This window comes from Mustela erminea, chromosome 19 (genome assembly GCF_009829155.1).
Source record: "Mustela erminea isolate mMusErm1 chromosome 19, mMusErm1.Pri, whole genome shotgun sequence".
Lineage (NCBI taxonomy): Eukaryota > Metazoa > Chordata > Mammalia > Carnivora > Mustelidae > Mustela > Mustela erminea.
The window spans coordinates 19,375,438-19,519,616 of record NC_045632.1 but is presented as its reverse complement, the minus strand read 5'-3'; the positions used below and the strand labels follow the sequence as shown (position 1 = coordinate 19,519,616).

General features: G+C 40.9%; 1 protein-coding gene, 1 long non-coding RNA gene, 1 other non-coding gene and 1 pseudogene across 6 annotated transcripts; 2 read left to right on the top strand and 2 right to left on the bottom strand.

Moving 5' to 3' along the window:
* Positions 1 to 23,653: 23,653 nt before the first annotated feature.
* On the bottom strand, positions 23,654 to 25,635 carry LOC116579572 (annotated as a pseudogene).
* A 19,602-nt stretch (positions 25,636 to 45,237) lies between these two features.
* LOC116580362 lies at positions 45,238 to 45,339 on the top strand. The gene has a single exon (XR_004281616.1). It is a non-coding gene; the product is annotated as a U6 spliceosomal RNA (small nuclear RNA).
* A 26,885-nt stretch (positions 45,340 to 72,224) lies between these two features.
* On the top strand, positions 72,225 to 128,291 carry LSM14A (LSM14A mRNA processing body assembly factor). 4 transcript variants are annotated; one of them, XM_032323473.1, is made up of 11 exons: positions 72,226 to 72,510; positions 98,036 to 98,199; positions 101,951 to 102,080; positions 110,178 to 110,300; positions 115,578 to 115,754; positions 116,034 to 116,099; positions 119,672 to 119,854; positions 119,957 to 120,128; positions 121,157 to 121,388; positions 126,189 to 126,247; positions 127,192 to 128,291. In XM_032323473.1, the coding sequence occupies exons 1-10, from the start codon at positions 72,390 to 72,392 to the stop codon at positions 126,210 to 126,212; spliced, it is 1,392 nt and encodes a 463-aa protein (XP_032179364.1). In that variant the 5' UTR covers positions 72,226 to 72,389; the 3' UTR covers positions 126,213 to 126,247; positions 127,192 to 128,291. The 4 variants fall into 4 exon arrangements, with proteins under 4 accessions (XP_032179366.1, XP_032179364.1, XP_032179363.1 ...); XM_032323472.1 differs by lacking the exons at positions 126,189 to 126,247; positions 127,192 to 128,291 and adding an exon at positions 123,788 to 124,006; XM_032323474.1 differs by lacking the exon at positions 126,189 to 126,247 and having other exon boundaries at positions 72,227 to 72,510.
* On the bottom strand, positions 105,906 to 110,961 carry LOC116578887. The gene is made up of 3 exons (XR_004281077.1): positions 110,949 to 110,961; positions 108,601 to 108,603; positions 105,906 to 105,982 (listed from the first exon to the last, which is right to left on the bottom strand). It is a non-coding gene; the product is annotated as an uncharacterized LOC116578887 (long non-coding RNA).
* Positions 128,292 to 144,179: the final 15,888 nt, after the last annotated feature.

Below are 144,179 nucleotides of genomic sequence, written 5' to 3'. Positions count from 1 at the left end.
AATTGTTCAATAAATTTGTGTAAGTAAATGAACAAAATAATGAATGAAATATAATTTAAATTTTTAACACAAAATGAAACTCAAAACAAAGATGGAAATCTCCAGGTGCCAAAAATAGAGGAATCTCAAAGCTAGGTTTGGAAGAAGGAACTGAATAGACAGTAACTTTCAGATACAAGGATAGGCTTGATGGGCACATGGGGATAGAAGATACAGCCTTAGGATCACTTGGAGCAGGAAGCTGGAATTTGCTCCTTTGCCTGAAACCTAAGGCTACCGAGAGCTCCCTATTCCATGATAAGTAGACTACAATGAGACCCTACCCCATTCTCAGTGAAGAGAATTATGGTGGAAGCATGCCATTCACCCTGAACTAAGAGTGACAAAAAGAAAAAATAATTTCCAAGAAACAAAATTCCTATGTCTATGACATAAATAGATGTAGGGTCCAAATTTACACTTCCAGGGTTGTGTGGGGAAATCCAAAATGATTAATTAACATACAAACCGCTCTAAGATTACTGAAACTCCAAAGGTCTGTCAAAGAAAACATGATCTCACTATCTTTCAAATCCCAAAGCATGTAAAATAACTTGTTTTTAAAAAACAATTCCAAGGGAAGATAAATTCGCAGTTAAAAATTACATGGTATTCAAGAAAACAAGTCACCACAAGAGAGAATAGATAAACCCTGTAAAATACATTTTAAAATTCCTAAGGAGTTAAAAAAAAAACTTCTTTCTTCTTTTCAAAGAGGTAGACTTTTAAAGAATGTGACTTCTAGAAACAACAAATGTAGTCATTAAATTTCCAAAGTTGATGAGTGGATTAAATAGATTGACAAAGCTGAAGAAAGAATTTAAAAACTGGAAAATATACCAAAAATAACAATGAGATTGTGGGAAAGTAATTAGAATACACAAAAAACAAAAATGATAAGATGCAGTATCTATATAATAGGAAGGTCATATAAACAACCAATAAATCAAAGAAATCAAAAGAGAAATTAAAAAATACCTTGAGACAAATGAAAATGGAAATACAACATTCCAAAACTTATGGGATGAAGCAAAAGTAGTTTCAAGAAGGAAGTTCATAGCAATAAATGCCTACAGCAATAAATAAGAAAATTCTCAAATGAACCTAACTTTACCCCCCAAAGAACTAGAAGAAAAAAAAAAAAAGCCTAGAGTTTATAAAGAAGAAAAGGTAACTAACAAAGATTAGAGGAGAAATAATTAAGAGACTAAAAAGATAATAGAAAATATCAATGAAAATAAGATCTGGTCCTTTGAAAAAATAACCACAATAGACAAATCTTTAGGGAGATTCATGAAGAAAAAAAGAAAGGGGACAAAAATACATAAAATCAGAAAAAGAAAGAGGAGATATATAACAACTGATAACCAGATTAATACAAAGAATCACAAGAGACTACTATGAACAATTGTACACCAACAAATTTGACAACCTAAAAGAAATAGATACATTCCTAGAACCATACAACCTACTGAGATTGAATCACAAAGAAACAGAAACTCTAAACAGATCAGTTGCTAGTAAGGAGATTGAACCAGTAATCAAAAACCTCCCAACAAAAAAAAAAGCCCAGGACCAGGGGCTTCACTGGTGATTAAGCCCAAAAGTCAACAAATAAAATACCAATCTTCTCAAACTCTTCCAAAAAATAGAAGATGGGACACTTCTAAACTGATTTTACAAAGCCAGAATTACACTGATACCAAAACCAGACAAGGAGGCCATAAGAAAATTACAGACCAATATCCTTGATGAATACAGATGTAAAAATTCTCAACAAAATACTAGCAAACCAAATTCGACAGTACTTTAAAAGGATCATACACCACAATAAGTGGGATTTATTTCAGGGATGCAAAGATCAGCAAATCAATCAGTACACCATATTAACAAAACTAAGGATAAAAATCACATGATCATCTCAATAGTTGCAGAAAAAAGCATTTGGCAAAATTTAACATCCATTTATGATAAACATTCCAAAAAATGGGTACAGGGGCACGTGGGTGGCTCAGTGGGTTGGGCCTCTGCCTTTGGCTCAGGTTATGATCCCAGGGTCCTGGGATTGAGCCCTGCATCGGGCTCTCTGCTCAGCGGGAAGCCTGCTTTCTCCTCTCTCTCTGCCTGCCTCTCTGTCTACTTGTGATCTCTCTCTCTCTGTCAACTGAATAAATAAAATCTTAAAAAAAAAAAAAGTGGGTACAGATAAGCCCAGAGCTAACATCATAGTGGTAAAAAGCTAAAAGCTTTTCTTCTAGGATCAGGAAAAATGAAGATACCCACTTTCATCACTTCCATTCAACATAGTATTAAATGTCCTAGCCAGAGCAATAAGGCAAGAAAAAGAATAAAGGGCATCTAATTGGAAAGGAAGAAGTAAACTGTCACTATTTGTGGATAACATATTACATATAATAGGAAAGACACAAATTCAAAATTCAGAGATGGGAGAAGGAAGTATTTCAAGATATAATGGTTGCAATTACGAAGTTACAAGTCCTTACTTCTGAGTAGAATAAGTAAAAACAAATTCACAGTGGGATGCCAGGGTAACTCAGTGAGTTAAGCATCCAACTCTTGATTTTGGCTTGGGTCAGGATCTCAGGGCCATGAGATCGAGCCCTGTATGGAACTCTGTACTCAGCAGGGAGTCCCTCCCTCTGGCCCCCCCCCCAAATAAATAAATAAATCTTTTTTAAAAATCCTACTAAAACTGGAGAACATATCAAACATAAGAATATAATCTTAGAAAGTCATTGTAATTTCATTGCCTACAAAGAAATTGTAATCTGATTGGCAGCACATTTCTCATCAAAACCTATAGTTTTGGATGGTAGTATAAAAGTATTCAGGGACAAAAATTATCTAGAATTCTATGTAATTGTCTATAATTCTATACTCTGCTAAATTATCAGGCAAGAGTAAGAATGAGGGGTGCCTGGGTGGCTCAGTCAGTTAAGCAACCAACCTTTGATTTCGGCTCAGGTCATGATCTCAGGGTCGTGGGATCAAGTCCCACATCATCAGGCTCTATACAGTGGGGAGTCTGCTTGGGGATTCTCTCTCCCCCTCTCCCTCTGCCCCTTATCTCTCACTCTTTCTCATTCTGTGATGAATAAATAAATCTTTTATTTTACTTTATTTTTTTAAAGATTTTATTTGGCACAGAGAGAGATCAGAAGTAGGCAGAGAGGCAGGCGGGGCGGGGTGGGGGAGTTGGTGGGAAGCAGGCTCCCCGTGGAGCAGAGAGCCCAATGCGGGACTCGATCCCAGGACCCCGGGATCATGACCTGAGCCAAAGGCAGAGGCTTAACCAACTGAGCCACCCAGGCACCCCTAAATCTTTTATTTGAAAGAATAAGGGTGAAATAAAGACATTTTCAAATAAATATTGAGAGTGTTTCACTCACAGGCCTCTGCTGGAAGAATTACTAATGGGTGTATTTTAGGAAGAAAGACACTCCAAAAGCAAATGCAAGAAGAATAATTAGCAAAGAAACTCATAAACATATCTAAATAAGTATCGACTATAAAAACATATTTTTTAAAAGTAGTGCCCAATTTGGGGCAAGAAGAAGTAACTAAAAGAAGGTAGAATTTAAAATTACTCAATGACAGTATGAATGATGGGAAAGGAACAGCTGAAAAGTTTCTGAAAGTCCTTATGTTATCCTGTAGGAAAGTAGAGATATGCTTACTAAGCATGTTAAAAAAGGATAAAGGTAACCTCAAAAAGAAGAGAAGTAAAATGTAGAAGTGCTAAACTATTGGCAGGATAGGGAGAAAAAAAACTAGATGAAGAAAGGAAGGGAATAGAAGAGGGAGAAACATGATTACATAAAGTGTGACATGATAGAAATATATCTAAATGTATCAGTGAATTAGTTTGGGTTCCTCCAGGAGCATAACCTGAAATGAAGATTTAAATGCAGGTAGTTTATCTGAGAAGTGATTCCAGGAACCCTCTCAGTCTGGGAAACAGGATACAGAGAAACAGGAAACAGAGAAGGGAACAGGAAACAGGAAACAGAGAAGGGAAGGCAGTCACAAAAGGGTATGTTGTGCAGCACATTCCCTTTGTGGACACCTGTAGCTTAGTCCTGTTGGAGAGATCTCAGAGTTGCCAGGTATTAATTCTCAGAGGCTTTCCCCCTAGACTGCTAGTGGCTGAAAAGTCTCCAGCACTTAGAGAAAACTTCAGGCAGGGAGACAAATGTTGCCATGGAAAACCACAATGAGGTTGGGCATCCCAAAACTTCTGTTACAATCAGCATTCACAATAAATGTAAACCAACCAAAACTGCCTATAAAAGACAGTCTTCAGGTCAGATTTTTTTCAAGGATTTGTATGCTGTTTAAAAAGATGCATGCCTATAAATACATATATTTCCTTGCTCTTACAGCTGAGAGGGCCCAGAAGCAATGGCATCCCAGTAGTAATGAGCACACCTGGTCCCCAGATCTTGGTTTCTAACCATTCTCCAACAAAAGGAACCAGGATTACTTGGGGGAAATGACAGATTCTGGGGCTAGGGCAGAAAAAAAGGTTGCATCCCTGGGAGTCTTTGAAAGCCTCCAAATGGCTAAAGTTGGGACAAGAAAATAAAGTAGACTGGATCATAAGCCATAATATGAAATAGATAAATAGGAATCCATACTGACATAAATAAGTGATAAAATAAATAAATGGGCAGAAGAGACAAATCTCCCATGCAGAAGAAACTTAAGTAATGTACGTAGGTACTCCACCTTCAAAGAAATCGAGCAGTAAGTCTCCACTCCTTAGCTCTGGGCTGCACATAGTGACTTCCTTCCAAAGAGGACAGCATGGAAAGGATGGGGTGGGAGTAATTTTACAGTGGAGAATCCTGACAAACACTACTTCAGTCAGATGACCAAGGTCAACATCATCAATAATAAATCATATTGGGGCACCTGGGTGGCTCAGTGGGTTAAAGCCTCTGCCTTCAGCTCAGGTCATGATCTCGGGGTCCTGGGATTGAGCCCCGCATCATGCTCCCTGTTTGGCAGGGAGCCTGCTTTCTCCTCTCTCTCTGCCTGCCTCTCTGCCTACTTGTGATCTCTGACTGTCAAATAAATAAATAAAATCTTTACAAAAAAATAAAAAATAAAAATAAATAAATCATATTGATCTCTATGTTCCTGATAGGATGTAATGAAAATGGCACTTTACCTCTGTGATCCCCTCTTAAGCCCACAATTCCAGTCTAATCATGAAAAAATAAAATAAAATCAGAAAAACCCCAGTTGAGGGATCGTCTGCAAAATCCCCCACCAGATCAGGCTCTCTGCTCAGCAGGGAACCTGCTTCCCCACCTCTCTCTCTCTGCCTGCCTCTCTGCCTACTTGTGATCTCTGTCTGTCAAATAAATAAATAAAATCTTTTTAAAAAAATCCCCAACCAGGACCTCCTCTAAATGGTCTATGTCATCAGAAACAAGGAAAGTCTCAGAAACCATGACAACCAAAAGTAGTCTAAGAAGACATGAAACCCGAGTATAATATATAGTCTCCTGAAGAGAATTCTGGGACAGAAAAAGAACATTAGGTAGAAACTAAGGATGGGTGAATCAAGTATGTACTTTAGTTAATAATAATGTATCAATATCAGTTTATTAATTATAACAAATATACTACACTAATATAATGTTAATAATAGGGGAAACATGGCAAAGTATATGGGAATTCTGTACTATCTTTGTAATTCTTCTGTAAAATATAAAGCTGTCCTTAAAAAAAAAAAAGCTTTTTTAAAAGGAGTGAAGGGGATGTCTGGGGTGGCGCAGTTAGTTAAGCATCCGACTCTTAGTTTCAGCTCAGGTTGTGATCTCAGGGTTGTGGGATCGAGCCCCACACCAGGCTCCTTGCTCAGTACAAAATCTACTTGAGATTTTTGTCTCCTTCTCCCCCTCAGGCTCATGTTCTCTCTCTCTCTCTAAAATAAGTAAATCTTTTTTTTAAAAGAGAGAGATCTAAGAATATAAAGAGAGAATGGAAATAAAAGGGACAAGATGCGTTAACCAAACATTCACCCACGCAGAGCTAGTATAACAGAAATGGAACTGCAGGCAAAAAGCAATTTTTTTTTAAGATTTTATTTATTTGACAGCAAGAGAGGGAACACAAGCAGAGGGGAGGGGCAGAGGGAGAAGCAGATTCCCAATGAGCGGGGAGTCCAATGTGGGACTTGATCCCAGGATGCTGGGATCATGACCTGAGCCAAAGGCAGACCCTTAATACCTGAACCACCGAGGTGCCCCCAAAAGGCATTATTAAAGTTAAATATAGTCATTATTTAACAAAAATTCAGAAAAATATCATGATCTCATAAACATCTATTAACATAGCTTCATAATATACTCTCTATACTGTTTTCCCCAAAAGCTTTAATTCTGAAGTAGTCTCCCAAAATAGAGCCCACCGTGTGCTCATTTTTCCATTATTTCCCTACTTCCCATCTTAAAGTCTACTCTGACATTCTGAAAAATAGTCCAAGTTTCACCATACGTAACTTTAAGTAAGATTATGAAATCATAATCATTCCTCCGGGCAAAAGAAAAATGTCTTTAAGGCAACTCTCATCGAGAATGATCAGGGATATTCCACGTTTAGATCCAAAGTTTTGAGTTTATAATTTAACATCAGCCTGAAGTAGAAACTCCCAGCTCGGTGGTTCACTTGCTTGCCATCTCCTCCCTCTCCAGACTCAAAGACACCGCCGGAATTAGACTTCCATTTTTATCAAGAGGTGCATAGGATACAATGCTCGGGGCTCTCACAAGCCTCCTGGTGACTTCAAGACCAGCAGGAGTCAACCCCCAGAGAGCGTCCTGACTTCTGCATCTGGAGAGGTCACCTACAGAAAGAAGGTCAGACATAAAGAAACAAAACAGAAGAGGATTTTTTAAAAGGCTACAGAAAGAAAAGAGGGACCCGGGTGGGTCAGTTAACAAGGAAGCAAATGTATTTACAGAGTTTATCAGGAATGTGTGACATAACAGTTACACGGATTTATAAAGAGAACAACTTTGGTAAATTACAAAGTATGAAATGGTGCCAAAAATAGGGAAAATTGCTAAATACTCCTGGTTCCCCAGGCAGCAAACAAATGCAAAAAAAACCTGAAGCCCGCCAATGTCAGCATTTTAAGATTTCCCCTGCATGGCCAATTGCAAATGACAGCGAGCTTCCTAGTTAGGTCTGCAAAAGTTTGCTAGAATGGTAAAGCCCGCAGGTGGTCTTTTTTTGTTCATTCTAAAGTCAAAAGAACACAGTTCTTTCTTTCACGTGCTAAGCGAATATTAATCTGGCTGGATTCATCTGCATTCTACAGTATACCCATATAATAATCACAAACAACATATGTTTGGAAAAATGGGCATTTGCAACCATGCTTTTTCATATCAAAGGGGTTTTCTAGCTCAGAATCAATTAGAAGAACTCAGCTGTTTAGGGCATGCACAGGTATGTTTCTAAAATTAAATTATTGAGCACAAAATTCATTTTCTGTAATTAATTTCTAAAATACTAGTAAATTGTCTCATTTTTAAATTTGTAAAAAAAATAAGGGGGGGATAATTTTTAAAGTTTGCATCCTTCAGGAGAAGGCAAAATTAACCTTTACTAAGTGTTAGTTAAAAATCAAGCACTATTTTATACATAGTGTCTTATTTAACCCTTACGATGCCACATAAGCTACCCTTTTGGAAGCCTATTTTACATACCACAACTCAGAATGGTTAAGTGATTTGCCCAAAGGCACAGCAGCTGGGAAATGAAGAATCAGGACTTGAATTCGCATCTCCCTGACTCCAAAGCCTGTATATACTGCCCAGCATATAACACACAGCCAGCAAAGATCTGAAGAACTAACGTCTAAAAATCTTCATTTTTAAAATTTTGTAAGCCACGGGGCACCTGGCTGGCTCAGCAGGTGGAGTATACGACCCTTGATCTCAGGGCTGTAAATTCAAGCACCACACTGGGTGTACAGATTGTTTAAAAATAAAATCTTTAAATAAAATAAAATTCTGTGAGCCATGTCTACCAAATAACTCCTAACAATCAAATTTGTTTCAGGTAAAGAGAAAAATATTTACTGATACTCTACCCATACACACATTTCATCTTTGGATATTTTCCGAACATATTCAGATTCCGTTCTTCTAGCATGGAATCCTGATTTATACTTCTAGGATAAACTTGAAAATTGTGTATCAGTGACTGAGAGACAATGCCTATGAAACTCTGAGAAAGGGAAAATGGCCACTGAAGGAACCAAGGAGGGCTTTGAAACAAAGAGTGCTCCTAAATCCGGCTCATCTTTTGTTGGGTCCCCCCAATAATGGGTCTGTGATTAAAGGAGCGAGACTGATACAAAGTGAAGGTCAAGCAAAGCTTTATTTCGCGCGAAGCATCGAGAATCAAACTGACCGGCCAGGGCCGTCCCTTACAAAGAGGCGACCTCTCTCTGCCTTACAGACTAGCTTTTAAGGGCAAAGGCCATGTGGTTGGGCCTAGCCACACACAGGCGGCCAATGAGATTGTAACACACAGAGAAAGCTGCACAGTCATACTAGGTCACACATAAGTGACCAATTGAATCAACTGAATTACAATTTACCCTATAGTAGATATTTGAACCAGCCTATCACCTTGGTCAGAATTGGCGCCCAAAAGGCGCCCAAAGGGCGGGGCCCATACTCCTTGTAGCTTGGAGTTCCCAACTGATTGGATACCTCCACCTGGCCTGACCCACCCTTGTATTTGGGCTTTCCAAGACTTCTTTTTGAGTAAATTCCCTGAGGTGGGCTGGGCAGGGTCAGTTTAAGTTTTACTGCATAAACAACAAAATCACTGTTTAACTGGATGGAGCTGCTCTGACTAAATAGGCCCTTACACTTTGTTCCCTGAGAATATGAAAGGAACAACCTAATTTGTTTGTTTGTTTTTTTAAGATTTTATTTATTTATTTATTTGACAGACAGATTTTATTTATTTATTTGACATAATTTTATTTATTTATTTATTTATTTCACAAGTAGGCAGAGAGGCAGGGGCAGGTGGGGGGTGGGGGGAGCATGCTCCCCGCCGAGCAGAGAGCCCGATGTGGAGCCCGATGTGGAGCCCGATGTGGAGCCCGATATGGGGCTCGATCCCAGGAACCTGGGACCATGACCTGAGCCAAAGGCAGAGGCTTAACCCACTGAGCCACCCAGGAGCCCCAAGGAACAACCTTGTTTAAAAAGAGGAAATCGTGCAGCGCCTGGGTGGCTCAGTGGATTAAAGCCTAGGCCTTCTGCTCAGGTAATGATCTCAGGGTCCTGGGATTGAGCCCTACATAGGGCTCTCTGCTCAGTACAGTGCCTGCTTCTTCCTCTCTCTCTGCCTGCCTCTCAGGCTACTTGTGATATCTCTCTCTCTGCCAAATAAATAAATAAAATCTTTAGAAAAAGGAAATCGCACAAAAGCCAAAACTGATCTGCTAAATGATAAAGGCCCCTTCCAGAAGATTCAAACTTGGAACACCAGAAGGGCTGCACAAAGGCCATTTTCCATACTCCAGGTGTGTAGAGGTGGGGTCACACCCACACATGCCTCAGAGGGTCACCCATTTCAGTCACAGCATACACTCCTATCCCACCCTCATCTGTGTCAACAGATTCTACAGACAAAATTTCTTTCCCATTGAACAAAATGGAGAGCTAGAATGTTCTGATACTTATCTTTACTTAATACTACAAACCACTGTATATTTTTAGAAGACTACAAAAAATCAACATACCACCAAATGATGCTTTTGAACATGTCCCTGTTGAATGGTCACCCTGGTATAGCAAAGCCTCAGAGCCGCTGTTTGTTAGCCCTCCCCTTTCCAAATTGCTTAAGTGTGTCCATCCAAATTGGTGTGGTGGGTGACTAAGAATTTTGGGTACTCAGATTACAAATAATGTAAGAGAAAGTATAACTCCTCTAAATAAGGAAAGTGGTCTTTTTAGGAACTCCAGATTATTCGAAGGACAGAACTAGCTGCTGTCACAAAGCTTCCAGAAACCATCCCTGGGGCCATAAAACGGGTGACATCAAAAATAGTGAATAAAAAAACGAAGCATAAAGCAAATGTTAATGTAATAATATCCGAAGATGCTGACATAACTAGAGGCAACTCTCACACTTCATCAAAATCAAAGGCAGAGAAATTCCTGCAACCTGTAAACTCAAGGCTAGGTCCAAACTCATCACCCTGTAACTAGAAACCTCTACGTGGCCATATTCTCCAGTCCCAGTGAACTGGTGGACATAGACACAGTCTCCTCTGTCAACGTTCACCCACCAAAAGAAGGCACAGAAGACTGCTGCTACTTCAACTAGATGAGTCGAGTGAGCTAATATTTTTTAATAGAATTTTTTTTCCTACTTGAATCACCAATTAAGAAAAAATGGAATTCTATTTATTTATTTATTTATTCATTCATTCATTCATTCATTTATTTATTTTAGAGACAGAGCGCAAGTTGCCGGAAGGGGGGGGGGCGCAGGGAGGCATGCAGAGGGTGAGGAAAAGAGAGAATCTCAAGCAGGCTCCCCGCCAAGCACAGAGCCTAACACGGGGCTTGATCCCACAACCCTGAGATCATGACCTGACCCAAAATCAAGAGTCAGACGCTTAACCGACTGAACCACTCCCTGGCACCTGCCCAAAATCAGAATTTTTTAAAATGTTGTTAAAACGTCGGGGTGCCTGGGTGGCTCAGTGGGTTAAAGCCTCTGCCTTCAGCTCAGGTCATGATCTCAGGGTCCTGGGATCGAGCCCCGCATCTGGCTCTCTGCTCAGCAGGGAGCTTGCTTCCCCTCCCCTCCCTCTGTCTGCCTACTGGTGATCTCTGTCTGTCAAATAAATAAATAAAATATATTTTTTTTAAATGTTAAAACGTCGATTTTAAAATAAGGTAGGTTTTCTTGAAATACATTTTAGAGCACAAAAGACAACTTCTAAGGGCAGATCATTAGAGCCAATAACAAGCTGAACACTCCTACAGGCGTGTTGTTTTCAAGCCTTCTACGTGCTGCCGGCTTCCCCACACATGGTCCTTTTGCTCATATTAGGGTCAAACTTCAATCAGAGAAGAGTCCCAAAGAGGAACTTACCTAAGGGCCCATTCATCACCAAATGCTGGGGAGCACCTACCATGCACAGGGTGCTGGGCTGGGCCCTCATGGTTCTACCCCCTTTGCAGGAGCTGCTCTTCAACTTGACACACCAGGCTCTCCTCCTGGCCTTTGTATACCTTTCCATGTCATCCACCCTGGCCCCTGGCTCCAGCTCCGTCGGATCTTGCCCCCTGGCATCACTGTCTTGCCAAGATAAAGGAGTGGGCAAGCATATTCCAGGCAAACGGAAACCATAAGAAAAGAGAACAGTAACAAGTCCTAATCTGCATTTTTAAAACCTGCTCAGGTTTCTGCGTGGAGACTGGATTGAGGGGCTGTTGTATGAATGAGCCAAAGACGGCCTTTGTGGAAGGCCCCTATGTTTTTGCCCCCTGCCAGCTGAGGCCTGGGAGCTCAGGAACCCACTGGCACCAAACTCAAACTTTTACACGTTCAGTCATTTACAAACCGTCCAAACAAACAGATTTTTAGGCATTCAGGGCCTCCCTGCCTTGCACAGTACACAAAACTCACCCAGCATCTGAAGGCCCTTGATAAAACAGCATCATGGTTACAAGACTTCAAGGGCTACTGACTTTCAGAGCACTCTCACACGGGGGGAGACTTCCCACTGCGCTGCTGACGGCCACCCCCCCTAGACACATAAATCTCCCTCCCCAGCAAGTCCCCTGCCCCCTCCTCTCCTGAGTAGCAATTCCCCCCATACGCCCCACACTCACGTACCTACTAGAGGGACTTCATAGCAGGGAAATAGGAAAGCACCACCCCATCAAGCTGGTGTGTGCTACTGCCACCTTGTGGTGATATCATTTCCCTTGCTCGGTCCCCCAAAGCCCCCCACACCCTTGCAAGTCAGATGAGGGATATGGGCAGATGTGGGCTTAGAGCTCCAGAGGCAGATCTCTTTAAAAAATGGTAATAGTAGCACACAGATCAAGAAATTAGGAAAAGAGGATCATGTCCCTCAAAAAGTGTAAGGTCAGTCAGGCCTGCAGAGCACAAGTGAAGAGTGGGGCTTTCGTGGGAAATATGGACACCCTAGCCAGATGGGAGGGCTTGGCACAGGGGAGAAGCTCCGCACCCTTTAACCCAACTTTCTCAGACTCCTTTCAAGGAGTCGGGCTCTGTGCTGGGCGTGGAGCCTGCTTGAGATTCTCTCTCTCCCCCTGCTCATTCCCCACCCCTCAAAATGAAAATAGATAAAAATAAAATATTTTTTTTAAAAAATAGAAATAAGGGAAATTGCTTTTAGAAAAAAAAAAGTTTGAGATGAATTCAATACTCTTTTGTATGTATCACTAGTACCCGAAAGGATACATAAGAACTTCGTCAAAGTTCTTTAGTTAGCAAAGATGAGAATCTCAATATTAACTTAATTAACATTCCTGAGACTGGAACGCTTCAGATGCCCCAAAATTTCTCTTTACTTTTGTTTAGAATGAAAACATTACACAGAAACAGAATATTCTGTAAATAAATACAACAGAACCACTGACCTACAGCTTGACTCTTCTGCAGCCCAGAGAATCCATTTTTTGAGCACAATGTATTTTATGAATAAACTTCTACACTTTTAAAATTGAGTTTTCTCTTTTTGAAGTACAGCTTCAAGCAACTACAAGTTTCCATCCTGCTAACCCGAGGCAGCCGTTGCTTTTAACTTCTATCTTTTATTTAAAAAACTTAATTGGAAGTTTTTGTAGCCAGAAGGAGTACTTCAAAGAAAAAGGAAAAAATGCCAAAAATTAATACTTTATGTCATAGGTTAGGAGGGAAAAAAACAAAGATTACAGGAACCAGGGGTTAATGGTTTATATATAGGAAAGCAGTGAAAGAAGGAAAGGCAGGAAACACATGACATTGGAAACAAGACATGGAGGGAGACTGTCCTTCCCCTGTGCAGACAACAAGAGGCTTAGAGCAGCTTTCACAATCCCCCCACCCCTCCCCCACTCCCTCCATCCTGCCCAAAGGCCCTATGAGTAAATCCCCCACCCCCACTCAAACCATTTACCACACATACCCCCATTACACATCAAGGGACCACAGCCCTTCCTAGTCTTTAATTTCTAGACATTCCTGTTGCTGCAGATTCGAAATCCACTCTGATGAAACAATGTGAGAAGGTGGGAAGAGATTCCTAAGATTCCTTCCAGCTCTGATAAGCTATCGCTCTGGGATTTACAGAGAGTGCAACTCCCGGACCACTCACCCAGGATAACTGATCAACAGGCCAAGGAGATGAGTTATCTGAGACTTGATCCCGGAGCTTCCTAGAGTGGAAATAAATAACAGACCCTCCTATTTCAAATGGGGACACTTTCCCATACTCGGACGGGTCCTGAAGATCAGAATAGCTATAAAATCGGACCCCTCTGCTCTCAGACAGGCAAGACCTCCCTTACATAAAAAGTCCTAAGAGGGGCACCTGGGTGGCTCAGTCAGTTAAGCATCTGACTCTTGATTTCCGCTCAGGTCAGGATCTCAGGGTCATGAGATGGAGCCCCACGTCTGACTCCACACTGGGCGTGGAGCCTGCCTAAGATTCTCCTTTCCCTCTCCCACTGCCCCTTCTTCCCCACCCCGTCATCCTCTCTAATTTAAAAAAAAAAAAAAAAAAAAAAAAAAGTCCTAAGAGCCTGTTTGCCATGCTCTGCTTTCTAAGACTTTGCTCAGCAGCCCATTTCAGAAGCATTTCCCAACATTTCCCAACAGTCTCCATCTGTGATGAAGGGCCAGGTGACTGGAGAGATGGAGAAGAAGGTCTGACAATGAACACCAAACAAGGACAAGTTCACTAACAGCCCACACACAGAAGGAGCAAGTTGGCCAGTTGGCCTTTCTGCAGCACCCTGTACATGAAACCAAACCCAGCTGCTGTAGGGATGAGCCTGTGTCCCAAGGGCAGCTAACTCATACTCAGGCTAGGTCCCCCAGGATGGCATCAGAGCAAAATGACAAGCAAGGCCAATCCGTGTCCCTTGCTGGGGAATGTGGATGAGGACATGAAAACACAGCATTTAGTGATGGGAAAGAGTTAAAGGTCATGGTCAGAGAGGCCCTGATGGACAATATGGGCCAGAGATGGAGCAGACTTCATGCTGCAAGCCTCAGCAGCACGCGCGCGCGCGCACACACACACACACACACCTGCATACACAGTCACCCACATGCACACACTGACATGCTAGACAAAACGGAAAGGGGGAGTTTCATCTACAGTGGGAAAAATAGAAAAAAATGGGAAATTCCTACATCCCAACAGAAATACAGCGGAAACAAGAGCGGGGAACATAAACTAAAGTTACATAGCCTTGAAGGCGAATGACACCTACTCGAGAATAGTGGGTCATCACACCGTAAGGAAAGAGGCAATCTTACACCTGTACTTGCATAATCCCATGACTTGCGCTATATAAAGCAAAAATTAAAGAATTACAAGGAACTGGCAAATCCATAATCATGGTAGGAGATTTTTAATATGCCTCTTCCAGCAAGTTGCAAACCAAGGGACAAAAATTAATAAAGACTTAGAACCATTTGATCAACCATTTTCCCTAATGAACCAATAACTAAGGAGTATGTGTTGTTTTATTCACATGCAGCATTCATAAAACCTGAATTCAGGGGCACCTAGCTGGCTAGCTCAGTCAGCAGAGCATGTAACTCTTGATCTCGGGGTCATGAGTTCAAGACCCGCGCAGGGTATAGAGATTACTTAAATAAGGCTTTAAAAAAAAAAAAAAAAAAAAAGCGACCATTCAAAGATATAAGACACATCATAGCGAATATTAAACACTCCAAACACCCCTGCCTCAATCTCATTGAAATGTAATTCGATGTTGGGAATCAATAGTAAAAATAATAACTATTAAAGATGCCTGGGTGGCTCAGTTGTTAAGCATCTGACTTCAGCTAGGGTCATGATCCCATGGTCCTCAGATGGAGTCCCACATCAGGCTCTCTGCTCAGTGGGGAGTCTGCTTCTACCTCTCCCACTTCCCCTGCTTGTGTTCCTTGGCTGGCTGTGTTGCCTCTGTCTGTCAAATAAATAAATAAAATCTCTTAAAAATAATAATAATAATCTTCTAAAAATATGTATATTTGGATACTTTAAAATACCAGAAATATACAGAGGTCGGCGGGGGGGGGGCATTGTTATGGAAATTAGAAAGTTTGTAGAATGGAAAAAAAATGTTCAACTAGAGCATGTCAAAACCAATAGGGCTATAGAAAGTTGTGAGAGAATGTTGTTCCCACCCTAATGAGATGAAGGTGAAGGTGAAAACCACAAAATCACTGCTTTCTCAAGTATATCACAGAACCAAGGATGTGATTAAACCTAATGAAACAAAATCCAAAAACAGACAAGCATGACTGCCTTCATCCTTGGCATAGCAGAGGGAAGCAGAAGAGGCCGCCACAGAGGGATTTTAGAAAAGCATGGAACTTGGGACACCTGGGTGGCTCAGTTGTTAAGGTCTGCCTTTGGCTCAGGTCATGATCCCAGTGTCCTGGGATCGAGCTCTCTGTCCGCCTCCAGCTCCCTGTCAGGCTCCCTGCTTCTGGAGCCTGCTTCAAGGAGCCTGCTTCTCTCTCTTCCATTCCCTCTGCTTGTGCTCCCTCTTTCTCCGTCAAATAAATAAATAATATCTTTAAAAAAGAGAGACAGAAGAGGAAAAGCATGGAACTTTCAATGAATTTCTAGAGAGGAAACAAAGGTTAGTATGATAGGTGAGAACCCCTAACGGTGCCGGTACACAGAATCTATACCCATGACCAACCCTACTCCATAGACCTTTATGAAATAGGCGTGAGAAAAGTTGGACACAGGATGGGAACACCACCAGACACTTATTCTGAAGCAAATATGTGGGGCCTTGGGGCTTGTGGAACAATTAGAGTTCCAGAGGCAAGGAAAGAGAAAAAGCCAAAATAAATCTTTGAAGAAATAATGGCTGGAACTTTCCCAAATTTGGTTTAAAAAAAAAAAAGATAAATTCACCTATTCAAGAAGTTCTGCAAAACACTAGTAGAGTAAGGACAAAAATCAAAACAAACAAAATCCCTGCACATACCATAGTCAAACTGGTTAAACCAATACTAAAAGGAAAAATCTTAAAAGCAGCTGGAGAAAACATAGATCAATATTTTGAATTACTCCTCCTTTCTCATCAGAAACTATAGAGTCAAAAGACAGGAAGACAACCTCTTTAAAGGGCTAAAAGAAGAAAAAAGGCTGCTACCCCAGAATTCAATATCCAGAATGTCCCAACAGAATGAAGTTCAAATAAAGACATTTTCAGATAAAATGGGCTGATTAGAGAACAAAATGAAAAAGTTCTAACCATAAAGCTTGGAGGAGTAGTAGGAGACTATCCTGGCTAATCTGGGGTATGCAAAGATGTCTTAAAAGGACACTGAAGACACTACACATAAAATAAAATTCTTGAGAAACTAGATATCATCAAAAGGAATAACTTCTGCTCTCCAAAAGTTTCATTAAAAGAAAGAAAAAGCAAGCCACAGACTAGAAGAAAAATTCTTAACACATGTAGCTGACAAAGGACTTGTATCCAGAAGATATATGAATGAACTCCAACATATTGATAATAAAAAGACAACCCAAGTGAAAAAAATAGACAGCGTTGCAGGGGCGTGTGTGGCTTGGTCGGTTAAGCGCCTGCCTTTGTCTCAGGTCACGATCAGGTCATGATCCCCAGTCCTGGGATGGAGCCCTGCCCCTGGCTCCCTGCTCAGTGGGAAGTCGGCTTCTCCCTCTCCCCCTGCCTCTCCTTTCCCTTCCCCTCCACTGGTTCTCTGCTCCTGCACTCTTTCTCTCTGTCTAATAAATAAAATCTTTTGAAAAATAAATAAATAAATAGCATTCGTTTGCAAACTAGACTCCATACATAGAGGGCAGGGAGAGATGGAGAGATGGAAGGGAGAGGAAGCCTCCCAGATGGGGAAGGTGGCGGGTTTAATAAGCGAGGGGATTCACTTACAAGGTTTGTGCTGAGCAGCTGCCAGATGAGTAGATCCCACGCCCCGCAGAATCTTAAAGGCAGAAACAAACTGCCCAGCTGATCTCAACACTGTATCCTCTCAAGGTCACGCCCTTGAAAAGGCTCTGGCTGTGGAACAGTGGGCAGTGGATGTTGCAGGGACAGAGGAGGGGCTGAGGTGCCCACGGGTCGACTGGAGGTCATGTCCCCTCCATAACCAACTCCAAAACAGAGACATTTTATAAAAGAAGATACACAAAGAGCAGGTGAGCCGGTAAGAAAGTCTTACCGGTATTACCATGCAATGCCATTCAAAACCACCGTGAGATCCCACCCCTCTTCCACTAGGATGGATTAAAAAAAAATTTTTTTTTTAAGATTTTATTTATTCATTTGACAGAGATCACAAGTAGGCAGAGAGGCAGGCAGAGAGAGGAGGAAGCAGATTCCCAGCCAAGCAGAGAACCAGATGCGGGGCTCGATCCCAGGACCCTGAGATCATGACCTGAGCCGAAGGCAGAGGCTTTAACCCACAGAGCCACCCAGGCACCCCGGGAATGGATAAAATTTTTAAAAGTCAGAGAGGATAATGGGACAACCAGAACTCTGATAGATTTCTAAAAAGAGTATAAAATGCAAACATCACTTTGGAAAACCGTTTAGCGGTCTCTTAGAAAGTTTAACATGCACTACTCAATTGACCCAATAATTCTCCTCCCAGGTATTTACCCCAGAGTAATGAGAAATAGAACCATGTCCACGTGAAAACTAACATGAGACTGTTAATAACAGCACGTTCATAATGGCCAAAACGTGGAAACAACCCAGGCATTCCTCAATAGAAGAATGATTGAATAAATTGTAATTTATTCACCCAAAGGAATACTATTATCAAATAGAAAGGAGTGAACTACTGATACACATTATGTGGATGAATTTCAAAAGTCTTATGCTGAATGAGAAGAAGCCAGAGATAACAGAGGACAGGCTCTTAGGAACTTCAAAAGCAGGTTGAAGTTACCAATGGTGACAAAATCCAGGAGAGTAGCTGGTTCTGGGGAGGGAGGCTTGACCAAGAAGAAACATGAAATAACTTTCTGGGTTGATTGAAACTTGATAAGTGTGCAGGTTACAAGAATATATGAATTTATTAGAACTGACCAAACTATACATTTGGGATCTGTGCATTTCATTGTATGTAAAAGATACCTTGCTTTAAAAACTTGCAAGATGCAGATAACTTATATTTAAAGAAAACGTGTCACCTTAAAACCTTGAAGTAGGAAAGGGAAAAAAAAAAGTAAAAATTCATAAACTAAGTTTCTCACTTAAATTAGAAAAAGAATATCAGACTACATTTATAAAGGAAGAAATAACTGTGGTATATTTTAATTTTTTATTATGGAAATTTTCAAACACACAGGAAAATAGAACTGTATTGTGAGTTTTTATTATCTGACACTCAGGTTCAGTAATAATCAACAAATGGCCAATCTTGCTTCATCTAAATCCTCCTAGCCTAAAGCAATTCCATAATTTCTATCTTTTCATTCAAAAACACTCTCTGTGGAATCTTTTTAAAATATAAAACTTTAATGCCATTACCACACCTAAAAATGACAACAACAGTATAATAATACAATAGAAAAAAACTACAATAAAGATAAACAAAACCAAAAGCTGATATAATGGATAAAACTCTGAAAACCAACCCAAAAAGCAAATAGGCACAAATAATATCAGGAAAAAAGTAGAGATTCAAAAAAGTTGAAGAGGGTACTATCTACAATTTAACGCAATATAGCTGGGCATTACATGAAATAGATAATTTCACAAGGAAATATAACTTATCCAGAAAGAAAAGGAAAACTTATATAATCCTAAAACTATATAGGAAATATAATCAGTCATTAAAACTAAACCCACAAAGGAAAAAGAAAAAAAAAATGTCAAAACCAATTTCAAAGGTAAATTCATCCAATCAAGTAATTGATTATTCTAACTTCATAAACCATGTTTTTCATTAAAAATTAAAAGAATTTAAAAACAGGGGCTCGTGGGTGTGGCTCAGTTGGTTAAGCATCTGTCTTTGGCTCAGGTCCTGTTCCTGGGATCCTGAGAATGAGTCCTGCCTTGGGCTCCCTGCTCAGTGGGGAGCTTGCTTCTCCCTCTCCCTCTGCCTGCTGCTCCCCATCCTTGTGTGCTCTCTGTCAAATAAATCTTTTTTAAAAATAAAAATAAAAAAAACAAACAACAACAAAAAGAATAAGAATGCCACTTAGCCCATTTTATGAAACTAACATAAATTTGACACCAACCCATGAGAAAGCAATAAGAAAAACTATGGGCCAAATTCAAAAAATACTAGCAAACCACATCTAGGAATATATATATATATATTTTTTTTTTAAAGATTTATTTATTTGACAGAGAGAGACACAATGAGAGAGGGAGCACAAGCAGGGGGAGTGGGAGAGGAAGAAGCAGGCTTTCCGCTGAGCAGGGAGCCTGATGCAGGGCTCGATCCCAGAGACCTTGGGATCATGACCCGAGCCAAAGGCAGATGCTTAATAGCTGAGCCACCCGTGCGCCCCGAATATATATTTTTTAAAATAAAAACTAGGGGTGCCTGGGAAGCGCAGTCATTTATGCCTCCAAACCCTGGTGTTGGCTAGGGTCATGATCTCAGGGTTGTGGGATCCAGGCCCACATCCTATTCTGCACTCAAACTGGAGTCTTCCTGAGTTTCTCTTTCCCTCTCTCTCTGCCCATCCCATGCCCCCCACCGTCACTCTCTTCCTGTCTCTCTCAAATAAATAAATAAATAAATACATCTTTAAAAAATAAATAAATAAATAAGGGACGCCTGGGTGGCTCAGTGGGTTAAAGCCTCTGCCTTCGGCTCAGGTCATGATCCCGGGGTCCTGGGATCGAGCCCTGCATCGGGCTCGCTGCTCAGCAGGGAGCCTGCTTCCTCCTCTCTCTCTGCCTGCTTCTCTGCCTACTTGTGATCTCCGTCTGTCAAATAAATAAATAAAATTTTTTAAAAATAATAAAATTTAATTTAATTTTAAAATCAAATAAATAAAATAAAAGCTAACCAGAGTCATGTAATTCACCACATAACAAGCTGAAGGATAAAAAACACAATTCTTTGAAAGATTCTGCAGGTACATGCAGGCATATACACACATACACAAGCATTTGGTAAAATTCAAGATCCTTTTACAACAAAAACTTTTTTTTTTTTAAGATTTTATTTATTTATTTGACAGAGAGAGATCACAAGTAGGCAGAGAGGCAGGCAGAGAGAGAGAGAGGAAGAAGCAGGCTCCCTGCTGAGCAGAGAGCCCGACGCGGGACTCGATCCCAGGACCCTGAGATCATGACCTGAGCCGAAGGCAGCGGCTTAACCCACTGAGCCACCCAGGCGCCCCAAAAACTTTTTTTTTTAAGATTTTATTTTAATGGAGACACAGAGAAAGAGAGAGAGAGAGAGAGAGAGAACACAATCAGGGAGGAGGGGCAGAGGGAGAGGGAGAAGCAAACTCCCTGCTGAGCAGGGAGTCCAACATGGGACTCCGTCCCAGGACCCCAGGATTATGACCTCAGCCGAAGGCAGACGCTTAATTGATTGAGCCACCCAGGAGACCCTACAACAAAAAACTCTTCAGGAAGCTGGGAATAGAAAATAAATACCAGAATCCTACTGCAAAAGTAATATTAGAATTGAGACAGAATATCCCTTAATCATCAGCAACAAAGATAAATGCATCTTTATTTCTGTTCAGTGATGTACTAGAGATATTAGCAGAGTAAAACATGTAAGATAAATAAGAGGACTAAAGGATGAAAGAGAAGGATCAAATTATTATTAATCATGTGATAAAATTATGTAGATAGAAAACCCAAAATATTATATTAAGAATTCAGCAAAGCTGTGCTTTATATAAAATAAATACACAAAAAGCAATTTCATCCCTATATGCCTATGACAGACATTTTCTCTGAAAAATATCACTTTATAATAACTGTAAAAACATAAATAAATGCATCTAACAAAATACATGCCAGGGTTCCACGGAGAAAAGTATAAAATGTCGCTGAGAGACATTAAAGAAAACTGGAAAATGTATGCCACATTCATGAAAGGGAATACCTAATACCATAACCAAAATCAGGCTAATTCTCCGATCTAATATATAAATGCAATGCAACTGTAAATCAAAATCCCAAAAGGGATTTTCATGGAACTTGATAAGATGATCTTAAAATTTATACAGAACAACAAAGGCTAGGAATAGCCAAGAAATTATTGAAGAACAAAAACATCCTAGATATCAAAGACATATAGTCAAACTATAATAATGAAGACATTGTAATTGAAGCAGTAGACCAATGGAATACACAAAAAAGAATATACATAGAGGCATAAAAAGAACACAAGACTTAGGAGCACTTGGTGGCTCAATTGTTTAAGCCTCTGCCTTTGTCCCGGGTCCTGATCTCAGGCTCCTGGGATCCAGTCCAGCCATCAGCCTCCCTGCTCAGTGGGAAGTGAGCTTCTCCCTCTCCCTCAGTACCTCCCCCACTTGTGCGCTCTCTCAATCGCTCTCTCGCTCTCAAATAAGTAAATAATTTTTATTTTTTTTTTTTAAAGAACACAAGGGGCGTCTGGGTGGCTCAGTGGGTTAAGCCTCTGCCTTCAGCTCGGGTCATGGTCTCCGGTCCTGGGATCGAGCCCCACATCCCGCTCTCTGTTCTGCAGGGAGCTAGCTTCACCCCTCCTCTATGTGCCTGCCTCTCTGCCTACTTGTGATCTGTCAAATAAATAAATAAAATTTTTAAAAAAAAATTTAAAAGAACACAAGACTTAAACATATGTGTGAATTTGACAAATGATAGGAAAGGCACTAAAAATACCAGTGAAGAACAGAAGCTTTTTTTTTTTTTCTAAACTTCAAATCACATTTCATTATTAGAAAAGTCATTTGCATTTTTTGGATTGCTGTCAGATAATTTATTTTTTCTTAAATCTCCAAATATATTCTAGTATTAGTAGCAAAGATCTATCAGGGTTAAACACATTAAGAAAATCATCAGTCATTATCAGGGAAATGCAAACCAAAACCATGATGAGCTACCACTTCACACCTGTCAGAATGGCTAAAATTAACAACACAGGAAACTACAGATGCTGGCAAGGATGCAGAGAAAGGGGAACCGGCTTATACTGCCATTGTGAATGCAAACTGGTACAGCCACTCTGGAAAACAGTATGAAGATTCTTCAAAAAGTTAAAAAGGATACAAAAACACTGATTTGAAAGTGCACATGCACCTCAATGCTTATAGCTACATTATCAACAATAGGCAGATTATGGAAAGAGATCAAATGTCCATCAGTTAATGAATGGATAAAGAAGACATGGTGTGTATATATACACACAATGGAATATTACACAGCCATCAAAAAGAACATCCTGGGGGCGCCTGGGTGGCTCAGTGGGTTAAAGCCTCTGCCTTCAGCTCAGGTCATGGTCCTGGGGTCCTGGGATCGAGCCCCGTGTCGGGCTCTCTGCTCTGCAGGGAGCCTGCTTCCTCCTCTCTCTCTGCCTGCCTCTCTGCCTGCTTGTGCTCTCTGTCTGTCAAATAAATAAATAAAATCTTTAAAAAAAAAAAAAAAAAGAACATCCTGCCATTTGCAACAATGTGGATGGAGCCAGAGAGTATAATGTTAAGCAAAATAAAGTCAGCCAAAGACAAATACCATATGATTCCACTTGTGTGTGGAATTTAAGAAGTAAAACAGACGATCATGGGGGAAGGCAGACAAAAAAAGAGAGAGGGACTCAAATCATAAAAGACTCCCAACTATAGACAACAAACAAGGTTTCTGGAGGGGACGTGGGTAGAGGGTGGGCTAGATGGGTGTGGGTATTAAGAAGGACTCTTGTGATGAGCACTGGGTTAAATGTAAGTTAGGAATTACTAACTTCTACACTTGAAACCAACATTACACTGTATGTTAGCTAACTAGAATTTAAATAAAAATTTGAGGGGCACCTGGGTGGCTCAGGCATTAAGCATCTGCCTTCAGCTCAGGTCGTGATCCCAGAATCCTGAGATCAAGCCCCGGATCGAGCTCCCTGCTCGGCGGGAAGCCTGCGTCTCCCTCTCCCACCCCCGTTTGTGTTCCCTCTCTCCCGTATGGTCTCTTTCTCTGTCAAGTAAATAAAATATTTAAATATATATATAGGGGTGTGTGTGTGTGTGTGTGTGTGTGTGTGTATTTGAAACAACAACAACAAAAAAACCTACATTATGTTTCCAACTGGACTGATTAAAATCTACATGCCTATGAAGCAGGGTTGCACTTAATGGGGCTCTTATGAATCAAGTACAAAGTCATGTATAAAAAAGGAGTTTGAAAACTTCAAAGACTTTTAAGACAGAATTAATTTTTCACAAGTTTCCCAAAGCCATTCATGATGTTTATTTAGCTTATGGTCTTCAGGATGCACCTGTTTCCACTCACTAATGCAAAAAAAATTCAGTAAGAGTCATTGCCATAGTTGCCAGTCCCAGGAGGCTCAATCGGATGCCTCCACTGCTTGGTCAGATGTTCAGCTGAGAACTTGACAGTGCTCAAAGATCAAAGAGCAGGGCACCTGGGTGGCTCAGTCGTTAAGCGTCTGCCTTCCGCCCAGGTCATGATCCCAGGGTCCTGGGATCAAGCCCCGCTATCTGGCTCCCTGCTCAGTGGGAAGCCTGCTTCTTGCCCTCCCACTCCCCCTGCTTGTGTTCCCTCTCTTGCTGTGTCTCTGTCACATAAATAAATACAATCTTTAAAAAGAAGAAGAAGAAGATCATAGAGACCAAGAGGTTTAAGAGGTTCTGACCCATCTCTCTAATCTGGGGCTCCTGCTACCTCAGCCAAAGGACACTTCTCCAGAAAAACTCAAAACAAAGGCATTGTCCTTTTGCCTGACTGAGAATTACAGTAGCAATGAAGAACTTCCATGGCTCATGGAAAATCGTCTCTTGGACAAAATTAAAAGGTGACCAAGGGGGTGTCCATTTCTTAAAGACTTTGCATTGTGGTGGGTGGGGAGGGGCGGGGAATGGCTGAAGAGCTTTTCTGTTCTATTCGCTGGGAAAACATAGGCTTGTTTTCCTTTTATCTATTTGTGTCTGTGGAACGGTATCTTCTTGACATATTTTCAGAGAAATAGTCTTTCTCAGTTTATGAGTTGTCCATTTCAGAGCCACATTTTCAACTGTCAGGATGCAAATGTTCCTTCCTTCCCCCAGTTTCTACTTTTGTTTATAGTTCCCCGGCTTCCGAAAAGGTTTCCTCACACTTCTCCTTGTGCTTCTTCGCTTGAACAGAATTTGTTTACGCTGCCAGAAGTTATTTGTTCAAAACAAAAATTTGATCCTGAACTCAATGAGTTTTTTGGGGCTTTTGGGTTTTCTTGGGGGTTTTTTGCTTTTTTTTTTTTTTAACAGTCACTTTTCTCCATTGGTTACTCCAGGGGCTTGTTATTTGCTCCAGTGTCAGAAATGGAGCTAAAACTTTTTTTTTTTTTAATCAAGCTGACTTTCTGTACAAGGTTCACTTTCAGCATCTGCCTTATTAAACTCAGATTCTCTTTTCCTATTGCTTTGAGCAGAATCTGGGAGACCCTTCCAGCAGGCTGTTTTTTAGTTTTCTTCTTTGAATTCCTTTCAGAATGTCTCCCCTTTCCTTTGGACTTTCCAACTTTTCCTGAGTCAACATCATTAACACCCCTCATCTTCTTTAAAGTTAGCTAATCCCCTGCCAATTTGCCATTCCAAACTACCACTTTCAAGGGGAGAGGCATCTTTTTTCCACCAGCTTCGTGCCCCAAGGTTCCAGTCTGAATTGTTACTTTAATTTCGCATTTGGGATGTCAGAGGTGCACCACTGAAGTCTTTGTATCTGAACCTGACGCCCCTTTTAGAAGGGACAGTAAAATCAAATCTTCCAGCGTAAAACAAGTCTCTCCATTTTTGTGGGGATAATTAGCAAGGGCGCTTTGAGATCCGAACTTCAGTCCTTGTGGGCTGATCAAATACTCATCCTATCTTCTTGCTGTCTTCCCCAATCACCTTTGCTTCACAACGCATGGGACAAACTCGTGGCTTTCTGTCACGGTACCACCACCAACCAGAGCAGAAGCAATGGATTCTTGCCGCTCGGGATTCCAATCACTGCTGCTTTTTGTCCCCATTTGTTTCTTGTCTCCTCCCACTCTTTCCAATCCCAGAGCAACACCTTCCTCACAGAGGTCACAGGGCTGGTCTGGGGCAAAGCACCCACTGGAGGTGACCAAGGGGGCAGCTCCACCATCCCCCAGGCTCAGACACTCCATCCAACCATGCCCTTCAAATGGACTCCGGGGGCAGCAATGGGGCCAAGAAGGTGCAATGTCTTAGGAGCAGAGCAGAACAAGATGCAAAAATCTCAAGTTTTCAACTTGCAAGTCTGTTGGACTCCACAGCTGCTTTCTGGCCACCCTCTTGGCCACAGCTGCCATCAGCATGACCCAGCCAATCAGATCCCACAGTAGCTTTTCAATAAATGGCGTTGGGATTGCTGATAACCTACATGGAAAATCATGTAAAGTTTATCCTTACCTCAGATCATACAGAAAAATTTATTTTGCAGGTGAATTGAAGTTCTGAATGTGAAAAGCAAGATTTTACATTTTTAGAAGGAAATACAGGAAAATAGTTTCATGACCTCTCGGTAATTTCCTTTAACAAGAGAGGGAAAACCACAAACCATCAAGAAAAGACTGCTATGTGTGATTACATTAGGATTTAAAGTTCTATATAACAATAGCACTATAAAGTTCTATATAAAGAAGTGAAAAGACAGACTCAGAATGAGGACTTTTTGCAACACATACAATTAACAGAGGAATAATAGCCTAGCTATATAAAGAACTCCTACAAATCAGTAAGAAAAGGGGGAGGAGCACCTGGCTGGCTCAGTCAGGAGTCCTGCAACTCCTGGTCTCAGGGTTGTGAGTTCGAACACCACAGTGGGTGTAGAGATGAGTTAAGAATAACATCTTTAAGGGGCACCTGGGTGGCTCAGTGGGTTAAGCCGCTGCCTTCGGCTCAGGTCATGATCTCAGGGTCCTGGGATCGAGTCCCGCATCGGGCTCTCTGCTCAGCAGGAAGCCTGCTTCCTCCTCTCTCTCTCTGCCTACTTGTGATCTCTCTCTGTCAAATAAATAAATAAATCTTTAAAAAAAAAAAGAATAACATCTTTAAAAAAAGAGAAAAGAAAAGAAAAATAATTGCAACAGGCAGAGAATAATAGTGTTCCCACGCAGTAACTACCTAATAACATCAGAAGCATGGAGGGATGACAACAGAGCAGGCTTATGGCAGCACAGAGAGGAAGGAGGGATAAATTCTCATTTACCAATGAAAAGGATGGGGCCTGAAACTGAAAAGTCAAGAGGTAGCAATGCAAGCATGGTATTTAGAAATATCAGCTAAAAGAACAGAGAGTGTTTGACTGGGGGAAGGGAAGTAGCAAAATGAGATAAAGGAATAGGAGCAGATAATGCTGTTTTCTACAATGAACCTTGCAGAATTACTAGCTTTGAATAAAAATTGTAAAAAAATGAAACCCTGGAAAGAAAGGAACCTGGGGTGTGGGGGAGAGGGGAATACCTCATGGGGCAGGAAAAAAAAACTTTTATATTATAACTAATGTTTTCAGAGAGAAAAAAATATTTCATCCATGAAACAAGAGTAGGAATTCTAGAAAAAGGACACTCAAAAAATATATTAGAGGGGCACCTGGGTAGTGCAGTCAGTTAAGCATCTGACTCTTCGTTTCAGCTCAGGTCATGCTCTCAGGGTCATGAGATAGAGCACCACACTCAGCAGCAAGTTTTTTTTTTTGTTTGTTTTGTTTTTTTTTTTTTTTAAAGATTTTATTTATTTATTTGACAGAGAGAGATCACAAGTAGACAGAGAGGCAGGCAGAGAGAGAGAGGAGGAAGCAGGCTCCCTGCTGAGCAAAGAGCCCGACGTGGGGCTCGATCCCAGGACCCTGAGATCATGACCTGAGCCAAAGGCAGCAGCTTAACCCACTGAGCCACCCAGGCGCCCTATCAGCAGCAAGTTTGCTAGAGATTCTCTCTCTCTCTCTCTCTCTCTACCTCCCCGCCCCCGCCTCCTTCTCTCCCTCCCCCCACACACTTGCATGCTCTCTCTCTCTAATAAATAAATTTTTAAAAAATGGGAAAATCTCCTGGCAATCAACAATTTAAAGACTTCATAAAATAGACTTTAAAAAGGTAAGTCAAGAAAACTTTCCAGAAGGGAAGAGAATGAGAGAGAAATAACATCTCTCAAACCGATCTCTTGATCTTAGTCTCAGAAATGCTTATCCCATCATCTTCCCCATATCTGTACATGGCGGGTTCATTCTTCCAGTGGCTCAGGTCAGACTTCTTGTAGTCAGACTTTTTTATTTCTCCAACACCCTCCCTCTGATCCATCAGGAAAAAAAATCTGTTGGTGTCACCCCAAAATGTACCAAGATTCTGTCTCCACTGTCCATCCTGGTTATAAAGATTCATCATCTTCTCAGTTTAGTACAACTGTGTCCAGACCAACCTCTTTGCTTTAGCCTGTGCACTCCCACTACCTGTTTTCAATAAAGCATTCAGAATTATTATTTTAAAACAGAAGTCAGGGCACCTGGCTGGCTAAGTCAGTTACAGATCTGACTCTTGATCTCAGCTCAGGTCTCAGTCTCAAGGTGGTAAGTTCAAGCCCTACCTTGGGCTCCACACTGGGCATGGAGCCTACTTTTTTAAAAAATGGTTTTAAATTTAAAAATAAAATAAAATAAAGCCAAATCAGGATACTCCTGTGTTCAAAACCTACTGGTGATTTCCTATCTTAGAGTCAAAGTCTTTATAGTGGTCTACAAGACCCTACAGAATCCGGCTCCCTCCTATCTTTCTGACTTATCTGTTACTCCTTTTCTTACTTCAGAACAGAGTCTGGGCTTAACAAATAAAAGAGGTTGTACTGTGCACCGCCAAATCGGCTAAAAGATCACTAACCAAGTTGCTAAAGAGCTTCCTTCATCCCTATGAGCACTGGCATTGCATGGTATGCAGAGTTTTAAAAAAAAAAAAAAAAAAACACAATGATTTTTTTTTCTGCCTCGAGCATAATTTCTAGGCAATATCTTTTTGGCAGTCTAGGGTCCCACAAACCCTCAGTCAAGAAACTGGATTTAGTCTTCCTGTTTAGCCTTCTTTGGATTCATCAATGTCTTAACTATTCTTCTCCTATATTATCTTTAAAAACATTCTTAGAGTAATCATTCCATTAGTAATCTTTTCATGGACATTAGTATACGCATGCTTACTTAAAAACAGTTGCTGCAGGAGCGCCTGGGTGGCTCAGTGGGTTAAGCTTCTGCCTTCACCTCACATTATGATCCCGGGGTCCTGTGATCCAGCCCTGCATCCGGCTCGCTGCTCAGCAGGGAGCCTGCTTCTGCCTCTCTGCCTACTTGAGATCTCTCCATCTTTCAAATAAATTTAAAAAATGTTTAAAAAAAATTTTTTTTTAAATTGTTGCTGCAGATTCTTTAAATTAGTGCTTTTACTACTTTCTAAACAATACAGGAAACTTATCTCCATTTTTAATACCCTCTTGCTTCTTCTTTCCATTTTTAAAAAATTTTTTTATTTATTGTTTGGGAGAGAAAGCACAAGCAGGGGGGAGGGGCAGAGGGAAAAGCAGACTCCCCGCTGAGCAGGGAGCCCCATGGAGGACTGGATCCCAGGACCCTGGGATCATGACCTGAGTGGAAGGCAGAAGCTTAACCATCTGAGGCACCCAGTTGCCCCCACTCTTGCCTTTTTTTTCCCTATACATTGTCATATTTCTCCTTCTGCATATATTACGAATTTTATAAAACACTATCATTATTTGTTTTCTAAGTAAGGAACGTTCCTTTATATTTCTCGCATATTCTTTCTTTCTGACACTCTTCATTCCTTCCTACAGTGTGTGTTTCTATCTGAGGCTGTTTTCCTTTAGCCTGAGGAAATCCCCTTTATTTCACTTCTTTGAAGGATATTTTTACTGGATACATAATTATAGGTTGGTTTTTTCCAGCACTTTAAAGATGTTATCCATTCTGTTGGTCTTCCTTAGTTTTTGTTGAAAACCCTGCAGTCTTTCCAGGGATGTCTGACTAATGGCTCACTGGCCTGACCCATGTGAAATGGTCACCCCTGGCTTCAAGGCTGAGATTTCGAGTATTTCCATATTTCCAGCCTCTACTGTAGAGCAAAGTCAGGGGGGAAGGGAGTTGGACTTGTGTTGAATGAAGTAAATGAAAATATATGGATGTTGTAGTGGTGCTATCAGAGGGGACATCCTCAAAAGACATCGTGTGGGATTGATCTGTAATATAAGGTTGCTGTTTGAATGTGGAGGAAAAATTAAAGGATAACCCTAAGGTGTGTAGACCGAGTAACTGAAAGTGTAATGATAAAATTCACAGAAATGTGAATATCCAAAATACCCTGTTGTGGGGAAAAAAGGAGTTTGGTTAAAACCTGAGGAGTTTGAGAGACTGATAGGTGTAGAACTGCTACTGATTTTTCATGTATTATATCCAGCCATCTTACTAGTTCTGATGGTTGGATTTTTCAGTTAACTGTCATGGATTTTTTAGGTCAAACAATCATAGGATCTGCAAATGATGACAGTTTCTTTTAATATCAATATTTTTATACTAAAAAAAATTTTCAGGCACGGCCTCTTCAGAAAATTGTGGTAAGAAGTCATTCTGTTGCTTAATCTTTTTTAATGTTATTTTTTTCCTCTCTATAACCTGTTAACAATTTTCTCTTTATCCCTGGAAGTCTAAAATTTCGTGATTTCATATCTTTTTTTTTTCTTTTTTTAATTATCCATTGAGAGGAGTACTGAGATGGGTCATTTTAACTTAGAAATTTTGGTGCCCTGAATTAGCCAATTATATCCTTCCTCAGCTTTTTCTGATTTCACTTTCTAGAACTCTCTTATTTGAGTGTTAAGCCTCAGGAACTGATTTTCACACTGATTCTCTGTGTTCCCTTCTCTCTCTCTCTCTCTCTCTCTCTCTATCAGCCCTCCCCTCACCCTTAAGGGCTGCCTTGTTAATGGCAATGTAGGAAGACCTTGAACTCACCTCCTCCATGGATGCACGAAATCTATACCTATTTCTAGAGTAATTCCTCCTGAAAAAGAACCAAGGTCTGGCTGAAAGTGACATCCAAATGGAGACTTCCAGGAGGCAGGATACATTTAGGGGAAGGATCTGGGCTAAAGATACATATTTAGAGATCAAAGTGCAGATGCTATTGAAAGTCTGGAACAGAGAACAGATCATCTAGTAAAGATTTGTACCTGGCATTTCTCTGCCATAAAAGCATTACGGAGAGTATCTAGGTGGCTCAGTTGGTTAAGTTCCTGACTCCTGATTTCAGCTCAAGCCATGATCTCAGGGTCATGGGATGGAGCCCCATATCGGGCACCATGTTCAGCATGGAGTCCGCTTGACAGTCTCTCTCTCTCCGTCTCCCTCTGCCCCTCCCCCTGCTCACGTGCTCTAAATAAATAAAATAAATAAATAAAATCTTAAAGAAAAAAAAGGTTACAGTGAGCCAAGATGTGGCAGCCCAGGGCAACCTTGATGATCCCAGGGTGACAAAACAAGGCGTTTTGTCCCGTGTAGGCCCTGCTGTGAGAAAGTTTCAGAAGTGGAAATATAAGGAATGGGAATACAGAGAAGAGACCCAAAGACTGAGTCCCGGCGTACCCAAAATTTAAAGGTGGGGGCAATTAGGAAAAGCCAGCAAAGGAAAATGCAGAAGAGTTAACAGTGATAAAGGCAGTGAGCCAAGACAGCGAGTTCTCTGAAGCCAAGGGTTTATAAAGAGTTGGAGAAAGAAGGAGCATCAGATGCTGTGGGCAGGCTGGTCAAGCAAGATGAGGTCTGAGAAACGACCACCAGAGTTAAAGACACAGGGTCATTGGTGACCTTGGCAAGAGCCCCTTCAGCAGAGGGGAGTGAGGGGCTGAAAGCTTGTGCGCATTCAAGAAAGAATATAACAGCTCCTTCAAGGAGATTTGCTCTAAATGGAGGAGAGAAGTAAGTCATCACTAGGAAGGATACAGGGTAAAGAAGGTTTGTTTGTTTGTTTGTTTTTTCATCTTACAATGGGTGATACTATAGCAAATACATATGCTGCTGGGAATGATCCAGTGGAGAGGGAAAACTGGAAGATGCAGAACAGGGAAAAACTGCTGGAGCCAGATGCTTGAGAAGGCAAAGGAAGGTGGCAGCCCAAGTCACAGGAGGGAAGGCAAAGTACACAGAGAGGGACGCAGTCCCTGTGTAGACGAGGTAATGGGAAGTCTGCAAGTTCTCTTCCACTGTTGGAGGTGGAATGAGAGAGAAGGGGTGTAAGGTTTCAGGAAGAGAAGTTGTTAGATCATCATGGAGGTAAAATCCCCTGCCTTCTTCCCTCCGTTTTGAATCTAGAGAAACTGAGCTATGTTAAGGACCTGCGGCTCTCAGTAAACTGTCTGATGAAAAGCGTTCTCATGTGTTTATATTTCGTACCTGATCTTTACCACGAGATAACAGAAGTGATGAACATTCCCTATGTCTCTGTTCTCAACTGCAGAGTTGAGAGCTACTTAGTTTAAGTATAGTTTAAGAGCTACTTACACTGAAATAAATCCTATACACATCAATCCCATTACTTCAAGAAGCTAGACTCTTCTAAGGAGATGAGCCTAATAATCTGTATGAATGAAACCACACCCTACTTTCTCTATAAAGTATGTAAAGAGCAGAACTATGATTTAATGCCAAGTCTGTTTTCAATACCATAACTTAAAATGCCTCGTGTTTGCATAAACGACTAGATAACATCCTAGAAATTCAGGGGCAGATGATATGGCGTTCAGCACCAATGGTAAATGTTCATTTCCTCCATGCCAGCCCTGTTTCTACAGCCCATTCATATAGAATGTATGAACAGCTTCCATAAATATGCTGCCTCTGAGTGCATTTTCTCCACCCTGGTTGGTGTTGGGGTTAGGGGACCGAGACAGTCTAAGAGCCAAGGAAAGGTAGGTGACCTGCTCCCCCTCCCCCACCATGGACACCACTAAGATTGTAAGTAAATATACTGCAGACAGAAACTCTAGACTAAGAAGCAAGATCCCAGAACTTGGATCCCATCCCTCACTACACACACACACCGGAGAACAAGGGCTTGATCAGCTCCAGTGAAGATCTGGTCTGGACCAGACTGTGATGTGACCTTCAGTTCTGTCTTTAAACAGCTCACATGGGTCAGTCTGATGACCACTTTGGGCCTAACAATATTAATCTCTACTCCTCAGGGGTGCTGAGACACAACAGACTCGATGAATAATAATAATAATAATTATTATTATTATTATTTAACTTCTCTAAGCCTGTTTCTTAATCTTTACAAATGCAATAGCTCCTAACACCAGCATGCCTTTCCCTGAAGGGCTGCAGTAAGGATCCTGTGACGTCACATACACGGAGTCTAGGCAAATTACAAGATGTTCATCAGAGCAAAATAGGCTGCAGGAGACAGGAAAGGATGGGAGTGATAGAATCACTTATTGAGGGCACCTGGGTGGCTCAGTCGGTTAAGCGTCTGCCTTCAGCTCAGATCATGATCTCAGGGTCCCAGGATCAAGTCCCACATCAGGCCCCCTGCTCCGCAGGGAGTTTGTTTCTCCCTCTGCACCTCCTCCCATTCATTCTCTCAATCTCTCTCTCTTTCATAAATAAATTAGATCTTAAAAAAAAAAAAAAGATCATTTATTGGGGCACCTGGGTGGCTCAGGCATTAAGCATCTGCCTTGGGTTCAGGTCACGATCCCAGGGTCCTGGGATCTAGCCCCACAGCAGGCTTTCTGCTCAGCGGGGAGCCTGATTTCTCCCTCTCCTGCTTCCCCTGCTTATGTTCCCTCTCTCACTGTGTCTCTCTCTGTCGAATAAATAAACAAAAATCTTTTTTAAAAAATGCATTGATACAAAGAAGATGTTTCTAATTTGGAAAAGTATGCTTTCTCCAAAAAAGAGCCGGGGGGACTAAAAAGTAAAAAATTGAGAGAAGAAAAGTTGGAGAAAGCCCACCTTTGCACTTGGTGACAAGGCATAAATACCCTGTCCAGTTTATTTCTCATAGATTATTCCAAAGAATAATCTCTTAAGATGGCTCAAAACCAAAACTTTGCTCAAAGTATGGACCCAAGAACCACCTCCTTTTTGTACCCTTGACGAGATTGTTTAAAATACAAATGCCTGGGACAGTCCATCAAGGATTCTGATGTTTAGGTCTGGATCTGAATCCAGAAATTTACATTTTAATACGCTTCCCAGGTGATTCTGATACCACCAAGTACTAAGGACCACCACAGAAGCCTGTTCCATGGGGCAGCCCACTGATAGAGCCCACTGGTAGAGCTCATGCCTACCTACAGAGAAGACTCCTTGTACCAGCTTCATGCTGAGCTGGGCCTCCTGCTGGCCCCCAGCATGCCACAGGCTGGTATCTGCAGTGGTCTGTCTCTCCCCTCGTAGCCATTGGTTGTAAAAACAGAAAGCTGACTTTGCAGGAATATAATTCTTACTAAATGATTATACCACCAGCAAGAATGCTGAAAATCCTGATATAAAATGCTATTAGGCATAAGATGAATGGGAGAATCTGCCACACATTTGCATTTTTGGTCAGAGAGAGGGAAGTTTACAAGGTGTATCAAATGTTTTAAAAGTGTACAAATCTTCTGAGCCAGCAATTCAACTTCCAAGAAAACCATGCTTAGGAAATACAGAGATGTGTGCAAAGCTATATGTAAAAAGATATTCACTGTGCCCTATACATAATAAAAAATCATTTCAACAACTCATCTGAAAATTGTAAACTGGCTAGAAAAACAGAGTGCCTGGGTGGCTCAGTTGGTTAAGCAACTGCCTTCAGCTCAGGTCATGATCCTGGAGTCCCGGGATCGAGTTCCCATCAGGCACCAGCTCCATGGGAAGTCTGCTTCTCCCTCTGACCTTATCCCCTCTCCTCATGCTTGCTCTCACTGTCTCCCTCTCAAATAAATAAATACAATCTTTAAAAAAAAATACAGAACAATAACATAAAATGCTCTCTAACTACCCTTATAACCCATGTTCTAAAAAATTTTTATTGACAAGGAAAAGTGTTCACGATACATTGTTAAGTAGATACCTGGTTACAAAATAACATTAGTATTATATGTAACAAATATACCCTATTTGCTTTAGGTATTCACATATTTTTATATTTATTACACAAACACTTATTTACCATATACAGGAGGGAGTTGGAAGGATATTGGTCAAACTACTAAGAGTCCTTCGACCCACCCCAGGTTACAGATGACCAAATCTACTAATGGATGCTAAAACTAGTGGACAAAGGTTTAAAGACAAATAAGATTGGCATAGTCTTAGAGATATTGATTAATACAAAGAGAAAATATAGCTTTATGGCAGAGAAACCCAGCAGACACCATGATAATGAGAGTTCACGGTTAACAAAGCCAGTAGAAAGCTATCTCAAGATCACAAACCCTTGGCTGTGACATGCTAAGAAAAGCACATTTCTCTGGTATTCTTGCCAACAGTACATAATATGATTGCAATCATGTAGGAACACCTAACAAACTCAAATCAAGTTATATTCCACAAAATACCTAGACAGTACTCTTCAAAAGCATCCGAGGTCAAGAAAGACTAGGGAAACGTCATCACAGACTGAATGAGATTAAGGAGACACCATGATTAAAATAAGTCAATCAGAGAAAGACAATTATCATATGATCTTTCTGATATGAGGAATTTGAGAGGCAGAGTGGGGGGATTAATGGGGGGGAAGGGAGGGGAAAAAAATGAAATAAGATGGGGCCAGGGAGGGAGACAAACCATAAGAGACTCTTAATCTCAGGAAACAAACTGAGGGTTGCTGCAGGGGATGGGGAGAGGAGGGATAGAGTGGCTGGTGATGGACATTGGGGAGGGTATGTGCTATGGTGAGTGCTGTGAATTGTGTAAGCCTGATGATCCACAGACCTATACCCCTGGGGCAAATAATACATTATACGTTAATAAAATTTTTTTTTAAAAAGCACTATTTCATTCTAAATGGGATCCTGGAACAGAAAAAGGACATTAGTGGAAACATGGGTGAAATTCAGGTAAAGTCTGTAGTTCAGCTAGTAGTGCTGTGTCAGTTTCAATGCCCTGGTTTTACTCATTATCCTAAAGTATGTAAAATGTTAATACTAAGGGAAACTGGTGAAGGATAGAGGGGGAAATCTTTTACTCTTGAATTCGTTTTCTATTGCTGCATAACAAATTGCCACAAAATTAGCAGCTTAAAACACCACCCATCTGTTATCTCACGGTTCCGCAGGTCAGAAGTCGGGAGTGGCACGGCTCAATTCTCTGCTCAGGGTCTTATCAAGCTAAAGTTCAGGTGTCCATGAAGGTCATGTTTCTCACCTGGGTCTCTGCGTCCACTCCCAAGCTCACTCAGGCTGTTGGCAGGATTCAATTCTTTGCAGTTACAGAAGGATGTTTCATTTCCTTGCTGCCTTATCTCCCAGAGGCCTCCCTCTGGTCCTTGCAGGAGCCCCCCCACCCCCCCTCCAGCCTCCATCTTACAGCTAGCCAAAGTGAGTTGAGTCCCCCTGCTTTGAGTCTGACTTCCTCCCAAGAAAGTTCTCTGCTTTTAAAGGCTCTGATTACATTGGACCCACCTGGATAAACAGGGCTAATCTCTGCTTACCTCCATCTGCAAAGCTTCCAGGGCCAACACCGTAACTCCTTTAGAGGATTCCCAGAGCAGGGCATGGATATTTTGGGAGGGACCGTCCTCCTACAACTATATTTGCAACCTATCTCCAAGGCGAAAAGTAGCTCAAAATTAAAAATTAAAAAGAATGATAATCTTTTGATGCTGATACTTGGGGAAATTTGTTTTTCCCTTTTTCTAAGTCTTCTGTGTGGAGTTTATATTTCTGTAGTCGTAAAGGGGGATTTCTCTGTTGTCTTGAGAATATGTATCTCTATATGCTTCAAAAATGCTGTGACAAGTGAGATTGCATAAGAAGATCCTGCAACTTGTTGGGACTTCTGGGTGGCTCAGTTGGTGAAGTCTCTGCCTTCAGCTCAGGTTGTTACCCCAGGGTACTAGGATTGAATCCTACATCTGGTTCCCTGCTTGGTGGGAAGCCTGCTTCTCTCTCCCCCTTTCTCCCTGCTTGTGTTCCCTCTCTTGCTGTCTCTCTCTCTCTCTCTGTTAAATAAATTTTTAAAAAGGGGGGGGGGGCGCCTGGGTGGTTCTGTGGGTTAAGCCTCTGCCTTCAGCTCAGGTCATGATCTCAGGGTACTAGGATCGAACCCCACATCAGACTCTCTGCTCAGCAGGGAGCCTGCTTCCTCCTCTCTCTGTGCCTGTCTCTCTGCCTACTTGTGATCTCTGCCTGTCAAATAAGTAAACAAAAATCTTAAAAAAAAAAAAAAAAAAAAGAAGAAGAAGAAGGAGAAAATCTTGTGGACTTCACAACCGGACTGGCCCAAGAACAGCAAACAAGTATGCCACCTGCCAACAACCTCCCTCCCTCTCAGGCAAACACTGCTTGGAATTCAAAGAGAATTCTCAAACTAGCTTTTCCTGTCAAGTCAGTCACTTGGTGACAACGTCTTACCTCTCACAGAGATTCCCCTCCGTATATTTTCTCAAGATACCTTGTCACTGGAGAAGTCGAAGGCGCTTATATTGTGTTCATAATAAGTCAAAATGTTTGAATAGCTTGTTATAAGGAAGCCTAGAAATGTCATCTGCGGGGAGCTTCGTATCAGTCTGGATGTAGTCATTCATTGAATAATGACAGCATCATGCTGTCTTCCTAAAATTCCAACACAGAGCAATGAGACCAATTACTAGGTAAACTCAGCCCTGAGGAGGCCAAGAGGGTGTTGGGTAAGGACTGCTGATGACGCCGGGCTCAGTCAGGAGCCTCGAAGTGGGGGGTGGGGGGGTCCTTAGAAAATGACAGGTGTTCATTTCCCCTCCCAAAAAGTGGGGGGAGGTGTGCATTTAAAGTATTTTCCAGGGATGCCTGGGTGGCTCAGTGGGTTGAGCCTCTGCCTTCGGCTCAGGTCATGATCTCAGCGTCCTGGGATCAAGCCCCGCATCAGGCTCTCTGCTCAGCAGGGGAGCCTGCCTCCCCCTCTCTCTCTGCCTGCCTCTCTGCCTGCTTGTGATCTCTGTCTGTCAAATAAATAAATAAAATGTTAAAAAAAATAAAATAGAGTATTTTCCAGGGATGCCTGACTGGCTCAGATGGTAGGGCATGCAATTCTCAATCTCAGGGTCACAGGTTCGAGCCCATTAGGTACAGAGATCGCCTAAAGAAAAAGAATAAAATAGAAAGTATTCTCCAAATACAAGGCAATGGCCAACACTTTGATAATTCGGCAAGGCATTAATTACGATTCATTTAATAAATATTTATTGGTCATTGTTTCAGCATTGGAGTTACAGGGGGCATAGAGCTTACAGCCTAGTGGGAAAGAAAGACATTAAACTAATAACCACTCAAATAATTACAAAACCATGACAAATGCTCCAAAGGAGAAGTTCAGGGTTCAACAAGAATGTTAGTCTGAAGAATCAGAAAAAGAGGATGCTCTGAAGATGTGAAGTTTGTTTTGTTTTGTTTTGTTTCTTTTTTAAAGATTTTTATTTACTTATTTGACAGAGAAAGATCACAAGTAGGCAGAGAGGCAGGCAGAGAGAGAGAGAGGAAGGAAGCAGGCTCCCTGCTGAGCAGAGAGTTGTCTGTTGCGGAACTCGATCCCAGGATCCTGAGATCATGACCTGAGCCTAAGGCAGAGGGCTTTAACCCACTGAGCCACTCAGGCACCCCAATTTTTTTGTAATCAAGCTTATTATGTTAAGAGAATTATAGATTTACCTGCAGTTGTAAGAAATAATAGAGATTTTTTAAAACAGTTATAAGTATTCTTTATATATTATAAATACCAGTGCTATATTAGATGTGTGGGTTGCAGAGATTTTTCCCCCCCAGTCTGTAGCTTGTCTTGTCATCCTCTTCACATGGGCTTTAGCAGAGCAAATGTTTTTAACTTTGTGAAGTCCAATTTAGCAATTTTTCCTTCTATGGATCGTGCTTATGGTATCAAGTCTAAGAACTTTCTGCCTAGCTCTAGACACTGAAGATTGTCTCCCATGGCTTTTTCCTGAAAGCCATATAATTTTGCATTTCCCATTTTGGGTTATGGGTCAAGATTCATTTTTTGACAATGGATGTCCAATTGCTCCAGGACTCTTTCTCGAAAAGCTCTGTTTCCTCTATTGAATTGCCTTTGTGCTTTTGTCAAAAATAAGTTGAGTATATTTGTTTGGATCTGCTTCCCAGTTGTCCATTCTGACCTATTGTCAGGAAGGAGAGATGGAAGGAAGGAAAGGAGGAAGAAAAGGAGGGAGGAAGGGAGGAAGAAAGGGAAAAAGAAAGAGTGTTAAAACATTACAGAAGAGGGGCGCCTGGGTGGCTCAGTAGGTTAAAGCCTCTGCCTTCGGCTCAGGTCATGATCTCGGAGTCCTGGGATCGAGCCCCGCATCGGGCTCTCTGCTCAGCAGGGAGCCTGCTTCCTCCTCTCTCTCTGCCTGCCTCTTTGCCTCCTTGTGATTTCTGTCTGTCAAATAAATAAATAAATCTTTAAAAAAAAAATTACAGAAGAGTTGATACAATAGAAATGGCAACAAACCAGACCACAGCCAATGATCAAATTTATGACAGACAGGGGGGAAAAAGTTTACAGGAAAGGCAGTGAACAAAGACTCAACAGTAAAAAAAATTAAAGCAATTAGAGTGAAATTTATGGCTATGGAGGTCAGGGGATAGGATGTTTGGTGTCCCCGCTGTGAGAACCCAGCAAATGGAAAAGCAGTTTTCAAGGAAAACACACAAGACAATTTCCCTGAATTTGGGAAGAAATGTCTGCATATTGAAAGGGCATACCACATAACAAGAAATTCGACACAAGAAGCTTAATATCCAAAAAAAAAGAAGAAGAAGAAGAAGCTTAATATCCTACTACAGCCATTGAACTTTAATCCTAAAGACTTCTTTGGGTACCAGGAAGAAGATTCAGGATGGTTTCAGCCTTTCCCACAACAGCACACAAAGCCAGAAGACAATACAGAAATGTCCTCCAAGCGCTGAAGGAAAGAGTGTGTGCACATACATGTATGTCTGATCTGATGTTTCTGTAACATTAACGGTGGTTATTTCTGGACAACAGGATTTGGAAAGAGTTGTGTGTTTTTAAAATTTTATCATTGCAGTTCTCTGCACTATTCGAACTCTTTAGAATGAAAAAATATTGTTATCAAACTAAAAAGATTCTAGGGCACCTGGGTGGCTCAGTCAGTTAAGAAACTAACTCTTGGGGCGCCTGGGTGGCTCAGTGGGTTAAGCCGCTGCCTTCGGCTCAGGTCATGATCTCGGGGTCCTGGGATTGAGTCCCGCATCGGGCTCTCTGCTCAGCAGGGAGCCTGCTTCCTCCCTCTCTCTCTGCCTGCCTCTCTGCCTGCTTGTGATCTCTGTCTGTCAAATAAACAAATAAAATCTTTAAAAAAAAAAAAAAAAAGAAAGAAACTAACTCTTGGTTTCCACTCAGGTCATGATCTCAGCCCCCTCGTCGGACTCCATGCTATGCGTGGAACCTGCTTAAGATCCTCTCTCTCTCTCCTTCTCTCCCTCCCCCCCACCACACACCTGCATATGCTCGAGGGCTCTCTCTCTTCCCCCCACCCTAAAAAAAAAAAAAAAAAAAAAAACAGAAACATGGGCTCCCTGCTGAGTGTAGAGCCTGTTTCTCCCTCTCCCTCTGCTGCTCTCCTGACTTGCGCTCACTTGCTCTCTCCCTCTCTCTGTCAAATAAATAAATAAAAATCTTAAAAACAATAATAAAAACAACATCAAAAACCCACCACCCTCCCACCCTAAAAAGGGTCTGGGGCCCAATTTCCGTGTAGTGGGAATGGGGTTCCTTCACAGCACCAATCTTCAGAACCTGAGCAGGGTGTCCCATGGTTCAACTCAATTCTGACACTCTCTACCTGGAGTCGACACCATATTCCATAGCCTAAGGGCTCAGTCCTACAAGACTGCCCCATGCACCCCACCCCCAATTTCAGACACCAGGTGTAAGCCCAGTTTGTCTCCTGGGCTTCTGACCAAGAGGCTATAATTTAGAGGCTCCAGTGACCCCTGTCTTGGGTGGATTAGTATGTTAGGGCAGCTCAACCAACTGAGCCACCCAGGCATACTTGCTGTGCATTTTCAGTTTCCAAAAATTCACAAGTAAATACATAAGAGAAGAGGAAAGAATGTTCCTAGCCAAGGAAATGGCAGGAACGCAGAACCTAGGAGCAGAAGGACAGGCATCCCTCCGGAACTACAAGTGGACCATGTGGAAGAGGAAGTCTGACATGAGGCACAGGGGTAGAGAAGGACAATCAGAGCTTGCTGGCCACTCTGGAAGCCTGCAATGTCATGTATGAGCTTCCCCCGGATCAAAATTTAATCCACTCCAACCACTTCACTTTCCATTCCCATCCACATCTAAAAACATTTTTTTGAATACCTAAAAATGGACAGTGTTCAGAGTCGTCGGCAGGCCAGCACGACCAAAGCCGTGCACCTTGCAGGCAGCTCTACACTCAGTCTCCTACAGGACCTTCTGTCCTAAAAGAGACTTGCCCGTGTTTTAGGATAATTGAGTGAAAGGGTTAAAACCAAAGATATTAAATAGGCCACATAGTTAAAATAATGATCTGTCAACTCCAACAAGCTACAGATGAAAACTTAGCCGTGCCCTGGATGTTAACCCCTGTTGCGCGTTTCAGAAAATTTCTCCAGAAACGTCATTCCCAATGCCAGCAAAGGCAGGAGTCAAACATATAAAACCAGGGGGCAGCACTTAGCTGCAGCAAGGGGAAGACATGCTGCTGTCATCTTTCAATCATCGAACCTAATCAGGTCTCAAAAGTGAAAATTCTATGAGTTCATACAATTCTGCTTATAAATCTCAGCTTTCATATTAGTTCATCCTTTCATTTTTACTATTCAGGGTGCATAAACTAAGTGCAAGTTCGTGAGCTTTTCATAGTAACACTTGTTTAGGGACACCTGGGTGGTTCAGTCTGTTAAGCGTCTGCCTTCGGCTCAGGTCATAATCCCAGGGTACTGGGTCCCTAATCCCTGGTCCTGGAACATAATCCCACATCCGGCTCCCTGCTCAGTGGGGAGCCTCCTTCTCCCTCTCCTTCTACTCTTCTCCCAGCTGTGCTCTCTCACTCTTTCTGTCAAATAAATAAAATCTTTAAAAAAAAAAAGTTGGAAGAGATCACAGATAACCAGGTAGCAGGCCGACCTATTCAAGCTCTGCGTCTCAATGATCTTAAAGAAGACAAATCGTTACTCAGCCCACAGCCCCTGCGAAAGCTCCCCCACTCTGGTCACTCCTCCCTTACCTCCAGACAAAACACCCGCATCACCAGCTCACCTCATTTTGTTCCCGTCAAGTCCATTTATTAATATTCTTATGGGATCTGTGAGTACAATGCAAAGATTTGAAGCTGTTCCTTACCCTCTCTAGTACCTGACATCAGTGCGCATGCTGTTAGGTCCTAAGAATTTGAGGTTCCACATCCTTTTGTTTTGTCTTTCTTTGGCTGTGATGGCGATGGTCACACCTTTACCACTGAGACAAAGACCAATTTTTTGCATCTCGGGTCTCTACTTTTTCCTGTAGAGGGCTTTGTCCTCTGTGACAGATGCTGTTGTCATGGGAGGGCAGGGGGTTGTCTCTACTCTTCAAAGAACTGCAAATATAGGGGAAAGTCTGTGTGTTCTGCAAAATGGCGTCTTAAGGAAGAACCCTAAAATGCACACGCTCCCTTTCCAGCTCGGCATAAAACATACCCACCAATGTAAAACTAGGAGATTGAGTCTCTAATGGTTCCGTCTCAGTCTTACGTTTATTTTATTAAACACTTTAAAGGATATATAGTTAATTATATAGGTTCCCACTCAAATAATATCCATCTACTAATACCTCCAAATAAAATCCTTTGAAAGGAGGGGCGCCTGGGTGGCTCAGTGGGTTAAGCCTCTGCCTTTGGCTCAGGTCATGATCTCAGGGTCCTGGGATCAAGCCCCGCATCGGGCTCTCTGCTCGGCGGGGAGCCTGCTTCCCCTCTCTGTCTCAGCCTGCCTCTCTGCCTACTTGTGATCTCTGTCTGTCAAATAAATAAATAAAAATTTTTAAAAATCCTTTGAAAGGAAAGAAATGAGTATTTTGGGGGTGATTTGGGTACCAGGCCCTCCTCTAATGAGTTTCCCTAATGACTCATTTCATCTTCAAAACGACTCTTTTAGGTAAGTACTACCCCCATTTTACAGATGAAGAAACTAAAGTTGAAGAAGGTTCAGTCACTCGGCCAAGGTAACAGAAAATGTAAGCAGTGGACCCAGGATTCAACCTTGTCCATCTTCGTTGTACTAGCCGGCCCACCTTCCCTTCTCATGCCTTTCAGGCTCCGAACACAGCCCCTATAGCCCCAAGAAGCTAGCATGTGCCAGCAAAAGCCAGAAAAGCACTGGTGGGACTGGGTTCTAGAGTGTTTGATCAAGAGGACTGGAATGTAAGTTGAAGGAGGGAGAGTTTAATCCACTTTAATCCACAGCCCCACGTGGCCTCCCGAGCCTAGGACACATTTTCACAGCTCTTATTTTGTTACATAAACATCAAAGTTGTTTCTCTGGTCTAATTTAATTATTTCAAAAAAATAACATCCTAGAAAACCAACAGGCAATAGTTGTTAACGTTGAATAGACACATTTTTTACAACCTAGCCATGCTACTCCTGGGTGAATACTAACAGAAACATGCAGGTATCTTTAAATTTTATTTGAGTATAGTTAACACCTGATGTTGCATTTAGTTTCAGGGGTACAACGGAGTTAGTCACCTTCTCTACACATGACAGTTGTACTCCCCACAAATATAACTACCATCTGTCACAGAAGCAATAAATATTTACACAAGGAAAATATAAATAGCAATAAGAACGGGCGAGTTGCAATAACACACTCATAGGAATCTCACCAACATAACGTTGAGTGGGGGAAGCCAGGCCCAAAAAGCACATACTCTGTGGTTTCGTTTCTATGAAGTTCAAAAGCAGCAAAACTTTATCTAGCCTAGGAGGAGTCAGGAGAGCAGTTATTTGTTCCCCAGGTGCAGGGGAACAGATGCGACAGAGGGCAGCCAATGCTTTAGCACAAATCAAGGCCCTGGCCCCAAACTGTCCGAGTCACTGTGTTCTTCAGAGCCTCGCCATGGAGGGTGGGGAAAGACAGTTTAACTCTTCAAGAATGTTCTCGATGGGAAAAAAAAAAAAAAGATAAAGAAAAAAATAATGTTGTTTGGTTTGTTTTATGTTTTTTGTTTTTTTGAGAGAGAGAAAGAGAACAAGTAGGGGGAAGGGTAGATAGAGAGGGGAAAGCAGACTCCCCATTGAGCAGGGACCAGGCCTAAGACTGAATGGTCACAACAGCCAAATTCCACAGAAGGATAAATTCCCAGTGAGAGCAGGCCTGCTGCAGCAAGGTCAGGGCCCAGTGGGAAAAAAATGAAATGAGTTATCTGGATTGATACCCCTGAAAATCTTGAATATCCAGATTCCCCTGTGCCCTCTGAGCCTATGGAAATAGCCCACTCCTTCCCATTAAGAGCTAACGTCTCATTCCCTCTTGCTTGGAGATGATGCAGAGGCTGCCCCCTGATAAGACGGTGTTCACCCACCCACCCCCCATCTCTGTAGTGGGGAGGGGTTGTGCCTTCTCAGGACCTGCCCTTCCCGGCCACCAGGATTTTAATCTCCAAATGGTGATTTAATCTTAAAATTGGGATTGAGTCACAAGATAACCCATTGGGCCTGATAAGGAAGGAAGGGGACTATAGTCCCAAGAAGCTAGCATGCGCCAGCAAAAGCCAGGAAAGCACTGGTGGGACTGGGTTCTAGAGTGTTTGATCAAGAGGACTGGAACGTAAGTTGAAGGAGGGAGAGTTTAATCCACTTGCCAGCACCTTCGCAAGATACAGGATTTAATACTCCATTAAGAAAATTAATTGGTGGGGTGCCTGGATGGCTCAGTCGGTTAAGTATCTGACCCTTGATTTTGGTTCAGGTCATGATCTCAGGGTCATGAGCTAGAGCTCAGCAGGGAATTTGCTTAAGATTCTCTTTCCCTCTCTCCCTGCCCCTTTCCCACCCATGCTCTGTCTAAAAAAGTTAGTAAAATCTTTTAAAAAAAAGAGGTGGGGGAAGGGATAATTGGATGATGCACCTTAAGAAGGACACTTGTTGTAAGGAGCCCTGGGTGTTACAAGCAACTGATGAATGACTAAATTCTATCTCTGAGACTAATAAAAAAAAGGAAAATAGTCATCCTTAAAAAAAGAATATTAATGGGCAAACTATAGTTTGGGGTTAATACTCTTAGTACATACATGATCCAACAGAGTTATATCTCGAATACATAAAGAGCTTCTACAACTTAATAATAAGCACTACAACCTATTTTTTTTAAAGGGCTTGAGTAGACAATCAACAAAAGACATCCGAATGGCCAGTGAGCACATAAAATGGTCTCAGCATCACAAATCATCAGCAGAATGCAAATTAACCACCAGGAGATACTCCTACACACCCATTAGGATAGTTCATATGAAAAAGACTGACGTGCTCCCTTCAGCAGTGCATATACTAAAACTGGAACAATACAGAGATTAGCCTGGCCTTGTGTGAGGATGACACACAAAAAGACTGACATTACCAAGTGTTGGTGAAGATGAGAAGCAACTGGAACTCTGATATTTTGCTGGTAGAGAGTACAAAGGCACAAACACTTGGAAGAACTCTTCTCAGCAATCCTACTCCTAGGTATTTATCCAAGGGAAATAAAAATGTACATCCCCAAAAAGTCTTGTACAAGAATGTTCATAGAAGGGATGCCCAGGTGGCTCCATTGTTGGGCATCTGCACTGGGCTTGGGTCATGATCCCGGGGTCCTGGGATTGAGTCCTGCGTGAGGCTCCTTGCTCAGTGGGGAGCCTGCTTCTCCTTCTCCCACTCCCCCTGCTTATGTTCCCTCTCTCGCTGGGTCTCCTCTCTCTGTCAAATAAATATATTAAATTAAATTAAATAATGTTCATTGGAGTTTTATTTATATTAGTGGCAACACTGAAAACAGCCCAGGTGTCCAAAACAGCACAGAGATCAACTGTTGCAGAGTCCGATAAAAGAAATGTACACTTGAGATCTATGCATTTCACTGTATATAAAGTATTCCCTCATTAGCATAATCAAACCCCATTCTTCTTTGCAAACCTTTTCCTACTTTTTATTTTAGTTAGCACATCACCATTTATTTCAGTCTTCAAGCTCAACTCATTCATTCCAGACTTCTCTATTCCTCTTCCTGCTACCTTCATCTAGTCTATTATGAAACCCTTTAGAGTTTAACTCCAACTCTCAGATCTGTCTCATTTCATTACTAATGACCCAGGCTTAGTTTATGCCCCTATTAATGAAACAGACTAATAACTGGACTTAGCCTTACCTAATTAATTCTCTACAATGCAAGGGTACCCGGGTGGCTCAGTCGGTTAAGCAGCTGCCTTCAGCTCAGGCCATGATCCCAGGGTCCTAGAATCAAGTCCCGTGTCGGGCTCCCTGCTCAGCCAGGACTCTGCTTCTCCCTCTCCCTCTGACCCTCCCACCACTCATACTCTCTCTCTCAAATAAATAAATAAAATCTTTAAAAACTTTTTCCCTATGATGCCAACAGAATGATCTTTCTAAAATTCAGAATTTATCATGTCACTCCCTCCTTAAACACTCTTCAGTAGACTTAATGCTACCTATAAAAGGCTATCCAAACTCCTAGCAGAGTAACAAACCAAGTGCTACCTGGTCTCTAGTCTATGAACACACCCAAAGAATGTAGTGTCCCGATTCAGCTCGCCCCCAAGTAGAGGCCTGACAATTCTCGGTTTTTATCTGGTGAACAATGCATTCATGTTTCCAGTCCAGGTGGGATATCTTGGATTTCATAATCATCTCCAACCCATAGCAAAAGCTCATCCTCCCTGCTCCGTGCCTCAGGGAGAGGAGTCTCCATCTCCAACCACCAAGACTCAAAGTGTGGAGGGACCAGCTGGTCCCTTCCCTATTTTTCCACATACAAAAGTCCTGCTGGCTCAGCCTCAACAGCACCCATTGCTGATAGCGAGCTGCTGGGTTTTGTTTGTTTGTTTTTGTGCTTTTTTTTCTTTTTTCTTTTCTAGTTGTTTTTGTTGTTGTTGTTGTTGTTGTTTTGTTTGTTTTGTTTTGTTTGCGAAAGAGAGAGAGAGAAAATGAGAGCATGGAAAGGAGGGAACAGACCAAATCAAGAGTCAGACGCTCATTCAACTGAGCCATCCAGGTACCCTATAGCTGTCTTCTTCTTTTTATCTACCTATCTATCTGACAGAGAGAGAGAGAGAAGAGCATAAGCAGTGGGAGCAGCAGAAGGAAAGGAAGAAGCAGGCTCCCCACCAAGCAGGAATCCCAACATGGGGCTCAATCCCTGGACCCTGGGATCATGACCTGAGCTGAAGGCAGTCACTTAACCAACTGAGCCACCCAGGCACCCCTACCTGCCTTTTTCTAATGTCAGGGCCATCTCTCCTCTCCCCTCCTTAAGATCACAGCTGTTCTCTCTCTCTCTCTCTCTCCAGCTGTTGTCTCTTACTTAACCAGTTTACTCTACTTCAAATGCAACTTGGAGGATTTATATCCAATGCATTGACATCACACATGGCTCAGATTTTCAATATCCCAGAACTTTCCACTTTCCCTGGGGAATCACCATAACTATGGCTCTAACTGGAGTTTTGTATCATAAACTTCAAAAAGATCAGCTATAAAATGAGGATCTTACTAATCCAATCAACCTTCCATTTTTATGATTCACTTGATCTCAAAGTTAAGATTAGAGGCCAGCCTAACATCAAAACAAAGGCTTTCTTTCACCTCATTGAGTATGTATGAGCAAAAATGGAACTGCTGGGGCGCCTGGGTGGCTCAGTGGGTTAAAGCCTCTGCCTTCAGCTCAGGTCATGATCCCAGGGTACTGGGATCGAGCCCCACATCGGGCTCTCTGCTCGGCCGGGAGCCTGCTTCCTCCTCTCTCTCTGCCTGCCTCTCTGCCAACTTATGATCTCTGTCTGTCAAATAAATAAATAAAATCTTAAAAAAAAAATGGAACTGCTTTTGTTGGGGATGCTATCTTAAAAGAAATGTCTGGAGTGGGGCAGGTTATGAGATGCCTTATAACAAAGAGATTTTTCTAATAGCCAATGTGCTGGATTAAAGGTGGACATAAATTAACACTGCTCCCATTAGCGGTTTCACTGCCTCTCAAATTGGGCATGTTCTACAACTGTGTTCACCAGCAGAATACTGCAAGAGTGACGCCATCCCAGGGTCCTAAGAAACAAGGGCCTTCCACTTCTTGTGCCTTGAAAGAGGCTGTCTCGAAGCCCTCAGCCACCATGTGGGAATTCCAACTACCCTAAGGCCACCATACTAAAGACACATGTAGGGACATCCAGAGGCTGCATGAATAGACATGTCCAGCCAGGCCCCAGCTGAGGTCCCAGGCATCGTGGAGCATAAGCGATTCCTCTTCATTGTGTTCTGTCGGAACTCCTATCCCACAAAACTACGAGGAGATCGTTGTGGGGTATTGTTACCCAGAAATCGATAACTAGTGCGATACAACCCTGATAAAACGAGAAGCTTTAAACAGAATTCTCCATTCTACAGAAATAGATTGCTAACGAAAATGATCTGATTGTTCTTTTCAGATAGCTTCATTAAATTATAAAGCAAATCTATTAGATATGAAACAAAGATAAGAGTGGAAAGTTTGTATGTGGTCTTAAAAAAAGAGACAATTAGGGGCACCTGGGTGGCTCAGTGGATTAAAGCCTCTGCCTTCAGCTCAGGTCATGATCTCGTGGTCCTGGGATCAAGCCCCCAGTCGGGCTCTCTGCTCAGCAGGGAACCTGCTTCCCCCTTTCTCTGCCTGCCTCTCTGCCTACTTGTGATCTCTGTCCGTCAAATAAATAAATAAAATCTTTTTTAAAATAAAGATAATTAGAGGTGAATATTGGAATACTGATTTATTTCGCTCTTCAGAATGCATATCCAGAAGAACACGTCAAATTCCACTCCTAGATGATTCCAAAGTTCACACTTGGACAGACTCTTTTCAAAACAAAGCATTCTGTTCATCTATTTATCCAATGAATATTTATTGGATACTTACCATGTGTCAGGTTCTACTCTGAATGCTAAAGATAGTGATGCACAAAACTGACAGTTTCTGTCTTCTGAGAGCTTACATCGAGTGGTAAAATATAAAACGAGAAAACCAGTAAGCCACAGTTAGGCTCAAGAGTAGGAAAATCATCTCTGAACAAGGTACAGAGATAAACACAGTGGTGGCAAGAGGGCCAGCTCAGGCTTACTGGGGCCTAGGGTCAGACCCCAGACCTGGCAACCAGGAATTCAATTCCTTATGGGATAAAGGACTCTTGCTTTCTGCAAGACTAATGTCCCAAGCCAAACTCAAGTCTTTCCTTGAAGCTGGAAAACCCCTAAAACTAGATAGATAGGTAGATAGATAGATAGATAATACACTGCATGTTAACTGACTTGAATTTAAATATAATTAATTAATTAGTTAATTAATTAAAATAAAAGAAGCTGAAAAAGATAGCAGCCAAGTGAGACTAGGTGCCCTGACTTCACAGAAGGCTATGGGTCTGGAGAGGTAAAGAACAGAGGATGTGAGCCAAGTTGGATCCAAGACTCCCAAAGGTGATCACAGAACAAGGGCTGCCAAGTATCACAAGAAGATCTTGTTCTGAGCTGGGGGCAGACGGAGAACATGTGATGGCAACTATTAAAACCATAAAATGGGGTGCCTGGGTGGCTCAGTGGCTTAAAGCCTTTGCCTTCGGCTCAGGTCATGATCCTGGGGTCCTGGGATCGAGCCCCGCATTGAGCCCCGCATTGAGCCCCGCATCGAGCCCCGCATCGAGCCCCGCATCCAGCCCCGCATTGAGCCCTGCATCGGGCTCTCTGCTCTGCAGGGAGCCTGCTTCCTCCTTTCTCTCTCTGCCTGCCTCTCTGCCTACTTGTGATCTCTGTCTGTAAAATAAATAAATAAAATCTAAAAAAAAAAAAGTTTTAAAACCATAAAATGGGGGCGCCTGGGTGGCTCAGTGGATTAAAGCCCCTGTCTTTGGCTGGGGTCATGATCTCAGGGTCCTGGGATTGAGCCCTGCATAGGGCTCTCTGCTCAGCAGGGAGCCTGCCTCCCCCTCTCTCTCTGCCTGCCTCTCTGCCTACTTGTGATCTCTGTCTGTCAAATAAATACATAAAATCTTTAAAAATAAAAAATAAATAAAATGACCAGACAGGAAGGAAAGAGTAAATTCATCCACAAAACTGTGTGTCTATTTATGAGAAACAGATACACTGAAATTAAACATAACTAAAACCTCTAAAATCTATTTAACATATTTTGTCTACATGGAAGAAAGCTGTACTACTATTCTGTAAGGGAAATCTGTGCTCTTGCTTGTCATCTATTGAGAGTTTTTATTATTGTTCCTAAGTGTTTAACAATTGCTATAGTGGGAAAACAAAAATTAGCAGCCTGCCAAGCTCTTATGAGTCATGGCTGCTTATGAGTCCATTCTGCTAACTAGCAGCTGCTGTGCAGCCCAGGAAAGGACTGTGGGGCCGGCCCCAAGCAAGGATGGCTCTCTTCTCTAAGGGGAGCCCCTGTAACTCTCAAGAATGGACCAAAATTACCATAAAACAGCAGGTATTCTCAAACATAGATTCAACTACTTTAAGACAAAAATGAAACGAGTGTTTCTCATGAGTCATAAATAAGTTTTTCATAACTTGACTGTGAGTAAAACAACAATTTCCTAACTGATGTCTTTTATTAGTGAGGCAGATTAGTATCCAGAATCCAACCATGTTACTGTTTAAAGGGAAAAAAGAAAAGCAAATGAAATAAATATCTACCCACAATTTGACAAGAAAGTGACAGGGAGGCAATATCAAACAGTCAAGAAGAGCCCAGTGAGATTCCCATCTTCTTGACTCTCCCAGGTAATAGGTGTGAAATCTTTGGGAGGCAGCTTTGCTTCTCTGTGTCTCGCTTTCTTCAAGCACTCACATACTGTATTGGCACGCACATCGTACATTTTAAGGGGGTCTTCCCAAATGAAACTGAGTAGCAGAATAATATTTTGATAAGAATATACTGTATTTTGTTTTGCATCACAAAAAACTACAAACACGTACGTTTCTGGTGGCTTCTAGTGGAGCTGCCCCTAAGAACCCTTTCGTTTCTAGATGGGGCTGGGGACTTTGTTTTTATTTTTTTAAATAGGTTATCTTTCATACACTCGGGAAGGAAGAACTGTATTTAAACCGAAAACTCTCCCCACCCAGGGAGAAGCAAACCACTCAGGTGCAGCATCTGTTTTGCAGTATTGCCCCCTGAAGACCACGCGAGGATGCAGGGAGCGTCTCCTGGATAGTTGTCCCACTCCCAAGAGGACTCGGGGACTCTGTTCTAAGTGAGCAGAAGAAACGGGGTTAGATCATCCCACTGGGAACCCGCAACTTCCCGCCTTCCCTTCCGGCGGACCAGCGGGCGCACAACGGTAGCACCTCACTCACCTGCCGGCGGGAAGCAGCTCGGAGATGGGCAGCAGCACCACCCCAAGGTGTCTTGAGCCAGAAGGCGGGGCGAGGGGTGTGGCCGCGGCCGGGGCGGGGCTGGGGGGGCCGAGTCACACCCACCGAACCCGGGGGCCGGGCCCCCTCCCCCGCCCACCTCACTGCGCCTGCGCCCGAGAACGCGGGGCAGCCTGGGAGGTAGTGGTGGCCTGAGGGTTGGTGCACTGGCGAGCCACCTGTTGCAATGCGTTAGCCCCGCCTCCGCTCCTGCGCCCGCGTTCTGAGCCTCCTGGCCTTCCCAGTGCCCAACCCCCAATCGACAGAGTGAACATAACCCTAACCCCCAAAAGTTTCCTTCTGCCCATTTTAAGCCCTCCTCCCAGGCTCAGTCCACCATAACCACTCCTTACATAACCATAAATCTGCATTCAGTCACCATAAATTAGTTTGCATTTTATGGAATTATATATAAGTGGAGTCATAGACTATGGGCTTTGGAGGGGCTTAGAAGTCAGGCTTCATTATATAGAGATTCACCCATGTTGCTAAGTGTTATCTCTAGTCCATTCCTTTATATGGAGATAGCGCCATTTGTTTATCTAGTCACAAGTTGTTGGACTTTTGGGTTGTTTCCAGTTTCTGGCTATCACAAACAAAACTATCAACAGTGATGTGCACATCTTTGTATGGACCTAAACTTTTATTTGGATTAATACCTACTAGTGAAATTGCTGTCATTATGACGGGTATATGTTTAACTTTTTAAGAAACTGCCAAATTGTTTTTCAAAGTGGTGCTTCCATTTTACATTCCCACCAACAGTAAGTGAGAGTTCCAGATTCTCCATATTCTCACCAAAACTGTTAGACATTCTAAAAGATGTGTATGTAGGTTTAATTCGCATTTATCTAAGAGACTAATGAAATTGAACGTTCTTTCATAAGCTTGCTTTCCATCCAAGTGGCAATTCAAATCTTTTGCCCATTTTTAAAAATTGGATTCTTCATTCTCTTACTAATCAGGGTTGCAAGTTCTTTACATAATTTGGGTATGCCTTTTCAGATATGGGATTGTGAATATTTTCTTCCAGTCAGTGGTTGGTATTTTCATTCTTCTGGAAACATGTATCAAAGCAGACATTCTTAATTTTGATAAAGTTTAACACATTTTTTAAGTATTTTATTTATTTATTTATTACAGACAGAGATCACAAGTAGACAGAGCAGCAGCCAGGGGCTGTGGGGGTGGGGTGGGAAGCAGGCTCCCCACTGAGCAGAGAGGATCTGGGGCTCCATCCCAGGACTCTGAGATCATGACTTGATGGGAAGGCAGAGGCTTAACCCTCTGAGCCACCCAGGCACCCCAGTTTAACACATTTTTACTTGTGTTTTGGTGTCATATCTAAAAAATCTTTGCCAGCCCAAGGTCCCAAAGATTTTGTCTATTTTTTCTCTACAAGTTTCATAGTTCTAAATTTTAAACTTATGATCATGATCTATGCTACATTAATTTTTTCATATAGGGCAAGAGATGGGTTGAAGTTAATTTTTTGCCTATAGATTACCCAATTTTTTCAACCACTTGTTGAAAATTATCCTTTCTACACAGAATTGCCTTTGCTAATTAGTTAAAAATCAATTGCTCATATAAACGTGGTTTTATTTATGGAATCTAGTCTGTTTATTGATTTATCTATCATGACATTGATACCACATGGTCTTAATTACCATAGCTCTATAATAAGTCTTGAGATCAGATCATTTAAATCTTCCCATTTTGTTCTTTTTTTCTCAAATTGGTCTTGGCTATATCCTTTGCATTTCTTTTATTTTATTTATTTATTTATTTATTTTTATCCTTTGCATTTCTAAATGAATTTTAGAATCAGTTTGTAAATTTCAACAACAACAACAACAAAAAGCCTGCTGGGATTTTGATTGGAATTGCAAAATATCTATAGATCAATCTATACGAGACCTTAAAAATAGTGAGTCTTCCAATCTATGAATATGTTATCTCTATTTACACAAATATTCTGTAACTTCTCTCAGAAATGTTTGTAGTTTGGGGCGCCTGGGTGGCTCAGTGGGTTAAGCCGCTGCCTTCGGCTCAGGTCATGATCTCAGGGTCGGGGGATCCAGTCCCGCATCGGGCTCTCTGCTCGGCAGGGAGCCTGCTTCCCTCTCTCTCTCTCTCTCTGCCTGCCTCTCCATCTACTTGTGATTTCTCTCTGTCAAATAAATAAATAAAATCTTTAAAAAAAAAAAGAAAAGAAAAAGAAATGTTTGTAGTTTTCAGTGTACAGGTCTTGCACATCTTTTGTCAGATTTATCTCTAAGTTTTCATACTTCTAAAGGAATTATAAATGTTATTATTTTATATTTTAATAATTTACTGGTAATATGTAGAAATATAAATGATTTTTGTATGCTAATCTTGTATCCTGAAAACTTATGAAAACACACTTGCTTATTAGTTTGAGTAGCTTTTTATAAATGCCAGAAAATTTTCTATACAATCATACCATCAATGTAAAGACCATTTTCTTTTCCTTTCTAATCAAGATGACTTTTACTTCTTTTTCTTACCTTTCTACACTAGCTAGAACCTCCAGTACCATGTAATGGGGGAATGGATTGTCTTTTCAATAAATATGGCTGGGTCAGTTGAATATTTATGTAAGAAAGCACGAACCTTGGGGTGCCTGGGTGGCTCAGTGGATTAAAGCCTCTGTCTTCGACTCAGGTCATGATCCCGAGGTTCTGGGATTGAACCCTATATCGGGCTCTCTGCTCAGCAGAGAGCCTGCTTCCCCCTCTTTCTCTCTGATCTGTGATCTCTGTCTGTCAAATAAATAAATAAACTCTTAAAAAAGAAAAGAAAAGAAAGCATGAACCTTGACCCCTACCTCACACCATACACAAAATTTAATTTGAGAAGCATGTGAAAGGTAAGACAAAAATAGTATTAAAGAAAACATAAGAGACCATGCTGATGGGTAAGGGACAGGCAAAGATTTCCTTAATTGGACACAAATAGCAGTAACTATAGAAGATTAATACATTAATTTTAACTTATACATTAATTAAGTTAATGAAACTTCTACTCATCAAAAACAACATTAAGAAAGTGAAAAGGGGGTGCCTGGGTTAAACATCTGACTCTTGGTTTCAGCTCAGGTCATGATTTCATAGTCATGGGATCGAGCCCGGCCTCAGGCTCTGGACTCAGCATGGAGTCTGCTTCAAGATTCTCTCTCCCTCGCTCTCTAATAAATAAATAAGTAAATAGATTCTTTAAAAAAAAGAAAGAAAGCAAGTAAAAAAGTAAGTGACAGACCAGCAGCAGATGTTGACAGAACATATATCTGACAAGGACTCCTATAAATTAATAAGAAAATATCTGGATCAATTTTAGGAAAGGGGAGGTACAGAAGACTTGCACTAACCTTCACAAAAGAGAATGTCCCGATGGCCAATAAGCAGATGAAAAGGCATTCAACGCCTTTAGTCATCAAGGAAATGCAAATTAAAACCACAATTGATTTACTGCTATAAACCGACACTCTCAACCCCCACCATGGTGCAACCAGTTTGAAAAATTGGCAGCATTTACTAAAGATAAACATATATGGGGTGCCCCAGGCGGCTCAGTGGGTTAAGTGTCTGACTCTTGATCTCAGCTCACATCTCAGCGTCGTGAATTCAAGCCCTGCATTGGCATCCCCACTGGTCATGGAGCCTACTTAAAAAAAAAAAAAAAAGTAAACATACATATTTATCCTATGACCTAGCAATTCCATTTCTGGGGATATGTCTGATATAAATGAGTGCTTATGTCCAGTGAAAGACATGTAGAAGTATGTTCATAGAAGCTTTATTTGTAATGACCAAAAACTAGAAGCAAAACCAATTCCATCAACATTAGATTGGGTGAGCATATTTTGTTATATGAATATATAACAGGTATGGAATGGGATACTGCAATAATGAAAAAGAAAAAAAACATATCTGTACCCATGTGCTTACATGAATGAATATCACAAATGTAATGTTGACCAAAACTAGCCGGCCACAAAAGGTTACATCTGTATGATTCTAGTCACATGAAATTCATAAAGAGGCAAAACTGACCCATGGCTATTTTTGATGGGGGGATTGATAACAACTGGGACAGAGGACAAGCAAACATCTTGGGGTACCAGAAATCATCTATATCTTTTATTTTTTATTTTTTATAAACATATAATATAATTTTATTCCCAGGGGTACAGGTCTGTGAATCGCCAGGTTTACACACTTCACAGCACTCACCATAGCACATACCCTCCCCAATGTCCATAACCCCACCCCCCCTCCCAAGCCCCCTCCCCCCCAGCAACCCTCAGTTTGTTTTGTGAGATTAAGAGTCACTTATGGTTTGTCTCTCTCCCAATCCCATCTTGTTTCACTTATTCTTCTCCTACCCCTTTTACCCCCCATGTTGCATCTCTACCTCCTCATATCAGGGAGATCCTATGATAGTTGTCTTTCTCCGATTGCCATCAAAAGAAATGAAATCTTGCCATTTGCGACAACGTGGATGGAAATAGAGGGTATCCTGCTTAGCGAAATAAATCTATATCTTTTTTTGAAGATTTTATTTATTTGATAGAGAGAGAGATCACAAGTAGGCAGAGAGGTAGGCAGAGAGAGAGAGGAAGCAGGCTCCCTGCTGAGCAGAGAGCCTGATGTGGAGCTCTATCCCAGGACCCTGAGATCATGACCTGAGCTGAAGGCAGAGGCTTAACCCACTGAGCCACCCAGGTGCCCCTCATCTGTATCTTTATCTGTATGGTGGCAAAGCAGAAATATACACTTGTAAAACTATACTGTGCTCTACACATAAGATTTATGTGTTTAACATAAGTTCTATCAACATAAAAGAAAACTAAAGTATCTGTTTCTGAATGCAATTACTCAGTTCTGATATGGATGCCTATTTCTGGGCCAAAGTTGTACTCTTGATCCCTGTTAACTTTCTAGTAGGTTTGATGTCTATAAAATAAGTCCAACTCTTTTTCTTTAAACAAATTCTTCCAGGTGAATTTTGGATCCATTTTTCAAATTCCTTAGAAAAATTCTATTGGGATTTTTATTGGAATTATGTCGCATTCGTATGGTTTATTTGGAGAGCATTTATATCTCTACAATATTGAGTCTTTTCATCCAATTAACATGGTTCCTTTATTCAGGAATTTCCATCAATTTTTTAAAGTATTCTTCATGTAGGGCTTGATTATTTTTGATATATTATTATGTATATTATGTCTATTAAGTAAATATGGCTTCTGTTGCTATTATGAAAGAAATATTTACCCTATTACATTATGTAATCATTGACTCATTGCTGGTATGTTAAAAGACTTTTTAAAAGATTATCTGGCTGCTTTGCTGAACTTCATTCATTTTCACTGAACAAAGGGCTATAGTTTTTCATTTCACTCTTTTAACTTCTAGGTGTAGGTAAAGTATTAAACCTTTTCTCTATCATATGAGAGGCTGACTTTTGGTTAATTTTCTATGTTTTCCTGGAAACAGATAAAGATGGTATGTGTCAACTATGCTACTAGGCAACATTGTTTATGATAAAAATGACCCCTGGTTTGTAAATTTTATCTGGACTGGGAGTCACCACTGCCTTGGGTTCCTTCTCTAACCTGTAAGTTCCTTGCGAGGACCCCGGAAGCCATGCCTTTGCAGTTGTTCCCAGAGATCTTGTTTGCCACAGGGCATGAAATTTGGGCAACTTGTGCATCTGCCCTGAGTAGATCTTGTCTTCTTGCGCCTGGGCTATGTGCTGGATAAACTGCTCCAAAGATTCCCACTGCTGGAATCAGCTGACACTGCCTTGCTGCATGTGTGGCTCCTGTCCTACGCCTTCTGAATAGGCCGTGTCAGTGTGTGGCCTCCAGTAGCCTTACGAGTCTGCATATTAGTCTGAATCGAAGAAGACCTTCCCATGGCATCAAAGAGTGAGGTTAGTAGGGTAGACCTTCAAACCCTCCATTTAGTCCAACCAATGGAATATATGGGCAAAGGAAATGCTAACAAGGTTTTGTATGTCTGGGTGGAAGAGTTCTTTTACTGATTTTCTGATGTAGAAAATTTGGAGGCACGGGGCAGATGCAGGTTGGAGTAAAACTAAATTCATCCTGAAACTGTTCACATCCATGAAAGAGACGTGGCCGGAATTCCAGCTGGGTGGCATGGATGTCTAACTGAGTGGGTATTGGAGGGGGAGAGGTGCACAGGCAAGAGAATGAACTCGAAGACCCCATACTTGTAGTGGGACTGCCACCTGATAAATGAGTTGGAACAGCCATCTCCTTTCAAACTTTAATCTATGTGGAACAATGTTCGAGAGCACCCAAGCGAGCCAAGGGCAAAGACAGACACATGGCCATGTGGTGGACAGCAGGTGCAAGCAGGGCTACGATGACAAGAGGGCTTGGAGCCATCAGGAAAAAGTTAAAGAAAGTTTTCTATGTGTGGAAACGGGAAATCCCAGGCCAAACCCAGAGTCTGACAAAAGCTGTGTGCCTCAGTGGATTTAGTCCAGCGCTGGAGCCTGACATGTGTCCTCTGCTGCCATCTAGTGAAAGTTAATGGGAATGCAAACAATTTCTAAGCCCCAGACGCGAGATTTTTAAAGCAGTAATTTAAAGGCCAAAGGTGTACTTTAAGCATGGTTAAAACCCTTTAATTTACACAGCATGTGGGGGTCGGGGGAGGAGGGCAAGATTTCTTTTCTAAAAAGTTTAAATTTCAGTGTACTATGTTATTTTTGTTAAAAATGGTCATGAAATATTACTTGATGTAAAATTCCTAGGATTCCCTGAGCAAAAAGGGTATTATAGGCACTATAAAGAAAGATGGCCAAAGACCATTCCAGTTGCATAGGGTATGAAGTGGACATCCTTACCCCACTGGGTAAAATAAATTCTGGAGTTTGAAAGACGTGCTAACTTGTCCTTTTTTTTTTTTTTTAAGATTTTATTTATTTATTTAACAGAGAGAGATCACAAGTAGGCAGAGAGGCAGGCAGAGAAGCAGGCTCCCTGCTGAGCAAAGAGTCTGATGGGGGGCTTGATCCCAGGACCCTGGGATCATGACCTGAGCCAAAGGCAGAGGCTTTAACCCCTGAATCATCCAGCCCCTGTCCTTTTTTTTATTAAAAGTTTTCAACGGGCGTGCCTGAATGGCTCAGTGGGTTGAGCTTCTGACTTGTTCTCAGCTCAGGTCTTGCTCTCAGGGTTGTGAGTTTCAAGCCCCATGTTGGGCTCCATGCTGGGCATGAAGCCACTTGAAAAAAAAAAAAAATGGGGCACCTGTGTGGCTCAGTTGGTTAAGCGACTGTCTTCAGCTCCGGTCATGATTCTGGAATCCTGGGATCAAGTCCCGGGATCCAGTCCCGCATCAGGCTCCCTGCTTGGCAGGAAGTCTACTTCTCCCCCTTCTCATGCTCTCTCTCTCACGCTCGCTCTCACTCGCTCTCATTCTCTTCCTCTCAAAGAAATAAATAAAAGCTTTTAAATAAATAAATACAAATTTAAAGTGTTCAACAAGTCATGGGGGCAGACACTGGCAAAGGTTTAACAGAACGTTTCTGCATGAGAATTTAATCCTAGGTTTATTTCCCTGATGTGTATGTCAACTACGTTGCTAGGCAACACTGCTTACAGTAAAAAGATCACTGGTAAATGATCTGGACTGAAAGATAATGACCTGATGGGAAAACCACTGTTTTGGGTTTCCTGAGTGTGAAACTTTTGTAATTGGGCACGTCTCTTGCAGAGACCCTAGAAGCTATGCCTCTGGAATTGTGAGATTACCTCCCATGAGGCATGGGCATATAAATCAGAGCAGCTCTCACAAAGGCCAGATGTGGATCTGGCGTCCTTGCACGCACTGATCAACTGTGGGAAGCACATTCGCTGCAGAGAGCCCCCAGAGCCATCCTCCTGACTGCTATGGTTCTCGCCCTGTGTCACCCTGTGAGCCCGAACAAGCCTAAGAACACCCCTGATGGGTCTTCCACAGGTAATCACATCATCCACCACAATGACTTTTTTCTTTTCCTTTCCATAACTATACTCATTTCCTTTTCGTTTGTAACTTGTTATACTGAATTATGCTGAATTATAATGAATATAATGGTGGGGGGAAGGGGTTCCACAAGTGAGGATGACAGATGGATTGCTTTTCTCCTCATTTTGTTTTTTCACTTTTTATTATGAAATAATTTTGAACTTAGAGGAAAGCTGCCAAAAGAATATAAAGAACCCCCAGAGAGGTGCCTGACCGTCTCAGGCAGAAAAGCATGCAACTTTTAATCTCTAGGTCATGAGTTCGAGCCCCACATTGGGCATAGAGATTACTTAAATAAATAAGACTTTAATGGGGGCGCCTAGGTGGCTCAGTAAGTCAAACATCTGTTCTTCAGGTCCAGTCGTGATCCCAGGGTCCTGGTTTGGAGTCCCACGTCAGGCTCCCTGCTCAGCGGGGAGCCTGCTTCTCCTTCTGCCTGCTGCTTTCCCTGCTTGTCCCCTCTCTCTGACAAGTAAATAAATCAAATCTTTTTTTAAAAAAGTACATGCTTTTAAAAACAAAAGATTAACATGGAGCCATCGTATCCTTTCACCCTTAAATATTTTATTATGAATTTGCTAAAAACAAGACACTTGTTTTTATGCATTATACTTGCACAATCACAGTATAGTTCTCAAAGTGGGAATTAACATCAACATAAAGCTATTACCTAATTGACAGACTTACGAAAATTTCACCAATTATCCCAATATTGTGCTTTATATCAGATTTTTTTTTCCTGGTCCCAAATCCAATCTTTTGGTAGTCACGTTGCTTTTGGTTGTCTTGTCTCTTTATTCCTCTTTAATTGGGAACAGCTTCTTAGCCCTTTTTTGTGTACCATGGCATGGGAAGTTTGAAGAGTACAGGGTTTCCTTTGGCAGAATGTCCATTTGGGTTTGTCTGGTGTTCCCTTATAGTCAGATTCAGGTTTGGGGCCCCGCACTTTGGGGAACTCCACTCTGGCCCTCCCTGAGCTGTATCCCCCAAGTCTAGAGCCAAGAAGTCAAGCGCATGAAAGCCTGCCCACTCCCTCTTCTCGATCCAATGTCAGCAAACCTTTTCTTTAAAGGAACAGAGAATAAATACTTTAAGCTTTGCAGGCCCTAAGATCTCTATTGTAACTACGCAATTGTGCCATTGTAGCAAAAAATCAGCCATAGATAATATGCAAATGAATGGGACTCAAGTAACATTTTATTTACAAAAACAAGCTCAGTTGTTTAAGTGTCCAACTCTTGGTTTTGGTTCAGGTCATGATCTCAGGGTCGTGAGATTGAGCCCCACCAAGGGCTATGTGCTTAGTCGAGTCCAGTTGAGATTCTTTCACTCTCCCTCTGTCCTGCCCCCTGCATTCATGTGCTCCTTTGCTCGCTCTCTCCCCCTCTCCTCTCTGTCTGAAATAAATAAATGAATCTTTAAAAAAAAAAAAAAAAGCAGAGGGGGTGCTTGGATGGCTCAGGTGGTTAAACAACCAACTGTTTATCTCAGCTCAGGTCTTGAGCTCAGGGTTGTGAGTTCAAGTCCCACATAGGGCCCCATGCCCATGGTTATGTACCACCACTGCCACCACCATGACCACTACCATGACACCACCACCACCACCATAACCACCACTGCCACCACCATGACTACCACTGCCACCATGACGACCATGATAACACCACTGCCACCACAATGATGACCACGACCACCACCACCACCTTGACTACCACCACCTCTGCCATCACCACACCACCAGCACTGCCTCTGCTCAACACAGAGCCTTTAAAGCTCATTTCCCTCTCCCAGAACACTCCAAAGCCAGAAGATACTGTAGGGGCTTGCTGACACTAGTGCATACTCATGTCCAAGATACTTTGGGATTCCAACTAACTATGTAAATAAACAATAATATGGTGCCCAGATCTTGTAAGTGGTGAAGTGTATCTGGAAAGATGACCAATTCTTTAAAACATTACCCCATGAAATACGTCTAACTTTTAATATTTTTTAGAGGTAATTGATGAGCATTGGTCTAAATATCATCATTTTCAACAAAGTAATATTTTCAGCAAGGCATCCAATAACATCTAAATTTAAGAATTACTGCTATGTAATTTACATAATGAATGGAATATAGTAACATATAATCCGTGTTATATAATTTACTGTTCTTTTCATTATTTTCTTAATTTTTTTTACTCTTGTTCTAAAATTTTTTTATAAACTCTGAAAGTTGTTCTATTGTAATTTGTTTCTTTTTATGATGCTTTGAATCTTTAGGAGAAGGCCATTTCTATGAAAGTGTTTTGCAATACTATATTGATGAGTTACTCTATCATTTTTATTTGCCAATAGTTACACCTATACTTTTCATAATTTACTTATTTATATCTTCAATAACTCAGGTCACTGTCAGAACATATAATTAGCCAAGATAGGGGGAAGAGCAAAACAAATTTTGCACATAAAGATATAGAACTGAATCAGTTACCAAGCCGATGACTTTCTCTTCTAGCCGCAGTGGACAGACCTGAGGTTTGGACTGAAAAGCTATGAGTGCTGGTCTTGGTTCAGCCATTAACCTCTGGAGGTCAAAGCCACAACCTTTCCTGGCCCTTGGTTTTCTTCCCACAGTAGCATATCACGTGGGTTCCCTGCTCTGCGATGCAGGTCATAGGAAGATCAAATGATTAAATGCATTATTACCAGTACATTCATGGGCTGGTTGTTACCATTCCATGGCAGGCAAAAGGCTGTTCATGGGACTGTGGTCCTTCGCATTGTAGTGGTATTGCTTTTCTTTGACAGATGTTCTTGGAAATGACGGCAGGGCGCTGGAGCCATCCTCTCTCTCTTTACTGGAATCCTACCTTGGGAACGAGCGCCTTCTTAAATTTTGTGTGTTAGGTGCCTGCCTTGCTTCACCCCAGCTGTGGCCCTGGTGCCCTGGGGGAGATGTTTGCAAAACTTCCAGATACAGAATAAGCCCTTGGAATTGTTTCCTGGTCTATTGTACTCTGGTTACTGACCCTCTATCACAGAGGGGTTGATCTTCTGCATTTCTCCATCTGCATTCCTCTGTATTGAGCTAACTATGGGCCTGGAAGTCATTAGATTTTAACCTGTGGCTGTCCATGGACTAAATCTGCCTTCTCTGCAAACTTTACATCAATACATACACTTCAGAAAAAACCACAAGTACAGCTATGAAGCTGTATTGTAGATTCTCTTTTGTTGGTGGCTGCTTTTTTACTTTTGGGGTTTGTTTGTTTTTTTTGTTTTTTGTTTTTTTTGGTTGGTTTTTTGTTATTTGTTTTTTTAGAGAGGGAGAGCACCTGCGAGCAAGCAGGGGTGGGAAGAAGGGGCAGAAGAGAAGGAACTCTTCTTTGCCCAGAGTGAAACCCATCAGGGGCTCAATCTCACAACCCTGAGATCATGGCCTGAGCCAAAATCCAGAGTCAGAGCCCTAACTGACTGAGCCATTCAGGAGCCCCCTCTGATTCTCTTTTGAATCTTAGCCCTGGGATTGATGTATCTCACCAATTGCGGGGAATTGTGATCACTGGTATTTGGAATAGATTTTCTATCCCCATTCTTTTTTTTTTTTTTTGTCTCCTTTTAGGACTCCAAAGGCACATATAATAGACCATTTGATATTGTCTCAAAGGTCACTGAGACTCTATTCATTTTCTTCAATCATTTTCTTGCTATATTTCATTTGAATAATTTCTACTGACATGTCTTCAAGTTGACTTTCTGGTGTTCAGTTCCCATCTGCTATTAAGCCTTCCTAGGGATGTTTTTGATTTCTGATAACTCTCAACCCTGGGCTTACTTGTAAGTCATGATCCTTTTGGTTTTCAGTAGAAAGATGGTAGGACTTCACTGAGCCCCTCCTATCTGTCAGGACTTGAACTTCAAACTAGTATAGACATTTCTCCCTAAAATTCTAGCTAAACCTTTCAGCTGGATCCCCCGAGGTCTTCCCATGCGCATGTTCACTTTAGGGGTCAGCCAGAGATGAGAGGGAATTTATAAGCACATTTTGTAGTTTCTCCCCATGACTCTCTCTTTCTGGGAAGTCCCCCTCAACTCCCAGCTGTTTTGGCAGCCCCAAAATCTAAACTCCATCTCTTCAGCTAATAAGACCACCCCCTGATATTTTAAGTCTACGGGTTCCTGAGAAATGGAAGAGTCCTCCAAGGAAAAGCCTAATAAATTGGAACGAACCCTGTTTCCTTCCCTTCTTGCAAGACTCATGTTCGCTTCCATTCCTGCCCACTTTAGGTTGTGTCAAAAAAAAAAAAAAAATGGCTGTTTAATCCCACATTTTTATCTCCATGCCCTCCCAATACCCTACTAAAATAATAGTGGAGGTAAAATGTACAAATCCACAACAAGAGATGGGAATTTCAATAGAGATCAAGAAATAAGACATTTCAGCAGACTTTTTTTTTTAAGAATTTATTTACCTATTTGTCAGAGAGAGAGAAAGAGAATGCTTAAGCAGGGGGAGCAGCAGGCAGAGGGAGAAGCAGTCTCCCCACTGAGCAGGGTCCCCGATGCGGGGTTGGATCCCAGGACCCTGGGATCACACCCTGAGCCGAAGGCAGACGCTTAACCGACTGAGCCACCCAGGCATCCCTCAGCAGACTTACTGAAAACGTAAAATAGAGGATGGACACGAAGAACAAAAATTGTATGCTTTCCCTTATACTAAGGTACCTGGAGTGGTCAAGTCATAGACACAGAAGACAGAATGGTGGTTGCCAGGGGCTGTAGGGAGGGGAGAACAGGGAAGCATTGTTTAATAGGTACAGAGTTTCAGTCTGAGTAGATGGAAAAGTTCGAGGCAGATGGTGGCGAGGGTTGCATAACACTGAATGCAGTTAATGCCACTGAACCTTCTACTTAAAAATGGTGGAAACAGTGAATTTTATTTATGTTTATTTTACCCTACATACACACAAAAATAGAGAATGGAGGTAACTGGTAAAGCCAAGCACAGGAGGCCAAAGACCAAATGCACATGGTGGGGGAGAGAAACAGTAGCCAAGAGGGGAAGCAAATCATCCTGGGACCCCCGACTGGCTTGTGTCACATAAACTGCCAGTACAACAAAAGGTAGGACTAAGACAAGGGCTGAACCTTGCCCCCTCGCCACCACTCTGAACAAAGAGCCATGTGATGGTTTGACATGGCACCCCACATCCAGAAAAATGGTGGACATCCTTCTCCAGAAAAGAACTTCTCTAGAAAAGAACATCTTTTAGTCTTGCTTTTAGAGGTCTGCCAGTTAAAAGTCTAAGAGAGTGGCTTCCCACCTGATCACCCTAAGTGAAGTCCTTCAGTCTGAGTCCACTACAGACACAGAGGCCCCATCACAGACAGGAAATCTATGGCTCTACCAGGATCTATGATCTGGTTCTCCTATGTGCTCCAGGGGACACCAGAGCTCTACGAAAGCCTCTAAAAAACACACCAAAGCTTATGTGCCATTAGACTCACTCTAAGACTGGCAAACAAAACATATAACCAAGAGGCAACATCCTCATACAATAGAACTGTCAGGAAAGCAAAGGCTGTACATAGAACAAGGCATCACACGGACAGAAGGGACCCACCTAACAACCCATGCAGCCCGGACCTCAGTCCTGCATGAGGGAAATAAAGGCAACTTAGGAATGGAAGAGAAGTTTAAAATATCTCTAAGTACAACCCCCATAAGAGAAACCTTCATTTAACATAGCTAGAAATTAAGATAATGTCTAAAACGGGTGAATTGAGACCTGGTGATGTAAGCATATTATTTAGGGAAACCACCAAGAGAAACAGCCGAAGGAGTTAAAAGTGGTTGTCTCCATAGGACCATGGTGGGGGAGAAGTAGTCTGGGAATAATTGCTATGCAATAGAAGTTATACCACATGATTTGATGGTTTAACCTTATGCATGTATTAGCAGCACTTTGATTTTTTTTTTTTTTAAGAAAATGACTGGAATGTTGTGTTGTGTTTTTTTTTTTTTTTTCCTCATGTAGCATTGTTTCATTCTGGAATTTTCCAATTAAGCTTTTGGCTAAACACATACATATGATAATGATAATTATTCAGGAATCGGGAGGTTTGTAAAAACATTGTGTGCCATTAGAGTAATCAAGCTCAGCTCTAACACATCTTGGCTTTTCAGGATAATTAGACCACACTGGAGGCCCAGATGGGGTGAATGAGAAAGCCATGGGTGTCTGCCTTATAGTAACAGGAAAACATCACCCAGAACTACTCAACTGGCAATTGAAATTTGCATGTTAACTTAGTACACAACAAGAAATGAATAAAAATGCCTGGATTGGAGGCAAAACATTTCACTTTAAAATCCAAACATAGAACATAGGTGCAATAATGAAGCTCGTACACAACCCATTTTAAGCCTTCACGTATTAAAATTGAATCCTGTAAAGCCAGAAGTGGTTCCCTCCATATCTCCTGGTTTTTTGTTTTTTTTTAAAAAAAGGTCACCTTCTACTGTGAGCATCTTTCTCGAAATTTCACAAAACACCAGAAGATCATTTGTCTCTTAAATCACCCACAGAGATGTTTTGCGTGTCTGCTCAGGGTCCTGAGTTGGTACCAAGAATACAGAGGTGACAAGGTACCTACCGTTTCCGCTCTCGGCACAATATGACGACTCGGGTAGAAATGGATACAGAACTAGGCAATTCACTGCAACGTGATTCGCTCAACGGCAAAAGTTAGCACAGGTTGGATAGGAAGGCTGGATGGGCTTGTGAGGACAAGGACTGAGAGTTATCTCAGACAGCCACTCTAGGGACAGCAGTGAGAAGGCCCTGGGACTGGATAGCTAGGCGAGGAGCTGCAGGGAGAAGGCTCCAGAGGGAGAAGAATCCCAGAGAAATCTAACGTGGCTTCCAGAACAGAGGACGAAGGCTGGAGAGTAGAGACAATGAAAGAGGACTTATTGCCTCCAATTGTGACCTTAAACTTTCTAGTTGGGTTCTTCTTTCCAGCCTGACTCTTAGCTCAGGTGGGAGACCCTGTGGGTAAAGCATCCAGTGCTGGGAACCAAAGCTACCCCCTCAAGCAGTAAGGACTGCCCTGCCCGTGACTGTCTTTAAGATAGTGACCCAACAGACCTTCACTGTCTACCTGCTCACACCCACCCACCTTTGTCCCGCATTTTTCTTACACACTGCAAGTATTTTCTGCACTTTGGAGATAATCTTTGAAAGCCTAGACCGCTGTCTTCCCTGGGATTGGCCTCACCAAAGTAAATTCCTTTCTCATTTCCGCACCCTACCCCCCACCATTTCTTGCCTTTCAATTCCGCCAGCGGTGAGTGGCTGAACCTGGTCTGTTTGGGACACCACTGCCCCTCACCCTCCTGCCAGGGACTGTGGACCACCCCAACAGACTAAAAGAAGGGGGGACAGAAGAGGGATTAGATGTAAGACAGGAAAATTAAGCAGGAGTCAGCTCACACAGGGTTTTGTAAACAACAGACCCCAGGTTATTCTAAGGTCATAGAGACGGAAGGTTTCTTGGGATAGGGCTTTGAGGGCCAGGTCTGGCACCATAAGATTTGCATTTTAGAAAGATTTTCTTTGCATAAATTCATAATGGACTAGTTTCTATTATTTTGCTTACTTTCTAGTCTCACACACACACACACACACACACACACACACACATTTCTTACCCATTTCTGTTGTTTGTTGTTGAGATCATTGGACAGATATTTGAGCAATGGTTAGGTTAATGATGCAATTAGGGGCGTCCAGGTGGCTCAGTCAGTTAAGAGTCCAACTGTTATCCTGGGTTCAGGTCATGATCTCAGGGTTGTGAGATGGAACCCCTGCCTCAGGCTCTTTGCTGGGCATGGCGTCTGCTTGAGATTGAGGATTATTAAATAAATAAAATACTCAGGCGCCTGGGTGGCTCAGTGGGTTAAGCCGCTGCCTTTGGCTCAGGTCATGATCTCAGGGTCCTGGGATCGAGTCCCACATCAGGCTCTCTGCTCAGCAGGGAGCCTGCTTCCTCCTCTCTCTCTCTCTCTCTCTGCCTGCCTCTCTGCCTACTTGTGATCTCTGTCAAATAAATAAATAAAATCTTTTTAATAAATAAATAAATAAATAAATTAAATACTCTCTAAAAGATTAATATAACTATAGAGCGCTATTAAGTTTATAAAACACTTTGCCACATGTACTCTCATAGCAGATACTAGGAGGTAAATGATATAGACAGAGATTTCCTAGCGTCAACACTCTTCCACTCTGTGTCCATGGAACATACTGATAACCAGTCATGGCACAAAGTCCTAATGATTTCAGAGACACCCTCAGAACTGTCAACACAATTCTCCTGGCCAGCAATGCCAGCTACTCGATTTGCCATCCTAGAATGTTGTAAAATACATCCATTATGGAATCATACAGATGAGGTTGAAATTCATGATTTCCTACCTTAGTATTGGATCTAGGTTACTTGACATCTCTGAGCCTCAGTTTTCTCATTTAAAAATTAGAAGGGCACCTTGGTGGCTCAGTCAGTTAAGCATCTGACTTCAGCTCAGATCATGATCTCAGGGTCCTGGGATCAATCCCCATGTTGGGCTCCATGCTCAGCAAGGAGTCCGCTTGTCTTTCCGCCTTTCCTCCTGCTCATGCTCTCTTGTGCTCTTTCTCTCTCAAATGAATAAATAAAATCTTTTTAAAAAGATAAAAGTCAGCAAACAATGAAATTGTATCATCTGTGAATTTACCTATAGAAATTCAATGATCATGCTCTAAAAAGGGAGAGAGAGAGAGACAGAAATTGGTCACAATGCCACACAATGTGCCTGCACCGCCAAACAAACATAGGATGGGAGACATCCCCCATAGCACCAATTAAGTCTCAGTTTGGGTATGTATCTCAAAATGAGCGGAGTGGTTCTTCAAAGGGACATATTTCCCAAAAACACAGGCCTTAAATGCAAGTCAACAATGTCATGTTACTTAACTGAAAGGCTAGCAGTCTATCCCAACTCTAGAGGAAAAACTGACCAGGAGGGCCTCCCTAAGGATAAAATGGACATATCCCTAATGGATATATATGAACAACAACAACAAAAAAAACTTCCAAATTCCACTTCCAGTTAGATTGAAAAGGTCACAGCAGACGATCACTTCCCCTGTAGTAAGAGAGGGGGGAATTTTACTAGAGTAAAATATATTTATTTTTACAGATATCACAAAGTGCTTTAAAGGAACTAAATTCTGGAAAAGGGGGATAAGACTTCATAGATGAGATTAGCGGCTACAGGGGGCAATTACCACCTCTGGGCCTGGGCAGGCGAGTGATGCGGCCTGCCACAGTCAGAGGACTCTGCTTGGCTAAGAAGAAACCACTAATACTATAAACATCTCTCTGGAGTAAACAGATTTGAAAAGATGAAAATTCAAAACACAGAGCTAGTCTTCCTCTTTGGTTAAATGGGTGGCAAGGCAGAAGGCTGGGGACTGAACTGAAAGACCTCATCATCTCCTGATACTTGGGTCCAGGTCCCACCAGAAGGGGACGTCTGTGAGACACATAGATCATATCTTGCCCTCAAGGCATTGGAAGCCCAGAGGAACTTGTTATACTGTGAGTTATAGTAAGAAAAATTCATATTTGGTCTTCATCCTGTTTCTGGAACAGAGCTCCTAAAACACTTGGAATTTCATAACTACTGATGGTGATGAAGGTGTCTTCTTGTACATTAATGAGGTTACTTGTAGAAAGCACCCAAGAATGGAGGCTGGTTGCCAGTGCAGTGGACCTGCTAATTACAGAGTTAGACCTCTCAGTCCCACTCCCACCCTCTGCCCTCCACTGCCAACCTCCAAGGAGGCAAGAGAGGCCGGAGATTGAATCAATGGCAAATGGCCAATGAGTTAACCAATCATGTCTGTGTAATGAAGCTTCCATTATAACTCCAAAGGATAGGGTTTTGAGAGTTTCCAGCTTGGTGGAGACGTAGAGATGCAGGGAGGGCAGCATGCCTAGGGAGAGCATGGAAGCTCCATGCCACTTTCTACATACCTTGTCCCATGCATCTCTTCTGTCTGGCTTTTCCTGGGTTATATCCTTTTATGATAAACCAGTGATCTAGAAAGTAAAATGTTTCTCTAGTTCCGTGAGTCACTATAGCAAATGAAGTGAACTCAAGGAAGAGGGTTGTGGGAACTTCTGATTAACAGCCAGTTGGTCAGAAGTATGGTAAAAACCTGAATTTGTGACCAAGTCTGAAGTCCAAAGGGGTTGGGGGGTTGTTGGAGCCCCCAGTCTTTAGTTGGTTGGTTGGTTGGAAGCACATTTGATAACCTAGGCTTATGATTGGCATCTGAAGGGGGAGTAGTCTTATAGGACTAAGACCTCAAACTGTGGGATCTGATGTTATCTCCAGGTAGATAGTGTCAGAATTGAGTTGAATTGTAGGACACCCCAGCTGGTGTCCAAGAATCACTTGTTGGTATGGAAATCCCTATGCATACATTGGAATTGGGATCTTGTGGCTCTTAAGCAGGGGAGCAACATGGGATCTGGGTTTTCAGAAGCCATGGTAATAAAACATGTCACAGTTTTCAACTGTTTTCTAGCTCACAAGGTGGAGATTCATATATATAATATGCTATGGGGTATCACACTGATCAGCAGCAATTATGCATGGTTCCTGGCACCACAGGGGGCGGGAAACCATGAGTTACAAGACATTAACAGAAGCAACAAGATTAGTGATCCAGAGTGTAGCTAGAGGAGTACTCTTGGTTTCAATATTGAATATCTGATTGAGTCCTGGGGCCAGTGATGGCAATGAGGAGCAGGGATAAAGGGCAGGTTTATTTGGGTGAAGGAAGGTTATAGATGCAGATAATTTTGAACATGTTGAGTTGGAAGCTTCACAGGAAGCACCTGTGAGACACACCCCAAAAACGGCATCTAGAAAGTACATAGTTTGTGTGACTGAGAGTCAGGATATCTGAAAAATGTAAATTTGGGAATCATCAGCTTTGCAATGGAAAAGGATGAGCTTGGGAAGGATGAGAAGCTAAGCTAGGTTGTAGGCCTGGAAGGGAAAGGAATAAACACGAGTAAGAGCTCAATTTCCCAGCAGGAAGCTGGTACTGAGGCAGATGATTTCATAGCCTTCCTTTGAAGCCATTGTGCACCAGGCTCAACACAACCTCCAGTCTTCTTTCTTGCCTCCCCCTCTCCACATTGCCACACTTCTCATCATTCCTTCACTCAGCTAACCAGACATCCTGTCTGTGCCCTGCCCTCATCCATACAGCAATTTACTGAGAAGCTGCCCTGTGCCAGGAGCTGTACTGGGTCCTGACCATACAGCAGTGACTAAAGCATCCTTGTCTCAAAATGTTTACATTCTAGCAAAGGAGACAGATGCACACAAATAATTAAAAAGACATCTTGGGGAGAGATAAAGGCTGTGAAGAAAAAGCAAGCAAGTTAAGGGAATATAGTGATGCAGGTGTCCTATTTTAATCAAGACAATAGGGAAAGTCATCTCTGGAAATCACATCTGAGATCTGAATAAAGTGCTAAAGTTCTTGGTAAAGAAAGGGCGGCTAATGAGGCAACAAGGGGCTCAATCATATATGTTTTTATAAGCTTAAATAAGGAGTCTAGCTTTCACTCTGGGTGACAAAGAATCACCGGGGAGAGGAGTATTGAGTAGAGAGGAAGGACGTGATCTGACTTAGATTTTGGCAAGATCCCGAGGGCTGTTGTGTGGAGAATTACCACTTGGGGCAAGAACAGAGGTAGAGGGTCCTTTTAGGAGGGAACTGTAGTAACCCCGGGCAGGGTAAGTAGGGTTTGTTGTACAGGGGTAGGAATAGAGATGGTGAGAAGTGATCAGATTCAGGTTATAGTTTATAGATGGAAAGGACAGGATTTGCAATCAGAACAGATTTCCGGGTGAGAGGTAAGTCAAGGATGACTCAAAAGATGAACAGTTGAATAAATGGTAGCAGTTACCCCAGTGGTGAATAGTGGGCAAAGGTTAATTTTAGAGGGAAAATCGCGAACATTGTTTTGGAGACACAAAGTTAATTACATGCTGATTAGACATCCAACCAGAGAGGTTGAGTAGACTATGGCTTATACAAATCCAGAGTTCACAGAATTGATCAAAGCAGCAGACGAATGCTTGGGATTGGTCTGTGTGGTGGCATTGAAAGCCACGAGCCTAGATGAGACCATCTGAAAGTGTTGGACAGAGTCCCAGCTCCAGCAGCTGCGAAGGGGAGTTGGGGGGGGGGGGTGTTGGTTGGGTAATGGGAGGCTGTCATGGTCCTTGAGAGCTTCAAGAGGACACAGTAGCCTCAAAGGGGGAAAGGACGACGTCTTAAAGGGGCTTGCCACGAGTCTGGAGGCGGATGGGCCATTTTGCAGGCTGCGAGACCCACATTAGCGGACACAGGACGACGGACAAGATACGACGGGTCTGGAAATGGAGGCAGCCGCAGGGGTGGTCAAGAGGGCCGCGCGCGCCTCCACTCTAGCCCACCGTGTCCTGGCGCCACGAGGTACTTCGCCTCTCCCTGAATCGTCTCTCAAGCCGCGCGAGCACCGCTGCCCCGGAGTAGGCCAAGCAGCGCCTCCGGGACTACCGAGACCGCGGGAGAAGGCTGAGCCGCCCGCACCCGGCGGAGTCTCGCGAGAGCGCGGCCTCACCGGCCCAGCATGCCTCGCGCCGCCGCCGCTGCCGCCGCCGCCGCCGCCGCGCCGCGGCTTGAGGGCGGGAGGCTGGGGGAGGGTAGCGGAGCCGGCGCCGCCGCCATGTTGGGTCTGAGGCGGCTGCTGTAGGCGCCGACGGAGCGAGCGGGCTTGTGGAGCGGCGACAGCGGCGTGGGATCTGCCTCTCTGCGAGCGGCCCGGAGCGGCGGCGGCGGCGGCGCCATGAGCGGGGGCACCCCTTACATCGGCAGCAAGATCAGCCTTATCTCCAAGGCGGAGATCCGCTACGAGGGCATCCTCTACACCATCGACACCGAGAACTCCACCGTAGCCCTCGCCAAAGGTACGCCGGGGCGGGCCTCGGGGTGGGGTGCTGCGCCCGGCTCTCGGCCCGCGGCCTCCTCGCTCCCTCTTTGCCTCCTCCGTGGTCCTCCCGGAGGCCGCTCCCTTCCCTCCCTCCGGGCCCGGGCGTCGCGGGCCGGGCCGCGGCCTCCCCCGGGCTTCCTGGCTTCCACCCCGAAGGTCCGCGCCTTCAATCCGGGAACTACAGGACCGAGAGCGGGGCGGGCGGGGCGGCCCTGAAGTCCGAGAACGGGCCGGAGAACACGGAGAGACGTGTCTTCCAACTCCGAAATTCGGGGGTTCTGTCGTCTTGCCACAAAACAGATTCTGAGTATTCAAAGAATTTCTCCGCCTAGCTTGAGTTTCGTGCGATTTGTTGATTCGGAGGGACCTATTTTCTCACGTTCTTAATTTCGGTTCGTTCCGGTATTCATCAGGTGAACTGTAAGTAATGTGCCGAAACTTTGGGTTTGCTCGGCGACGCAGACCGTCTCCAGCTGCCACCGGTACCGTCGAGCAGATCGCATCCCACTTGTCCCCTACGCGGTCTTGTTTACCTGTTAAACCGGAATCCTTCTTCTCTGAGGCTGTTGTGCAACCATCTCTTTACAAATGCTTGCGCTTCTCGCCTCGACCCTTGTTTCTGGAAAGCCGGTGGGGAGGAGGGTTGAAGCTTGACCCAGGACCCTTGTTCCGAAGGCGGATCTGAGTGGTCCGTGGGCTCTGACCGGTCCCTGTGAAGGCTCCCTGGGATGGCGAGGCCGGGGCACTGAGGAGGAAAGTGTCGTACCCGTAGTATTTCGGTTAAGCGTCGCCCAGTCTTGAGTGGGTTTTGTTTCCGTTCACACGTGCTGGGCCTTCGCTCCGCCAGAAAACCAGGAAGAAAATAAACTTGAGCTCCTGCTCTTAAAGCAAATCTCACAAGTTTGGAATCCTTAGAAGAGGGTAGCGAGATAATTAAGGTAGCTTTCCAGGACATCTCGTGGCGTTATGGGATGCACTCCGTGGGAGAGACAGAGGTCCAGGGCTAGGAAGAAATTTTCTAAATCTGTAAAAAGAAGAAAAACTTAATCTGTAGCTAGTAGGAGAGTCATTTCACAGTATGTCACACTAAAATGTCACACTAGTGACACTTTTGGTGTCCTTTTTAATAACACTCGTGTTGGGACAAATTTTATACCTGAGGTAAGGAGTCTTAAGTCTTTTTTTTTTTTTTTAATCTTCACTTCTTTTCCACTCCCAACCCATGGGTCTTTAGCTGTGTAGTGTCTTAGTTTTTAATGGCTTTATGAAATTATCAAAAAGGCTTTCTAAAGCTCTTGGTGAGAACCACATACAGTATTTTTCATTAAAGTTGTTTAATAACTTTTTAAAAAGCATTGTTTTCCGTAATCTGAATTTTTAGGTGTCTTGCCAGTTTAGAGTTTGAGTTGACTGTGCTTTTACTTCTCACAATGAAAAAAAACTACAAACATTCTTAAGATTTCTGATGTATTAACTTCAGTTTTTTAAAAGCCTTTGGATATATTCTTTTATTCAAGAAAACAAAAAGTCTATATTGTTAATGACCCACATTTTAAAAAAATCCATTTCGGCTTCTAGAGTTAATATTAACTGCAATTTTATTAGTCTGTAATAGTTCAGTTCATATGCCAATTTGTTCCTTGTATCCTGACTTGATAAATACGGGAACAGCAATGAAAAGATGTTTTTAAATCACTGATTTGTCTGTACTTATGGCTTTGATAATTAATCCCCCATATATAATACATGTTTTTTGTTAAGCAGGAGGAGTTATTTAATATTAACAGAGATTTGGGAATTCAATTGTATTTGCAAAAACTGAAGTTACCAAATTTTGGTAGCTTATTCTACATAGAAGTATCTAATCTATATCTCCAATAAAGCTATCCTGTCAACACTGGGCACTTCAAATAGAAGTGGAGTGTTTGGGGGCGCCTGGGTGGCTCAGTGGGTTAAGCCGCTGCCTTCGGCTCAGGTCATGATCTCAGGGTCCTGGGATCGAGGCCTGCATCGGGCTCTCTGCTCAGCAGGGAGCCTGCTTCCTCCTCTCTATCTCTCTGCCTGCCTCTCTGCCTGCTTGTGATCTCTCTCTCTCTGTCAAATAAATAAATAAATAAATCTTTAAAAAAAAAAAAAAAAAGAAGTGGAGTGTTTGGTCTTAAAAGTTTAGAATTTATGACATGTGAAGTAATGTGATATTTGATATTCCACCTTTTTTAAAATTTGGATGATGAAGCAGTTGAACTGATTCAAGCCAGAAAGTTTGTTTGTGCGGTTTAGAACACAGTATGTATTTATATTTAGAGATCCCTGTTATCTTTGTGAACTATCAGTTGAGTTAATCTCTTCAAATGACATTCTTAGAATTCTCTTTTGGATGTTAATTTTTTTCCCCTCTCTGGGAAGAGGGTATTTTTCCCACCTTTTATTGTGAAATTACCTCACACGTTGAAAAGATACATAGATAAAAATGGAATATTTTTAAACAAAGATCCTTGTAAGGACCACAGAGGGCAAGGCAGACTGTTGCCAGCATCCCAGAATCTTCCCCCTGCATTTTCCCATCATCACAACTACCCACTTAAGCTGGATATGAACATTATTCTAACATTTATAGTCTTATCACTGAAGTTTACATCCCTGAATAATAGAGTTTATGTTTGTCCTTTTTGAACTTTATATAAATGGATCGTCTTGTATATATATTTGATTTTGTTTTGTTGTGGCGTGGGATTTCATCAGGAATATAACAAGCTTATTCTGCATTCATTTTTTATGTTCTACAGTTAATGTTTAAATTGTTTACAATTTTTGCTATTATGAACAATGCCTTTGTGAACATTTGTTTTTAAGTGCGCTGATGCCTGTTTGTGTACTTTTCTTAAGGGTGTGTACTTGAATTGCAGGGTCATGGGGAATGTGTGTCTTTATTAGGTAATGCTAAGCACTTTTGTTGTTGTTTACTAGTTTTTATTTCAGTTACTAATATATGAGAATTCTAGTTCCACATCCCTTACCAACAATAATATTTAGTACCAGATATTTAAATTCTGTCCAGTCTGGTGAGTATGAGTGTACCTGACTTTAATCTTCCTGATTACTAATGAGCTGAACACTTTTTCATATCCTAGTCATTTGGATTTCATCTCATGAAATGCCTTTGAAATCTTTTGCTCATTTTAGTACTGAAATGCAGGTCTTTTTCTAGTGTTCAGTATTCTGAGTACAAATCCTTTGCTGGGTATATCTGTTGCAAATACCTTTTCCCATTTAATGGTTTTTTGTTTTTGTGTTTGTTGTTGTTGTTTTTAAGATTATTTATTTATTTATTTAACAGACAGAGATCACAAGTAGGCAGAGAGAGAGGAGGAGGCAGGTTCCCTCACCAGGCAGAGAGCCTGATGTGGGGCTGGATCCCAGGACCCTGGGATCATGACCTGAGCCGAAGGCAGAAGCTTTAATCCACTGAGCCACCCAGGGGCCCCCATTTAATGGTTTCTTTTGGTGAACATAAATTCGTTTTAAAGAAGACATGTTTATTACTTTTTTATTTATGGCTAGTGTTTCTTTCTTCTTTCTTTCTTCCTTCCTTCATTCCTTCTTTTTTTTTTTAAGATTTTTATTTATTTGGGGGCGCCTGGGTGGCTCAGTGGTTAAGCCACTGCCTTCGGCTCAGGTCATGATCTCAGGGTCCTGGGATCGAGTCCCGCATCGGGCTCTCTGCTCAGCAGGGAGCCTGCTTCCCTTCCTCTCTCTCTGCCTGCCTCTCTGCCTACTTGTAATCTCTGTCTGTCAAATAAAATAAATAAAATCTTTGAAAAAAAAAAAGATTTTTATTTATTTGACAGATCACAAGTGGGCAGAGAGGCAGGCAGAGAGAGAGAGGGAGGAGGAGGAAGCAGGCTCCCCGCTAAGCAGAGAGCCCGATGTGAGGCTCCATCCCAGGACTCTGGGATCATGACCTGAGCTGAAGGCAGAGGCCTTAACCACTGAGCCACCCAGGCGCCCCCCTTTCTTCCTTTTTAAGGAATTTTTCCCTACCCCAAGGTCATAAAGATACTTAGATTACTTTTTCAGAACTTCTGTTTTGCCCTTTCACTTAAATTTAGTAAGGGATTCACTTGGTTTACATGATCCAGGTTAAAACAGGTCCTTTACTTGGATGTTACTTATAATTTAAATTCATGTGGAACTATACAATGCTCTTAAAATTTTGGATTAGTTATATTAGATGTGTTCTGTAGTTACGGTGACTAAATGGCCTGGTTTGCCCTGGTGGAAGGTCCTTGTTTGTGCCTGTTGTTCTGGCATAATTATTAAAACACTCCTTTTCAGGCGCCTGGGTGGCTCAGTTGGTTAAGCGCTTGCCTTTGACGCAGGTCAGGGGATCAAGTCCCATATGGGCTCTCTGCTCTGCAGGGAGCCTGCTCTCCCTCTTCTCTGTGCTTGTGCTCTTGTACATGATCTCTCACTCTCTCTGTCTCACACATAAATAAATAAAATCTTTAAAAATAAATAAACAAAACCTTAAAAAAATAAAACTAAATCATCCCTTCTCGCTCTTGAAAGTGTTCCAGTTCGGGTAATAAATTGTATGATCACACTAAATATAATCAAAAGCCCAGGGGTAGTAACTAACTGGGTAATGTCCTTTATTTTCTGCTAGAGATTTCACAGACTAGCTCTAGCTCTGTAAAGGTAATATTGAAGTTAAGTTTCATGAGCTTTGATACACAGAATCTTCTTATGAATGTCAAGGAGTCTTAAAGGCAACCTAGAAAGACTGATGTCAGTCTGTTAAGTATGTTAATAGATCATTTGGTCTGTAGTTTGTCTCTTGGAGTCTTTGTCACAGCTCTGAGTTTATTTTCTTCCTGATTGTGACCTGCACATCATCTTTTTTGCTTATTTGCATAAGTTTGTCACCTTCCTTCCCTCCATAAAGTCTCAGTTCCTGGGAGAATGAATGTTTATTTAATGAATAAATGGAAATTATTTAGCATTTTAGGTTATTAATCTTGTAGAAATCTCTTGGGGGAATCTCCAAATAGTACTTTCCATGTTCACAATTATATATCTCTTTAAAATTGAAATGCCTAAGGTATTGCCCCTCACCCTGTCCCCACAGTGAGAGCTTTTGGAGACTAGAAATACAGGAGGATAAAATCTTATGACAAAATTGACATTGTTAGGGAGATGGAGTTTTTACCTTGTGACTCAAGCTCAGTTATAATTTTCATTTAAAATTGAAGGGAAGAATTAGTTCCAGATGTTCGAGTGAATTGAAAAGTGGTGGCACGCATGAATAGTTTGTAGAATATTTCCAATTACTGTATATTCAAACCTGTGTCTGTGCATATGATGCCCAAGCACATACTAGAGACTGGATACGAAGAGATTGCGAAGAATGGAAGTTTAACAAATGCGGAGTTTTGTCTCGTTCATTGCTCTACCCTTGGTGCCTAGAACAGTGCAAGCCCCTGGTAAATATTTGAATAAATGAAAGGATAGTTGTAGTTATTGAAGATTTCTTATTATGGGAATTTCAAAGTTGGAGAAAGTACATATTTCCCATAAGTGTTATGTTTGTAGATTTTTATAATACTTAAATAAAATGGGCTAAAATGAATGAAATTCTTATTTCATCTACATTATGTTAGCTATATCTGGGTAATACACCACTCAAATGAAAACCAGGTTGCCACTGCATTAGGAAAGTATTTGTAAAGAAGAATGATTAATAAGTCGGGTGCTTTTAAAATGATTTGTCCTTAAAATCAAGGCATTGGTAGGAGAATATCAAAGCTGGTAATGGATTAGTTACTTAAATTACATAAAGTAACTTAGTACTAAATTACTTATTACTTAGATCATCTGCTAAGTCCTGCCCATTTTTATACCGTAGCCACTTCTTGATTGTTAATTAGCCACATACTCATAAACTCCATTGAGTGAGGAGGAGAGCTCTGTAGGATGGATGAAATGCCTGGAAAGTGCTGTATTGATTTCTTGCATTCTCACATGAGTTGGGGACCTAATCCAGCAGTTCACAAAATCACTACCTAGAATGTCCAAAGATCTAGTAACTTTTCAGGCTGCAGTTTCTTTTGGTTTAGTGAGGTTGCCAGAACTTGAGCCTTGGAAACAGTTTATTGTTGCTATGCAGTCCACAGAAATACTTAGTAATTTGGGATTCTGAAGTCAATGTCAGAAACTAACTGCATCTTTGAGAGGAGTAAGATAAACTGTGGCTTTCTGAGTAAGAAGTAGAGAAAGCAGGGGCGCCTGGGTGGCTCAGTGGTTTAAAGCCTCTGCCTTTGGCTCAAGTCATGTCCCAGGGTCTTGGGATAGAGCCCACATCGGACTCTCTGCTCAGCAGGGAGCTTGCTTCTCCCCACCCTTCTCTGCCTGCCTCTTTGCCTACTTGTGATCTCTCTCTGTCAAATAAATAAAAATCTTAATTAAAAAAAAAAGTAGAGAAAACAGTAAAAAGCCTGAAGAAAATAATAATAGAAGGAAAGAAATAGGAAGAGTAAAGAAATCTTATCTGTGCTTGACACATAGCAAGGGTTTCGTAGTGTTTAACTCAGTGCCACAGTAATACTACTAGTAACTGCAGATGACTTAACCTGAGTTTACTGCTCCATGGTAGAAGATGCCCTCTACAGAAACAGTTTACCTTCTTATTTCTCTGTGGTGCTTTACATTAATACAGTTTATTTTTTTAGACACACATTTGTGCGTGCATGCGCACTTGGGGGGATGGGCAGAGGGCGAGGGAAAGAGAATTTTAAGCTGGTTCTACGCTCCTGGAGCCCAACCACAGGGCTTCATCTCATAGTCCTGCGATAATGAGCAGAAATCGAGTCCAACAATTAACTGACTGACCCACCCAGGCACCCCTGAAGTAATATTTTAATTAGCTGTATTAAAATCTAGATATCATTGAAGTAAGTTTTAAGTTTAATTTTAATTTAATTTTAATCTTAATTTTTAATGGATGATGTGTAAGTTTGCAAAATATTTTATTCACAGGGATCTTATTCTAGTTTTGGTTTTTTGGATTTTTTTTTTTTTAAGATTTATTTATTTATTTGGGCGGGGCAGAGGGAGAGGGAGGATGAGAGAGAGTGGAATCTCAAGCAGACTCCTTGTGGGGCTCAATTTCACAACCTGAGATCGTGACCTGAGCTGAAATCAAGAGTCCCAACACTTAACCAACTGAGCCACCTAGACACCCCTCTTATTCTAGTTTTGTGGGGTATTTATTTCTCAAAGAAAATGTGACCAAAAAGCCCAGTTGGAATGCTTAGTAGCTCTTTGGCCTTGGACAATTTATTTAATCCTAGCTTTAACTTGTTCTTTTAAATATACATAATAGTACCCATCATTTATTCTGAGAGTAAATGAGGTAGTATCAAAAGTGCCTGGTTTATTGGGGCGCCTGGGTGGCTCCACCCAGGGGTTAAGCCACCCTGGGTTAAGCCTCTGCCTTCAGTGCTGGTCATGATCTCAGGGTCCTGGGATCGAGCCCCGCATCAGGCATTCTATTCCCCAGGGAGCCTGCTTTCCCCTCTCTCTGCCTGCCTCTCTGCCTACTTGTGATTTCTGTCTGTCAAATAAATAAAGTCTTAAAAAAAAAAAAAAAAGTTGGGACTCCTGGGTGGCTCAGTGGATTAAGCCGCTGCTTTCAGCTCAGGTCGTGATCCCGGGGTCCTAGGATCGAGTCCCACATCAGGCTCCTTGCTTGGCAGGGAGCCTGCTTCTCTCTCTGCCTCTGCCTGCCACCTTGCCTGCTTGTGCGCTTGCTCTCTCTCTCTCTCTCTCTGTCTCTGATAAATAAATAAATTTTAAAAATCTTTTTTTTTTTTTTTTAAGTGACTCAAAATTTAAAAAAAAAAAAAAAAGTGCCTGGTTTATTGTAGGTGCTTAAGAGAGTATAACTATCTCATTTTATTTCCAGCCGCCATCTCCATCTCTGTCTTCTCTAGCACCTGAACTCCGTAAGTCATTCAGACCTACTGTAAGTACAGTATGTCTGTTGAACTTACTACCCTTCACTGTCCCACATACCCCTCAGGGCTTTACTTCCCTCTTTATCCTGTTTAAAATCCAAGAGCAGTTACCATCAATATTTAGCATAAACTCAGCCTCCTGCCTCCTCCCGCTTTCTTGTACAAGCTTAGAGAAACCACAGTCCTGATTATATCAACACAGACATGCTGACCAGTTTCACTCTAAATTCACATTCACTAACCTCATCACTCTTGGTTACTTCCCTGCAGTCATACTGTATTTCCATAGTCTCCTTGTTCCATTTTTTTGCATGACTCTTTCATTCCTTCTGTTTTCCTCAGACCTCCAATACCTCCTACCCATCTTCACTTTCAGTCTGTGAACCTTGCTTCCTATTTGAGGAAAGAACAGCAAGCAGAAGAGAATTTTGATGAACTCATCCTCCAATCCCACATATATCCAGTTACTCACATCTGTGCTCTACACTTTCACTTTTCCAGTGGTCAGTGTAGAGAAAGTGTTCTTCTCTGTCAGACCACCCTTCCCCTTATGTAAATTCCATCCCCTCTTGATTTGAGGTCATTGCTTTAGCAATTCTCTACTCTCTTCCTGTAAATTCAATTTTCCTTCTCTCCTAGATCTTTCCTGTCTGCGATCTGATGCTAACTCACCCATCTTAAAAAACAGCAACAAGAAAACACTACGACTCTTAACTGTTTCCTCTATCACCCCATTTCTTAAAGATATTGATTGATTGATTGATTGATTGATTTGACAGAGATCACAAGCAGGCAGAGAGAGAGGAAGGGAAGCAGGCTCCCCACTGAGCAGAGAACCCGATGCAGGGCTCTATTCCAGGACCCTGAGATCATGACCTGAGCCGAAGGCAGAGGCTTTAACCCACTGAGCCACCCAGGCACCCCACTATCACCCCATTTCTGTCCTTCCCTTTACACCAAAATTCCTTGAAGGAATTATCCACACCACTTAACTTAAATTATTTTTTGAACCTAGTTTATTTAGGTTTTTATTTGCACAGGTGACAGACTTCTTGATATACTTTATTTTACCATTGCACTTTTCTCTTGATAATCTCTTACAGTTCCTGACTTTGAATACTCTCTGTACATTAGTGACTCCTGTCTCCAGCCTGGACCTCCTCACTTGTATGCCCAGTTGCCTCCTTAACACACCTGGAGAAATGTCCACATACCTATTTCTCACATACTGTTTCTCCATCTGATTGAATTGACAGTTCATCCTTTTAGTTGGTAAGACCAGAAACCTTTGAGTCGTCTTTAATTCTTCTGTTCTTCTCACACTTCATATGCGTTTCTGATCCTGTTACCTTCATTTTCAAAATATATCCAAAATCTGATCTCTTACTGCCTCTACTGCTCTACTTTGATTTATTATCTCTCACCAGACTTTTCAGAGACACTCAGGGCCACGTATTTCAATGTTGACCTCTTATTTAATTCTCTTTTTACCCCCAGTTGTGTTTGAGGGCATCTTTAGCATTTAAAAAAAAAAAAAAACTACATGGAATGTGTGGGTGGCAAATTTTTTTTAGTGAGCCTGTGTTTTTCTTAATTACTTGACTATATCATCCTAAATTCAGATTTTATTTTTATTTTTATTTTTATTTATCTTTTTGCAAGGGTGGTGGGGAGGGCCGAGAGGTAAATTATCCTCAAGCAGACTGCTGAGGCAGGAGCCTGGCGCAGGGCTCAGTCCCATAACCCATGAGATTGTGATCTGAGCTGAAACCAAGATTTGGATGTTTAATTAACTGAGGCACCCCAAGAGTCTTTTTCTATAAAACTTTGAAGGTATTGATTTGTTGTATTCTGACATTCTAGCGTTGCTGATGCCAATCTGGTTCTTAGTCAGTTCTCTTTCCAGAAGCTTTGTTCTTGGAGTTCAGAAATGTTACCACACTGATTCCTGAGTGGTTCTCTGTGAATCTTGTAAATCCAAAGACTCCCAAGTCTCTTCAACCTAATAAATTCTTAGATTAGTTTCTGTCTTGTTTCTCTTCCTCCATTCCTCACCCATGTTTTGAATTCCTATTGAATGCAATATTGTGTGTGTGTTTATTTTTTTTTTTTCTGTTATTTTCATCTCTGTATCTTGGTTTTATAGTTTGGGAGATTAAAATATAAAACCAACTACAAGAAAGAAAGCACAACTGAAAGCAGCTTAAAGAATAAAGATTAAATTTATACTGCATTGGACAAGGTTTACTTTTATTTACTGTTGATAAATCCTACTAAAACTATATGCAAGGACTTTTTTTTGTTTTAAGCATAAAACTATAAAGGACAAGGTAGATTTGGAAAGGAGACAAGAGCAACAAAATTTTGGAGTTTGAAAAGCAAGTGGGTGAATTTAAATGACTTAGAAGAGCTGAGAAAGCTACAACCTAAGTAGACAGTGGGTTATATCAAGAACTAACCTGATTCACACCCAGACTTCTGAAAGGCTCAGCAATTGGCATTACCAGTTGCAGTGGGAACTAGAATGAAGTATGAAGTAATGAGTTGATGAGAAGAATGAAGGAATGAGAACTGAAGATGGGGTTAAAAACTGGAAGGTTAACTCAAAAATTGTTTTAATGGTGGTCAGATTTCCAAATCCCTTTTTGCATTTCACACAGCTGGATAGCTGCTCTTCTCCAACACTGGTACTCTCTGGAGAGGGTGGGATAGAGTCTGGAAAAACGTGGACACCATTAAGAACAGAGGTACCTCTACACTAAAAACAGCTTGGAGCAAATGGGGCATATAAGAAGCTTACATCTGCCTGGTACTTATTTAGTAAGCTATTCATTCAGGAAAATTACTAAGCACCTTCTATGACTACATGCTAGACAGTATGCCAGGTGCTAGGAAACAAAAGAGCAGTCGAGACAAGATTTTTTTTTTTTTTAAGATTTTTGTTTATTTATTTGACAGATCACAAGTAGGCAGAGAGGCAGGCAGAGAGAAAGGAGGAAGCAGGCTCCCCTATGAGCAGAGAGCCCGATGCGGGACTCGATCCCAGGACCCCGGGATCATGACCTGAGGCGAAGGCAGAGGCTTTAACCCACTGAGCCACCCAGGTGCCCCTCGAGACAAGATTTTTAAGAACACAGCATTTAGGAGTGCCTGGGTGGCTCATCGGGTTAAGCCTCTGTCTTTGGCTCAGTTCATGATCTCAAGGTCCTGGGATCCAGCCCCACATCAGGCTCTCTACTCAGCTGGGAGCCTGCTTCCCCCTCTGTCTCTCTGCCTTCCTCTCTGCCTACTTGTGATCTCTGTCAAATAAATAAATAAAATCTTTAAAAAAATAGAAAAGAACACAGCATTTAAGATGCAGCCTGACGGATAATTACAGTTAGCCACATGAAGAGGATATCTAGTAGGAAGTATCTGGTCCCAGGTCACAGGGAGTTTGCAGTCTTACCAGGGAATAACTAGAGCCCCAAACTTTTATCCTGACCCAAAATACCTAGCGCTCACTTAAGGTGGGATCACAGTTGCTCTCATTCAGGTCCTTAGATCATCCAGGTTCCTTCAGATTTGAGGCCTTTTCATAAAATGCCTTTGGGGTTCTCTTCCCCTACTCCTTATATGAATGTGGTTGAAGAATGAGCAGTGCAACAGATTTAAGAAGTCACAGTGGAAAGAAAAAATTTAAGAACTCTGGAAGGCATTAAGTGACAGTGAAAATGTGTCATATAGCGCGCTCAGGCACTCTCCCCTCCCCTTTTATTTTACTTCCACTGCTAAATTTATCTTAATATATTCAGTTTGTCACTTGAATGACAGGCTAAGAAGTCTGAATTTTCTTGGTAGATTTTGAGAGCCATTGGAAGTTTTTTAGCCGATAAGGTAACATGTCAGAGTCAATCTTTAGGAAGTTTATGCTACAGCATTGTGCAAAAAACATTGGAGGTGAGAGGAGAGGTTGACAACAGTGACGTCAGTTGAAGTATTTTGAGAGTTTGGGAAAGAGGAAATATAGGCCTAAACTTGTTAAAATAGAGAGGGAAGAACAGATACATGAGAAATCAGGAGAGTGGGTTAGCCTTTAAAAAGTTGATTGGGAACAGGGAAGAATTGAGTGATGGTACAACAGCGATTCTTATTAACTAAAATTGGGAATGGATCAGAAGGGACATTAGATGTATTTTTCCTGGTTCTGCTTGAGCATCATCACCCCTACAAAGCCTTCCCTGATACCCCACAATTCAGGAAATGCTAAGTGTACCTTCTGTGTTGTCTTTTTGTTTTCTGTTTTCTTCTTGTGCTTACCATGCCTTACTACTATGTTTCACAACTAGACATCAGCATCTTTTCCCCCTTATGTCCCTTTTACATAGCAAAGTAACTATTTGTTGGTCTCATAAAGCGTTATTTTTTCTGAAAATTTACCTGGGTCGGAAAATGTGTACTTGTACAACTTAATATTTAATAGAAAAATTGTGATAATTGAAGACAGTATTAAAGATATTTTACTCTCTCAAATTAATAATGATGAGTATAGTTCAGTTTTCTTTTGCAGTCCTGTGATTTACAGAAATGTTTCAGGATCTTATCTACAGTTTCAGAAGGGTCCTGGTAAATATGTTTAGCATTATTACTGTTGTTTACTGCATCAGTACTGCAGTTACTGCCTCACTGTCTAAATTTTTGAATCGCTTTTTGGTTATACAATTTCTCCTCATACCACTCTCCCTAAATTCTTACTCTCACAAGTCATTACTCCCTTATGCTTAGTCTGACATTCTCATGGTTTAGGAAAAATATGTCAGAGTAAATCTGCAAATATTAGTAATTCAAGGGGAAGAATCTTGCATGGGGAAAGCAAGTGAAGTTGCAAATGAGAGAAGCTAACTAACTGAGCAAGGTCTCAAATCTGTAATTGTGGGAGATGACTTTAGATTAAAAGAAATATAAGGTCTCTACCCCCCTGAGTGCAAGCAAGAGGGAAAAAAATGAGTGAAGATGATGAAATGTACTAGCGAAAAGGACAAGATGGTTTTGGATCTTTTTAGGCAAACCAGAGGTTACTTCAACGTTTAGAGTCAAAGTAATGAGTATTTAAAAGGTGAGGGGCACCTGGGTGGCTCAGTCAGTTAAGTGTCTGTCTGCGGCTCAGGTCATGATCCCGGAGTCCCAAGATCAAGTCCCACATCGGACTTCCTGCTCAGCAAAGAGCCTGCTTCTCCCTCTGCCCCTTACCCCACTCATCCTCTCTCTAGCTCTCTCTCAAACAAATAATTAAAATCTTTAGAAAAAAAGAAAATGCCTGAATGATGAGAGGAAAGTCACCTACATTGGGAACTCTGGAGTGAGGGTGGCTTTTGTCTTTGGATTGCCAGTGGTTGGTGTGTGATCAGTGCTGAGGTGGTTGAGAATATTGCAGAGAGAAGGTTGGTAGAGATGTCTGCTGGGGTGACAGATACATAATTGGGTACAGGAAAAGATGATAGTGGCCAGAGACAGATGTTTTCACTCAGTGCAGTAATACTCCCTAACAGAAAGTAGTGTGAGTGAGGGGGAAGAAGGGACCAAAGAGGATAGTGCAGGTGTGTGGAGAAATAAAGCTTTGTGGAGGCAGTTTTTGATGTGATTCACAAGCAGTCCTGTTTCCCCCCCACTCCCAAGTAAAACATCGAGTGTACTTACTACTGTCCTTCCATCAGGGTCTGTGTATGGGTCCTACGTCGTAGAAGAGATAGTTTTATAAAGCTAGTCTTAATATTTAAATGATTAAGCCATATATAACAGTTCATTCCAAATATGTAGTATCTCAGATGCTTTCAGCAGTAATTAGTGTAGGATACTAGTTGTGCAAAAGAACTGTACTTACGGATAAATATCAGAAAGAGAAGAAAAATGCCAAGTGCAACTTCTCACTTTTTTTTTCTGGTTCATTGCTTTTGCATTTATTGTTTTTTAAGTAATGCTTTTTTTCTGTTTTCCCATCCTGTTGATATCCAGATCTGTCTTTCTTTTTGATGCAGTCATTCTCCCATTTTATTCTAGGTAGAAGTATTGTATGATTTAATTCAATTCCGTTGATATTGAACAGTATTCAGTAATTTTGGACGTTGCTTACTTAATAGCTTTTTCCGCTGTGGAATTTATTCAACAAATATGCACATGTGAGCAATATGTAGGATACAGTGTTAGGTACTGAGGGAGTTGCAAAATTATTTAGATACAGATTTTTCTCCTGAAGACTTTTTTTTTTTTTAAAGATTTATTCATTGGAGAGAAAGCAAGTGGCTGGAGGGGCAGAGGGAAAGGGAGAGAATCCTCAAGTAGGCTCGCAGCTGAGCAGGGAGCCTGATGTGGGGCTCAGTCCCACAACCCATGAAATCATGACCTGAACTGAAACCAGAGATCAGATGCTCAAGCGGCAGAGCCACCCAGGCACCCCTCTCCTGAAGATTTTTCAGTTCTAGGAAGGGGAGGGTATAGACAGTGTGACAGAATGCTGTGTCATTTTTAGAGGAATAATGTGTTACTTCCACCTGAAAGTATTACTAATAGAGATGTGTGATGGTTAATTTTATGTCTCCATGGCTGGGCCAAGTGCCCAGATATTTGGTCAGATATTCTGGATGTTTCTGTGAAGATGGTTTTTGAATGAGATTACTCTTTAAATCAGTAGACTTGAGATTACTCTCCATGATATACGTGGGTCTTAGCCAATCAGGTGAAGGCCTTAATAGAGCAAAGAATGACTTCCTCTGAGCAAGAAGAAATGTTGCCAGCAGACCACCTGTGGACTCCAGCTTCAGCTTTTCCCTCGGTCTCTAGCCCATCAGCCTACTCTGCCGATTGTGGATTTTCACATGAGCCAGTTCCTTAAAGTAAATCCCTGTGTGTGTGTGTGTGTGTGTGTGTGTGTGGTGTCTGTTGTTGGTTGTTTCTCTGGAGAAAGCTGATGAATACAAGTAGCATATAAGCTGAAATACAGCATGTGTTGAGTGTGGGGAGAAGCTATGGTAGAGGACAGAAACCCTGCTTTGGCTATTGAGAATAATGAGCTTTGTTGGAAGTTTGTATAAGTGGGTTAGGACTAGATCTTACAAGTAATACTTGACAGAAGTTTTAACTTAAAGGGTACATCAAGAATCTTATTCTAGGCATTCCTGAGTGGCGTTGTCACTTAAGCGTCTAACTCTTGGGTTTCAGCTCAAGTTGTGGTCTCGGAGTCATGAGATTGAGCCACCATTGGGCTCTGTGTTTGGCACAGAGTGAGCTTGGGTTTCTCTGCCCCTCCCACACGTGCTCACTCACCGTCTCCCTCTCTCACTCTCGCTCTTGCTTTCACTCTCTTTCAAGTAAATCTTTTTTAAAAAATCTTATTCTAGATTTACATTTGAGCTTATGCTTAGATTTCTAACTTACTTTGGGCATTTCTTGAGTAATTCAGCCTTTTTCATTTATTGCTCTCACATTTTGGTATTCAACAGACTTTTTTTTCTTATCCATCAGTATTAGATTTACAATTTTTAGTTTGTGTCCAAAAGTGAAATCTTTTGGAAAATACTAATGATGTCACTTTGTGCATACTATTTGTACTTAACTATGTATATGTTTGTCATATTTAAACTTACAAGGGTTTGGTATTTTGTAATGGAGATACTGTGTTGGGTAATTGGTCTTTACAGCTCTTCCCTCTATCCATGTAATATGACTGTATATTTAGGTATTAATATACTGGTAAATAAGTTTGACATTAGTTGATATTTGAACTTGATCTATTAGAAATAGGTTTTTTTAGATAAATGATTTTTCCAGAACTTTTACCCTTTTTACGTATTTTTTAAAAAGACAACCATGGGGTTGCCTGGGTAGCTCAGTTGTTAAGCATCTGCCTTCGGCTGATGTCACGAAGCCAGAGTTCTGGGATCGAACCGTGTATCAGGCTTCCTGCTAAGCAAGGAGTCTGCCTCTCCCTCTCCCACTGCCCCGCTTGTGTTCCCTCTCTCACTGTATTTCTCTGTGTCAAATAAATAAATAATAACCTTTAAAAATTATTTAAAAAAAGATAATCATGGGTTGCATATCTCAATAAATCATTTGTAGTCAGAAATAGGGAATTATGTTCTTTCAAACTAACAGAGAAAATTTTTTCCCTATTTCCCATGCCCTTTTATTAAACATTGGCCCACAACTTGGGCTTTTCTAGTTGGGGGTTAAAAAAACTAGGAGGGCACCTGGGTGGCTCAGTGGTTAAGCGTCTGCCTTCAGCTCAGGTCATGATCCCAGGGTCCTGGGATCGAGCCCCACTTCAGGCTCCCTGCTTGGCAGGAAGCCTGCTTCTCCCTCTCCCACTCCGCCTGCCTGTGTTCCCTCTCTCACTGTGTCTCTGTCCAAACAAATAAATAAATAAATAAAATCTTTTTTAAAAAAATAAAAAATAAAAAAACTAGGATACCTACCTGAAACAGCATAGCACCATGATGAAATTTAGAGAGGACAGCCACTCCTAGTTCCAACATCTAACCCAGCTATTATTATTGTTTTGTGTGTTCTCTTTGAGGCTGTATTTGTGTGTGGGAAGGGGAGGATTATTGAGGTGAAATTCGTATAACACAGTTAACCATTATAAAGTAATATGATTCAGTGACTTTTAGTTTAGTCACAGTGGTGTGCAACCACTACCTTGCTTCGGTTTCAGAATTTTTTCATCACCTTAGAAGAATATCCCTACCCATTAAGTAATCCTTCCCCGTTTCCCTTTTCTGCCAGGAACCATTTATCTGCTTTCTGTCTCTGTGGCTTTTCCCTTTCTGGATATATGTAAAAGAGATCATGCAGTATGTGACCTGGCTTTCACTTAGCATAATGCTTTGGAGTTTCTAGTTGTAACATGTCTCAGCATTTCGTTCCTTTTTATGGCTGGGTAATATTCTGTGTGTGCATGTGTATCTAAATATAAAAAGCACTATTTGTTTATCTGTCCATCTGTTGATGGGCATTGGGTTATTTCCCAACCTTTTGGCTCTTATGAATAAATACTGCTTTAAACACTCATGGACAAGTATAGGTTCTTATACATGTGAGTGAAATTACTGAGTAATATATATGGTAATTCTGTGTTCAAGTTTTTGAGGAACCACCAAGCTGCTGTTCACAGCAGCCATACCATTTTATATTTTTACTTGCAATATCAGAGATTTCTATTTCTGTAGTTATTTTGTTTTATTTTTATACATTTTTAATTAAAATTTAATTAGCATTAATATATTACTGATTTCAGAGGTAGAAGTCTATTTTGTTTTATTATTAAAGCCCTTCTTGTAGTTTTGACTTGTATTAACATAATGACCAAAGATATTAAGCCTCTTTTCACAAGCTTTTGGACTACTTGTCTATCTTTTTGTGAAAAGTGTCTCTTCAAGTTTTTGCCCTTTTTTAATTGGGTGCTTTGTCTTTTTGTTGTTGAGTTGTTGGGGGGCTTTTATTTATTTAGGGGCGCCTGGGTGGCTCAGTGGGTTAAGCCTCTGCCTTCAGCTCAGGTCATGATCTCCAGGTCCTGGGATCAAGCCCTGCATCAGGCTCTCTCTGCTCAGCAGGGAGCCTACTTCCCCCTCTCTCTCTGCCTGCTGTTCTGCCTACGTGTGATCTCGCTCTCTGTGTCAAATAAGTAAACAAAATCTTTTTAGAAAAAAGTTTTTTTTTTTTAGGAAAAGAGTCTTTTTCTAAAAAGATTTTATTTAATTATTTGTCAGAGAGAGAGAGAGCACAAGCCAGGGAGTGGCAGGCAGAGGGCGAAGCAGGCTCCCTGCTGAGGAAGGAGCTTGATGGAATCCTGGGATCAAGACCTGAGCCAAAGACAGATGCTTAATCAACTGAGCCATCCTGGTATCCCTGTCGTTGAGTTGTTAAGAGTTCTTTATATATTCTAGATATAAAACCCTTGTATGTGACTTGCAAATATTTCTCACATACCATAGCTTGTGTTTTACCATTCTCAGTATTGTTCTTTGATGCACAGAATGTTTTGATTTTTATGAAGTCCAGTTTATTTTTTTGTTGTTGTTCCTCATGTTTTCAGTGTTAAACCTAAGAATCCATTGTCAAATCGAGGTCATAAAGATTTACTTCTGTGTTCTATTAATAGTTACACAGTTTTGGCTTATATTTAGATTATTGACCTGCTAAAAGAAAAATTATGTGGGATGCCTGATGGCTTAGTCGGTTGAGTGTCAGACGTTTGTTTTCTGCTTGGACCATGATCTCAGGATCGCAGAATCAAGCCCATATTGGGCTCTGCGCTTAAAGCACGGAATCAGCTTGGGATTCTTTCCCTCTTCCTCTCCCTCCCCCTGGTGTACATGTGCATGCACTGTCTCTCTGTCTCTGTCTCTGTCTCTGTCTCTGTCTCTCTCTCAAACAAATAGATAAATAAATCTTTTTTGAAAGAGTGCTTTTTCCTCTACTCACCAGTTTACTCAGTAGTTCTGGCCCCCACATGTTCAGGCAATCATATCAACCAGTTCTCCCAGCTCCCTAGATACCACCTGGGTATCCTTCAGTTTAATTCAGTTCTGACACTATCTACCTGAGTTTAGTGTCAGATCTCAGAGCTTAAAGGCTCAGTCCCAAGAGACAACCCACCCTAGCCTACTTCACACACCAGTCTCAAGTTGCAAGTTATCAACTGTACTTCTCACCAACTGGCTATAAATTGACGCTTCCCAGAACCACCTCCTGGGTTTGATCATTTGCCAGAATGGCTCACAGAACTTGGGAAAACAGCTTATCTATTAGATAGATTACCAGTGTATTATAAGAGGATACAACTGAGAAACAATCCAGGTAGACGAGATACATAGGGCAAGATATGTGGGAAGGAGTGCAGTGATTCTGTCTTCTCCAGCCAAGTCATCCTCCCAGTACCTCTACCTGTTCACCAACCCAGCAGTTCTCTAAATCCCATAGTATAGGGATTTTTACAGAGGCTTCATCACATGAGTGGCATAGTCAATTATCAGTTCCATCTCCAACCCCTCTGAGCGAAGAGACTGATGTGGGGCTCAATCCTATCATCCGAGATGATGATCTAAATTGAAATCAAGAGTCAGATGCTCAGGGCACCTGGGTGGTTCAGTGGGTTAAGCCTCTGCCTTGGGCTCAGGTCATGATCTCAGGGTCCTGAGATTGAGCCCCACATTGGGCTCTCTGCACAGCGGGGAGCCTGCTTCCCTCTCTCTCTCTCTGCCTGCCTCTCTGCCTACTTGTGACCTCTCTCTGTGTCAAATAAATAAATAAATAAATCTTTAAAAAAAAGATAAAGATGCTCAGCCAACTGAGCCACCCAGCTCCCTGAGTTTTTGTTTGTTTGTTTTTTTAATGTGACTACAGCTATAAATTTCTCTCAAGTATGGCATTCTTTACATCTCATAATTTTGGCACATTATGTGTGGGGTGTTTTTGTGTGTGTGTGTGTGTGTGTGTGTGTGTGTGGTTTTGTTTTGTTTTGTTTTGGTTTTTTTTGTCTCCATTTTTCTTAATTTCCCTAGTGATTTCTTCTTGGATTCACCGGTTGCTTAAGAGTATGGTATTTAATTTCCAGGTCGAGTTTCCTTTTATTATTCATTTCTGGCTTTACTCCATTGTGGTCAAAGAAGATACTTCATAAAATTTCTATTTTTTTCAATTTATTGAGAGTTGAGTTCGGCCTAACATGTGGTCTACCCTGATGAATGTTCCATGTGCAATTGAGAATAATGTATATTTTGCTATTGTTGAGCAGGGAAAGGATAATCAGTTGCTTTTAAAAACTTTCAGGACACTACTGAGGAAATTCTTTGGCTCTTGAGCATTGAAACAGTGGTCCCTCTGTGAATTGCCAGATAGTTCAGATCACACAATTGTGATTTTTCTGGGATATGCTGCTTGTTGTCCACCTAGCACTAGCAAAGCTGCACCAGGATCATGAGCCACCATCCCTATGGCCGCCTTTTGTGGAGATGGGAGTTAATGAATGGTAACAGCTACCAGAATGCAAAATGCCAAAATTAACCACAAGTTAACAGCCTTACTTCATCAACTACTCCCATGGATGCTACAAGAGTGTCATTAGACTCCATAGTTCTAAAATGGTTTATTCAGACTTCATGTGCCAAGTCAATAATGTTTCGGTATTGGAACTGATTCCTGGATTTTCTTACTTTGCCATCTTTCATGTCAGTCACCTTTGTGTTTTTATTTCAGGTAGTTGTAATCTTTTGAAAATTACAGTTTTGTAATCTGCCTCATATAACATGTTTAGTGTTACTGTGTATATTCACCTAATGTTTTTTTGAAGATTTTAATGATTTATTTGAGAGAGCAAGCAAGCATGAGAGGAGCAGAGGGAGAAGCAGGCTCCCCGCTGAACAGGGAGCCCGGTGTGGGCTCAGTCAAGCCCTGAGATCATGACCTGAGCCAAAGGCAGATGCTTAACTGACTGAGCTACCGAGGCGCCCCTTAAATTTCTTTTTTTTAAGTGGGGCTTAAACTCACAACTGTGACCCGGAGTTACATGCTCCACCGACTGAGCCAGCCAGGCACCCCTATATTTACTCAACTCTTTTTTTTTTTTTTTTAAGATTTTATTTATTTATTTGACAGAGAGAGATCACAAGCAGGCAGAGAGGCAGGCAGAAGAGGGCGGGGAAGCGGGCTCCCCGCTGCGCAGAGAGCCCGATGCGGGGCTCAATCCCAGGACCCTGAGATCATGATCTGAGCTGAAGGCAGAGGCCCAACCCACTGAGCCACCCAGGCGCCCCTTTACTTAACTTTTTGATATGACAAATAATACATCCATTTTGAAGGAAGAAAAAAGACCAGAGTTCTAGAATTCTAAATTTAAAAAAAAAAAAATTGCATCCAATAAATCATATTCTTTTGGTGAATTTGAGTCTCTTTAAGACTGACCCCTTTCTGGGGCGCCTGGGTGGCTCAGTGGGTTAAGCCGCTGCCTTCGGCTCAGGTCATGTTCTCAGGGTCCTGGGATCGAGTCCCATATCGGGCTCCCTGCTCAGCAGGGAGCCTGCTTCCCTCTCTCTCTCTCTGGCTGCCTCTCCATCTACTTGTGATTTCTCTCTGTCAAATTAATAAATAAAATCTTTAAAAAAAAAAAAAAAAAAAAGACTGACCCCTTTCTTTAAGTTCCTCTACGCCGTTACTTGCCTGGTAACTTCCAAACATCACAGAAGGACAAATAATATAGAATGGTGGTTTCCAGAGCCTAGGGGTAGGGAAAATGAACAGTCATAGTTCTGCGCGTTTAAAGTCTCAGTTAAGCAAGATGATAAAGTTCTAGATTTCTACACATTTTGCTATACAAATACTGTACTATACTGCTTAAAAGAAATTCAGGAGGGTTAATCTTACATGTTCTTAACACAATTTTTTTTTTAAAGATTTTATTTATTTATTTGACAGAGAGAGAACACAAGTAGGCAAAGAGGCAGGCAGAGAGAGAGAGAGGAGGAAGCAGGCTCCCTGCTGAGCAGAGAGCCCGATGCGGGACTCGATCCCAGGACCCTGAGATCATGACCCGAGCCAAAGGAAGCGGCCTAACCCACTGAGCCACCCAGGCACCCTCTTACCACAATTTTTAATTAAAATGATAGCATTAACAAAAATCCTGGTAGTGAGTTATGCCTAATAAAGTCAGCTTCAAAGAAAAATTGAAGAAGATATAAGACTTGAGGCTTTTTGCTGGAAACAAGGAAAGAGTGCATCAAGATCAGGGAGAACCATGCAACAAGTACTTTTAAGACTAATGTAGCCATTCGAGCCAAGGGAAAACTTGGGGTGAGTGGGAATCATATACTAGTTTTCCGTGGTTTGCTGTGTTTGGCTTCTGTTACCTCCAAGTGCAAAAATTAAATAACAAGAGAAATTGGGGATGAACCAGTGTGATTTCTCACTATATTGATAATTCCTTCACTTAATATTTGCATATAAACTAATTCATGTGTTGAAATGTGTTGTAGCTGAACAATAGTAGTGATTTTCTACCTTTTCTGTGCTTGTCAATGCCTTTCTTTCCACTCTCAAGCCCAGGTCATTTATATTATCTTCAGCCATGTGTGCCTTTCTGATCTCTGTTAATTTTTTCTTTATAATGGTATAAGACTTATCTATTGGAAATATTAAATGTGATCAAACTAGTATTATTTTTAGAGTATGGTTCTCCTACTCTTGGTATGTACAGTTCATTCTCCATGGTCTCTGTTTCCATACTTTTTCATTATCCTTTTATTGTATGATACAAGTTTTCTTCACACCACATTTTGGAAAATATGTCCTTAATTTTGTTTTGTTTTAAGATTTTATTTATTTATTTGACAGAGATCACAAGTAGCAAAGAGGCAGGCAGAGAGGGGGGAAGCAGGCTCCCTGCTGAGCAGAGAGCCTGATGTGGGACTCGATCCCAGGACCCTGGGATCATGACCTGAGCTGAAGGCAAAGGCTTAACCCACTGAGCCACCCGGAGGCCTCTATGTCCTTAGTTTTAAACTCTAATGTTGGTTACCTTTAGGTCCTCAAATAACCAAATTTAAAGCCTATACATACTAATTTACCAACTTCCCAAAAAATTTTATCAAGTGATTCTCTGCTATAACAGATGAGATTTTCAATTTGTGTATTTCCCTTAGTGTTTTCCTCTATTTCCACTCATCTTCATCTTCCAGTATTTGTTAGAATACTATGTGGTGGGGCACCTGGGTGGCTCAGTGGGTTAAAGCATCTGCCTTTGGCTCAGGTCATGATCCCAGGGTCCTGGGATCAAGCCCCACATCAGGCTCTGTTCTCAGTGGGGAGCCTGCTTCCCTTCCTTTCTCTCTGCCTGCTTCTCTGCCTACTTGTGATCTCTGTCAAATAAATAAATAAAATCTTAAAAAAAATAAAAATAAAATACCATGTGGTAAACCATCCTGACTTTTGTCAGTATGTAATTTAGTAGCTTTTTTCAGAACTATTAAGCTTACATTCTGTTCTAAGACCTTAGTAAATTGTCATACATATTTGTGTGTTTAAATGAATTCTTTATCTCTTATTTATTTAAATTCAGCTAATTAACATATAGTTTATTATTAGTTTCATAGACAGAGTTTAGTGATTCATCAGTGCATATAACGCCAGTGTTCATTATGTTAAGTGCCCTTCTTAAATGCCCATCACCCAGTTACGCCATCCCTCCAGCCACCTCCCCTCCAGCAGCCCTGTTTGTTCCCTAGAGTTAAGAAGAGTCTTTTATGGTAAGAGTCTCTCTTATGGTTTGTCTCCCTTTCTGATGTCATCTTACTTTATTTTTCCCTCCCTTCCCCTATGTTCCTCTGTTTTGTTTCTTAAATTCCACATGAGTAAAATCATATAATTTTCTTTCTCTGATTGACTTACTTCACTTAGCATAATACCCTCTAGTTCCATCCACATTGTTGCGGATGTATTCATCTTTCTTTTTTTTGAATGAGTTAAAAGTTTAATTCTGAACCATTTTTATAACTGCATTTTCTCTTGAAGTGTTGTATCACAGCAGGTTATAACAACTTTGGGATAAAAGGCAAATGGTAAACTGTCCAAAACAGGTTCCAAATAACACCTCTTACTGATTTACCCTACCCACATCATCTTTTATCTTTTATTTGATACCACATCTAAGTCCTTGCTGTACAAAAACCACCGACAAGCTCCATTAGGTTTTCCAAGGCCTAAAAAAACCATTCAGGGGCGCCTGGGTGGCTCAGTGGGTTAAGCCGCTGCCTTTGGCTCAGGTCATGATCTCGGGGTCCTGGGATAGAGTCCCACGTCGGGCTCTCTGCTCAGTGGGGAGCCTGCTTCCCTCTCTCTCTCTCTGCCTGCCTCTCCATCTACTTGTGATTTCTCTCTGTCAAATAAATAAATAAAATCTTAAAAAAAAAAAATTTAAAAAAAAACCATTCAAACTATACCCATGTATTCACTAGACAGACGAAAAAACCATTCAAGATTAATATTTATCACAGGGAATGGAAGAAAATTTCAGAAAAAACTCTCTACCTTCTTGAGAAAAATAAAAATCTTATGATCAAAATGACATTGAAAATAAAAGGTAGCATACAGAACTAAGGAAAGAGAACAGACAAGACAAATATAACAACAGAGTAACTATATCAGTACAACAGTTAAAGCAGAAAAACCAAGTCATTAATAGAGAACAATTTTGAGAAAAAGCAAGTAAAATGTAAAGAAAAAGTACAGCAATAAAATGGCTAAAGACAGTGTTATGCAGATTTAGACAAGAGAATAAGAGAAAATATATTAAAGATACAACAGAAATTTCCTGACATGAGGACCTAAATTTGATCAAAAGGTTTCACTGTATTTCCAGAAAAAAGATTTAGTGCACTATAAGCTATAGAGACTTACCCTTTGCTTTATCAGATTAAAGAACTCCCAGAACAGTGGCATCTCATAAGTAATGGACTTTGTAGCATAAAGGAGGGAGGCATTATTTAAAATGAAATGATACATATATTTAATCTAACCCCAAATCAAGTGTGGAAAAAACGTACATTCAAAACATTACACATTCTTAAGAGGTTTACTCCCTCTGGGACACTCTTAAATGGATAATACATGATCTTTCAAACTTTCTTATTTGAAACTTCTGTATGGATGCAGACATTTTCAGAAATCTAAGACAGTGAGCCTGAAACTTTAATGTTCATAAGAAACTTGTGAAGAAATGGTTTAAAATCCAGGTATCTGGACCCTCTTCTCAGAAAGTCAGTGGATTTGAATAGGATCCCAGAAACTTTTTTAGCCAGCTTACCCTGGTGTAGGTGGTCTGTGGTTTAACTTTGAGTAATGCTGTCTTAAGTGTTGAAATAATCAGATTTAATTATGAGATAGATAATTTAGGTAACTAGGGCATTTCAAGCTGTCCCCTGGGTTGAATACCTGACAGCTGCATGGCTCAGCTTCTAGAGGACCTACTACTCACTGAGATAGATGTTCCCTTCATTGTCTTCTCTTAACCCAAAAGCTCGGTTTCCCAAACTTTGGTATTTTGTGGATGGGGAAATATTCATTTGGCCATTCCACCCCTCAACAAGAAATCTCACATAGGTTTGCCAATTTTTTATTTTGCTGAATTATACTAAAAATAAGGCACAATGAAAGAGGACATTTATAACACCTCCTCTCACCACAACCACCAAAGATATAAATAAATTAAAATATAGGAAGAACATGACCTCATAATACAGATTATCTTTTAAATTGAGTGTATTTAGCTCTAGGCAGAAACCCTCTATTTTCCTCTTTTTTTAAACAAAATTTCTTTAGCTACAGATTAATGAATATTTGAATATTTTCTTACAGATGACATTTAAGAACTGCTGTTTATTGGTATTTGGAAGAGTGCATTTCTAAGAATCACCACCTGAATATGATGAGTAAACATACATCTCTAATCCTCTGTTTTCTCAACAGTTCGGTCCTTTGGTACAGAAGACAGACCAACAGATCGTCCCATACCACCTCGAGATGAAGTCTTTGAATACATCATATTCCGTGGGAGTGATATTAAAGACCTCACTGTTTGTGAGCCACCAAAACCACAATGTTCTTTGCCTCAGGACCCAGCTATCGTTCAGGTAACTGATAGTAAATTTGTTGTGGAGTGCAAGAAAACTTGAAGTATGTAGCTAGTCTTGGCTTTTCTCTCTCTCTTGGATTTTGGGTTTGGGGTGGGGTTTTTTGTTTTTTTTTTTCTTTCTTTCTCTCCCTCAGTTGAATGTTCATTTGCTTATCATTTCCTGGTTACCTAGATACTGAAATACCCGGATAATGTCTTCATCTAGGTTTTTTTCTTTAGATCATAAGTTGGGACTCAATAAAGTAAGAAATAGCAGAGGTTTGTTGTTTTATTTTCCCATAAAATATTTTCTAATTTTAGCAAATTAAAATAGCTTACATTTATTGAGGTCTAACTGAATGACCAGCACTATTCAAACTACTGCAGATAGAATAAGTCGATCCTTACAGTACTCTCTGAGCTTGATACTATAATTATAATATAGCTATATAATTCTCATTTTTACAAGCGAGTAAATTAAGGTAGAGCCATAATTTGGACACAGCCAGAAAGTCTGGCTATGGAATATAGGATCCATGTCACTTACACTATTATCCATATTTGGTTCATACTACAAACTGGCGTGGTAAAGGCTATTCTTAGGTAAGATTATTAGGTTCAGTGAAAAAAAGGAATAAATCCTATTGGTATCATATTCATACACACACAACATATAATATGCATGCAGTGTTGTATAATAAGATAACACAAACATAAAGGGATTTTAACATACACAGGTATGTTGCTCTGTTCTCTAAATAAGGTATAAAAAGGGACCCCTGGGTGGCTCAGTCTGTTAAGCATCTGCCTTCGGCTTAGGTCATGATCCCAGAGTCCTGGGATCCAGTCCCACATCGGGCTCCTTGCTCAGCAGGAAGCCTGCTTCTCTCTCTGCCTGTTCTGCCTGCTGACCCCTTCCTGTGCTCTCTCTCTGACAAATAAATAAAATCTTTAAAAAATATATTTATAATAAGGTATGAAAAAAGAAGACCCAGGGGTGCCTGGGTAACTCTGTGGGTTAAAGCCTCTGCCTTCGGCTCAGGTCATGATCCCAGCGTCCTGGGATCGAGCCCCACATCGAGCTCTCTGCTAAGCAGGGAGCCTGCTTCCCCCCCCCCCTGCCTGCCTCTCTGCCTAATTGTATTCTCTATCAAATAAATAAAATATTTTAAAAAAAGAAAAAAGACCCTAAGTATTCTTAGTAAAAGAAATTAAGAATTTATATTAAAAACAAATACATGATTCCTAAAAGATTATAAATTATGAATCAAGGAGGATATCCATTACAGTGCTTGTTTACATGATAATTGGAAATATATAGAAACTGCCTGAATTTTAGTTACAACAACAGAGGAAGCAGATTGACATAGGAGTGTATGCATTTTAGGGCATGGCTGATTAAAAACATATGGCCCCCATGATTTTCTTCTCGGATCTGTTTTCTTCTCAACCCATTTTCTTGTCAATCTTTGGTTATTTGCACCAAAATATGCTTATTGATTTTTTTTTCTTTAAAGTAATGTAATACTTTCAGATTTTTTAAAAGTAACTTTCCCTATTTTATGCTGTGATAAAATCTTAGTTTTCCACAAAACAGATTCTTAGAGTATATATTACCTTGCATAAGATTTGTCTTCCAATGTTAAAATACCTAATGAACTAAAAAAAAAATAAATTAAAAAAAAAATAAAATACCTAATGAACTCTTCTAAAGAAATAAATAGGGGTATATAAAATTAAAATGGAAAAAAAAAGAGGGGTGCCTGACTGGCTCAGTTAGTGGGGTGTGCAGCTATTGATCTCAGAGTTACAGGTTTGAGCCTATGTTGGGTATAGAAATTACTTTAAAATAATTTTTTTTTAAAGATTTTATTTATTTAAGAAAACATGAGCACAAGTGGGGAGTAGAGGCAGTGGGAGAGGGAGAAGCAGACTCCCTCCTGAGCAGGGAGCCCTCTACGGGACTCGATCGTAGGACTCTAGGATCATGACCTGAGCTGAAGACCAACGCTTAACCAGCTGAGCCACCCAGATGCCCTAAAAATAAAATCTTTTTTAAAAATGGGGAAAAAAGGAAAGTGCCTTTTAACATTTATTTAATAACTTTCTTGAATATAAGGTTTTTAGTAAGAAATAATTAAATTTACTCTTAGAACATAAACTGGAGAAATTCTCTCCTCTTCTTTCCCCTCATTCCATGTTAAGACTTAACTTTCAAGGAAGTAAGTCTGAATGAGTCCTGAGAAAATGTGAATTTTCTTAAAGGGAGGGAGAAGAAACACATTTTAATAGAGATAGCCTATACCAAGGAGTAGTGTAAGCTGAATGTCTTATATAAATCTTCTGATAATTCTCCTGGGAAATTGTTATTTAAGTTATCAGCTTTATGGAATCAGAAGAACCAAGAAAACATAAGTCAGACTGGTGTTGAATAACTTCTAGTCACCATAAATTTTGACTTTCGACCTTTTGATTCATACAACCAGTAGTATTTATTGAACACCTGCCATGTACACACAGGGTCCTACCATCAGTGAGCTTATATCCTTGGTCAGTAGTACACTTCATATTTGTATTATGAGATATTTTATATTAAGATAAATAAATATATAGTATGCATATTTATGTTCTATAATTTTAGGTTTAGTAAGTTAAAATTTTTGTAAAATGTTCTTTTTTTATTTTTTTAAAGATTTTTTATTTATTTGACAGACAGAGATCACAAGTAGGCAGAGAGGCAGGCAGAGAGACAGTGGGGTAAGCAGGCTCCCTGCTGAGCAGAGAGCCTGATGCAGGGTTCCATCCCAGGACCCTGAGATCATGACCTGAGCTGAAGGCAGAGGCTTAACCACTGAGCCACCCAGGTGCCCCTAAAATGTTCTTTTTTTGAAGACTTTTTAAATTTTATTTATTTGACAGAGAGAGACACAGCAAGAGAGGGAACACAAGCAGAGGGAGTGGGAGAGGGAGAAGCAGGCTTCCCACTGAGCAGGGAGCCTGATGCAAGGCTCAGTCCCAGGACCCTAGGATCAGGGCCTGAGCCAAAGGCAGACGCTTTACCACTGAGCCACCCAGGTGCCCCTATAAAATGTTCTTTAATTTAATGATACATATATTTAAAGATGTAAATGGTCTTGGGGCTCAGTTGGTTTAGCATCTGACTCTTGATCCCGGCTCAGGCCTTGATTTCAGGTTATGAGTTCAAGCCTCACGTTGGACTCCATGCTGAACATGGAGCCTAGTTAAAAAAATAAATAGATGAAAAATAAAAATGTAAATGGTCTTATGTGGGGTAGTTTGTTTTTGCATCTCTTTCCTGTAAATTTAACAGCACACCTCAGATGATTGAAATCACAAGTGAGATACCTTGTTTTTGTCAGCACCAGACCTAAAACTCAGCATAACCAAATGTAATTTTTCCCCATATTTTTTCTTCAAACAAAGTTACTTTATTTATTCAAGTAACTTTTCTTTGTAAGTAATCTTTGCAAGTAATCTTTCCTAAGCCTGCTGTAAAGGTCTTAACTCTACTTAACTGTAGAAAAATGCATTTATAAGTCACATCAAGTATAATTGGCATGTATATACAAATATTGAAATCAGGAGGTTGTTAAACTTTTGATATTAAATGTATGTTGTAGGTTATTATAATTGCTTTTGTATCTAGTAGTTATAATTTAAAGTTTTCTTTAAAAATGCAAATATTCTAATTTTTTCATTATATAAATGTCGTGTAGAGCCTGGAAAAATAACCCATGATCTTTCTTCAGTCTTCACTAGGCTCATCTACTTCTTCATTCCAGTCAGTGGGTTCCTATGGACCTTTTGGCAGGATGTCAACATACAGTCAGTTCAGTCCAAGTTCATTAGTCGGGCAGCAGTTTGGTGCTGTCGGTGTTGGTATGTTATGCTTTTTTCTTTTTCTTTTCTCTTCCTTTTTTAAAATTTACCTGTCTTTACCATAAATTTACAGACATGTTTGGTGTTCCTTTTGTGTAACATTAATTTAAAGGCTTTATTCAATGTCTTCAGTAAAGGGTAGTTCTACAAAATCTTCTCTCAGAATAGTCACATTTTTCTTTAGTCACATTTTTTTAAAAATCTAGATCTCTTCAGTTGCCAAATATCATTGAGTGTTATTTTAAATTTACATAAGATTTATCCATTTAAAATAAGCATTTATTTTCTGGGGTACATGGCTGACTCAGTTGGGAGAGCATATAACTCTTAATCTCTGGGTCATGAGTTCAGACCCCACATTGGGTGTAGAGATTACTTAAAAAAATAAAATAATCTAAAAAAAATCCTAAAATAAGCGTTTTTCCCCAATAGGATGGGTTTTCAAAAAGAGGATTGGAGGTAATGCTAATATTAAAGAATAATAATGCCATTAAGGGATATTTATATTAGGTAGAATGTGAAAAGATAATCGCATATAACATGTTTGGGGGCATGATGCTTCATTTAACAGTGTTTTAGAAACATTAACACTATAAGGAGAAAGCTAGATATAATCAGATCAGCTCGGTGTTGTGTTGTTTTCATAGCTATGCATTTTAGCTCTGCAGTATACCTTTACTGAAATTTTCACACTGAAGAGTACGTTTTAAAATCTCAAATTCTAGCCCTTTATCTTTTTTAATTCAATTGAAATAACAATTTATCAGTTTGCCTTGTTTCTCTGCATCACAAATCCGGTTTCAACAAATTTTGTTAAAATTAATTCTTTTTTTTTTTTTTTTTTTTAAGATTTTATTTATTTATTTGAGAAAGAGAGAGAGTATGAGAGGGGAGAGGGTTAGAGGGAGAAGCAGACTCCCCACTGAGCCTGGTGCCCAGTACAAGACTCGATCCTGGGACTCCAGGATCATGACCTGAGCTGAAGGCAGTTGTTTAACCAACTGAGCCACCCAGGCACCCCAAATTAATTCCTTTTATAAATATACTTATTTTTATGTGGTTGTGACTTTTCAAGTATCTAAATGTTTTCCTTACTCATAAAATCAAAAAGGATGGGAAAAAAATAAATCCTAAAATTGAATGGATACAAACAGAAATAACTGGTGCTAAGTTTATATCAAATTGATAGTATAACCACACAGAAAAAAAGAGGAATTAAAATAACTTTTACACTCTTAATAGGGGTATAAGAACAAATAGAACTGTAAAAAACCCTTGACTTAGGGCTTATAATTAGTAGTGGTATTGGTGTTAATTTTGAAACTGTTTTGTATGTATATAGAATAGGGCAAATAATATAGTGATGTTGGTGGGAAATGCTGTTCTTTCCATGGAGAAGAGAGAAACAAACATAGGGGTAAGGAACAACCCTGTGATGTTGAATGTAAATTGGAAGCATGAATGTGAACTTGTTTTTTAAAAACTAGTTATTTCCTGACTCTGTTCATAGAAAGGACCTAGAAGCAATGATACCCTGTAGCAAAGAATATGTGTAGACCCAGTTCTTGGTTTCTAAATACCATTCCCCACTAGAAGCAACATGGGCCCCTTGAAAAAAGAAGGGGAAACAGTGCTCTTTTTCTTTTTTTATATGTTTATTTATCTAAGTAATCTCTGCATCCAGCGTGAGACTCAAACTCAGGACCCCAATATCAACAGCACATGTTTTTCTGACAGGTGCCCAAACAATGCTCTTTTTTAACAGAAAAATCCCAGCTAATAAAGAGAAGGAATGGTAGATACAGAAAATCACCATTTTTGTAATATCCAGAGTATTAATTAGTAAGGATTATCAGTGGTTGCTAAAATCATTGGGTGAACAGTGTTGGACAGAATATTAAAATGGCCTTAAAGTATCATCCCACAGTTAATTAATTACAGAGGGGACAACATTGTGCCTTTATAATGGAGACCTCTCATGGTCACCATTTTAATCATCAAGTCATAAAGTTTGGAATTGCCACAATTACCTAATTAAGTGTCTCCTAATGTGATGATATATGAAGGAGGTAAATCCAGATTTATCCTGCTAGCTATAACTGTTAGAATCCTATTCTGAGGATTTAAATAAGGGGCAGTTTTAAATTATCCTTTTGAGATTCCTTTCAGTAAATTGAGTAGTTGGCTAACATTGAGATTATTTCTGCACCTACCTCGTACATTACTGTGAAGTTTGCATGACTTAATATGTGTAAAGCATTTTAATAGGGTCTAGCACATAGTGTTACATAGTAAATAATGTTTCTACCATTCCTCAGAACCTGCTTTTCTAATCAATATCTATTTCTTATAAATGCTTTATCTAATTTTAATACTATTGCGAGTTGCTAGTTTACTCTTTGGGTATCACAAAGGTAGAGGGTTTTATTTGTATTTTCTATATCAGTTGAGTAATTTTTGCAGTAGATGATTATTTTTTGTTTGTTGATTTCCATATTGGTAGGATAATTTGTGGAATGACTGAAGAGCTATATATAATATTTAGAAGTTGCTAAAATGAGAAGGAGGAAAATTCTTGCATTGATTAGGGTAGTAGGTGATTTTTAGAAAAGGAGTTAACTCAGATATGGTTTGCGTTAGCACAGATTAAGCCAGATTTTAGTCTAAGCTTCTTGTTTTCGATCGCTAGTGCAGTTGACCCTTGAACAAAAATGTATCCGAACTGCACAGGTCAACCTTCACATGGGTTTTTTCCAATAAATACATTAATAAATGTCTTTTTCTACCATGTGATTTTTTTTTTTTTAAAGCTATTTGAGAGAGAGAGAGAGCATGTGTGAGCAGGGGAAGGGAAAGGGCGGAAGAATCTTGAGCAGACACTGGCCTCAATCTCATGGCCCTGAGGTCATGACCTTAGCCAAAACCAAGACTTAGACGATTAACTCAGCCACACACCCCCAAATGATTTCCTTAATAACATTTCCTTTTCTCTAGCTTACTTTATTGTAAGAATACAGTACAGCATTCTGACTTAAAAAGGAAGTTTAAATCAGGGAAACACTTGCTATTTGGGAAAATTTTTTTCCACTTTAATTTTTATATGTTACAGTCTTTTTTATAAGTTTTTTGCAATTTATATAATGAAGGATTAATATCTGTAACATCTGTAGGGACCTACAACCCAACAGAAAAAGAGGCAGTTATTAGGAAGTAACTAACTTTGCCTTTTTCAGAAAGAAAGGAATACAGATGGTCCCCAAATGTGGAAAAATGCTTAAGTTTTGCTTATAAGAGATATACAAAGTAAATCTGTACTGAGGCACCATTTCTGAGGCACTGTCAGTTTGGCAGAAGCCCAAAAGTCTGAGTGTGTGTGTGTGTATGTATGTATATATATATATTATTTTTGCAAGATAGTGAAGAAATAGATACTCTCATACATTGAAAAGAATGATACACCAGACAGGATTAAAACATTATTTTTTTAAAGCTGATGCTAGGGACGCCTGGGTGGCTCAGTTGGTTAAGCAGCTGCCTTCGGCTCAGGTCATGATCCCAGCGTTCTGGGATCGAGTCCCACATCGGGCTCCTTGCTCGGCAGGGAGCCTGCTTCTCCCTCTGCCTCTAGCCTGCCACTCTGTCTGCCTGTGCTTGCGCTCTGTATCTCTCTCTCTAACAAATAAATAAAATCTTAAAAAAAAAAAAAAAAAAAAAGCTGATGCTAAAATAATTCTTAAGTGCAAAGATTAGGTCTTTATTGACTTTGATTTATGGAACCTTAGGAAAAACTAATGACCTCACAATAAAGGAAACAGTAAAACAGCCATGGCATGCTAAGTCTCATAATACCCTGTGGACAAGACAGAGTACTTTTGGCTAAATAGACAGGCAAATGGGTACATCTGGATGAAATCCCATTTTTCTGTCTATTCAGGCCTCCCTAGTCAGCAGGAAGCCTCCTTCTCCCTCTCCCACTCCTGCTTGTGTTCCCTCTCTCCTATATCTCTCTCTGTCAAAAATCAGTCTGGGGTCACCTGGGTGGCTCAGTGGGTTAGGCCTCTGCCTTCGGCTAAGGTCATGATCCCAGGGTCCTGGGATCAGGCCCTGCATTGGGCTCTCTGCTCAGCGGGGAGCCTTCTTCCTCCTCTCTCTGCCTGCCTCTCCCTATTTGTGATCTTTCTCTCTGTCAAATAAATAAATAAAATCTTTTTTTAAAAAATCTTTTTAAATAAAAATTTAGAAATAAAAATCTTTTTAAATAAAAATTAAAGATAGGGACGCCTGGGTGACTCAGTTCATTAAGCGACTGCCTTCAGCTCAGGTCATGATCCCAGCGTCCTGGGATCGAGTCCCACATCGGGCTCCTTGTTCTGTAGGGAGCCTGCTTCTCCCTCTGCCACTCTGTCTGCCTGTGCTTGCTCTCTCGCTCTCTCTCTCTCTGACAAATAAAATAAAATCTTAAAAATATTAAAGATAAAAATTAAAAAAAAAAAACTATATCCCAGCAGCTAACTAAGATACCAAAATCTTAATGAGATCATTAGGAGAAAAGAAAATTACAGCCCATACTGTGGACATGTATTTAAAAACCCTTAACACAGTATTAGCAGTGAAAGCCAGCAATTCATAAAAAGAATAGTACATAATGACAAAGTTATCTCAGAAAAGGAACAACGTTTTAACATTTGAAAATCATTAGTAATTGACCATATGAACAGAGTAAAGGAGAAAAACTATAATCCCAAGAGATAAAGAATAGGCATTTGATAAAATTCAGCACCTAATTTATCAACAACTGAGGAATGGGAGGGAATTTCCTGAATTTGGTCAGTGAAATGAAAAGTTTACATACACACAGACAAGGTAAAAAGATAACAGAGATTGAAAAGCAAGAACTAAAAATGTCTCTCTTTGAAGGTGACATGATTGTGTATGTAGAAAATGCAAAAGAATATTCAGACCATTAGAATGAATAAGTGAATTTAGCATGGTAAGAGAATACAAAATGAACTATATTTTTTATTCTAGAACAGATGGGTTGCCAAACTGGTCTGTATCCAGTCAGCCTCCTGTTTTTATAAAGTTTTATTGGACTAAGGCACACCCATTTATTCTATGTTGTTTATGGCTGCTTTTATACTACACAGGCGGAGTATAAGTAGTTATAACGGAGGCCATATGGCCTGAAGACCCTAAATATTTATCATCTGGTCACTTGTAGTTGAAGTTTATTGACATGTGATCTAGAACATATTGTTGAGAAATGAAATGCAAAATGTATCACAGCTTGCAGTTAGCACAGTAAAATCAAATACCCAGGAAATAATACAACGGAAGATATTTGAAAACATCTACAACAGTGGTTCTTAGTGGACGAGGGTTAATTTTACCTTCTTGCTGCAGGGGACATTTGGTAACATATGAAGACATTTTTGGTTGTCACCACGGGGGGAATACTACTATTATGTAGAGGGTAGAGGCCAGGGATGCTTCCTAACATCTTACAATGCATAGGACAACTCCTCACAAAATGTTAGTAGTACTGAAGTTGAGAAAACTGCTCTGTAATGAAAACCACAGAATATTGATGAGAGAAATTAAAGTTCTAAGTAAATGGAGACTTAATCCACGCTCATGAGTTGGAAAATTCAGTATTATTTTTAAGGTAATATTTTTCCCAAAATTGATTTATAGAGTGAACACAATCCAAGTAGACATTCTAAAATAGAAATTGATAGGGGTGCCTGGGTGGCTCAGTCGGTTGGGCATCTGACTCCAGATTTTCGGCTCGGGTCATGATCTCAGGGTCATGAGATCAAGCCCCATATTGGGCTCTGCACTAGACATGGAGCCTGCTTGGGATTCTCTCTCCCTCTGCAGCCCCAACCCCACTCATGCTCTCTCTCAGAAAGAAAGAGAGAAGGAAGAAACAAAATTGACATGCTGATTCTAATATTTATATGGAAATACAAAACCTAGAATAGCCAAAACAGTCTTGAAGAAAGGGGGCATCAGGATGGCTCAGAGAGTTAATGGTCCACTATTTGATCATAGCTTAGGTCTTACTTTCAGGGTCATGAGTTCAAGCCCTGTGCTGGGCTCCATGCGGGGTGTGGAACCTACTTTTTAAAAAAAGTTTGAAGTCTGTATGTGGTTTCAAGGTTTACTGTAAAGTTAAGAGGAATCAGAACAGTGACTTAATGATACAAGGATAGACAGATACACCAGAAATAAAGAATAGAGAGTACAAAAATAGACCTACTTAAATAGTAATTTAAAATAGAGATGTTAGTGCAGTTCAATGGAGAGGGGAAAATCTCCTTAACCAGTATGTATTTGGAAAAAATTAACCTTGGCCCAAGCCTTACACCATATATAAAAAACAACTTGAGGGGTGCCTGAGTGGCCCAGTCAGTTAATTGTCTGACTTTCTGGTTTTGGCTCAGGTCGTGATCTCAGGTTCATGAGATCAAGCCCAACCACGCTTAGCATGGAGTCTGCTTAAGATTCTCTTTCCCACTTCCTCTGCGTCTCCCCTCTCTGCTCATTCTCTGTCTCAAATAAATAATCTTTAAAAAACAAAACAAAAAAACAATGTGAGATAAACCAGGAGGCAAATTAGAGTAAGGAACATGGATGTGATAACAACCAGGAACTCAGAGAAGAGATGGAGGAAATAAAGATACATAAAGATATATAGAAGAGTTTGTTAACCAGAGGGCAAGCAGTGGGAGGTTGGAGGAGGTGAGGAAACAAAGCAGCATGCAGATAAGACTACACATCTTCAGAGTGGCTTATGTCTTAATCATTGCCCAGAAATACTAGGGATAATGGGATGGATTTAACTTCCCACAATCATTTTAAGCATTAGTCCCCACATTCCTGGCGATGTGGGAAGTTACATTAGGCCACTCCTGAGCTGGCCAGGGCTGTATCCTGACTGGATTCCACCTTCAGGGGAGTCCTAGTGATTCTTATTATCTGAAATTCTATGCTAGGTTCTGATGCCCTGTTTTAGAAGGGTATGAACAACTAGGATTTATAAATTGGAGGGGGCAGTGTTAAAGACAGTAGGAAGGTAAGTCATGGTTTGAAGGAACTGGAGTTGCTTAGCTGGGAAATCAGAAGATTGCTAGAATCTGATCATGATCTTCAAATGTTTAAGAGCAGATGGGTCAACTGCTGTGGAGTAGACTGATGAAAATAAGGAAAGTGGTGAGAAAAGAGGTAGACAGATAAGGGGAGGGTCTGATAAACTGAGGTAAGTAATCCAAACTTACATCTTAAGGGCAGTGGAAAGCCATCCCAGGGTCCTAAACACGGTGGTAATGTGGTTATATCTGTATTTAACAAGAGATCTTCTATCATTTTTAGATTGGAGTTAGAGATGGGAGAGGAAGGGCTACTGAAATAGTTCCTACTACAGAAAACCTACATAGATTAAATATTAAGTCAGAAGAGAACACAGCGTAAGAAAAGTGAATAATCTGTAAGGACTGCAGAAATTTAGAGAAGATTGACATAACCTCATATAGCAAAGAATTTGGGCCCTTTCTAGGGATTTGTTACTCATACTACCAGAACTTTTTGTGGTTGCTTTAGCAGAATGCAGCCCCACAGTACCATCCTGGAGGGAAGCATTAAAATGAACTAGAGTCCATTGGCTAGTGCCTTGGAAATGCTGGATAAGCTCTTCATAGACCTGTTGGCTAATTTGGCTGTTTGTGCAGATACTCATTATTAAAATAATTACACCTTAATACTGGTGTAGAACATACAGTTTCTGCTACTTCAGTGTCTTAACGTCGGTCCTTGCTGTCCTATCTAACTGCTTAGGACAGTATTGCTCTTAGAAAAATTGTTTGCATCCAGAGATGCTGGGGTATATATTGGTTTGCTTTTTTCATATAGTGTAAAAGATTTCTCATACTATTTTTGATGCACTTTAGTTAATTTCCAGGGTTATTAATATGCATGTGTGTTGCAGGGGGTAAGAGTGGCAACAGTTATATCATCATTAAAATGGTATATTACTTTATATAATTGAAAGTTTTAAATTAAATTTTTTTTTGTCATTAAAAAAAAAATCTCTTAAAGCTGGAAGTTCTTTGACATCCTTTGGAACAGAAACATCAAACAGTGGTACCCTATCCCAAAGTAGTGCAGTTGGTTCTGCCTTTACACAGGATACAAGATCACTAAAAACACAGTTATCTCAAGGTAAGCTGTTTTTTCTTTTATATAAACCATTCCTAACATCTCTAGTGGTTTTTGTCTTTCACTTTGAATGTAAGAGCTTTTGCAGCCTGCAGATCACATGTATCCTTCTATTTGGTCCTTTTAAGATTTTTCTCCTAGTTGCTATTGTAATAAGTATATTATTGAAAGACATCCACTGTTTAGACTCTTTACAATTCTGAAATCATAAAACTGGGAACCAGTGAACTTTCTCTAAGTTTGACACTTTTTGCAAGGCAGTTATATAACTTGTATGTAATACTTAAATGTATCAAATTAGTCCCAGACTCACCACTGAAAATGAACTATTCTTGATTAACTTGAAATAGTAGCTTAAAAAACAAGCTATTCTTTGTACTGTTGAGTCTTTCCTAGCATCCGCATAGGATCTAGAGCAGCGGTTCTTAGTATGGGCCACCCACAACCAAATCATCTGGAGTGCTTCTTAAAAATACAGGGTTCACGGGACCCAGGGAAACCCTTGATCTTAAGTGCAATTATTATTAATAAAGGGGTCATTGCAATCAAAAAAAAAAAAAATACAGGGCCTGGGCGCCTGGGTGTCTCCGTTGGTTAAGCCACTGCCTTTGGCTCAGGCCATGATCTTGGAGCCCCGTGATCGAGTCCCACATCGGGCTCCCAGCTCCACAGGGAGTCTGCTTCTCCCTTTGACCTTCTCCCCTTTCATGCTCTCTCTCTCTCTCAAATAAATAAAATCTATTAAAAAAAAAAAAAAGTAGGTGCTAATGATTGCTATATCAGAATCCTTGGAATGTGGCAGTGTGCATCGTAATTAGCTTCTTACAGGATCCTGTTTAATATTTTAAAATCTATTTTTTCTATCAGCCAGTTTTATAATCTTTGGTGGTCCCAAGATTCTCTATCTTTTTATCTGTATCTGAAGCATTTGTTACTGACACATTGCTTTATATGGATGGTCACTTTTAAATAAAACAATGTAAAGTCTTTTCAGAAGGATGCTATCTGTAGTCACAGGATGATATTGTTTAAAGCTGTTGAGGGTAAACTCAAGCTAATACTAAACATGATCCTATGTATCTCACTTTAGATATTTTGAAATAGTTACTGTCCTTATTACTGATTTAAAATAATTTTTAATTTTTTCAACAGTCTAAAGATTTGTTATAAATGAATTAGAAATTCAGTAGGTGTAAGAAAGAAAATAAAACACCCATAGTCCCACTGTCCAGAAATAACAAGTAGTTACTTTTTGTTGTACACACTTCAGGCTTCTTTGTAGGTTAATAGAGGTATATATTTCTCCATAGCTCTTCTGGGTTTTTTTTTCTTTTAAGAATGCTTTCTTACCCTATAGGGAGCCTGCTTCTCCCTCTGCCTGCCACTCTCCCTGCTTGTACTCTCTCTGTCTCTCCCTGTTAAATAAGTAAATAAAATCTTTTTTTTAAAAAAAATTCTTTCTTAAATAAAATTCTTCATCTTTTTAAGCATTAGCTTTCTAAAATATAAAATGGGACTTGAGGGGCACCTGGCTGGCTCAGTGGGTGGAACACATGACTTGATTTTGGGGTTGTGGATTTGAGCCCCACGTTGGCTCAAACCACATTGTGTTGCAGAGATTACTTAAAAATAAAATCTTTAGGGGCACCTGGGTGGCTCAGAGGGGAGCCTGCTTCCTCCTCTCTGCCTGCATCTCTGCCTACTTGTGATCGCTGTCTGTCAAATAGGTAAAATCTTTAAAAATAATAATAAATAATAAATAATAAAATCTTTATAAAAAATAAAGGGTCACTTGAGTGGCTCAGTCAGTTGAGTGGCCAACTCTCGGTTTTGGCTCAGGTCCTGATCTCATGGTCATGGGATCCAGCCCTACAATGGACTCCATTCTGAGGGTGAAATCTGCTTTAGAATCTCTCACCCTCCCCCCCCCACCCTACTCACGTTCATACTCTCTCTTAAGTAAATAAATAAAACCTTGAAAAAATAAATAAGAATAAAATAAAATGGGGCTTTATTGGTAAGTAACTTACTGTGAGAATTACATGTTAAAAAATGTATGCAAAATGTATGTAAGTAAGTGCTCCTGCTTAGTAGATGTTAACTATTTTAATCGGTGGTGAACATTAACCTTAATATTGAAGCACTTATTAAAATCATAAGTCAGGGACGCCTGGGTGGCTCAGTTGGTTGGACGACTGCCTTCGGCTCAGGTCATGATCCCGGAGTCCCGGGATCGAGTCCCGCATCAGGCTCCCAGCTCCACGGGGAGTCTGCTTCTCCCTCTGACCTTCTCCTCGCTCATGCTCTCTCTCACTGTCTCTCTCTCAAATAAATAAATAAAATCTTTAAAAAAAAAAAATCATAAGTCAGGATGCCTGTTATCATTACTACTCAGCATCATTCTGAAACTTTTAGTTTAATCACATGAAAATGAAACAGGCATAAATACTGGAATTAGTATTATTTGGCAGTGCTATGACTTTCTACTTGGAATTGAGAATTAACTAAAACTGAAATTAGAGGTAGACTATAAAGTTACACACATAAAAAGCAATAGTTGTTCTAAAACCTAACCCACTGATTATGTAATGGAAATAAAAATACATAACAGATACGGCAAACCTCTGTAGAAAATACAAAATGTAGTAGAGGGACATAAAAGAAGTCACAGGTAATCATAGAAACAGATCTTATTCCTAGATACAAAGATTTAGTATTAGGAAGACCTTGTGTCTCTTCATTAAATTTACTATACTCTTAATAAATCCAAATAGAATAGTAGGAGAACTTAATAAAAGAGATACACAGTCCTAAAAATGAACGTGGACATATAGTTAGACATTTTTCAAATAAAAGTAATGACATAGGGCTTACCTACTTGATAATAAAGTATGCATAAAGCAAGGCAGGAATAAAAGTCAGAAATAGTTCCAAATATAAATAAGTGATTGATAAATGATAAAGATATTCTTAAATTAGTAGAGGAAAGCTGGCTATCCAGTAAGTAATGTTGGGATAGACAATTGTCTGATAATGTGGGAAAAATATTCGATCTAGATTTCTTCCCTCATATTTAGGACTAAAATAAAATAGATTCAAGTATTTAAAAATTTTTGAAGTACATATTATAAGAAAGAAATATATTTATATAAACCTGTGACAGAGAAAGCCTGGAACTCTGCATTTAAGTTTCATCAATGAAAACTTACCAACTTTACAAAATTAAAATACATAGAGTTTTCTTTGAACTGGTAAGAATGTGCAGATGAGTGGGCTGTTTTTATTATGCTGAAACCAGCTTCTGGGTTTATTCCCAAATGGTGTGTCTAGCATTATCTGTATTTCCCTGTGGATAACACAGCTGACAGTATGACTAGAAGACTTCAGTCACAAAGGTTTTGAAAGTACACAGCAGGCAACACCTGGGTGGCTCAGTGGGCCTTAGGCTCAGATCATGATCCCAAGAGTCCCACATTGGGCGCCTTGCTCAGTGGAGATCTGTTTCTCCTGCTGCCTGCCACTACCCCTGCTTGTGTGCACAAATGCTTTCTCTCTCTCCTCTAATAAATAAAATCTTAAAAAAAAAAAAAAAAAGTACAGAGCAGACCTTGCTTGCTGTGAACACCCCTTCACTTGTGGTTCTGCAACACTTGTGGGTCACAGGATTCTTTTCTCAAAAGCCTCAGTGAGACAAGTTTTAGAGTATAAGATAGGGATGCCTGGGTGGCTCATTCAGTTAAGTGTCTGTCTTCGGCTCAGGTCATGACCCCACGGTCCTGGGATCAAGCCCCACTTTGGGCTCTCTGCTAATAAGCAAGGGAGTCTGCTTATCTCTCTCCCTCTGCCCCTCCCTGCTGCTCATGCTCTCACTCTGATAAGTCTTTTTTTTTTTTTTTTTTTTTTAAGAAAAATGTATAAAATCATTTAATGTAATATTGTAAAATTGAACAGTAGGCTTTCCAAAAAACTTATCAGTTGTTTTATAAGTAAATTCCTGTATAAGGTGATAAATGATCACAAAATCTTTTCTCATAGGCCAGAACTTCTACAAACCACCATGATTCCTGTTGTAATCAATGGGAACATTGCACTGTTTGTCTTCGTGGTAGAGTCAGCTTTGGAATTAATGGCTGGAAATGGTGATACACATTTGTAATTCCATACTTTAGATAACCATAAACTTGGGGAAATTACTAATAAATGGTCCCTGAAGCATTTGGTGCACAATAACCAGTGTGTTATAAGCACTCACCAGTTCACCAGTGTTTGGAGCCTGTGAGATGCACTGGTGGGTAGTAACATTTGCCACATACTTGGAATTTTTTTTCCATGAAATGAACATAATCTTCTTAAGCAAAACATCCCATACAGTATCATGGGACAAGAGAGCACCTTGAGCAGAGATTTACAGCAAACAGAGAGACAAAAGGTGATGGGAGCCTCTGATACTACATTCTTCTGTCCATGCTGTGACCAGGCTCTGACCTCAAAAAAAGGGAAAATGGAATTTGTGAGTGCACAACTCAAATAACCAGAAGCTTCCAAAAGATCTTTCAAATGACCAGAAATGAATATAGCGACTTTGTTATTATCTGAAGGGTGTATTTGTTGCTAGCCTTTGAATACTGATGCATGATTTTCCCAAGGCCCCTAGGGTATTGAAGGACTTCACCTGTCTAACTTTCTGATTCTTTACTTCCTTCATAATGGAAATGCAATGGAGATAGTACTTATAAATATAAAAGTACCACTTCAGACATCTCTTCAGAAAGTACTAAAAATTTTAGGTTACAGCCTCTGGAAATAATGGCTTAAGTGTCAGTATAATCTTGGGGTTGTCATTATTGGGAAAAACCTGCATCCTACCTGCATAAAACATGATCTTTGATAATATTCCTGGGACATCTTGCCCAGGCAACAGTTTTTGGAAATTTTACTTAAATCTTACTGCACCAGGTAGAAATACAGATAAAGTTCCATTGGTTGGTTGGTTGGTTGGTTGGTTGGTTGGTTGGTTGTTGGGGGTTTTAAGGTTTTTGTTTTTTTGTTTTGTTTTGTTTTTCAGTGTTTCTCTACTAGCCTAGTGACCCAGCCCACTTAAAATAACCAGTTTTAAACTCTGGTCTAATAAACAGATGAATTCAGATTTGTGCTAAGGATTTAAACTGATAGAAATAAAACTGGAGAATTTTTTTTTTTCTTTTTGTTTTTTTGAGGGTCTAGATTATTTTGAAATCCCCAGAGGATAGGGTAGTTTCTTATCTTTTGGTTACGTTTTAGGTCGTTCAAGCCCTCAGTTAGACCCTTTGAGAAAAAGCCCAACCATGGAACAAGCAGTACAGACCGCCTCGGCCCACTTACCTGCTCCAGCACCTGTTGGGAGAAGGAGCCCTGTACCAACCAGGCCTTTACCATCTACCAGCCAAAAAGCAATAGAGAATCAAGAGCACAGGCGAGGTAGAACTTTAGCTATTTACTATTCATTGATTGACTGATCAACATTTTCCATTCACCTTATTTTTCATTGAAAAGATTTACTGTATGTGAATGATCCTAGAAGGTTTAAACTGAACTTGATAGAATGTTCAGTCTTTCCAACTTGACTCAAAGTAGTGATGGTGGTGGGGGTATAGATTTTTTGCTTTTATTTTGGGTTCCTTTGTTTTTCCCATTTTGAACTTAAAGTTTTTAATTTTGTGTCCTGAGCTCATTCCTGACTTTGTATGTCTTTTATAGCTGAAGTACACAAAGTTTCAAGACCAGAAAATGAGCAACTCAGAAATGATAGCAAGAGACAAATAGGTAAGTTACTTGAATCTGAAAGCCATATTCTGTGCTTCTCAATTAAAAAGAACATTTGATGCATAATTACTATTAAAAAATGAAAGCCTGGGGCACCTGGGTGCCTCAGTGGTTTTAGGCCTCTCTGCCTTCAGTTCATGTCGTGATCTCAGGGTCCTGGGATTGCAGCCTGCATCAAGCTCTCTGCTCAGCAGGAAGCCTGTTTCCCCCTCTCTCTGCCTGCTGCTCTGCCTCCTTGTGATATCTCTCTCTCTCTCTCTCTGTGTCAAATAAATAAACAAAATTTAAACAAAAAAGAAAGAAAGCCTGCGGGGTTATCTGGGTGACTCAGTGGATTAAGCGTTCAGCTCTTGATTTCAGCTTAGCTCATGATCTTAGGGATTGTGGAGTCAAGCCCCATGTCAGGCTCTGTGCTCAGCAGGGAGTCTACCTAAGATTTTCGCTCTCCCTCTCTCTCAAATAAATTTTTAAAAAACAAAATGGGGACACTGGCTGGCTCAGTGGGTTAAGCCTCTGCCTTCGACTTGGGTCATGATCTCAGGGTTCTGGGATCGAGTCCCGCATCGGGCTCTGCTCAGCAGGGAGTCTGCTTCCCCTCTCTCTCTCTGCCTGTCTCTCTGTCTACTTGTGAGCTAGCTCGCTCTCTGTCAAATAAATAAATAAAATCTTTAAAAAAAAGGCAAAATGAAAGCTTGGAGTTTCACTGGGGAATAGCACTGGGGAGTCATCCTGGGAGTAGTGCTGGGGAGTTTCATTGTTGTAGCAGAGCATTTCTTTATCTTGATTATGGTAGTAGTGGTACAGATGTATACATGTAGCAAAATGTTATAGAACTATATATAAAGATATACTAGAAAATTAATATCTCCAAAACTGTTGAAATCTGGGGTGCCTGGGTGACTCAGTGGGTTAAAGCCTCTGCCTTTGGCTCCGGTCATGATCCTGGGGTCCTGGGATCGAGCCCTGCATTGGGCTCTCTGCAGAGCAGGAAGTGTGCTTCCTCTTCTCTCTCTGCCTGCCCCTCTGTTTACTTGTGATCTCTGTCAAATAAATAAATAAAATCTTTAAAAAAACAAACAAACCTGAAATCTGAGTGAGGTTTATAGTATAGTTATATTGTTCTGGTGTCAGCTTTCTGGTTTTAGTAATGTACAGTAATTAAAATATTATTGTTAGAGGGGAAGCTAGATAATGGGCATATAGGACCACTCTGTACTATTTTTTCAATTTTTTTTATCTAAATGTTTTAAAATAAAAGTTTTTTTAAAATCACCATTACATTTCTGGAATGAACTCTACTTGATGGGACACATTTGTCTTTCAGTATATTGAATTTACCTGCCACCAAGATTTATACACTTACATTTGCATTGTTGAGTGATTTCCTCTTTAGTACTGTCTTTTGTGTTGTTTTATGTTTGTCAGTTTCAGGTTAACATTATAAAATTGTTTTCATTGTTTTCTGTGCTTTTAGGAGTGGATTTATCTGTACCTTGAAGGTTTGAGGTGTTCTCATTATAATTATTTAAGCCCTGAGCTTTTTGTCCTTTAAGTAATTGTTCAAGAACTTTTATTTTCTTTCATGATTATTGAGTTAATAAAACTGTACACTTTGTGTTTTGTAATCTATAACATTTATCCCCAGATGCATTTATCAAAACATCTTACCAAAGATAAATTTATGATTTAAAATGTCCAAATTAAAAAATAAAGGCAAGGTGTAATTACCTTGTTTAGGTAATTAGAAAGTGATCTTTCACTTAATTTCAGAAAATGAATACTGAATTTCTCCTGTACATTGCTGTGTACGTTTTTATATGTGCTACGTGCCATGGAATTTGGGGGTTTTGGTTTGATTTCCTATATTTCAACTTTTTGTATTTTGGAGAAGAGACAACTTCTCTCTTAAAATAAGATAATTTGTCAAAAAATATAATAATAATAAGATAATTGTCATACTACCATCATTTAACGTATAGAGTAATAAGTAAAGTACCTTTCAGTGCACTTCAAAATTCATCCCCCAGAGGTTCATTAACAGAACAGTGACTATTCTTTCAGACTTTTTTTTCCTGAACGATTTTACAAACATAATATACACTTAAACTTTTTTTTTTTTTTTTTTAGACGGAAAGATTGTGCTATATTTACTTCCTGGCTTGTGGCTAGGGTGTTTTTAATAGTGAAGTTGAATGTTTTAAACATCCTGCTTACCTAGTTTTAAGTGTCTGGATATGCTGCTATGGGTTTTTGTGGTTTGTTTTTTCAAACGTGGGCAGTTTGCAAAACTTCAGCAAACACTGAACATAACCTATCTGTTACCGTGTAGTCACTTTCTGATCTTTGTCACTGTGTATTAAACATTTCGCTTAAGTATAATCACTGGGGGCGCCTGGGTGGCTCAGTGGGTTAATGCCTCTGCCTTCGGCTCAGGTCATGATCCCGGGGTCCTGGGATCGAGCCCCGCATCGGGCTCTCTGCTCAGCCAGGAGCCTGCTTCCTCCTCTCTCTGCCTGCCTCTCTGCTTACTTGTGATCTCTCTCTGTCGGATAAATAAATAAAATCTTTAAAAAAAAAATAAATAAATAAATAAATAAAAAAAAAAAGTATAATCACTGAATTTATATTCCTTTGTGCTCTGTTTCTGTTAACAGAACATGTACCACTCTTCCATATTCCTCTTTTTTTTTCTTAACACTTCCTCTTGTGTTGGATAATTGGGTTCTCAAGTTTTTATTGTAATTTATGCTATTTTGGTATTCCTTTATCATATTTCATAAATCTTGTTAGCACATTTGACAAGGAATAGATACAGGCAGACTTGAATAGTACGAAGTCATTTAGAGGGAGACAAGAAAGATGAAAGAGGAAGTGGTTGGAGTGGTTGACACCTGGTGATGCTTTTGTGTGTATATCTGTGATACTTGTGCTTATTAGTGTTCATTTATTTTTTTATTCCAAATCTTGGTTCCTGTGATCCTTTCATAGAAGACTTCCTAAATTTTGAGAACCCACTGTATGTTCAGCACTTTGCAGGAATTAGAACTGTAAGCAGAGCAGAGCCCTTCCCTTAAGGAGTATGACAGTAATTTACTGTAGAAGTCTTCAAAACAGTTTGGTTATGCACTCTGAAAAACATGTATGCGTTTGGGCCCCATAAGTATAAATTTCATGTGTGCTGTTCTCAGTTCACAGTGTATTAGGTTAGTGAAATTTCATTTCTTTTTCCTTTTTAGAAAAAAATTTTTTAAGGATTTGTTTATTTAAAGAGAAAGCTCGTGTGTGAGTGTGGGGGAAGGACAGGGAGATGTTAAAGCAGACTCCCTGCAGAGCGTGGAGCCTGACGTGGGGCTTGATCTCACAACCCATGAGATCATAACCTGAGCCAAAACCCAAGAGTCAGATACTTGACCAACTGAGCCTCCCAGGCACTCCATTTCATTTTTAGAAAAACTACTAATGTAGTAATGTGTATAGAGACTTTTAAAAAGCATTTTTGTTATTGTCCATTTAATAAGACCATAGTAATAGCTTCTGTCTTAAACCAGTTTATTCTTTCTTTATTGACATAGTTCCAGGTGCTCCTTCAGCTCCAAGGAGAGGGCGTGGGGGTCATCGAGGTGGCAGGGGACGATTTGGTATTCGACGAGATGGTCCAATGAAATTTGAGAAAGACTTTGACTTTGAAAGTGCAAATGCACAATTTAACAAGGAGGAAATAGACAGAGAATTTCATAATAAACTTAAGTTGAAAGGTGAGTTTATTTTTCTACTCAGAAAATATTCTTATTTGGCTTATGAATTGTGGATGTTTAATATAAATCTTGACTTTCTGGTATGTACTTGTTTCTCATTAGAAGATAAACTTGAGAAGCAGGAGAAACCTGTAAATGGTGAAGATAAAGGAGACTCAGGAGTTGATACCCAAAACAGTGAAGGAAATGCAGATGAAGAAGATCCTCTTGGCCCTAATTGCTACTATGACAAAACCAAATCCTTCTTTGATAATATTTCTTGTGATGATAATAGGTACTGTCTTTTAAGCTTCTCTTATACTCTTAGGAGGTTGAAGTATCAAATGATTTCCTATAAATTCACTAAGTTTAATGTATACTTAAAAATATCTAAGGACTACAATTATTTAGTGTTTTGTTTTGCCAGAAGAAAATAATCTACTTAAATTTTCAATGATATTACTCCTCGTGAAGAAGAAATAACCATATACTTTTGTTTAGAAATGCATTCACATTTGAAAATTAGTGATTAAACCAAAAGCATTCATCTAACATCTTAAGTAAGGCCTTTACTTACTCCTCTACACTGTAGTTCAAATGAAGCCATGGCCAAAAATGCTAATGTTACTCTGAAGTTTGCTAATATAGTAAAAGTTGGCCATATTGTAGCAAATGTGGTTCCAGAAAATTGTCTACTTAATTAAAGGAGCCAGCATAGCAGGAGTTCTAGAATTTTTGCTACCCATCCCAAATTTTCCTTCTCCGAATGGTAGTTTGGTGCCACCTGGTGGCAGTTGTGTACTTCAGTGTAAACATGGGGAGGGTGATGATCTGATCTTAGTCCTGGGATTGTACAGCCATAGGACAGCAGCAGTAGCTTCTGACATCAGTTCCAGGGACTGGGCTAGGAGGATACTAGAAACTTTAACTTTCCCAGCACACTGGGACCTACTTTCCTTCTCCTAGCTTCCTGAGACAGTTCCTTTCTTGGCTTAGTCCTCCTCTCTCACACTGGGGCTGAGGGGAGGTGCAGTCATTTGCCAAGCCTACTGTATTTGAATTCCCATTATATTGGAGGCTGTTATGTTTGTTTCATCAGCTATATTTCAAAGAAACTAGTACTGGTCATATTTTCACGTGATGTTTAACAATAGTATGGGAACATCCTGCCATGGACAGTTTGTGACGACTTAGATAAGGTGCTTATTTGTATTTTCTCTTGAGGATTTATTTATTCTTAATTTGGAAATTAGTGTGCCGCATAGTTTTCCTGGAAAATGTTCTTAAACCCAATACACTAGAGACTGTTTGTTCTTATAACAGAGAACGGAGACCAACCTGGGCTGAAGAAAGAAGATTAAATGCTGAGACATTTGGAATCCCACTTCGTCCAAACCGTGGCCGTGGCGGGTACAGAGGCAGAGGAGGTCTTGGTTTCCGTGGTGGCCGAGGGCGTGGTGGTGGCAGAGGTGGTACCTTCACCACCCCTCGAGGCTTTCGTGGTGGATTCAGAGGAGGTCGTGGGGGCAGGGAGTTTGCAGATTTTGAATACAGGGTAAGTATTACATGGTTTGGGGTTAGCATGCAGTTTTATGAAATTCAAAATGGTTTACTTTTATTTATTTTGCGTGAATATTTTTAAGCCATTTGTATAACTTCCAATTTGTTCAGTAGTCGGGATTAAGTTGTTTATATAATTTTAAGGAGCAGTAACTTCTTGGCTAGTGGGTCCAAAGTTTTTAACTGCTTTCTTTTCAATTGGAGGAAGTAAGAGATAGAACTACAAGATAGGGGTGGGAGGGGCTTTTTTTTTTTTTTTAATATAAAACCATGGTTTTAGATTTCATGGACTAGTAAAATTATCCCCCCCAAAATATTAGAAAGTGATTTAGGGTTTTTTTCCTTTTTGGGGGGGGGGAGGCCGTGGGGGATTATTAAAGAAATACCCAAAAAGACTATATCATATCACCTTTATTTTATGCTACAAAGTGTGTAAAGAGTCTAGGAAGGACATTCTCCAAACTGGAAAGCATCCATAGCAGCCAACATTTATATAGTATTTTGCATGTGTTAGACATTGTTCTAAATGTTTTTCACATATTAACTCACTTAAATCTCACATGAACTCTTTAAAGATAGTTCTTACCACCATTTTACAGAAGAAGAAATAGGTATAGAGATATTAAATACCTTGTTCGAGGTCAGCTAGTAAGTGATGCTGTACACTCATGAGCCTCGTAAGTTTGTTCCTGAGTCAGTGCTCTTAATTTAGTTTTATGGAAAATTCAACTGCATTTTCCCTGGTTTTCTTCTTTTACCTTGATTTTGAAAATATTGTGATATATTGGCATTTGAGAACTGCTGCTAGAAAACTATGTAGCTCTGTATAGTATGTTTATATGTATAGTTAATTTACTAAAAGGAGTCTGTAGATGAAGTCAGAGTCACTCTCCTAGTTTATTGATTTTTAGGTTCAGCAGAGAGGAAGGTTATGTAATCACAGAATAGACCAAAATCCCCTTGTAAAGAGATCTACTAGGAATTACAAAGGGCAGCTGGAAACAAAAAGACCTGCTTGCAGGAATTTTATTGTCCATTATTTGAAACTGCCCGTTGTTGAGATTCCCCCTTGAAGAATCGATATTAGTGGCTTTGGGTTCTGGTCTGTTAATTCTGACACCTCTGATATTATATCATCTGACACTGAAAATTAGCTTCAAGTCACTAGCTCAGGCTGTCCAGCCATGGTGGCCTAGTACAGCTACAGGACATAAAACTTGCAAAATTTCCATTCTAGCTGGGAGACTATGTCTTAGGAGTTACAGAATGCCCACTGCTTGTCACTGTTATTCTTACTACTGCCCTTGCCATTGGTCAGTAGCCTTTTCACAGATTTTTGCCCTTAACCCTCCTGAAGTATTTGACACAGATAACCACCCACTAGCCCTTCTAGTTTTCAAAAATACTGTTATTTTTAGGGCATTTTTGTCTTTTTCTTCTTAAAAATAACACGTGTTCCAGGGCACCCGCTGGCTCACTTGGTAGAGCATGCAACTCTTGATCTTGGGGTTGTAACTTTGAGTTCCATGTTGGGTGTAGAGATTACTAAAAAATAAATTTTTTTAATATAAGGTCTTTAAGAATAATGTAATAACATATGTTCCTCAACACAGCCTGTAAACACTTCATGATATGCTTCTCCAATTCAGAAGTCTTGTACTGGCTCTTGTCCTTTTTGCCATTGGGACTCCCCTTTTCTTTACTCACTCTGCTGCAGATATGTGGATCACCTTCTTGCTCTTGTTCAGTGCCAAACTTATTCTTATCTCAGGACCTTTTCACCCATTCCTTCTGCCTAGAATGTTCAGTTTGCTCCTTAAAAGCTTTCATGCTCCGGGTGCCTAAGTGGCTCAGTCGGTTAAGCATCTGCCTTTAGCACTGGTCATGATCCCAGAGTCCACGGGACCAAGTCCTGCATTGGGCGTCCCACTCCATGGGGGGTCTGCTTCTCCCTCTGACCCTTCCCCCTCTCATGTTTTCTCTCTCTCTAACTAAATAAATAAAATCTTTAAAAAAATAAAAGCTTTTATGCTCATGTTTGTGTTTGCTCTTCTGCCCCCTTCTTTCTTGACCTTATCTCCCTCCCGTCCCCTTTCTTTCCTCCTCCTCTTATGAGCTTGTTGATACATAGCTTTTAAGGTCCCAGTTTTTAGCTGGGACCTTATGTGCTTCTACCTGCATCTCTCCATCTTTATCTGCTTTATGTCCTTTGACCTTCTTTAAAATGACCTTACCATCTTCTTGGCTTCCCCCCGCCCAGCACCCTCACTAGCTGACAGTGCAGTATAGCCCCTTTCCACACTACCGCATTTGTTCCTATTTGCTATCCCTGCCCTCCACCGTAGTAACCCTCTGATAGGTTTGCAGACGTTCGGTCTCTTTCCCTCAGTTTAGGCAGATCAGCTATCTGTTGAAGAACCTGTGACAGCTCCTTGTTGAAGACCACATGGAGTCAACTTGTCTTGAGGAAAAGAATGCTTACTTTAAACTCGGATCCTGATGAGAATTCTAGTGGTTGTTGCCACTGTGACTTCAGTTGCCTCGTTAAATCTTTCAGGCCCTCGGTTTTTACATTTTTGGAAACAGAGTTACGCTTTTATCAAATACACATTTTTTTAAATGTTTTATTAACATATAATCTATTATGAGTCCCAGGGGTACAGGTCTTTGTCAAATACACATTTTAAAGATCATTAAGGTCTCAGAGTTATAAAGCATCTGAGAAGTCAGAGCTCCTGGTCATTAAGGTCTCAGAGTTATAAAGCATCTGAGAAGTCAGAGCTCCTGAAGTATCCCTTTAGGGGCTGCCAGCTTACTTCTAAAAGCATCCATCCTACCCCAGGGGTAGTTCAATTAGTAGGATTCCACAGTGTAAGATCTTTCCCCTTTTATCTTCATTCTTAGTTTAACTCTAGCCTTATAAACACACAGAATATACATACTCCTCCATGATAATTCCTCATACATTTGAAGCAGCAGCTGTCATCTCATCTCTGAGATTGGACAGTTATTTCTCATTATCTAAATGGTCATCAGTAAATCTTTAAATAACTGCTGTGTGCATGGTACACGCATTTATTAATTTAGACTTTTGTAGCTCTGTCTCTGTTCATCAAATTTAAGCCCCCAGTGAAATCCCCTGTCTCACACGTTGCAGAACTAGAATTCATCGTAGAAGTTGTCTGCATGAGTCTTTATCCACATTAGTGTATCCTTGACAAATAGTCCAGCCTCTGTTTGGGTGTTTCAAGGCATGATAGATTGACTGAGCCCTAGATGTTGCCCTGGTGGTAAGGTTCTAACGTGACATTGTACTGCCTGCTCTTCTTACTCTGTGCGGATCCCACTGCTATAATATCCAGCCCCGTTTCTCATTGTGCTTTAAGGTGTTTGGTTCAAGCAAGTTGACTCGTGGTCAGTGCTTATACACACTGTCCTTGATTCCAACTTTAACCTCATTTTGTTGACCAAATATAATGAAGTCTTCATGTATAGCATGCACTGTGCTGGATATTAATGGTAAGCAAGATGGGTGCAGTCCCAGCCTTGTTGGTGTTTTAGTCCAGTGGGGAGAGAGACACAGCTAAAAGTCAAGTTTCACATCTTTCACAGTCTTCTCCAAGGTTTGCTCTGTCCTTGGAAACTTCTCTTCCTGCACTGATTTCTTCCTTTTCTGACTCCTGTGGATCTGCTTTCATCGGTACACGTTTTAAATACACTCATGTTCCATATTTCATGTATTTTTGTTCCGCATTTCCAGCTGCATACAAGCCTCTTGACGTTAGTAAACGTGTATTTTACTTTAATTTTCACCAGCAGACATGGAACCGTAGTGGGCTTAAAGTAAGTGCTCATCATGTTGATTAGTAATACACTACTTCAGCCTTGAGTAAGGTAGGAGGTCCATCAGTGTGATTAGTCCTTGTTTGTCCATTCCAAAGTTAAATGACCCTTACATCTGGCATGAGAGCCCTGACCTCCACATTCTCCACCTTCTAAATCATACCACCTGGCACCTTTAGAGGCGGAAATAGTGATTGATCACTATTAAAGGAAGAAAATTCACCTTTAAGGATTAAACTCCTTTCTAAAACTACATCTGAATCTTCTCAGAGAAACGGAGGTTATTGGCATTTACAGCAGCCTTCATGTAATGCGTTGACTTCTCTGTGCTCTGTTGGCATGAATCGTTAGTTTTGAGGTGCGCATAAGCAAGTCTGGTTGTTGAATGAAAACATAGGCAAGGTAGGATTGTAGATTTTTAGAACTCCTTAAAAATACCAGCTGAACTCTAAACTCTCTCTCACCCTGCCCCCAGTAGATAGTTAGGAAACCAACAACGCAGAGAGGTTAACTCTCGTGATCTAGGTACAAACTAGTAAAGCCAAAACTTACTCTCTTTGACTTCTAGTCCAGTTTTCCTTGAGGATAATGTTAGAAACATAAAATTGTGTTAATAAGGTTGGTCCTGTGGTGCTTTGTGGGGGTGGGGGCTGAGGAGATTAGTTTGGGTTTGTAGTAAGAATATAGTTAGCTCCTATTTTATATGCTGCTGCTGCTGCTGCTGCTGCTACAGAGGTTAAGTAAGCCACCATGGTAGGTGAGACAGATTACCTTCTGTTTGAGTCTGTTTCTTCAGATAGGGTCCAGAAACAAAGAGGTAACCCAAATGACTTAGCATGGTACTCTCTCTCCCTTTCCCCCTTTCATTTTCTCCTCTCTTTCCCTCTACTTCTCTGTATCCCTCTACCCCTCTCTCCTCTCTCCCTCTTTCTTTCTTTTTTTTACCTTTCAGAAAACCACAGCTTTTGGACCCTAAAATAGGTCTGGATTGATCGTACAACTTTCTGAAAGGTAAAAAAAATAAATAAATAAAGTTGGGGCATGTGAAGGTTCACTTTGGTGGGAGATTGTGGGGTGGGATTATCTTCAGTTTATTCCTTTCTGCACCAATTTATACCATGCTATATGTATTCCAATTTAATGACATTGTGCAAGTGGTTTGGTGCTATATACACAGATAAAGTTAAGTCTTTAACATTGGAAATAATGTATTTCTAACAGTCAGGATGAGAATCAGCAGTAAAAATCAGGTATATGATAACAGTTAGTCCTGAGGAAAATAGTAGCCCCTGGCTCTGGTGTTATGTAAAGGCCTTTTGATTAGGTTTAGCCTCATTGGAAAGCTAAAGGCTCCTTGAGACTTTTGTTTTTTCCCTGGTTACTTTTTAAAAATCACCCAGTCAACTCTGATTATCAGAACTTATTTTGAACTTAAAAGTTATCCTTTTAAAATGAATTTCTAAATCATTGCTTTCTCCTGGCATGAAACCTGGGAGAGAAATGTTATTTTACTGTCTGGATATTTTATTGCTCAGTAAAGACATCAGAGACTTCAGGATTTTATTAATCCTTTTCCAGAGTATGTTGTCAATTGTATTTGATGATTTTGACTGCTAAGTTGAAGGTTTAAGTTTATCATTGTGTTTAAAAATTACTAAGATGCAAGCAAAGATAGTGAGGTATGCCTGTATCTTAGGGGCCTTCTCGCTAGAACCAGCCCACACCACACCACCACTGCTGTAACCTCTACTATAGAAAATGCAGTTAACAAGTAATGAGCTACTGCTGGGTGTAGAAGGTGTAAAATGTTTCCTGGAAATTAGTGAAATGGATTTATACATGAAAGGGAAAAGAGGGCATATTTGAAAGTAATGAGAAATACACTTAAGTAAATTAGAAGTACTATTTCTAAACCAATAGTTTGAAACATGAGCTAATTTTTTTTTCCTTTTTAGAAAGACAACAAAGTTGCTGCATAGTCTACAAAGAAGTCTTTGAAAATAGGTGAATTTCTAGCTCTTCATGGTCCTGAGAATTGGTTTCAGTCTTTGAGAAGAATGAAGAAGTGAATTTGCTGTATATTTGTCACCAGCACTGGGTTTTTGTTTGTTTGTTTGTTTTTCTGCTTAATTTCAAAGATATAATGCAGTTACTTTTGAGGGGGGAAGGCTCATCTTAAAAAATGAGCATTAAATATATTTGGAATAGCAGAAGGTTAAGTAATTTCTTATGTATAGTTAAACTACAGCAGTACTTCAATGGGACTTAATAAGTATTTTTTCATCACTGAAAGGATTTTTCTTATCACTAAATTGTATTTGGCAATTATTGTAAGTTGCCTGCAGATAGGGCCGTGATACTGTGTTTTGAGCCACAGAAGGTTGTGTGTATGTATGTGTGCGTGCGCGTGTGTATGTGTCTATATCTTGCTCTCTTTCTTTCTTTTTGGAAATCCTGTAATATCCCTTTTGAGGTAGCTTATTTCGTCAATTAATTAGGGTGCTGGATGGTAGAGAATTTTGTCAGTCAACTATGTACACACAGTAAATACTGTTTCTTAGGCAAAGGTAACTTTTTTATATAGTTGTAAAATTCCATTATATTCCATTGCCAAAGAAACATTAAGAACTTTGTATAGCTGTATAAAAAGCAACTAATTTTTTAAAGAATAAACATTTTAAAGTCAGCAAACATACTGTGTCCTTGCAGAAGTTGATGTGCTGAGGAGCAGAGCTATGGGTGGTGGGTCTTTTTTCATAGCTTTCCAGGCTTGAGAGTTTTGATTTTGATTTTTTTTTTTTTTTAATGTTTGGAACATAAATGAAGATTTGATACATTCTTCCATTATCTGAAAAGGATAAATTACTCATACTCATTGTAAGAACTTCATTTTATAACAAATGGCATATCACAGGATTTGTCCAAATAATAAATATTTTCAGTATATGAATGTAAATAATCATAGATAAGAATGTACTTAGCTGTATTTTCAAATAAGCACCCTCCCCTTTTTTAAGACAATAAAACTGGGCATCGATTAACCTGTTCTTCCTGATATGCCTGGAATTTTGTTGTGATATCTTGATTCATTCCATTATATTTCAGGAGGATTCAGAGTGCTAGAAATTATTTTGGCAACCTATAAGATATCCTAACACTGTCTACGGCCATACCACCCTGAACGCGCCCGATCTCATCTGATCTCGGAAGCTAAGCAGGGTCGGGCCTGGTTAGTACTTGGATGGGAGATATCCTAACACTGGTCTTTGGGCCTGTGGCCCACAAATGACTCAGTAATAGAGTTCATTGCTAATTATAAATCACTAGTAAATCTTTTTGATATTTTAAGCTATAGTGGAAAAAAAATCTGGCCGCTTTTGTGTTTTTATGAAGGCCACGGAATAAAGGGATCCAAAGATTTAAATATTTTTATCTATTTTGATTTTTGTTAACTTTCTCTTAAGGTATTCAGTAGTGATAAAGATGTGGAAAACTGCACTGTAGGAGAATTGGAGTATTTAAAGATGGTTGATATTTTTAATTTTAATTTTATATCTTTTGTATAGCTCTACAAGGAAATGTTTTGTAATTTGGTTTCATTTAAAGTCCAGTACTTGGCAGGCATAGTTTAGATAATGTTGCTTAATACTGTTTGCTTGCATGTTAACAACCAACCCTTTTGGAGGACCCACAAATCATGATACTGAACACATTTCCGAAGCATTCTGAACATCAAAGCAAGTGCTATGATAATACCTTTGTAGACTGTTTGAGATGTCCCAGGCCAGTTTCAAGAAAAGCTGTAAATACCAGTTCTACATGCTCTGAAAGTATGAATTCACATGTTTTCCAAGCCCTCTGGGTCACTGACTAAGGCATTTGGTACCCCAGTAATAACTGGCAGCATGGCAGTGCACCTTACAATATCAAAGCAAGGTTTTTATCCTAAGGCAGAATAAAACTGTTAAATAAAAAATGTTCGTCAAAGTTCTTTCTCTTTAAATAGTAATACCATCTTACCATAGAGAGAAACATAATGAAAGACCTCTTTTAAGTATAAGAATGGAATTATGGTTATGTTTATATTCCCTAAAATAACTAGTTCCTAACATTTTTCCTAAGATTTATTTATTGCTGTAGTGTTAGGAAGCTGGAAACCCCTTTGTTCCCCACTAGGATGCAGAGTGATCTTGAGTTACGATCCCCATCTTGAGGAGACTGAGCCAGCCAGGCATAGGCCAAACTAGAAGCCTCGGGCTAAAATGCTCCCTCCGTGGGCAGGCAGGTGTGAAAGAGGAGAGAGGGAAGGGCTGACTCCAAACCTCATTTGTTGGATCAGACCACATCACCCCCTGAAAAAGCAGGACTTACAGGAGTAGGGAGCAAGGTCGGGAATGTTAATCCAACCAGTGACTCTTAATCAGGGTTTGGACTGACATCCTGAGAGCATTTAGGAGTGTGAGGGGATGTAGTTTGTCACAATGACTAGAGACTGAGTAAGGGCCAGGGCACCAAAATCCTACACTATGCTCCATGGTGCCGCATAATGTGTTATCCAGCCCAAAGTACAATGGTGGCCCTTCCAGTTTGAGAAATACTGGACAAGAAAAGATGAAGAGCGGGGAATTAATTCTTTCAGTCCCTTCCCCCAGATCTTTAAAAACATTTACTGAAGAAAGTATCTTTACATGGAATGAAAGGACAAAATATAAAGGGACCTTACTTTCCGGTGGCACAGTGTGTTGGAAAGATGTTGCCACAGGGATTACCACTTCATCCTGGTCTCTTTTAAGCGGTTCCCAGATCTCTTGTCCAGATGTGCTGGGGAGCATTTGTAAAGTACAAATTCCCGTGCCCCACACTTCGAGAGTGCGGGTCTGAAGTTCTGTGGAGGACTCTGGACATCAGTCCAACCCCCACAGGTCATTCTGAAAGGTCGTTAGGAAAACAGCTTTACAACAGCACAGCCAGCTCACCTCATCTAGCCCCTCCTTAAAGGGCCTTGGTAAAGTTTTCACCAGATTCCGTTACCATTTCCCCGTCCTTCCAAATCCAGTACATCCAGGTTGTGACTGCAGCAGCAGGAAGATGGAGAGAGGAGTAAGAGGGAGGCGGGGGCATCTCTGCAGGACCGAATCCAGGGGGAAACAGGGTTTGGCTGATTTGAGTACTGAGACTTAGTTCTTTATTTCTAGCGTACAGGAAAAGGGCGTGTGTTGTTTCTGTGTCTCCGTTTTACATGGCTGTTGTCCCTGTCTCTGTGGGCTATCTGAAAGAGAAGCTATGCCTTCCACATGGCTGTGTGCTAATCACTCGGGTCTGGTCATGCCCAGATGCAGTGCGATGGGATGCCCCAGCCCTGTCAGATTAGACAGAGCTGGTTTAAACTGTGACCGTCGGGAGAGGTCGTAGAATAAAGTCATCGAGGTGAGTGAGCTCACTAAGGAGCTCACATGTCACGTGTCGCTTTACCCATTTTGACTGTGTTTTTAAAAGATAATTTTTTTAAGATAATTATTAATACAGTTGGAAGCCAACTTAGGAAAATAAAGTGGCACAGTCGGTCTCGGAATCTGAGGATGCTAAATTGGGGTTTGCTCAGAGCAGGCTGCCCTAGCTCCTCCCAAGAAGGAGACCCAAGGACAGCTTCTTGGAAGAGGTATTCCCTGACTAGGAGTGAGTGAGGGAAGCGAGGGAGTGTAGCTTTGAGCAACGGGGGCTTGGAGGCCAGTGGCAGCCAGGCAGCCAGCTAGGGTGTGCACTGGGAAGCTAGAGGTTCAGGTCCCAAGCATTGGTTTTGGGATAATCCCAAACTTCTGGGGAGGAGTAATGCAAAGGTTCTTCTGGGTTTTTTTGGTTTTTTTTGTTTTTTTTTTTTCAGAGCCAGTGTTAGTAAAAGCAAGCTTGTGGTTTTGAGACATTTATAAATCTGGCTCCAAGAGCACGTGGTGAGACTGTGAATCTAATGTGGTTTCTTCTCAGTGATGATGCAGAGCTGTGAGCCAGTGGTGTGGGTGTCCTTTAAATTCCAGCTTGGTTCATATTTAACGAACTTGGCTGACTGATAAAAATGTTTTCAGGTTTAGCTCATAAACATATCAAAATAGACCTGAATCTGATTCCAGTTCATAATGAATGTTGATTTTTAAGAAAATGCTTTAAAATGCACTGATGTCCATGTATTGGTTCTTAAAGAAAGTAGCACTGCGAGACCAAACCATATTTCAGCTCAATAATAAGGCTTTCTCAGAGTGACTCCATTTAGTTAGCCTTGCCTTTGCCTCCAGACTTGAAGAGTAGTCTGAGAGTGGAAGGAGAGAGGAGAGAATGCCAATGTTGAGGGGGTATGAGAAGCCGGGATCTGGGCTACATTGTAATGAATTCCAGTGGGATTCATTCACCAGGATGGGAACATGTTTACTAGATGTCTGGAGTGTGCCTAATCCTGGTACTAACCTAATCCCAGTAGTCCTCCAGCATTAGCCCCACAACAGGATTGTTGATGAGTTTGCAAATCCCAACCCTGCAATTCAGGAGTTTGCTTGTGCTGAAATGGTTTTTGTAATTTTTTGTCTTCATGGGTAGCTCCATTCCTTGGTGTTTAATAGCATTGCTCTGTCCCAAAGTGGGTATGTGGAACCTCGCAGGTTGCAGTTTATAAAATGGAAATTGGTATTGCGGTTTTGTTTTTGTAAAAGTTAGACATTTAAAAAGAATATGGGCAGTATGGGGTTCCTGACTGTCTCAGTCGGTAGAGCGCATGACTTTTTTTTTTTTTTTTTTTTTTTAAGATTTTATCTATTTGACAGAGGTCACAAGTAGGCAGAGAAGCAGGCAGAGAGAGGGAGGAAGCAGGCACCCTGCTGAGCAGAGAGCCCAATGTGGGGTCTCGATCCCAGGACCATGGTCCTAGTCAAGACCATGACCTGAGCCGAAGGCCAAGGCTTAACCCTCTGAGCCACCCAGGCACCCCAGAGCACATGACTCTTCATCTCAGGGTTGTGATTTCAAGCCCCACATTAGGCATAGAGTTTACTTAAAAAAAAAAAAAGGAAAGAAAGAATAAGAGCAGTATGGAAATGGTGTTTAAAAATAGATAAGAAGAAAAGGAAATTTACAATCCCGTTCCCCACTAACCATTGTCAACAATGTTCGTTCTGTACAGCCATGTGCTCTTCAACAAGAATGGATTCATAGTATATGTTCTGTGGTGAAACTTGCTTTTGCACTTAGTGTACTGGGTAGCACTGTTTTAGTTTTGAAGTATAATATATACAGAGGACATGTATCCTAATTGTAAATAGCACCCAGTTGGGGATTCAGGTTATTAACAGTACCCCAGAAACCCCTCTGTAACTTCCTTCCAGTAGCCCCTTGCCCCTGAGGGGTAAGTACTATCCTGACTTACAACAGGGTAGATGGCTTTTGCTCTTTGTTACTTATAGAAATGGAATTATACACTGTATACTCTTTGTGCTGAGCTTTGTTCAACATTGTTTGTGGGATTAGTCCACATTGTTGCATTTGGCTGTGAACTGTTCTCACAGCAAGGGTAATGCTCCATTGTGTTAATAGCCCACAGTTTAGCCATCTTACTGTTGATGCCACATTTAGATTAATTTCTGCCTTTTAGCTGTCAAAATAATGCTAGCACTGTTTTTTTCTCTGCCAGAGAAGCCAGAACTGGAGTAGATGAGAGGAACACTCATTTGCACCCGTTGAGGATGTAGAGCGTGGTGAGAAGTGGTAGTGCCCACCCTGCTGTGGTGTCACGCCACACCAGCATACCACTGCAAGAAATTGTTACTGTAGACAGATGTAGATGTAGACAGAGCTGTACAGGTCAGAGCAGATGCAGAGTTAATCCTCCCCTGTGCACGCTCCCCCCACCTCCCTCCCAGTAGGGACACAAGAGTACTTCTTGCCCTGCAAACCTGTATTCAGGATGTGAGCTTGGTGTCCTTGTTCCTTCCCCTCCTGGTGAAACCCCTGCTTACTCTGTTGAGGCTCATGTGATCCTCTCACTCTACTGGTTACGATCATCTAATCATCTCCTTACTACCCGTTCCCTTAAAAAGTCTTGAGACCTGCCTTTCTCTTTCTCCACACTTCTGTCCTTCCAAGTGTCCAGCTCCAATGCGGTTGAGAGACCCCAGGATAATCCTAATCAAGGCTATGATTTCTTACAGCAGAAGGATACAAAGCAAAGTTAAGCAACAAGACAACGGGGGCAAAGTCTGGAAGAAACCACGCTCCAACTTTCTGAGGGGGCTTGGAAGTGGAATCACACAGGATGTACTTCATACCCCCTCGGCAATTAGTTGTTACAACATGTGTGGAATGTTGTCTACCAGGGAAGCTCATTAGAGACATAGTGCCCAGGGTTTTGGTTGGAGGCTAGCTATGTAGGCACTGTCTGCTTGGCATATCCCCAAGTCTCAGAGTTCCAGAAGTAAAGCACAATTAAACCATACTGATTATACACACAGTTCAGGCACAGTGAGCCACTCGTACCAGTTCTGGGAATGGTTGAAACCCTCCTAAAATCCAGGTTTCCAGATGTCAGCCAAGGACCAAACTTGAAGGCAGGAGGAATTATAAAGGTTAGCAGTCAGGTCTAGTAACTGTCCTGGGCCCACCTGACACCGTGGTTCCTGTTCCTTGTCCTATGACCTTTTCCTCCTACCCTCCATCTCTGTCCAAAGCTGTGGACACCCCAGGACCCTGCACAGCGACATTAGCTGCATCACTTCTGAATCGTGAACTTAGAAACTCCGTGCTAATCTTCCAACTGGCTTACTTAAGAAAGAACTCTAGGAGCACTTGGCTGACTCAGTTGGTAGAGCACGTGACTTGATCTCCAGGTTGTAGCTTCGAGCCCCATGTTGGGTGTAGAAATTACGTAAAGAAAAAATGGGGCACTTGGGTAGCTCAGTGGGTTAAAGCCTCTGCCTTCAGCTTGGGTCATGATCTTGGGGTCCTGGGATCGAGCCCTGCATCGGGCTCCCTGCTCACTGGGGAGCCTGCTTCCCTTCCTCTCTCTCTCTGCCTGCCTCTCTGCCTACTTGTGATCTCTGCCAAATAAATAAAATCTTTAGATAAAAAGTAAAATGGAGAGGGTCCTGGGTAGCTCAGCCTTTGGCTCAGGTCATGATGTCAGGGTCCTGGGATCGAGCCGCTACCTGATCAACGGAGAGCCTGCTTCTCCCTCTCCTATACCCCTGCTTGTGCATACTCTCTCTGTGTCAAATAAAATCTTCAGAAATAAAAATAAAAAGGGGGCACCTAGGGGGCTCAGTCAGTTAAGCATCCAACTCTTGATTTCCGCTCAGGTCATGAACTCCTGCTCATGGGATCGAGCCCCACATCAGGCTCCAGGCTCAGCACAGAGTCTGCTTGCCCCTCTGCTCTTCCCCCCTGCTCGCTCCCATGTTCACACTCGCTCAGATAAAATCTTTAAAATAATAATAAAATCTTCATTTAAAAAATAACAGTGACCTAACCATTCCCTTGCTCAGTAACTCTATTTTTTTTTTTTTTTTTTTTTTTTTTTTGCTCAGTAACTCTTCTAGCCTGGTGCAAATCTCCAGGTCAAGGATCTTTCTGCTTTTGACTCATTTAGCTCCCTCCTTCCTTTTGCTTTCCCCATCACCATCTCCCACCAGCCTAGACTCCAGGATTCATTATTTATCTTGCCATTATCCTGAACCCCCTTATATCTCTTGAGCTGCTTCTGCTCCTGCCTAGAGAAACTTCAAGTCTGAAAGCGTCCATCCTTCCACATTGTCTGTATTCACCCAGAGGGTTGAATCCTGCAGAAGAGAGTCACAATGGAGTAAATTAGTACCACTGTAAATCTGATTACTGCTCTCTACTGGACCCTCAACATTGCCAGCAAGACTGAGTGCTTTCCTTCAGCCACCTCTTTACAGTCAACAAAAGGCCCTGCCATCTCTTTCAAAGAGAACTAGAGGATATTGGATGGAAACTACTACAATACTTAACCACTCTCTGATACTTAACCCACCCCATCTGCATTCAGTCTTTTCCTGGTGGCCCTATATAGCAAAAAACACCTCTCCAAAAATTGCTTGTACTCTGGCTTCCTAAACTCCCCTCGTTCCCAGACATAAAATGCTGATTTACCCCTCTCTGCCTGAATCTTCATTATCTTTCTTGATAGGGGATCCTTTCACTTGGATTTAATTTTGCTGGCATACTATATCCTACTATGTTAATATATATTAATATATAATTGTAAGTATGTAGCATATTATGTTACAGACTTTTTTTTGAAGATGTCATTTATTTATTTGACAGAGCCCTTACTGTGGAAGAGGTATAGTTGAAATGGCAAGGTAAGCAGCAGTGAACAAAACGAACCTGGCCCTTTTGGGGGCTTGTTTTGAGGAGACAAAATAAATGAGAGGCAAAATAAGTAAAATATGTAATATGTTAAGAAAATCATTAAGTGCTATGAAGGAAAAGAGGGACATGAAAGGGCATATGGACTGGAGGAGGGATTTCTGCTTTTAATTTAAAATAGGTTAGAAGGGGGTTGCTGAGTGTTTCAGTTGGTTGAGTGGCTGCCTTTCAGCTCGGGTCATGTTCCCCGGGGTCCTGGGATCGAGCCCCAGGTCAGGCTCCTTGCTTAGCGGGGAGTCTGCTGCTTCCTCTCCCTCTGCCTGCAGCTCCCCCTGCTTGTGCTCCCTCTCTCTCTTTCTGTCAAGTAAATATATTATCTAAGTAATATAAAATAGGTTAGAGGGGTGCCTGGCTGGCTTAATCATTAAGAGCATGCAACTCTTGATCTTGGGGTTATGAGTTTGAGCCCCAAACTCATAACCAAACTGAGTTTGGTGTAGAGATTATAAATAAACTTTAAAAATAATAAAATGGGTTAGAGAAGCTGACATTTGATAAATGACTCAAGAAGGTGATTGGATATTCGAGTAGAAGAAACTAGCTGCGAAGACCCTGAAACAGGAGTGGACTGCCATGGCTGGAGTGAAGCAGAGGAGCAGAGGAGTAGAGTATGAGGTTAGAGGGACACCTGGTTTCTCAACTGGTTGAGTGTCTGCCTTCGGCTCAGGTCATGTATGAAGTTAAGAGAGTAAGCAGAGGCCAGGCAGAAAGGAGGAAGCAGAGCCTGGCATGACTGTTGCTTATTCCAAGGTAGAAGTAAGTGTAGGGTTTTGGACAACAGAGAGTGACGACCTGACGGACAGTTACAGACAAACTTGGGCTAGTGTGTAGAGAATAAAGTAGCAGGACGAGAAGCAGGAAGACCAGTTAGGAGGCCAGGGCCCTAATCCGGAATGTTCTCCCTGCTCCCTGGTGGTTGGAACGTGTGGCCTAGACTTCCAATACTGAGTGTGCTGCCCGGCGTTCATGGCAGAGTCCTGTGGAGGCCAGCACCGTGTCCCCAGCAGACTGCTTCTCTGACTAAGGCTTTCATGTATGTATTTCAAAAATAGGAAACCTAAAAGGATTCCCAGTCAAAAGTTTTCGTCTTCCTACTGTCCCTCAAACTTAAATTTTAAACCCCCTCTACATGTGGAGCTAGGCTATTTCCAATTTTTGCTAAGTACAGACTGTGCTGCAATGAAGGACCTTGGTGAATTATTTTCAGAAATCGGTGGTGAATTTATCTGCTAGGTGATCCAGTCACAGAAATTCTGGATAACAGGAGGTGTAGCTTTGTAATTCTTATAAATATTTCTGTGCCCCCATCCACATGAGATGATAGCAGTATGCCTCAGGCAGTTTTTCAGGGTGCCCATTACCCATATAGTCTCCAGGACCGTGTTACCACACTGCTGAGGACCTTTGCCAGTCCGTCTGATAAATGAAAATTATCATCTCAGAACCCCATGCATTTTACTCAGTGTGTGGCTGGCTGTGTTTTCCTAAGTAAGGTATTAGTACTTCCTTTTCTGTGAACTGTTTATAAATACTCTCTGATTATTTTTCTCTTCAGATATTAGACTTTTCCTTAGTCATTTACAGGAACTCTTTTTTTATTAGAGAAAAAAAAAACTTTTTAAAGTAATACCCATATATAGTTACTACAAATGAAACAAAATATCTTATATTAAGTCTACTTTTCTTCCTCAGAGGCAAATACTGTTTCTCTGTATTTTTCTAAATAGTGTCCCTCTTCAAATTTGTGTGTGTGTGTGTGTGTGTGTGTGTGTGTGTGTACACACTACCTGTGTCTCCCCTTTTATTAATGTATCAGTTGGAACAGCCTGCATAAACTGTTTTTTTACTTGGGGGGGTTTTTCCCCCCTGTTTATCAGCTGTGGACCTCCTGATATGAAAACTTTCTTAACCCTTCACACTGAGATTCACACATCTCTCCTGAGTACCTTTGACATACTTATCATAATACTTGAGTAAGATGAATACTTAGTAATACTATAACTAAGTAAATACCATTTATAAATGAGCCAAGTGTATAAATCTGTATTTCCTTTCTTACAAATGTTAGTCTTCCTGGCCGTAAAAATTACCTTACTTTCACATGTTGGCTGCCTTTTTTTTTTTTTTTTAAAGATTTATTTACTTGAAAGAAAGCACACATGCACACGAGTTGTGGGGGGAGGCAGAGAGGGAGAAGCAGACTCCCCACTGATCAGGGAGCCCAGCACAGGGCTCTATCCCAGGACCCCGAGATCACGACTGACTAAGCCACCCCAGCGCCCCTGTTGGTTGACTTTAAAAGCTGAAAACAAGTAAGTGGTATCCTGCTTTGATTTTATAAGAATTCTTCAGGACAGAGCCAAGTGGTTTATGCCTTCCCTACAATTCTAGTTTTGCAAATACTATGCTGCTCCAAAAAAAATACATTACTATTATCAAGATGAAATGGGTTGTCTTACCTTAGATTCTACCAGTTTCTTAAAATCATCCACATTTTAGGGGTGCTTGGGTGGCTCAGTCGGTTAAGCATTTGCCTTCAGGTCATGATCTCGGGGTCCTGGGATCTAGTCCTCTGTTGGGCTCCCTGCTCCTCTCTCTGACTCTCCTCCCACTCATTCTCTCAATATCTCTCTCTCTCAAATAATAAGTGACATCTTTAAAAAAGAATAATAATAATTTAAAAATTAAAAAAAAGATCCACATTTTAATTTGCTTCATGATGGGACATGGCCTTTCTTCTTCAATTTTTTTAAAATATTTTATTTATTTATTTGAGAGAGAGAGAGAATGAGAAAGTGAACATGAGAAGGGAGAGGTCAGAAGGAGAAGCAGACTCCCTGCCGAGCAGGAAGCCTAATGCAGGACTCGATCCCGGGACTCCAGGATCATGACCTGAGCTGAAGGCAGTTGCTTAACCAACTGAGCCACCCAGGTGCCCCTCTTCTTCAATTTTTAAGTTGTTTTTCCTTTATCTCTTTCCCTTTTCACATTTAATGTACACAAAAGAATATGTAATTGTAATATGATGAGGAACTTAAATAAGTTAAATAAATAAGTCTGTTATATAACCCAAAAACTAGTGTTACCAACCACCTGCATCTGTGTGTTACAGCTCCCCTGTTCATTTGTGCTTCACGCAAAAGGAAGCTGCTATTCTGAATTTTATGTGTATTATTATCTGGGTTTGAGTTCTGTTTATAACCCAAATTTATATAATTTATATAATTTACATATAACCCAAATTTATATAATTATGTTTATAATGTTTAACCCTGAAATTTCTGGTTGGTTTTGCAAATATTCTCTCTTGACTCATTTTCTCTCTGACTGCCTCTTGTATTCTCTGTTACTTAGAATCTTATTTCATTCTTCTTGAGCTCAACAGTTTTCTAATATACTTCAGACAGTTTTTTCCTTGGACCATTATTTTCTCTACAGCTCCCTCCCCCCCACTCACCGCCCCGGAATTGCTGAATGTTCTTCTTTGCCTGTATTTGTTGCTTTTATCATATAATAAAGTTTTTCTAAACCCTCAGCCATGCAATCTTTCCAATTTAGCCTATGAAATTGTCTTTTTTCCTAGAGGCTGTTCTGTAACTTTCTGCCATCCTACTAAAATCCAAACATTGCTTCCAAGGTCTTAAAGTGATGCTGCTGGGATTTCTCCTCATTGCACTCCGGGATGAGAGTCCCAGTTTCGTGGATGCCATGTTTTCTGTTCTGTTGTTTGCTAGAATTCTTCCTTAGGGAGCTTTCTAAGAAAGTATATATAAAGGGCCAGATAGTATGGTCTCTGTTACATCATCATCTTTTTTGAATTTAACAACCCTTCAGAATATAGAGACCATTCTTAGCTCAACTGCTGACTCTTGATCTAATACGCAGTAGTGCTAAGTCCAATGCCAATCTGATTCTTTTTCATTATAGATGACAGGTTTTTTCCTCTCTGAAAACAGCATTGTCCTTTGTGTTAAGAGACTATAATGGAGCAGGGGGTAGGGGGCGCCTGGGTGGCTCAGTCATTAAGCATCTGCCTTCGGCTCAGGTCATGATCCCAGGGTCCTGGGATCAAGTCCCGGCATCAGTGCTCCCCGCTCAGTGGGGGAGCCTGCTTCTCCCTCTGCGTGGCGCTCCCCCTGCTTGTTCTTATGCTCTCTTTCTATGTCAAATAAATAAAATATTAAAAAAAAGAAGAAGAAGAAGAAACTTTATAATGACTTCTCTAGGTATGGGTCGTTTTTGTTTTATTCCTGTATTACCCTGAACAGTTCGTAGACTCCGGATTTAAAGACTTGTGTCTTTCCTTTAACACTTTCTCTTACGACTTACCACTTTTGGATAATTTCTTTAATGCCACCCACACTGTTCTTCCACTAAATCTCCCTCTTACTCAGAGATAAGAGCTTCAAATGCAACCTCTGTGTCTGTTGTTGGTTTTTTTTTCCCCCCGTTTTCTTTCCTTACTGACTGTCCGTCTTGGTTTCCTTCCTGTAACATACTTTATTCAAGTATCTCAGGGTTCTTGGTTCTGTCTTATTAGAAGGAGGCAGAATTGTTGCCAGGGGCTCTTTCTGGGGCCGGAATTGTCATCTGGCTGGGTTTGCTGTAAGGTAGTGAACGCTCTTTGTCCCTGAGAGCTCTGAATTGCGGAAGGCTTTGTCCAGTGGTGCTGATATTCACAGACCCCACAGATAGAACTGCAGAGAAGAATCTTCCCTTTTGTTTGTTTTCCCAGCAATTTGTTCCCTGATTACAGGTCATTGGGAGTGCCGCAGTGAGAAGATTATTCACTGCTTTTTGTACAGACAGACCGAAAATTAGCTTTTCTGTCTTCAAGCCTCCTTCTCACTCTTGCCCTCTTGTCATACTTGCTGCCTCAGAGTCTGAAGCATTCAGCATGCAGCCAGGTGGCTCGTGCAACCAGGTGGCTCGTCCACCCACAGCAGCACCCTCAGGCCCAGGGTCCTGGTGGCCGCACCCTCTGCTCAGCAGAGGTCACCATGCTTACTCCACATGCTCTAGCCAGTCTAGAAATTTGTTGAAAAATACCTCACAGATTCCTTTTTGCCCGATTCTATTTATATTACAAATAGTAGTTTACTCATTTAATGACCTTTTAATGTAGTCTTTTTTTTTTTTAAGATTGTATTTATTTATTTGCGAGAGAAAGCAAGCACAAGTAGGGATAACGACAGGCAGAGGGAGAGGGAGAAGCAGGCTCCCTGCTCAGTGGGGAGCCTGCTTTTCCCTCTCCCTCTGCTGCTCCCCCTGCTTGTGCTTTCTTAGTCTCTCAAATAAATAGTCTCGGGGCGCCTGGGTGGCTCAGTCATTATGCATCTGCCTTCGGCTCCGGTCATGAACTCGGTCCTCGGATTGGGCCCTGCATTGGGCTCCCTGCTCGGCGGGAATCCTTCTTCTCCCACTCCCCCTGCTTGTGTTCCCTCTCTTGCAGTCTTCCTCTGTCAAATAAATAAAATCTTTAAAAATATATGCATGCATATATACAATCTTTAAGAAGAGAAGGAGAAGAAAACACTTATCCTTGGTTTACCATCTTGAACCGGAAATCCATTGAGCTCTACTCCAGCGTGAAGCACCTTCAAGTCCTGCATGTGTTACTGCAGCAACGTCCTCACTGGTCTCCCTCCATCCACACTGCACTCCCCCAATTCATTTCTCTGCAGCAGCTAGAATGAATTTGGGGGATTATCAAATTATACCCCGCCTCTTAGAGAAGGGCCTCTGCTGCGAAGGCCTCAGGAGACTGTCCGACTGGAAATTCTATCACTGCAACTACATGTGGTCTGATAACGGACGTGGTCGTGGTATCAGGCAGTCAGACCCATGCTACTCACAAGAGCCAGCCCCTGAGCGGGGCCTCTGCTCTCCCCAAGGCCTCGGTCCTGGTTTAGGTGTCTGAGTCACAGATCTAAAAATAAGGCACAAGGCTGGGAGCTGGTGAGGCCACTGCACACCTCTGGTTCTCTGGCGAGCTGTGTTCCCCAGCGGTGAGTCCCCATGTCCAGCACTGCTATAGCTCCAGACAGCTTGGAGATTCAGCTCAGCTCCCACGGGGACTAGGCCTCGGAGCCGCGCCTAACCTTGCACTAGACTTACCTTAAAGCTGTGAGTGACCAGACCCTCAGACCTGTTCTCTCCAAGTGTCTTGAGAAAACAAGAAATGCCAGGCCCACTCATAGTTTAACATACTTCAACATCTCCCTGGATGTGTCCCGGAGTCAGAGTGCTCTCTGTTCTTCGGTTTCCAGACTCCGTGGGTTGGTTCTGCAGCTTTCAACAACCCAGATGAGGACATGCTCAAAACACACCTAGTGTCTGGGCCGGCTTACTTTTCTCTTCCAGCTGCTCCTGGCTTTAAAACTGGAAATCCTGGAGACTTCAGACTTCTGGAAGAGATGAGCCACTGTCCTGGTGTCTATCCCTACCAGTCAGAAGATGGCTGCTTTTTCTTTTCCCAGGAATGGAAAGGAGCTGTCAGACATGCTCATTTTTGCATTATCCCAACTCGAACATACCTTGTTCTCCCCTAACTTAAGGAGGCAGGGAAGTATAGAACCAAATATTAGCACAAGTCATGTCTGTCACAGCCAACTACCAGCAAAGGACAGCCAGCTACAGATGACCTGGCAAGGATGAGCCCACACAGATCGTTGGTGGAAAGGCTGGCAATGCCCCCGGAAGTTGCTGGCGTAAGCCCCAGGGTGCCTTCTGGAGCAGCCCGACATCTTTTCACATTGGATTCCCTGCCTCCTTCCACCATAAACCAATGGCGTGCACACAGTCTTAAGCCTTTCGAAAATTTCTTTAATTCAGCAAATTAGGAAGAGATGGAAACTTAATCTAGTAAAGGATATTTACCAAAAATGTTAGGAAGTATTACATGTAATGGTAAAACATGGAACTCTCATTTTGAGACTAGTGTCAGGTACCACCACTTAACATTTTAGCAATATATTGGCCATCCTGGCTAGTGCAATAAGGTATGAAAAAGAAATAAAGGGGTGCCTGGGTAGCTCAGAGGGTTAAGCCTCTGCCTTCGGCTCAGGTCATGATCTCAGGGTCCTGAGATCGAGCCCACATCGAGCTCTCTGCTCAGCGGGGAGCCGGCTTCCCCCACCCCGCACCTCTGCCTGCCTCTGCCTACTTGTGATCTCTCTCTCTCTCTCTCTCTGTAAAATTTAAAAAAAAAAAATCTTGGGACACCCGGGTGGCTCAGTCAGTTAAGCTGCTGCCTTCGGCTCAGGTCGGCTCAGGTCATGATCCCAGGGTCCCGGGATGGAGCCCTGCATCGGGCTCCTTGCTCAGTGGGGAGCCTGCTTCTCTCTCTGCCTCTGCCTGCCACTCTGCCTGCTTGTGCGCGCACTCGCTCTCTCTCTCTCTCTCTCTGACAAATAAATAAAATCTTTTAAAAAGTATAAAGATTGGGAAAAAGAGAAAACCATCATTTGTAACATAACATGAGGAGATATGTACAAAATCCAAAGCTAAATCCTTACTACTATAATTAGTAAGTGAATTATCAACATACAAAAATCATTTGTTTTTATAAACAAGCACCAAGTAATTAGAAAATGATAAGTTAAAATATTATGATTTATAATAGTACCCTACCCCCTAAAAACAAATACCTAGCAATCTAACAAAAGGCGTGAAAAACCTTTACACTGCAAACTACAGAACAGTTCCAAGACAAAATTAGGGTCTTATTTTTAAGACCTTGGACTGGGCAAAGAAGACACCAACCAAGAAGTGATAACCATAAAAAAGAAAAAATGTTGATAAATAACTTCATTAAGAGTAAAAATTAACAGTGAAAATGAGAGGCACAGCCTGGGATAAGGTATTTACATCATGTAATGTTAGTCATCAAAGGGCTCATAACTCAGAACATATAAAGTACTACAAGTCTGTTTTATTTATTCTTTTAGTCCATTTTATTTTTTTTAAAAGACCAGCAATTCAATTTTTTAAAATCCTGAACAGACAATAAGAATATTCAGATATCTAATAAACATGAAAACGTTCTTGACATTTTGTCATCAAAGAAATGCAAAGGCAAACCCCAGGGAGATACCATTCTACCCCCACAAAAATGACAGACTTTTCTGAAAACCAGAATGTCAAGTGTTGGTGAGGAAATGGAAGAGCTGGGATTGACACACTTTGATGGTGGCAGTGTAAATTGGTATAACCGCTTTGGAGAGCTAATGAGTAGTGCCTACTAAAGCTAAGTATATATGTAGTTTTGCTTTTGTTTTTTTAGATTTTATTTATTTACTTGTCAGAGAGAGAGAGACACCACACAAGCATGGGGGAGCGGCAGGCAGAGGGAGAGAAGCAGGCTCCCTGCTTCTGAGCAAGGAGCCAGATGTGGGACTCGATGTGGGACTTGATCCCAGGACCCCGGGATCATGACCTGGGCTGCAGGCAGCTGCTTCACCGCCTAAGCCATCCAGGTGCCACATATATGTAGTTTTCATCCAGCAGTTTCACTGTT

Excerpts from the sequence above, each read along its gene's own strand:
- LSM14A (XM_032323472.1), top strand. The coding sequence starts at position 72,390 with ATGAGCGGGGGCACCCCTTACATCGGCAGCAAGATCAGCCTTATCTCC. Across the intron at positions 98,200-101,950 it reads AGGACCCAGCTATCGTTCAG|TCTTCACTAGGCTCATCTAC; the intron begins GTAACTGATAGT and ends ATCTTTCTTCAG. Across the intron at positions 120,129-121,156 it reads ATTTCTTGTGATGATAATAG|AGAACGGAGACCAACCTGGG; the intron begins GTACTGTCTTTT and ends TTCTTATAACAG.